Source organism: Enhydra lutris, unplaced genomic scaffold, assembly GCF_002288905.1.
Source record: "Enhydra lutris kenyoni isolate GAN:26980312 unplaced genomic scaffold, ASM228890v2 scaffoldscaffold10, whole genome shotgun sequence".
In the NCBI taxonomy this organism is placed as follows: Eukaryota; Metazoa; Chordata; class Mammalia; order Carnivora; family Mustelidae; genus Enhydra; species Enhydra lutris.
In genome coordinates this window covers 28,992,537-29,132,080 of record NW_019154094.1, presented here as the reverse complement: position 1 = coordinate 29,132,080, position 139,544 = coordinate 28,992,537, and the positions used below count along the sequence as shown (strand labels likewise).

The 139,544-nt window shown below is 40.6% G+C and overlaps 1 protein-coding gene across 1 annotated transcript; it reads left to right on the top strand.

Moving 5' to 3' along the window:
• Window positions 1-25,354: 25,354 nt before the first annotated feature.
• LOC111144086 (SHQ1, H/ACA ribonucleoprotein assembly factor) lies at window positions 25,355-127,201 on the top strand. The gene is made up of 12 exons (XM_022498196.1): window positions 25,355-25,552; window positions 31,169-31,233; window positions 34,275-34,397; window positions 35,145-35,305; window positions 43,772-43,884; window positions 50,959-51,086; window positions 60,494-60,648; window positions 62,463-62,516; window positions 64,901-65,024; window positions 84,389-84,509; window positions 125,782-126,630; window positions 126,919-127,201. The coding sequence occupies exons 1-11, from the start codon at window positions 25,410-25,412 to the stop codon at window positions 126,359-126,361; spliced, it is 1,767 nt and encodes a 588-aa protein (XP_022353904.1). The 5' UTR covers window positions 25,355-25,409; the 3' UTR covers window positions 126,362-126,630; window positions 126,919-127,201.
• Window positions 127,202-139,544: the final 12,343 nt, after the last annotated feature.

The window sequence follows — 139,544 nt, the reverse complement described above, 5'->3', positions numbered from 1 at the left end:
ACTGCTCTCCACAGAGGCATTTTTGTTGGCATTAAATTAAAAAATGCATTCAAAGAAACTAGCACAGTGCCTGGCTCACAATAGGTGTCCAATAAAAGCTCTGTGATAATCAGCACGATAAAATGCAGCATATCACAAATACATAAATGCAAATGTTTTTTTTTTTTTTCTTTCTGATGTGGATTTGACACAGAGTAACAACTTTATCACCCAGTGTAGGAATAGAGTCTTCTGAGACCCTATCAGCTACAATCACCAGATCAAGGTTCTGAATTTTCAAAGTATTCTTTCAGGGCATCTCTAGTCACAAATCTGAAGCATTAGGACACATGCTGTTATTATTCACTATGAACCGACAGCCAGCATTTTATTAACTTGCTTTTTGGCATGGCCACAGCACAAAGACCAGATATAACAATGTCTCTGAGTTTCTACCAGATTTCATGTTGACATATAAATCATCTAAAATTCAATTATATTCCAAATCATTCTTATATTAACATTACATTTTAATTATTTGGGAATCTATTGTATTTAAAATTCTAGAAATGAGAATGTTTAATATCCTGGAACCTCTTGCCAAGAAGGCACATAGAAACAGCAGGGTGCAAGGTCGAAGTGTGGGCTGAGATGTTGCAGTCGAGTGAGCACCAATAGTCAATTGGTTCTCAACAACAACAAGGTATCATCCCAGTAGGAGGCATCTGGAATTGTGAGAAGGATGTTTTGGGTTGTCACAGTGACTGGTGGGTTCTACTGACATGCACTAACACTCTTAAAATCCTCAGGATATTCTAGCATGACAAGAATTGTCCTGGGCCAAGTGCCAACACGGAGGTCCCATTGAGAAGCACTGAGCTATGGTAAGGCTCGGGGCTTAGGCTTTCAGGTTTAGAAATGGCCACCATTGTGTTGCTTTGTGGCCCAGTGAAATAGAAATTTCCAAACTCTCTCTGGCCACCTCTCCTCTTCCTCAAGGAGGATACATGCAACAAAGGTAAAATAAGGCAAAGTAACACTGAAGTAGTACCTGATGGTTTTAGCCTCAAACACCCAAATGGAACTTGGGACAGTTAGGCTTGACCAAACAGAGGACTTCATTTTCTTAAACTCCACTGACTTAGCTCCTTCCCCTGAGTCCAAACCCAAGTTTTGGATTTCACTGCTCTGATTGGTGGAAAAGTACAACTTCTGACATCATGGAAAAGGGGTTCCAGATACTATATCTATGCATCACCCAATTCCTCACTTGGGTGTTCAATACCCAAAATGCTTATTTATATGCTCCCTTCACCCCGGAAATAATTTTCTCGTCTTGGAGTTCTGGCTCTAGACACTCACTTGCTCAAGCCAGAAATTAGGTGGGAATCATCCTTGATGTCCCTATTTCCCTCACCTCCTGCATTAGTTAATCTGTTTTCTATTTTTTGTCTGTTGTGCACAACAAACAATTCCAAAATTCGGTGGCATAAGATAATGCACATACAATCTCATCATTTATGTGGGTCATGAATCCAGAACAGCTTAGCTGGGTCCTCTGCTTCCCAGGCTTTCATAGGGCTCCCATGAATTGTTGGTTCAGTGCAGTGATCTCACCTGAAGACTCAACTGGGGAAGGATGCACTTGCAAGCTCACTTACATGGCTGCTGGAAGAATGCAGTTTCTTTCAGGTCACCTTGCTGCCTGTTGGTCAGAGGATACCCCCAGTTCCTTGCCAGGTGGCCCTCTCTATCAGCACAAGACTATAAGAAGAGTCAGAGAGGACACAGCAATACGAAAATCAGTCTTATACAACCTAATTTCAGAAGTGATGTTCTGTCAGTTTATCTTGTTCTTCTTCTTAGAAGCAAGTCATTACATCTTATTCACATTCAAGAGGAGAGGATTATATAAGGGCTGGAATACCAGGAGGCCAGGATTACCGGCAGCCATTTTAGAAGGCTGTCTTTTTCATCTCCTATATCCAGAGAATTAGCAAATTCTGTCAAAGCTGCTTCCCAAAAATGATTGGCATCTGTCCAGTTCTCTCCTTCTGAATTGCCAGTCATGATTGCTTGACAAGGCCAAACCTTGCTAAATTCTTAATAGCCTCATTCCTATTGTATTCCCTATAACTTGTGCCAACCTCACCACCCACCACCCACCCCCATTATATGATGTGACTGTTCTACGGCTTACATGCAATAGTAATTACCTTCTAATTAATCTCCTTATTTCTTCCCAGGCCTTCTTCCAATTTTTAAGGCGGGATAACTTAAAACAAAACAAAACAAAACATAAATTGAATCTTATTTCTCCCCTGCTTAAAACTCTTCAGTGAGTCATCATGGTTTTTGTTAGTGTGGTTGTTGTGGTGGTGGTGGTGGTGGTGGTTGTTTAGGAGACTCCACACCCAGCATGGAGCACAATGTGGGGCCCGAGCTCAAGACCTGAGCTGAAGTCAAAAGTTGGAGGCTTAACTGACTGAGCCACCCAAGTGCCCCTCTTTCATGGTTCTTTAAGTAAGTCTGAACCCCTTACCATAGCATCTAACTCTAGGATGATGTGACCGCAGGTCTGACTGCATCCACTCTGGGGCTTGCTCCAGCCCTACTGGCTTTCCATCAGGGCCTCTACCATTGCTGGGTCTTACTTGCTTCTGTGTCTTTGCATTTGTGTTTCCTTTTGCTGATTCTAGGCTCTGGAGATACTTCAAGATTTTAGAGAACAAATTTACCAATCTAGAATTTTGTAACCCCATAAATTGTCTTTCAAAGGTGAAGGGGAGGGGGCACCTGGGTGGCTAAGTCATTAAGTGTCTGCCTTTGGCTCAGGTCATGATCCTAGGGTCCTGGGATTGAACCCCATGTAGGGCTCCCTGCTCAGTGGGAAGCCTCCTTCTCCCTCTCCCACTTCCTCTGTTGTGTTCCCTCTCTTGCTATCTCTCTCTTTCTCTGTCAAATAAACACAATCTTTTTTTAAAAAAGATTTTATTTATTTATTTGACAGAGAGAGACAGCAAGAGAGGGAACACAAGCAGGGGGAGTGGGAGAGGGAGAAGCAGGCTTCCTGCTGACCAGTTTTCCTGACACAGGGCTCTATCCCAGGACTCCACGATCATGACTGAGCCGAAGGCAGACACTTAACGACGGAGCAGCCCAGGTGCCCCAATAAATAAAATCATTAAAAAAAAAGAAAAGAAAAGAAATAGACCTTCTCAGAAAAACAAAAATTGGGAGAATTTGTTGCCAGTAGATCTGCCCTGCAAGAAATGTTAAAAGAATTTCTTCAGGGAGAAAGAAAATGATACAAGTAAGAAAAAAAATCAGATCTACATAAAGAAAGGAGGAGTATCAGAGAAGGTATAAGGTAAAATAAAAACTTCACTTCTCTTATTCTTAACTGACCTAAAAAAACAGTTGTGTGTTTAAAATAATAGCAATAGGGGCCCCTGGGGTGCTCAGTTATTAAATGTCTGCCTTCTGCTCAGGTCATGATCCTAGGGTCCTGGGATGGAGGCCTACACTGGGCTCCCTGCTCAGTGGGAAGCCTGCTTCTCCCTCTCCCACTCCCCCTGCTTGTGTTCCCTCTCTCACTGTGTCTCTCCCTGTCAAATAGATAAATAAATAAATAAATAAATAAAATCTTTAAAAATAAATAAATAAAGTAATAGTAATAATGTATCAGATGCTTAGAGCTATGTATAAATGAAATAAATGACAGCCATAATACAAGGAATGGGAGGAGGACATTAGGAATAGTTTATTATTATAAAGTACTTGCACTACCTATGAAGCAGTATAGGGTTATTTAACAGTGGACTTGGATTAGTGGTAAATGTGTAGGGCAAATCGTAGGGCAAGCACTAAAAATATTTTTAAAAAGGAGTATAATTCGTATGCTAAGAAAAGAGGGACAACTGAATTATGTAATATGCTTAACTAGAATCACAAAAAGCAAAAGAGTAGAAGAGAAAAAACTGGAACAAAGAAAAAGGCAACAAATCAAGATCAGTAATGGAATAAATTTTAATCCAACTATATCAATAACTGCTCTATCAATTGTTTAAATACACCAAATAAGAGATTTTCAGTGTGAATCTAAAAACAAGACCCATCTATATGTCATATGTAAGAAACCCACTTTAAGTATAAAGACATATACAGATTAAAAGTAAAAGAATGGGAAAGCAAAGGGGGTGGAGAAAGTTATACCATGCTAACGTTAATCAAAAGAAAGCTGTGGTAGCTACTTTAATTTCCAAAGGAGCAGACTTCAGAAGAAGAAAATTATCAGGGGTAAAGTAAGGAATTACATATTGATAAAGAGGTCAATTTTCCAAGAAGACATAACAATCCTTAAAGTGTATGCATCTAACAAAAGAATGTCAAAATACATGAGGCAAAAACTTACAGCACTGCCACAAGAAATAAGTGAATTAATTGTTATAGTTGGAGACTTTATTGGCAGTCTATCAGAAATGGAGAGCTTCATCAAGCAAAGATATCATTAAAAACATAGCACTTTTGATCTACCAAATATAAATGACATCCACAGACTACTTCATCCAACAAAAACAGAACAAATGTTCTTCTCAAACTCACATGGAACATTCACCCAGATAGATCACAGTCTGAGCTATAAAACACACCTCCACAAGATTAAAAGAATCTAAATTATTCAATGCATGTTCTCAGAGCACAACTAAAAATCAATAATAAAATATAGGTGAAAGACTCTAAAATACTTAGAAATTAAACAATACACTTTTACAAAGCACTTGGGTGAAAGAAGAAACCACAAGAAAATGTCAAAAACATTTGAACTAAATGAAAGTAGAAATTCAACTTATCAAAATTTGTGGGATTCAGGGAAAGCAATGCTTAGAGACAAATTTATGCCATTTAGTGCATATATTAGAAAAGAGATAGGCTTAAAACCTATCAATTAACTTATAAAATAGAAAACATTAGGCCCAGATAGGTTCATGGGTGAACGCTAACAAACATGAAGGAATAAATTACACCAGTTGTCTATAAATTCTTTCAGAAAACAGAAACAGGAGGAATGTTTCCTTACTCTATGAGGTTAGCATTACCCTAATACCAGACTCAGACAAAGACATACAAGAGAACAACAGTCTAATATCTCTCATGAACATAGACACATATATATAAAAATCCTCAAAAAATTAGCAAATCAAATCCAACAATGTATAGGAAAATTCATACATTGTGAAAAGTGAGATTTATTCTAGGTGTGCATGGCTGGTTCAACATTCAAAAATCAACCAATGTAATCCAGCACATCAACAGGATGTAAAAGAAAACTCACATGAGCTTGTTGAGAGATGTAGAAAAAGCACTTGACAAAATTCAACACCCATTCATGAGAAAAACTCTCAGAAAACTAGAAATAAAGGGAACTTCTTCGGCTTGATAAAGAATATCAACAGTCATTATAGGTAACATCATACTTAATGATGAGAAGTTTTCCTACTAAGATCAGTAACAAGGCAAAGATGTTCCCTCTTAACATTCCTTGCAACACCATACTGGAAGTCCTAGCTATTTTAATAAAACAAGGAAAGGAAATACAGGTATACAGATTTGGAAGGAAGAAATGAAACTGACTTGTTTACAGATAACAAAATTGTCTATATAGAAAATTCAAAAGAATGGACAAAAAAACTTCTGGAACTAAAAAGCGATTATAGCAAGGTTGCAAGATACAAGGTTAATCTACAAAAGTCAATCATTTTCCTATATGCCAGCATTGAACAACTGGAATTTGAAATCTATAAACAATACTGTTCATAATAGAACCTCCCAAACTGAAATACTTAAGAATATATAAGAATAAATCTGACAAAATATGTGCAAGATCTGTATAAGGAAAACTACAGAATTAGATGAAAAGAGAACTAAAAATATGGAGAGATTCCATGTTCACGTCTAGGAACACTCAATATTGTCAAGATGTCAGTTCTTCCCAATTTTACTTATAAATTAAATGCACTCCCAATCAGAATATCAGCGAGTTATTTTGCAGACATTGGCAAACTGATTCTGTAGTTTATATGGAGTGGCAAAAGATTCAGAATAGCCAGTATAACTTTGAAGGAAAAGAACAGAATTGGAAGAGTGATGCTACCTGGCTTCGAGACTTCCTCTAAAGCTATGGTAAACAAGACATTGTGGAGTTGGTAAAAGAATAGACAACAGATCAGTGGAACAGCACAAAGATTCCAGAAATAGACCCTGATAAGTATAGTCAGCTGATATTTGTCAAGGGAGCAAAGGCAATACAATGGAGCAAAGATAATCTCTTCAACAAACAGTGCTGAAACAATGGGACATCCACAGGCAAAAACAAAAAACAAAAAAACAAAAAACAAAAAAACAAAAAAACTCCCCCAAAACAATACCTAAACCTTACAACCTTCACAAAAGCTAACTCAAAACGGTTCATAGACCCAAATATAATGAAACTCCTAGAAGATAACATAGGAGAAAACCTAGATGACCTTGCATATGACAATGACTTTTTGGATATAACACCAAAGGCACAATCTGTGAAAGAAATAATTGATAAGCTGGACTTCATTGTTATAATGAAAAACTTATGCTCTGTGAAAGACAATCTCAAGAGAATTAGAAGACAAGCTATAGACTGGAAGAAAATACTTGGAATAGGGAAACTATATCATGGGCTCTTACCCCAAATATACAAAGAACATTTAACACTCAACAATAAAAAAAAAAACCAATCTTATTAAAAAATGGGCCAAAGACCTTAACAGACACCTCACCAAAGATGGCAAATAAACATATGAGAAGTTAATTGTGAGAAGATACTTCACAACAAATGTAATCAAGGGAATGCAAATTAAAACAATGAGATACTACTGCAAATATATATGTATAGATGTTTGCTGGAGCAAAGAGAAGTGTGCAAACTGACATATATAACATGGTAGCCAATAAAAAATTCAGCAAGGGAAGGAGGTTTGGGGTTATGTCTGTATCTGTTGGAATGATTTTAGCTACACAGAAGAGAATATCTGACTAACCATGGCTTAAACTATGGCTTTTCAAATTCCCTGCTGAGCAGAGAGCCTGATGTGGGGTTCAATCCCAGGACCCTGAGATCATGACCAGAGCTGAAGGCAGAGGTTTAACCCACTGAGCTACCCAGGCACCCCAGGAGATTCTGTTTTTCTAATAAGCTCTTAGATTTTTTTTTTGCTGGTGGTGGTAGTACAATACTCTGAGTAGCAAGGATTGAATAATAAAGATAAATTTATCTTATATCTTAAGAAGCCCAGAACAGATGAAGGACAAAAGTGGAAGGAAATCTTTTAACTTTATACCTACTGTGGACATTCTTACATTTGTCTTTGGTGAGCACACAAATTCGTGTGTGTTGAGTATATACCTAAGAGGGACATTACTACGTCACAAAGTAGATAAAAGTTCAGCTTTAGTGGGTGCCATCCAACAGTTTTACCACGTGATGGTGTCAACTTACACATCCACCAGCAGAGAATGGGAATCCTGGTTGCTACACATCATCTCCGACTTTTGGTGTTATCGGTCTTTTTCATTTGAACCATTCTAGTGGACTTGTAGTGGTGTTTCATTGTGGGTATAATTTTCCTTTCCCTTAGGACTAATGAAAGTCAGCATTTTTCCATGTATTCATTAGCCAATTAGACATCTTACTTTATGAGGCATCTGCTCAAGTCTTTCAACCATTTTTTATCGAGTTGTCTTTTATTGATTTGTAGGATTATCCGGAATATGCATAAAGAACCCTTACAAATAAAAATAGTTCCATTTTAAAATTTAAAACTTAGTTTTACTTGGAGTTTATTCTAATTAAGGTACAAGCACAACTTTATTTTTTTCAGATCAGTTGTCTCAAAACCAATACTACACAGGCCATCTTTCCCATATCAATTGGAGACAGCACCTTTGTCACATACTAAATTTCCTTGTGTATTTTGGAATATTTCTGGGCTTTCTATTCAGTTTGTCTGTCTTCCATGGAAGAATACACTTTTAACTACTAGCAGTATAATGTGTTTAAATATCTAATATAGGGTCCTATTGTTTTAGAGCTTTCCAGGCTATTCTTATTTATTTTTCCATATGAACTCAGAACTGTTTGTCTCATTTCAAAATTTAAAAAAAAATTACTGGCATTGAAATAAATTTGTGAGTTAACTGAAGAATAATTAACACCTTCCTCATGTTGCTTTTCCAATCTAACATAATTATATGTCTCTTATTTGTTCACATCTTATTTGGTATCCTTTAGTGATACATAAATTTTTGATATGCACAGCTGAGCTGGTGGGAAAGTGAAGACAATCTCTGAGGCTACAAAACTATAAGAAAGTAAGAGACTAGAGTGGTTATTCAGCATTACAGTCAAACTTTTCTTTGGCTAGGAAATAAAGCTTAGAGCCAAAGCAAGGTGTGAGGTCAGAACAGGAACACTGAAATAAAACCTGGTCCCCTCATTGGATCTAGAAGGTATTCTATTAATCAAAATAAGTCAGACTGAAAAAGAGAAATACCATATGGTTTCACTTACATACAGAACCTAAAATACAAAACAAATGAACAAACAGACAAATAAGAAACACACAAACAAAAAACAAACCTAAACTCATTAAAAACAGAGAATAAACTAGTGGTTGCCAGAGGGGAGAGGGTGAGGAGGATGGGTGAAATAGATGAAAGTGATTGGGAGATATAAAATTCCAGTTATAAAACAAATAAGTTATGGAGATGAAAGTACAGCATACGGAATATAGTTGATAATATTGTAATAACTTTGTATGGTGACAGATGGTAACTACACTTATTGTAGTGAGCATTATATAATGTAAAGAATTGTCAAATCACTGTTATACACTTGAAACTAATATAATATTATGTGTCAATTATACTACAATTAAAAAGTATAATAAAAAAATAGAATACCATAAAAATGAACCAGATCCCGAGTGGCACTCTGAACAGAAACCTAGAAAACAACCCATCTCACGAAAGATAGGAGAGATGTTGCCTGTGTAGACAGTGTTCTGCAGAGGACGGAAAGGATCTGATTGAGAATTCCTAATGGCCCATTTTCACATAGGCCTCTGTGGGGCAATCAATCAATCAATCAATAGAAACTAAAAAGAAAAGAAAAAAGAAAAAAAATCCAAGGAGAAATTTTAGGTTAAAATGATCCGATATTGGTAGATCTTTGGGGTTCTGAAAGCAAAAGCAAATTTTGATTGACAGAACATAATTAATTAAATCTTAGGTGTGGTGGTTGAAGAGTGAGTCCTTAAAATTTATGTCCACTTGTAACCTCAGAATGTGCCTTCCTTGGAAATAGGATCTTTGTGGATATGATTAAGGATCCCAAGATGAATCACCTTGAATGCAGAGTGGGCCCTCAATCCAATGACTGGTATCCTTATCCTTGGGAGAAGAAACAACACAGGGATACACACAGGTAAAAGAAGAAGCCATGTGAATATGGAGCTGAATATGGGACTGAAGTCACACTGCCACAGCTAAGAGATACCATGAGCCACAAGAAACTGGAAGAGGCTAGGAAGGATTTTCCCCTGAGCTTCAGCAAAAGCATGGCCCTGTGGACATTTTGATTTTAGACTCCTGACATCCTGAACGCTGAGAGAATAAATTTCTGTTGCATAAGCTGCCTAGTTTGTGGTAATTTGCTGTGGCAGCCCTAAGAAACTAATACACTAGGTATTCACAATAGAAATTCACACAGATAAAATTCCAAGGAACTGGGCGCCTGGGTGGCTCAGTGGGTTAAAGCCTCTGCCTTCAGCTCAGGTCATGATCCCAGGGTCCTTGAATTGAGCCCCTGGCATCAGCATTGGGCTCTCTGCTCAGCAGGGAGCCTGCTTCCCCTTCTCTCTCTGCCTGCCTCTCTGCCTACTTGTGATCTGTCTGTCAAATAAATAAATAAAATCTTAAAAAAAAATTCCAAGGAACTTGATATCATCATTCCAAACTATAAAACACACACAAAAATAAACCATGGTAGGAAAAAAAAAAAAAAGTTACAAGGAACTACCAAAAGGGATAGGGCAGATTTGAAAATCAAAAAAGCATAACTTCTAATAATACAAAATATGTAATTATTCAAATTAGAAACTCAACTTAAAAGTTAAATAGCATATAAAATCTAGCAGAAGAGTAAACTCAAAAAAAAATACAAAAGGAAGCTAGAGCTAAGGAAGTTACTGAAAATGTAGCACAAAGAGATAAAGAAACGTAATAAATTAAGAGGTTAAAAGAAAAAGGGATAGAACGAGAGGATTTAATATACTTTTTTTGGTTATAGGATTTCAATTTTATTTTACTGTATTTATTTTCCTTTCAAAATTTTATTTAACTTCAAGTTTGTTAACATATAGTGTAGTATTAGTTTCAGGGGTAGAATTTAGTGATTCATCACTTGCATATAGCTCCCAGTGCTCATTATAAGTGCCCTCCTTAATGCCCATCCCCCAATTACCCCATCCCCACCCTCTTCCCTCCAGCAACCCTGTTTGTTCCCTGTAGTTAAGAGTCTCTTATGGTTTGTCTCCCTCTCTTTTTTTTAATCTTATTTTATTTTTCCTTCCCTTCCCCTATGTTCATCTGTTTTGTTTCTTAAATTCTACTTATGGGAGGCACCTGGGTGGCACAGTCGGTTGAACATCTGACTCTTGGTAATGATCTCCGGGCCACGCGCTGGGATTAAACCCTCTGTCTGGCTCTGCACTCCGTGTGGAATCCGCTTGGGTTTTTCTCTCCCTCTGTCCCTCCTCTGACCTGCGCATGCTCTTTCTCTAAAATCAATCAATCAGTCTTAAAAAAAAACTTCTAGGGGCGCCTGGGCAGCTCAGTTGGTTAAGCATCTGCCTTCAGCTCAGGTCATGATCTCAGGATCCTGAGACTGACGCCCTCTTTGGGCTCTCTGCTAGCTGGGATTCTGCTTCTCCCTCTCTCTCCCTTTGTTTTCCTCTTCCTCTGCTCCTCTGCCACTGCTTGCTCATGCTCTTTCTCTCTGTCAAATAAATAAATAAAATCTTTTTAAAAAATAAAGATTTGACTTATTTGACAGAGAGCAAGACAGCACGTGAGGGAACACAAGCAGGGGGAGAGGGAGAGGGAGAGGGAGAAGCACACCTCCCACTGAGCAAGGAGCTAGATGTGGGTCTCCATCCCAGGACCCTGGGATCATGACCTGAGCCAAAGGCAGATACTTAATGACTGTGCCACCCAGGTGCCCCTAAATAAAATCTTTTAAAAAATAAAATAAAAATAAAAAATTCCACATATAAGTAAAATCATATGGTATTTGTCTTTCTCTGACTTATTTTGCTCAGCATAATACACTCTACTTATAGCCACATCATTGCAAATGGCAAGATTTCATTCTTTTTGACCTCTGAATAATATTCCATTGCACATATACACCACATTTTCTTTATCTATTCATCCATCGATGGACATCTGGACTCTTTCCATAGTTTGGTGACTGTGGACATTGCTGCTTTAAACATTGGGGTGCACATGCCCCTTCGAATCACTATTTTTGTATTTTGGATAAATACCCAGTAGTGCAACTGCTAGGTGGTAGGGTAGCTCTATTTTCAACTTTTTGAGGAACCTCCACACTGTTTTCCAGAGTGCCTGCATCAGTTTTCATTCCCACCAACACTGTAAGAGGGTTCCTCTTTCTCTGCGCCCTTGCCAACATCTGTTGTTTCCTGAGTTGTTAATTTTAGCCATTCTGACCCGTGTGAGCTGGTATCTTATCATGGTTTTGATTTGTATTTCCCTGATGATGAATGATGAGCATTTTTTCATGTGTTGGGCATTTATATGTTTTCTGTAAAGAAATGTCTGTTCATGTCTTTTGTCCATTTTTTAACTGGATTTTTTATTTTGGGGGGTGTTGAGTTTGATAAGTTATTTGCAGATTTTGGATACTAGTCCTCTATCTGATACATCATTTGCAATATCTTCTCCCATTCCTTTGGCTGTCTTTTAGTTTTGTTGATTGTTTCCTTTGGTATTTAATATACATCTTTGGAGGGGGAAGGGTGGAGAACGAGGGAGAGAGAATCTTAAGCAAGCTCCATGCTCAGTGCAGAGCCAGGAAGTGGGGCTCAATCTCACAACCCTAAGATCATGACCTGAGCAGAAACCAAGAGTCAGACGCTCAACTGACAGAGCCACCCAGGTGCCCCATGGTTTAATATACTTCCAATTAGACTTCCAAGAAGGAAAAAATGGGGCTAGAGGATGCAATATTAAAAATGAAAATGGCTGAGAATTTCAAAGAGCTGTAAAAAAGTACAAATCCTTACACTGAAAAAGAATGAGTTGCAAATAGGATAAATGAAAAGAAATCCAGGCCTAGAAATATGCCAACAAATATACAGAACATAAAGGAAAAAGAGGAAACCTTCAATTCACAAAGAAAAATCTGTGAACATGCAAGGAAATAAAAATGAGATTTCTCATCAGCCACAACATAGATGAAATGCAATGGAGTAATATCTTCAATGTGCTGAAGAAAGACTATACTTCTGTAGCCTGACAAATTGTCATCTAACTTAGAGGGTATAAAGGTAAGAAATACTAAAAGCATTCAGTTGGTTGGGGAATTTAGTAATGGACTGAGGCTGGAAGAATTTTGAGACACATGATAGAAAAATTCTAGATTTCTTCAAAGAGACTGTTGGTAGAAATATAAATGTTAAAGATGCTGTTGGTAACGGTTCACAAGGAAGTGAGGAGCATGGTAGAGAAGGTATATATTATCTTAGAGAAGACTTAAATCATCATAAACATAATGTTGATAGAAATAAAAATGCTAAAGGAGCTGCTGGTGAGGGAGATTAGATACATGTTATGGAAAACTAGAGGAAAAAAGATCCTTGGTATAAAGTGTTAGAAGCTTAGGTGAACTGTATCCTATAGTTATGTGCAAAGCAGAATTTGTACAGGATGAACTCAGATACTTAGCAGAGAGTGTCAAAGGTACAAACTGGCTTATTCTTACAGTATTTAGCAAAATCTGAGAGATAAGAAATAAATTTAAGGAAGAACTGTTTTAAAAAAAGGTGGAATGATTTGAAAAATTCTCAGTCTTGATGACTTGAAAAATGATTTGAAAAATTGATGATTTGAAAAATTCTCAGTCTATCCACAAGGTAAAAGATGTAAAAATTTAGAGGATTCACTGTAAGGAAACTATGGTCTGGAGAGAAAGTCATGGATGTGTCTGGACAACTTGTTGCCAGGATCTGGAAAGAAAGGATCATAAATTTGGAGTATTCAATCCCAGAGAGGGCTCTTTGAAGAGATTAGATATATGATTTATGGATCTCCTTAGTTATCTCAGCAGAGGCCAAGAATGGAATTGATATTGTCCAGTTAAGACCCATGGGAGAGCCTTTGGTTTAATAGAGTGAATCCTCAGGCCACACAAGAGATCAACAAAGTTTTTGACAATGGCAGTAGAAACACTGCCAGCTTGGGCAGAAAGGAACAGATGGGACTAAATGAAGGAAGGCTGTTGGACCCCAAAAATTCTACAGACAGTAACCAGGCTGATAAAAAAAAAAAAACTCAACTGCAAACACATCGTCTTATTTAAGAAAAAGAAAAGGATAACTCAGAGTGTACAACTATTGGCCCAGAAGGCAGAGCTGAGAGCCACACAGGGCTGTTCTTGGGCACTGCAAGCAGCTAATGGAGTTTGCCTAGTTGGATTTCAAAATTGCTTGGGACCAATGATGTCTTTCTTTTCTTCTTTTTTTAAAATTTTTAAAAAAACTTTTCCCCTTTTGAAACGTGAATGTCCATAATTGTTGTCCTATGCTCATCCTACCATTGTATTTTGGGAATAGATAACTTGCTTTCTAGTTGTATACATTCCTAAATAGAGAGACATTTTGCTGGAGGCTGAATCATACCCAGATTCTCACCCATACCTTATTTAGATTTTAAGATTTGGAACTTCTGAGCTGATAATATTTAGATGAGATTTTGGACTTGAGTTGTAATGAGTTCAGAATTTGATGGGTGTTGGGATGGAATGGATATATTTTACATGTGGAACGGTAGTAGATCCTTGAGGTCCACATGCTCTAGTCCTTGGAACATGTCACCGTTGCCTTACATAGTAAGAGGAACTTGCAGACATGATTAAGATTCAGATCTTGAAATGGGGAGATTATTCTGAATTATCTAGGTGGACCCTAAATGTAATAGAAGTCCTTACTAGAGAAAGGCAAAAAGATCTAAGGAGGAAGTTGGATTTCTAATGATGAAGCAAGAGATTAGAGTGATTCAGGAAAGGGGTCATAAGCTGGGGAGTTTAGCCAATCTCAAGACACTAGAGAAGTCAGGAAAACAGATTCACCCCAGAACCTCCAGAAGGAACCAGCTCTCTGACATTTTGGCCTTTGTCCGCTGAAACAAATTTTAGACTCCTGGCTTCCAAAACTGTGAGTAAATTTCTGTGTTTTAAGCCAATAACTCTGTGGTAATTTGTTATAGCAGCAAAACGAATTTAATCCAGAGGGTAAAATATAGTACATGAAGTCTAAAAGTGTACTACCCGGAGACTCTCAGTACATGAATAACAAACATATATTTTGAGAAGACGGAAACTGAATTTAAGAAGAAGGAATGGGATGTAAGAAGCAGTAGTGAGTTAAGAAATAGGTAAAACATATGGACAAGTCTTCAAAAAACAGTACTTTGGAGGAGTTTTATAATCTGGGTTTGACTAACATTTGTAAATAAAAACATGAAAGATCAAGGCAGACAGTTCAGAGGCAAGTTAAAATGTTAAGATCCTTGCTCTGTTTAGAAAGAAGATAGAAATATTTTTTATATTTTTCCTAATACAACCTAAAGTAGAACATTGACCCCTTTAATTTATCCCAAAGAGACTGAGGAAAAACTCTGAAGTGTCCAGGTTTACTGATTGGCAAACCACAGCTGGAGAGAGAAATTAAGTTCTGGTATAGAAAGTCAAAGTTACTTTTTTGGTGTGTGTGCACACCTGAATCTTGTGCTTTGAAAGTTCATACTTAATATAGATCATAATAGTGCTACTTAGGGACATTATGGTTTCAAGACCATCTACTTTTTAGAATACCTTGACTCACACTGCATGTTCATTTCATCACTGGGACAGGGAAGGAAGTTCAGAGCTCTGGTCTAAATGGAAGGTGGGCCAGGAGGTAGATGGAGAGAGAGGGAGGGAAAGAGGGGACCATGATTTTATTACAAATAGCTCACCCAAAGGGCGCCTTCAACCCAGGAATTCTCTGGATGAACCCAGATGATTTCTCTATTAAAATGTAGAAATTGTTTCAAAATTTCCAGGCCATAGACATTAACAAAATTGGACTTCCCAGGACACTATGAAACAAGATGATGTTCACAAAGACTAACCCTGCTGTGAGGTACCTGGGTGGCTCAGTGCTTAAAGCACTGGGAGCAGGGAGCCCGATGCAGGTCTCGATCCCACAACCCTGGGATCATGACCTGAGCTCAACTGAGCCACCCAGGTGCCCCCAAAAGAAAATAATTTTATAAAAAAATGTAGGATTTAGTATTATAAAGAAAAAAATCATGTACATGTTTAACAAAAAAGTGGAATATTAATAGCATGAGTGTATCTGAATGACGAATTTATTTTCATCTTCATGTTTTCCTGTGTCTTCTTATTTTAATAAGCAATCCCCTCAAAATCCCCAAAACTCCTATAAGTGGTATCTCTATAATAAGCAATCCTCGCTTCTTTTAAAACTTAATAGAAGCAACCTTATTCATCATAGCTAAAGAGTGGAAACAACTCAAATGTCCTCTAACTGGTAAATGGATAAACAAAATACATCCATACAATGGGATACTGTTTATCAGTAAAAGGGAATGAGGACTGATGCATGTTATAGCATGGAGGAACCTCAAAGACAGGCCACGCAAAAAAACAGGCCACGAAAGGCCACTTATTGCCTGGTCCCATTTATCTGAAATGTGCACAAAAGGCAAATCTTGTAAGACAAAGTAAATTATTTGTTGTTTGCAACTCCCAGTGTGAACAAGGATTAACTGTGAATGTGCAGAGAGATTTTACTGGGACCATGAAAATATTCCACCACTGGACAAGGGTGAGGGTTGCACAACTCTATGTTAAAAAGCACTTAAGGGCACACCTAAAATGGAGTGGATTTTATGAAATGTAAACTACATCCCTATGAAGTTGTTTAAAAAAAAAACAACAACAAAAAACCTCGAGAAGAGTTTGGTGAGAGCTCAGAGACGGAAAGGTGTAGAGTCTGTCCAGTTCGGTTTCTTATGTGAAGGAAGGAAATGAGGTAAGAATGTTAGACGTTTTACAACTACAAATTAAAGCAGCTGGCTTTAAATGCTACCATGGCTCTCAGGATCTATTAGGATGGATATCCTGTGGTATATCTGATGCCAGGAGAGAAAGCTTATCTAGATTCGGCCGCAAAGCAGGGCTCCCATTTCCCTAACCAACTATGGGTTCCTGGAGGAAAGAGCCCACACCCTAGCCTTGGTATTAACTCCTGTGCCAACCAGCTACGTGACCTCCCGAAATCTCTTCTTTCTCTAGGTTTAAGTCTCCTGATTTGTAAGAAAGAAAAGAAAAAAGGAATTGGGTTGTACTAGATGGTTTTCGTAGCCCTGTTCAGCTGGGAAGTTATTTTCCTTGGCACTCAGCATGCTCTCCAATCGGCCCTAGCCTCTTTTCCAAGCCCACTGCTTAGTGCTTCAATTCTTGCAGCCTTCACATCAGATACGGTGAATTTATCTGCACTTTTGCTGGAGCCTTTGCTCGGGACCCAGACTTTGTTATCAGAAATGAGATGTTTCTAATTGTTCCAACCCTAAGCATTTCTCTATCTCTGGATCTCCCTGACTTAATCTGTACACTCTTTGTTGTCTTTCACTGTTGCTCCACGTATCAGTCGCTGCATTGCAAACCTCCCCAAAACCTAGTGACTTAAAATAGCAACGCATTTTATTATGCTAACTGTTGTGTGAATTACAAATGAGGATAGGCACGCTGGGGATGGCTTATCTTTTCTCTCACAGGGCCATAGCGTCAGCTGGAGTTGTTCAAAGGATTGGAGATGGCTGGGATGGGGCCACAACGCTGGTGCCTTGTTTCTGGCACATGGCTAGATTCCCCTGGCTTCCATGTGGAAGTCTGCTGGGGCTCCAGTGTCCAAAATGGCATCTTCACTCCTGCGAATGGTGCCTAGGCGGGGTTGGCGGAGGGAGCTGGGGCTGGCCACACAGCCTTTGCATCTGGCTAGGCTGGGATTCCCTGCAGCTTAGTGGTCTGAGGTTAGTTGGAATCCTTACACTGAGGCTAGCTTCCCACAGAACATGTGCTGCAAGAGCACATGGTGGAAGGGGCAAGGCCTTTTATGACCTGGCCTTCAGAAGGCACACAGTGTCACTTCTGCTGCATTGTCTTGGCTACCCAGGGCCAACTCTCATTCACTGTTGGAAAGGACCAAACAAGGGCGTGATTCTTGGGAGTGGTGGCTCATTGTGGGAGGAGGCATCTTTGCAAACTGGCTACCATAATTGCTAAATCTTCATTGTTTTATTTTCTTTACCAAAGTCTAAATTGAAGTTAGAAATCACATCTTTTACCTTTTATTATCTCCACTCACTTCTTCCTTCTTCTCAGAGCATCAAGAACAGAAACACGTGTTTTATAGACAGCGGGCTAGAGGCAGGGCAAGCTCAGGGGACCCAATTCTGGCTGTGTCACTTACAAGCCATGGGACTCCGGCAATCACTCAACTCTCCAAGTCCAAGTTTCCTCATTTATAAAATATTGTTGGGGACAGAATAGCTTTCTTCCTCATAGAATTGATAAAGGGGTGAAATCACTTGGAAAAATGGTGAGTATACAATAAGCGATCAATAAATGCCAGCTATTATTGTTGACTAAATGTAGACCACAAACTTATGGTAATTGGGAGCAGGGCCATCCAGATAAGAACTCAAGCATTATTTTCCAGAATGAAAAAAATTACATTAACTATGATAATGGAGGCAAATGGCTCTACGATGTCTATTCAGATTCCTTACCATTGGCTGGAGACTTCTGATGCCATGAAGACCTAAGCTGAAGTTTTCTTGTTTCTTTTTGTTTCTTTATGTCTTATCTAAAGAGAGAATAGATCTAGTTGGCTATGAGTTACGATTTTAAAAATCACAATAAATGGTTGTTAAATATTGAAATGATCAAGAAAAACAGGTATAAATAAACATAACCCATAAAGGGAAAAAATGATGTGAAACAGAAAAAATGTCAGTGTAGGAAAAGAAGTGTAATAATTGAGGGGTGAAGGAACATGTAACAGAGAGTATACATAATCAGAGAGCAGAATGGAGGAAAGCCAAAGAAGATCGGAAGAAGGATCCAAGGCTATGTCTTGATTATGTACCAATAACAATAACATAATTACTACGGGCATTTTAAACACTAGGGCATCTTATTGAAAGATTTATCCTTATTTAGGAAATAAAGTGACTAATGTGAACTCTTCTGGGAAAACAATATAAAACAATCCAGTTATGCTACTTTAGCTTTATAGAGAAGTGTTTGTAATGAGTTTACAATACATATAATCAACAGAAATTGTTTCAAGTTGCAGGGGAAACTATTTTTCTCTTGGTTAAAGCTCATAGTTTTATCGACCATTTTCTTTTCTTTTTTTTTTTTTTTAAAGATTTTATTTATTTATTTGACAGAGATCACAAGTAGGCAGAGAGACAGGCAGAGAGAGAGGGGGAAGCAGGCTCCCCGCTGAGCAAGGAGCCTGATGCGGGGCTCGATCCCAGGACCCCGGGATCATGACCTGAGCCAAAGGCAGAGGCTTTAACCCCCTGAGCCACCCAGGCGCCCCTATCGACCATTTTCTTCACAAGACAGGTTTTCTTTTGAGTAGCTGCAATAATCAAAAGGCATTCAGGAAGACAGCCCCAGCAACCATTTTTAAAAATAATACAAGCAAAATCAAGGCATAAGACCCCTCAGTGAAGAAATGCCTGGAAACAACCATGAAGAAAAATCAAGAAAGAGGTCGTTGAGTTCACGTTGGGGATTTCGGTTTTGAGAGGAAAGTGGGCATTCCAATCTATTTGGAAGGATAGAACTGTAGCTTAGATGACATCTTAGATTGGGGCTCTAGGAAACAGAGTTTTCAGAAGGACAGTTGAGTGTAGATGGTTTTGGGGGAAAGGTCTTGGGAGCTATACCTGCAGGCAGGAGAAGGTGGGACTGGACAGAAGCCAACAATGCAATTATAACCAAGGACTCTGTCAATTCTACAGGAAGTTCCTGTAGTGGGGATGGCTTTCAAATTTGTCCCATATAAGGCAGGATGACAGGCCTTTGTATCAGGTATTACCCTTCTGGAAAGGGGTAATTTTGTACAAGACACTTCTCTGCAGTCAAGGGCAGTACCCTGTGAGGGACACAGCGGTAAGCCTAGATTCCCAGTATTCACAGGTGATCCAAATCTTCTGATTGTTTCCTACTTTTAATTGAAATATCACATACAATAAGGCACACAAATCTCAAATATATGGCTCCATGAATTTTTGCATATGTGTATGTTCATGTAATCCCCACCCAAGTCAAGATACAAACTATGTTTGTATATCATCACCCATGTTTTTCTTATACCTCCTCCCAGTCAATAACCACCTTCACAAGGTAATCACTATTTTCACATCTATGGCCATACAGTAGTTTTTCCCCTTTTGAACTTCATATAAATGTGAGCATATTCTAAGAACTCTTTTGGATCTGGCCTTTTTGACTTAATGTGCCTGTGTGATTCATGCATATTTTGTATAGCAGGAGTTCATTCTTTCTTTTTGCTGTGCAGCAGTACTGAGTGAATATACTACAATCTGTCTATTGTACCCTTGATGGGCACTTGAATTGTATCCAGTTTGGGCTATTATGAATAATGCATTTATGAACATTCCAGTACATGTCTCTTGATGGATGATTACCACTTGTTTCTGTTATGTATCAAAGAAATTGCAGGGTGTTAAGACATACCCAAGTTTAACTTTATCAGAGTATATTGCCGAACAATTTTTAAAGGTGGTTGTGCCAACGTACAATCTCACCACAGCCTCTGATGCCAAAAGAGGTACATGTAGGTCATTTTTGCAAAAAGGACTAAAAACACATTCACTCTGAATGAAAGAAAAGATTGATTAGATTAATCATAACTAGATTATGAGAACTTGAAAAAAATAACATAAAAACTTGTCACGTATTTTTGGTACATATTGTAGGTACTTTTCTCCAGCAGTTCTGCAGAAGTGTAAAGAATGTTAAAGAAGGAGTTTCTCAAGATGAGTTCATGGGGGGCACCTGGGTGGCTCAGTGGGTTAAAGCCTCTGCCTTCAGCTCAGGTTATGATCTCAGGGTCCTGGGATCGAGCCCCGCATCGGGATCTCTACTCAGCGTGGAGCCTGCTTCCTCCTCTCTCTCTCTCTGCATGCCTCTCTGCCTACTTGTGATCTCTGTCTGTCAAATAAATAAATAAAATCTTCCAAAAAAAAAAAAAAAGATGAGTTCATGGGTCAGGTGCCCTAGATTTATTTCCTGAAGCAGAGCCTGAGACAAGGAAGTGAATGCATGTGATTTATCCAGGGGGCGTTTATAGGAGAAACCTATAAGGGAGGAAGTGAAGAAGGACAAGGAAAAGGAAAGAACTGAGCAAAGATGTGGGCTTGGGGAAAACCACTCTTGACCTGATCCCATAAGGAACTCTAGAGCATAAACCATGCTGTAGTCATCTGCTCCTTTAAGGCAGTCTCTGTACCCCAGATCAGTTTTTACATTTGTGGGCCTGGATGGCAGGGTGGTGATGGTCGTGGTAATGACTTCCTGGAGCCTCCAATCAACCGAGGGCAGTTATTTTCAACTGTGGGCAATTTTGTCCCCTAAGAAACATTTGACAAAGTCTGGGGAGATATTTGTGGTTGTCACAACAGCAGGGCTGGCACTGGCATTGGAAAGTTGGAGGCCAGGATGCTGCTAAACATCTTACAGTGCTCAGGACAGCTCCCCACAGCAAAGAATTATCTCCCAGAAATACCTGAGGTGGAGAAACACTGGACTAGGGCAATTCTTTGAAGAAGGGGTCAAGGGCGAGCCATTAATAACACTTGCCTGCTAGTGACAGATGGGTGCCCCGTTTCCATAAAGGGCAACTGGGCAGGGCATCAAAACAACACCTTCTGTAGATGTCTCATATATATATATGATGTTAAACAATGAAGGAAGCTTGAACTGCTGCTTGGTGAGCATTGCTATGTGATCTGCATTTCATCTAATGGGATGGGACTAGCATCTTGAAATATATGTTGCTAAGCCCTTAGCTACACACTGCACAAAAATGTTGCAAGAAGTTTACTGGTGTCAGCTGCGGCCATTTTAGATTTTCTTCAGAGCTTTACCGAGTTTGTAAGAAATTGGGATTGGACTAAATCCTACCTGAAATAACCATTACTGTGCTAGGTTATTGCCAGTGCTTTGCTCTTTTAAACAATGTAACTTGAATGGGCTGAAGGATTGGGGCAAGGACCAGAAAGAGTCCTACTTAACTCTAAAGGGGTCATGCACTAACTCTAAAGGGGTCATGTCTGTATCCTGTTGGGACGATCCTTAAGCCTCTTTTACAATCCAGTATTCATCTGTAGATTATCCAAGTACTCATCCAAGCCCTCGTGGAAGCAGTTTATAACTGGGAATCGCAAAACTTAGGATGTCTAGTCTTATCGTATTTACTGTTATTATATAAAAGGACAATATATTTTCAAACTTTGAAATGTTTTTTCTAGTTTGTATTTCAACTTCTGCACTTTTTATTCTAGGATTGTGATCTATGTTTATGATTTTACTATTGGTTTCATCTCTTTTTTCCTTTCTCAAAACCAATCATCCCTTTGTTCATATTTTTAAGTGTTAGAAGGATACAGTTATGGTACAATATTCTTGACCAAAAAAGTAGCCAAATGGAAATATTGTAATGCTATGTAAGGTGAAAAAAAGTAAAAATATAGAGTATAATACCATTTTTGTTTAAAAATCTTTCTATACTTTTCCCAATAGGTAAGAGTGTGAAAGTAGGTATACCAAAATAATAACAGGGGTTAAGGTGTAGTTTGCAAGTTCTGTGTAAGATCCCACCACTTCCCCAAAATGGCTCAGATAATGAACTAAAACTATAAGTAGCCTTTTAAGGAAGCTATTTCCAATGTAAGTTAAAACTCTGTTCTTTGTGATAACACTGTCTTAATAGCCTATATGAATGCCACCTTCTGGAAACAAGGAGCATTTCACCACTAAAAGAATGCTGTAACAATAGAATTTTGTCATAAGGCTGAAATTGGAACTGTTTATAGAAAGTATATTTTTAAATTTAATACTTAATTTTGAACCTAGCAGATTACAATCAAGTTTGTTAGAGGATACGTTAATTTAATATAATCAGAGATGGCATATTATATACATGTCCTCAATAAAGGTGGCCAAGGAAAAAACCATTTTTAAAACACTGAAAGGGGATCCAAAAGTAAGCCTGAAGGAAAAAGAAAAATGAAAACAAATATGGCAGCCTTTGAATGGATCAAAAAATGATGAAAAAATTCATTCCTGTTCGATTCCCCCAACAACAGTTAATATGAAATATTGAAATAATGTATTTTCAAGCAATGTCTCTACATAGACGTGAAACTCAACTGACCCAACTCAACATGACCCCTGAGGCAATATACGTAGGTCTAAAAAATGATCAAAGTAAAAAAATAAAACAATGTAGATTACATATATAGCATGATAATGTGCCCATGCACAGACAGATGTAAAGTAACAGGATACCTAGAAATGTATAAAGAAATAGAAAATGTTCTGCTGAAACCAATAAGACCTTATATGTTAATTAATTGGATTTAAATAAAGATAAAATAGCTATTATTAATATGTTAAATAAAAATGTATGCAAGTGTATCTAGAGGGATTAACTTTGGGGAAGTAGAAGAGGGGACAAAAGTTAGACTGCAGAAGAGGGAAACTTTTCTGTAACATTCTGTTTTTTTAAAAAGAGAATGTATTTAACTTGTGTAATTTACCACTAATTAGAAATACAAAAATAAAATGAACTATCACCTAGAAGTAAAACAACAGAGCCCTGTTATACGGTTGCAACAGTCAATATTTTGTGATATAGCAGATGCAATATATGTTTCTTACAAATAACAGCAGTATTGAACCCTATAGTCTGTTTATCTGTATGCAATCCTGTGTGTGTGCATTTGGTCAAATACAGAATAAAATACCTAGGAAGTACACAGCTCTACTTTGTAAAGTGCTTTCACTTATAGTCTCCTCATGGATGGCACAGATTCAGTCTCAGTTATTTCTTTGGTATTAATAATTTAAAAATATTAATGCTTGTGATCTACAGAAATGAGGTCTCCTCATAGAAGTAAAGATTCTTTTTAGACAAGCTAATTTGAAATGATCCAGCCAAAGGCCTATCTCAAGGGAACTCTTGAGAGCTCCGCTAATTCCAAGTTTGCACCAATTCATTTTCAATATTGAGCACCTATTATTTGTTAGGCTCAGTACGGTCTAAAGCAGGATGGCTTGGACTCAGAACATGAAACAGTTGGGTAAGTGGTAATATTGGAGGGAATCAACCCTATAGTATTTTAGAGGCTGGGCCCAGAAATCAGATTCAGTTGGGTTTCAATTCCCACTGCACAACTCACTGCTGTGTGATCCTGTGCAATCCTGGGAATGATCCTAGAGGCCTACTTCAAAGAGCTGTCAGGAGGCAAATAGGAAATCATTATAAAGGATTTGGCACAGTGCTGGCACAAGGTAAGTATTCAATTAATTCTATTAATTCTTCTGCTACCCAGGAAATTGACGAATGTTTAAAGAGTACTCTTTCAGTTGTTTCACACATAACCTCTTATTTTGTGTTAATCAAAACTCCCAGAGTTAAGCAGATTGCTTTTGATTTTGAGACTTTTGTTTTACTTGCTCCTGCTAATGTTTTCCTAAGTCCTAATTAATATTCAAGATGCATAAAACTTGGAGGTTGTAAAGGTTTTTGAAGTGATCTGGTCCACTCATTACCCCAGAGATGACTCTCACCCCTTTCCACTGACATTTCAAACCAGGAAGTAAATAGTATTTCCCGAATAGTCTCGTTTCTGGTGGAATAACGGGAAATACAACGAGAGGAAGGAAGGCTAAGGGAATATGTAGGGAAAGAGGGAGATGAGTGGGACCGGCATTGGGAGAATCCGAGGAGCATGGACTAAAGGTGTATGGAGAAAAGTGAGAAAAGGCAAGAAGGGATACAAAGGGACGGCAATTTGTCAATGCAGGCACTAACAGGGCTCAAGGATCAGACGTTCTGGGTTCTGATCATTTTAAGGTGCATGATTATAAGATACAGTACTGAACCTCTCTGAGTCGTGTTCTCTGGAGTTCATAGTGCAGGTTAGATGAGGTTAGTGGTGGGGTGGACGCTCCATAAACAAGAATACTCAAATAAGGAATTCGGAAGGGGAGAGAAAGTAGCAGAAAAAGAGAGGGAGAGGGAAAAGGAGAAGAGGAGAAATCAGCAGAGAAACACGGAGAGGGAGGGAGAAAGGGGGGTTGGTGACCAGGCAGGTGAGAAGTAAGGGAAACCACAGTAACGACGCTGCTGTGGCTACTGCGGTGACTGCTTCCACACAAGGAGCGTTGACAACTCGCCAAGTGCGTTGCTAGAGCTTTACTTGCATAATTTCACGTTATCTTCACATCTCTAAGGGGCTAGTATCATTGTCATTTTAAAGAAGAGTACTCTGAAACGTAGAGAGGGTTTGTAACTTTCCCAAGAACTCACAGCTGACAGGTGGCCGAGAAGGGATTCAAACGCAGGTCTTTCTACCTGCAAAGCCAATGCTTGTTAAAAATCATCTCTATGGCCCTCGAAACAGGCTTGATGGGTCTGAAGAGGATTCTTGTCCGGATTTCTCCAAGTTATACCCTTGGTTCAATTCCCACGGTCAGATCCCCGCGCTCCACGCCCTTTCTCCTTTAACAGCGTCTAGTCTCCATGGAAAACGGCGTGGGGGCGGGACTTCCTGCCTCACGCAGGAGCACTTCCGTCTCGAGCCGGAAGCACCCTGGATAGCCGGCTGGGTCCCGGCGCGTGGGGACTTGCTGCAGAGTTTGAGTGGCGGGAGCGCGGTTGTTGGGAGCGTGAGCTGCTCGGACTCTGGAGTCCAGCGCAGTCATGCTGACCCCGGCGTTCGACCTCAGCCAGGACCCCGACTTCCTGACCATCGCCATACGCGTGCCCTACGCCCGGGTCTCGGAGTTCGACGTCTACTTCGAGGGGGTCGACTTTAAGTTCTACGCCAAGCCATACTTTCTCAGGCGAGTTCCCGCTGTCCGGCCTTGGAAAGAGCGAATTTAGGGGATTGATTAGTTGATTGATTCATTCATTTTTTACTTACCCATTAGCTGCTTAGCGAGGAAGGAGGAAAAGAGCGAGGGAGCACTTCTCGATTTACCGATTGCCCTTTTCCGAGATTTCCGCAGGTGCTTTTTGGTGCTGACGAAGTGACCCGGTCAGGTGTGCGTTCCAGATGCTGCAGAAGCTCGTTTCCGTCTTTAACTTTGTTAAATCCCCACCGCAAAAAGATTTCCAGCCGCTGTAAAACGTGGCGTTTGGAGCCTTGTAACCTTTGCTGTTTCTGTCCCGTCAGCCTAGTTCCCGTGCTTTTTTTCTGTTGTTTTCGTTCTGCGTTGGTCCTCCAGCCTCTCCCCTGCCCTGGGACGGTGCGCGCTGACTTCCCAGCTGACCCGTCCGTTTGACTTTTCTCATTCCCCGTTCTCTTTAGAGTTGTGTCGACGTCTTGGCTGACCGCTCCCCACTTCTTGATATTCTCTCCTTCCTTTGCCTCACAGACACCAAATGAGCCTCGTTCTCTTACCTTTTCTTCGTCTGCTACTTCTCTCATTTTGCCCTTTAATTGTGGCGGTTGTCCATTCTCAATGAGGGCCTTTCAGCACTTGTTTGCATTTTCTCCTTGCAAAACTGTAACAACAGTAGTAACAGCTAACTATTCATTCAACACACGAAGCAAATTCCGTATGTGTATTTATGTGTATCTCATTTCGTCTTGACAGCGCTTCTTGGAAATAGGCATTGATATTAGCTTCTTCTTCTTCTTTTTAAGATTTTATTTATTTATTTGACAGAGATCACAAGTAGACAGAGAGGCAGGCAGAGAGAGATGGAGAAGCAGGCTCCCTGCTGAGCAGAGAGCCGGATGCTGGACTCCATCCTAGGACCCTGGGATCATGACCAGAGCTGAAGGCAGAGGCCTTAACCCAATGAGCCACCCAGGTGCCACTTAGTTTCTTTTTACAGGTGATGCTGTTGGGTTATTCTTCCTAGAACCTTGTCAGTCCCTTGTCCTTCCCTTGCTTGTTAGGTAAACTCCATTCTCCTAATCTTTCTCCTCCAGGTGTAGCTGCAGCCTCCCTTTCCTGCCCCTGTGCTTTCCTAATAAAAACTGCCTCTTGAGTCAAGCTGGTTCCTTCACTGAGCCTGAACCAGTGTTGCTCCGATTTCCATTAGGCCCTGACTTAATGCACCTACTTGTGTAAACTGCACTTTCCTATTTTTTAGTTCATTTATTTTTTATTTTTTAATTTTGTTTCAAGATTTTATTTATTTACTTGACAGGCAGAGATCACAAGTAGGCAGAGAGGCAGAGAGAGAGAGGGAAGCAGGTTCCCCGAGAGCCCAACGCGGGGCTCGAACCCAGGACCCCGCTATTATTGCCTGAGCCAAAGGCAGATACTTTAACCCACTGAGCCACCCAGGTGCCCCTTTAGTTCATTTTTTTAACTTTGGTTTGTTTATGTCGGGCTGGATTTTTGGTATCAGGGATATGGTGCTGTCTTGAGTAGTTTACATTCTAGTGGTGAAAGAACAATAAAGGAGCAAATAAACATATAATTAAAAATTGTGGTAAGTGCTCTGAAGGGAGGAGTAAAGTGCAGTGATAGAAAATAAAACGGAGCCTGTTGAAATGTAATGTGGCCAGGGAAAGACTTTTCTGAAGAAGTGGTATTTAAGGCAAGACATGAAGAGTGGGAGTAAGGTGGTGTGGGTGGTAGTGAACATTTACTGAATTTTTATTTCAGGTCTATACTTTATGTGGATTATTTCATTTGATTTTAGGACAGTACTACAAAGTAGTTTCTGTTACTTACATATGTTACAGATGAAGGATCAGAGGCCCAGAGAAAAGATCTTAAATGAGATAGGAATGTAAAATAAAAAATGTAATAACAAATTTCAAAGTAGAAACCACTTTGCTTAAATTTGGGAGCTTTGATGAAGACCAAATAAAAGGTAATGTATGAAACAGTTTAAAGAGTGTTCTTGTGGCACCTGGGTGGCTAAGTGGGTTAAGCCTCTGCCTTTGGCTCAGGTCGTGATCTCAGGGTCCTGGGATCAAGCCCCACGTCAGGCTCTCTGCACAGCGGGGAGCCTGCTTCCTCCTCTCTCTCTCTCTGCCTGCCTCTCTGCCTACTTGTGATCTCTGCCTGTCGAATAAAGAAATAAAAATCTTTATATTAAAAAAAAAGAGTGTTCTTCACATGGGCTCATTCATTCCTTGGGTATCGGGGGCTTGGGAGTTGGGCACACCTGGGTCTCAGCACACTTAATAGTTCTGGGACTTACAGCAAGTTATTTGGTCTCAGTTTCCTAATTTGTAAAATGGGACTGATATTAGGGATCCTAAAGAGTTGATGTGAAGGTTGAGATAATACATGCATTGGTTTTATTACCATGCCTGGTGATTGCCCAGGCAATCAATTGTTCAACGAACAGTAGATATTTATTATTACAAGGGCCTACTGTTTCACTTATCTGTTGCTGCATAACCAATCAAACTAAATGCTGTAAAACAATAATTATTTGACTCCCTTGTCCTGGTTGTGTGTCAGGGATTTGGTAAGGGGTTGGCTGGGCTTTTCTGACTTGAGATCTGTAAATCACTTGTAGTCATATGGTGGCTGGACCTGGAACAGCAAGGGCCAAAGCAGCTGTGGACTGGTGGAGTGGCTGGGGGAGGGCGCCTCTTTGTGTACTCTCAGGACCTCCCTATATGGTGTCTTTGCATGGTCTAGTTTGTGATTCCTTTGGGGAGGTGGAACTGAAGGTTTCAAAGCCAAGTATTCCAGGGGGCAAGGCAGGTTCATATCACCTTTATGACCTAACCCCAGAAATCACACTGTCACTTCTGCTTTATTGTATTGGTTAAAATATTTCCACAACGTGAATTAATTTTTTAAAAACAGTAATTATTTTTTATTTTAATTCCATATGTTTAATATATAGTGTTGTATTAATTTCAGGTTTATAGTATATGTGATTGAGCAATTCTGTACATTACATAATACTCATAAATGTACTTTTAATCCCCATCACCTATGTCATCCATCCCCTTTCCCCTCTGGTAACCACCAGTTTGTTCTCTGTAGTTAAGAGTCTGTTCTTTTTTTTTTTTTTTTAATAATTTAAAAATTTTTTAATAAACATATAATGTATTTTTATCCTCAGGGGTACAGTCTGTGAATCTCCAGGTTTACACACTTCACAGCACTCACCATAGCACATACCCTCCCCAATGTCCATAACCTCACCCCTCTCCCCGACGACCCCCCTCAGCAACCTTCAGTTTGTTTTGTGAGATTAAGAGTCACTTATGGTTTGTCTCCCTCCCAAACCCATCTTGTTTCATTTATTCTTTTCCTACCCCCCAAACCCCCCATGTTACATCTCCACTTCCTCATATCAGGGAGATCATATGATATTTGTAAGGGTCTGTTCTTTAGGAGCTCACGGGTGGCTCAGTCTGTTGGTTGGCTGGCTCTTGATTTTGGCTCAGGTCATGCTTCAGGGTTCTGCAAACTAGCCCTGCATCTGGCTCCCTGCTCTATGGGGAGTCTGATTGTCTCCCTCTCCCTCTGGCCCTGCCCTACCTTGCTCTTGCTCTCATGCTCTATCTCTCAAATAAATCTTTAAAAAAAAAAAAAAAAAGTCTGTTCTTTGGTTTGTCTCCTCCATTTGTTTTGTTTATTAAATTCCACATATGAGTGAAATATGGTATTTGTCTTTCTCTGACTTCACGTAACATGATACTCTAGATCCATCCATGTTGTTGCACGTGGCAAGATTTCATTCTTTTCCATGGCTGAAGTAATATTCCATCGTGTGTGTGTGTGTGTGTGTGTGTGTGTGTGTGTGTATGTGTGTGTATACACACCACATCTTTATCCATTCATTTATTGATGGACGCTTGCAAGCTTACTCAGTTTTAAGGGGAGAGGACCTAAACCCCACAGTTGGGAGGAGTGATGTGATACAGGCTATCTTTGAAAATAGAGTTCGCTACAGTATACCAGAGGTGAATAAAACCTCGCTCATCTCCTTGAGAAGTTGGGTGACAGATCTGTGAACAGATAGGATTTCACTCTCACACAGTAAGAATTTAACTCTATATTTAGAGTTTAGGAAAAGAAAGTTGGTATTAATAGAGCACATCTTTGGAATGTTTACCTACTTCCACGCACTGGGCCCTTTGCATTATTCTTTCCTTCTCACAGTAACCCTGGGGTAGAGTCTGTTATTTTTCTCTTTTTACAATATGAGCTTTGAAGCTGATTAACTTGTACAAAGAAAGTTGTAGAGGTGGTAAGTGTCAGAGCTGGGACTCAATTCAAATTCTGATAGTAAAGTTAGTGTTTGTCATCATTATAACAAGCAAATTTATGCATTAAACTAACTCCTTCTGTTGGGCTTAGAAGGGATTTTGGTTTGGAAATGCACTGTGGCTCCAGGAAGCATTAACATCAAAGGTAACTAGGTTGTGAAGCCCTGGGCCTTTGGGACCTGCCAAGTTTTGATGGTGATGATGGTGATGATGGTGATGATGATGATGATGATGATGATGGTAGAATAGGGACCAGAGGGCAGCGGGGAAAGGAAAGGAACCTCACATTTGAATGTTTGGAATGGAGTGGAAGCTGGTCTGATAGGTGGTACCAGTGAGTTTATTTAGCTGGTGTCAGGCACCAATAGAAGTTTTTTCAAAAGAAAAGTGATGGTCTGGTTTCCATTTTAGAAAAGTTCTTCTGGGGGCGCCTGGGTGGCTCAGTGGTTTAATCCGCTGCCTTCAGCTCAGGTCATGATCTCAGGGTCCTGGGATCGAGTCCCACATCGGGCTCTCTGCTTAGCAGGGAGCCTGCTTCCCTCCCTCTCTCTGCCTGCCGCTCTGTCTACTTGTGATCTCTCTCTGTCAAATAAATAAATAAAATCTTAAAAAAAAAAAAAAAGAAAAGAAAAGTTCTTCTGGGACCTCAGTGGAGGACTGAATGAAGAGAGTAAAACTGGAAACAGGGAAATCAGTTCATCTCCTTTAGTGTGAAAGAAGGGGAAATCTCTGTATAGTAATAATGAGACTTGAGAAACATACTTTTTTTTTTTTAAAGCAGTATTTTGCCCAAAATAAACAATTGGCCTTGGTATTTCTTTATTGTTTTCCATTTTTAAAATTCTTTTTAGTGGAGGAAGGAGCCAGTTAGTCCATCTTTTTTGAGCCACTGCTGTGGCACCAGGTATATTAACAAGTTTCTATTCATTAGGAAGATGAAAGTACTGTAACAATAGTGGTAACTAGTATTTATTGTGGCTTTTTCTTAAGTATTACTTTTTTTTTTTCCCCATTCAGTATTGCTTTTATTGGTGACTAGGGAGTTTCAAACAGAATGATGAGTCATCTGTGATTTCTTGTTTCTCAGCTAGGAAAGAGATGGAAGTTATTTTGTTTGTAAAATATTAAAGAAATGCTGAGGAATTGCCTTTTAGAATGGTTGATAGATTTCAATGGCAAATGTATACTGTCATTGGTGGTCACTTATTATACTTTATGCTTTAAAGACTTAATGAAGTCTTAATTTAAATCGCAGATTAACCCTTCCTGGAAGAGTTGTGGAAAATGGAATCGAACAAGGATCCTATGATACAGATAAAGGTATTGCTTTTGGAATTTTGTTAGTTTTTTCTTTGGATTCTTCCTGTTAGAATAACTATGTTGTAATCCTTTGAGACTTGATGGTGACCTTTAGATATTTTGCAGATACAGTCTGTCCTGGTCATACTTTCTTGTTTCTTAACAAGCGCAGTGCCCATTTTTCATGGATTTCTTAACAGGTACAGTTTTCTCAGTCCTTTAAAGTACTTCACAGTTTTTTTTTTAAAGTTACTTAAATACTCTGTTTCTTTTTTCTGGAAGTTTATTTTCTACTTCCCCTATTTTATTTTATTTTTAAAAAGATTTTATTTCTTTATTTGTCAGAGAGAGAGGGAGAGAGAGAGCACAAGCAGGGGGAGGGGCTGAGGGAGAAACAGGCTCTTCACTGAACTAGGTGCCTAACTGTGTGGCTCAATCTTATGACCCTGGGATCGTGACCTGAGCTGAAGGCAGAGGCTTAACAGACTGAGCTATCCAGGTGCCCCATCCATTTAAAAGTCAGATTATGTGAGGTGATTGGTTACAAAAGATGTGGGTGATTTTTTAAATTAAATTTTTTTTTTAAGATTTTATTTATTTGACAGAGAGATCACAAGTAGGCAAAGAGTCAGGCAAAGAAGAGAGGGGGAAGTAGGCTCCCCGCTGAGCAGAGAGCCCGATGCAGGGCTCGATCCCAGGACCCTGAGATCATGACCTGAGCTGAAGGCAGAGGCTTTAACCCATTGAGCCGCCCAGGCGCCCCTAAAATTAAATTTTTAAAATTAAGAAGATGTGGGCATTTTTCTTGTGTGCTTTTCGAACTTAAAATCTGATAACGTGTAGGTAGGAGAGAAACTGCAAATGTGGCATTTAAAGGCTGACTGAATTTTCCTTTCATGATTGATAAGCTCTTCATTTCAGCTATCCTTGAAACCATTTATTTTGCTTTTGGAGAAGCCACTAGATTTTCCTTTATCCATGGATCTCATCAATAAGATACTTGTTTATTTATCAAGTGAATATTTATTGATCTCAGTAAACTAGGGTAAGGGAGGAAGGATGGCATGAAAGAGTTAAATGACAAAGTTGTAACCCATAACACAGTAATTAATGTGATAATGAAATATAATGAAACTACCCTTCTAGGTAGTAAAAGTAGTACCTGCTTTTAATTGCAGGTAAGTTGCATATTGAAACAAATTTATTAAATTTTAAAAGTACCCAGGGGTTTAGGAGAGTTGTATTTGGGTTGAGTTGTATTTGATATACACTTGAACCCTAAATAACATGGGTTGAACTGTGTAGGTCCACTTATATGCAGATTTTTTTCAATAAATATAATACTATACTGTAAATGTATTTTCTCTTACGATTTTCTTAATAGCATTTTCTTTTCTTTTTTCTTTTATTATTTTAAAATTATATTTAAATTTAGTTAATTAGCATATAGTTTATCATTAGTTTCAGATGTAGAATTTAGTGATTCATCAGTTGCGTATAACACCCAATGCTCATCACATCACGTGCCCTCCTTAATGCCCATCATCCAGTTACCCCATCCTGGCACCCACCTCCCCTCCAGCAACCCTCAGTTTTGTTTCCTGTGGTTAAGAGTCTCTTATGGTTTGTCTCCCTCTCTGTTTTTTGTCTCATTTTATTTTTTCTTCCCTTCCCCTATGCTTCCTCTGTTTTGTTTCTTAAATTCCACATTTGAATGAAATCATATGGTAATTGTCTTTCTATGATTGACTTATTTTGCTTAGCATAATACCCTCTCGTTCCATCCAGGTTGTTGCAAATGGTAAGATTTCATTTTTTTTTAATGGCTGAGTAATATTCCATTGCATGTATATATACCACATCTTCTTTATCCTTTCATCTGTTGATGGACATGTGGGCTCTTTTCCATAGTTTGGCTAGTGTGGACATTGTTGCTATAAACATTGGGGAGCAAGTGACCCCTTGAATCACTACGTTTGTATCCTTTGGGTAAATACCTAGTAGTGCAATTGCTGGGTCATAGGGTCGCTCTATTTTTAACTTTTTGAGGAACCTCCATACTGTTTTCCAGAGTGGCTAGATCAGCTTACATTTCCCCCAACAATGTAAGAGGGTTCCCCTTTCTTTGCATCCTAGCCAACATCTGTTGTTTCCTGACTTGTTAATTTTAGCCATTCTGCCTGGTGTGAGGTGGTATCTCATCTTTTATCTTTATTGTAGCAAGAGCACAATATATAATACATACAGCATACAAAGTATGTGTTAATCAACTGTGTTATTGATAAGGCTTCCTTTCAACAGTAGACTATTAGATGTTAACTTTTTGCGGAGTCAGGTTATACACAGATTTTTACCTGTACAGGGGGATAGGCCCTAAGCCCCATGTTGTTCAAGGATCAACTGTATTAGAGTACGGTTAAGTACAATGAAAAAGGTAAAATATTTTAAAATTTGGAGTAGTATATAATGTAATATAAGTTCATGGGGGGAACCTGGAGGAAGCGGATAAGCCCAGTCAGGGAAAGAAAAGAAGTATATAGATAGAATTTGAGTATGCCTTAGACTTTGGGGCTATGTCTCTGGCGATATCAGAAAACTTTATTAGGCTATAATTCCTTTAAAATTTTGTGTGTTTTTGGAACTGCTGCTATTCATTGGATCAGATATTCAGATTTTTTTCCCTTTAAGTCCAGAAGTAAATGTTTTAAGTGGCTATCGGCTAATTCTAAGCTACTACCTTTTCAGGCAATGGAATTTTAGAGGTTTTGACTTAGATTTTAATATGATCAGTAGGTTAAGGGGATACTGTGTAAGACTAAAGCATTCTGCAGCTTTAGCAGATTAATTTCTTATAGAGGTCACAGCTGAATCAGTGATTCTGAAAAACCCTATTTGAGCCTTTTACTATCCTGGTTTTTATTCACTGACTGTGTAATAAGGGCATAATTTTGGAGCCCTATAAAATAGAATTATAATTTACCAAGATATGTATTTCTCAGATTTATTTGTGAAGTCTTTGAATTTTTAAATAGAGCTAAGTGTAAAATAAATTTATCTTTAAGGAATTTTTTCCATTCGATTGCCCAAAGAAACTCCTGGCCAGCATTTTGAGGGGCTGAACATGCTAACTGCTCTTCTGGCACCAAGAAAATCCAGGACTGCGAAACCACTTGTGGAAGAAATAGGTATGTTTATTGCAGTTAAGAAGAAATAAAGATAAATAGAATATTTGGAATGCTGTCTGTTTCTAGGGGAAAAAGAGATATAGCAGATAGGAAATTGGAGGAAAATCCTTCAGGTGATAAGGTAAGGACATCACATGAAAATGCAAAATAGCTCATTTGGTGACATAATTTAAAGACAAAAAGAACCAGTATCTCAGTCATGTTTTTGGACCAGGCAAAACAGCATCTCAGTCTTTTGCAAAACCATGGCTTCTCGAGCTTAGATCAGAGGTTTATAATTCAGTGAGTTACATAAAATGAATACCACCTAGGTCAAGAAATGGAACATTTCCAATACCTTGGAATCCTACCCGGAGCCTCCTTCTAGTCACTTCTCCCTCCCTCCCTCTCAAGGTTACCACTACCCTCAGTTTGGCTTGCTTTTGAATTGTCTATAATTCAGATGGTATGTGTTCTTTTTTGTCTGGTTTCTTTCACTTCATATTTTTGTGAGATTTATCCATCTATAGCTAAAGTTTGTTTTCATCGCATTTGTCATTTATACATCCATCCTGCTATTGATGGGACTTTGGGTTTGTTCTTTTTTTTTTTTTTTGCTATTAAAAATAGTGGGCTCCACATAGTCTTACATATCTCTTTTGGTACACGTGGGCAGGTATTTTTTTTCTCCAGTACTTTTTATCCACCCCCCCCAAGTTGTACCTAGGGAATCCAGTACTAAAACAAATTAATATTCAACACGTTCAGGTGCATCTGAGGTTTCTGAGGGAGGAGTAGAAGATGAGGATGAAGAATTCGAATGGGAAATTGAACAGTCCCCCTATGAAGAGGTATCGGAAAGTGCTCTGAATCCTCAGTACTGCTATGGCTTTGGAAATTTACGCTCTGGAGTGTTTCAGCGGTTACAGGTATATTGTCTTTCTAAAACACGTTGGCGCATAGGGTTTTACCATTTGGATATTTTAATTTCAGTTGTGCTCCTAGTTGGAGGTTTCTTATGAAGACTGTAGGAGGTGACGTATTTAGAGCACAAATCACAGCTTCTTGTATGTAGTGGTGACACAGATGTTTGTTCCTTTCCATTGCTCTGGGTGTTCTTCCCCCTCATACTGTGCTTACAGATGTCAGATGTCCTGTTACTTTCTTTTTTCCCCACTTCATTCAGTATTCTAGACATGAAGTTTCCAAAATACAAAACGGAACTCCTCTCTCCTCATACTTCCTGGAAATCTTTGTTTTATACTTCTGAAAAAGGAAAATTATTACCTGATGTCTCTTCTGTTTTATAAATATAAACGAGACAGAATGTTCCCAGTGAGAGTGAATTTGTGTCTTTTGATCAAATTGTTTAGTTCTTGGTGTACAGTAGGCACTTTTGTCTATTTACTCTTGGTGGGGGTTGAATGTAATCTCTTGTTAAAACCCGATCATTTGTCAGTTAGGCTAAAAAGGAATGACATCACTCTCTCTTCCTCAAAACACATAGGAAATTCTACTTTATTTAAGACTATGCGGGGAGAATGAAATGGAGAGGAGATTTTGAACTATTTTGTCCCCATGTTTTTTACAGAAAATGCATCTTTACAATGTTATATAATGAAAGTGTGAACCATTAACTTGGTGAAGTTAATGAAAGAAGTGAAAGAAACCAAAATAAACTGCCTTTTTTTTTTTTTTTTTCAACTTTATCCCTGCCTAGGGAGAGGATGTTAAATCTGTCTAGAGTGTGGCTTATTGTAGTAAGACGTCTTTGAATATACTAAGAAATGGCTAACCCACTCCTCCTGTTGTTTAGATTTGGGATGATGGGCCAGTTATGTGACTACAAACAAGTTTTATCTCCTCTTTGTCAAATAGGGATAAATTTGCTCACCTACTTTGTACGGCCATTTAGAAAACTAAAGGAGATACTACTTTGTGAAAACTCTTAGAAAAAAAAAAAAAGAGTAAGACACTAGAAAGACTTCTGCCCTTGAAAAATATAAGATGTGCTTGAAACTCCTTAAAGAGAACAAAATTGGGATTTACTTGAGCAGATAATGCTGATTAGATACTCCCTTCAAAACCCTTTTCTGCTTTTTTTCTGAATTATGGTCTCTCCGTATTCTCTCTCCCTGATCACATTCCCTGGTCATCTCTGAGGTAGTAAGAATAGAGTCCGTTTCGTCTACGCAGAAACTACAGTGAATGGACCTCAGTTGGTTAGCTGAAAACCACTCTCTGGTCAGTCAGTTGTGGGCTTACCTGTCTGAAGCTCTAAATGAATAATTCAAGTCATGTAGGCTAAGTACAGATTGTACATTCTGATTGAATGTCATTTCTGAGGCTGGGGAACTTGGTTTCTTGCCACTGCCGTTGAGGAAAGATCTTTTCAAGGGATTTCTGCCAGTTTGATGAGAAGCTGCCAGAATGCTGTAATGTGAGCCTAAGCCAGGTCCTTTAAGTCACAGGTTCTTGTATCTGTTGAAGATATTCAATAAGTAATTGAGGTTTATTTAAAAAAAATTATTTTGAAATACACTTTATGTCTTTCTGAATGTCTTAACTAAGGCACTAAATCTCTAGGTACCTATCACCCAGCTTAAAAAGTAAAAACATCTCCATAGTTGGAGCCCCTCATTGCATCATGCTGTTTCCCCCTCAGAAGTGAACCACTGAATTTGATGTTTATTATTCCCAAGCATTTAGTTTGATTATCTAAAGTCTTTTGACTGTTCAAATTTTAATTGAATGAACATTCCTATTCTAAACAGTTGGAATGCATATTTTCCTTCACATAGGATAAAAAAAAAGATCTTTGGGAGATCATGTGAGAACACTCTGAGGGATGATATAACTAGTAATACTAGTACAGGCTCATAACTCACGTCTGTAGTATGGGGATCACAGAAAGTTCTGGAAATAAACATTTTTTTAAAATATTCAGTTTGTTAGCAAAACCTGATCTGAACTGATGTTTTTCAGTAGTTTTTTAAATCCCACTTGGTAGGCATATGGCACAGATTTTGCCATAGAAATAGTAATGCATTTGAATATGGGGTGCTGCTTCAGATTTAGAGGGGGTTAAATAAAATGTGGAATGTATGTGTACCATGTTACTTTTTGAAACTCTTCAAAGAGTCTGAATCCTGAAGTCCCTCTCCTGTCTGGATAGGAAATGTGGACCTCCAGTGTCTGTGTATCGACACCTAACAGCTACTGATTATGTCCCTGTGTGAGGCACTGTGCGGGGCTCCACGTGACTGTTCCATGCTGGTATTGTTGCTCTTATTCATCTACCTTTTACCAATGGATGAACCAGTAGATACCTGTAGGCTTTAAAGAATTAGCATATTTTCTTACATGAATAAAATTAGAAGACTATGGTGTCCTTCATGACATTAGGAATGACTCATTTTTATTTATTTATTTATTTGCCAGAGAGACAGTGAGAGAGGGAACACAAGCAGGGGGAGTGGGGGAGGGTGAAGCAGGCTGCCCTGCTGAGCAGAGGGCCCTATGCGGGGCTTGATCCCAGGACCTGGGAACATAACCTGAGCCCAAAGGCAGAGGTTTAATGACTGAGCCACCCAAGAGTCTCTGTATTTTTGAGAGAGGGAAAGAGCGCGTGCCGGGGGAGGGGCAGAGGTAGAGAGAGAATCTCAAGCAGGCTCCCCATTGAGCACAGAGCCCGATGTGGGGCAGGGTTTGATCCTACAACATGAGACCACAAGCGGAAATTAAGAGTTGGCTGCTTAACAGACTGAGCCATTCAGGCTCTCCCCCGTTCCCCCTGTGACATTAGGAAATATGAGAAGTTTCAAAAATTCTAGGTAAACCAGAGTGCACTGTCTCTTGGATATTAAGGTAGATGTGTTTTATGAGTTAGTGGCACAAAAATCTCACATACTTGGTATTTCTCACAGAATTCGTCTGCATTTGTGACTGCTGTATTTGTGACAGTCACACCATGTGGTTAAAAACTGAGTAATCATGTAAGGTTAGTGGTATCTCTTTCTGCTAGTGGAGCAGCTGGGAGAAACTGAAGTGATTGCTGCACTAAGAAATTTGAGAACATCTCTTCTACTTTCAAATGACGTATTTAAGAAACGTCACCATTTTCTCAAATACTGTTTTCTCACAAGTTTAAAGTTTCTCTCATTCTGCCTTTGGGTGAGACAGTATCCATGAAGTTTTGCTGATGGCTCATATTTTACTCATTTTTTTCACAGTCTGTTTTTTCACCCTTAAATGAAAAATAGCTCTGTTTTCTCTGATGATAAAAGCTGTATAAGTTCATTACAAAAATATAACAAAGAAAGAAACATTCATAATTCCAAGACCCAGGTATCTTCTCTTAATTGAAAAATTTAACCCTTTATGGGGAGGTTTAGTCTTTCATATTTTTTCCCTCCAACCATTTACATTTGCTTGGAAACTTCTGTATTTCATACTGATAATGAAAAGAAGATTTTTTTTTTTGCTGAAACAAATTCTTTTTAACGTATCTCCTACCCTCCCCCCTCCCCTTTTTCCTTTCCCTTCTGAAATTGCTGCCAGCCACCAGGGCGCCTTTGGAAAACCGCCCTGGCTGCTCAAAGTCAGGCCTTCACAACAAGCTTGAGGGCGGTAGTGGCTGCCAGGAGCAACAGTCCTAGAGTCTCCGGGCGCCGGCCCAGCAAGCTCCCGGGACTGCTGCTGCCAGCAGCCACAGGACGCTGGCTTGCTGGCCCTGTCCTTCCCTCAGCTGCACCAGGAGACCTACTGGCCAGATGTGCACACAGGTCTTCATTTTCTATCTGGAGATTCTCTGCCCTTGCTGTGCCAAAACTTAACATAAGCCTGATTGAAATCCTGCATGACTTTTTCTTGGCAATACCCCTCTTCAAATGGCTCTCCTAACAGGGGCCATAACAGTGCTTTAGAAAAGAGAGAGAATCACTTCCGTTCTGCTGTAGCTGAACATGTCCCAACCTCTTACCTTTCTGCCTTTGGTTGATTGATGCCATAGACGGGTTGCTCTGCTCCAGGCTAACTTTGCTTTGTAGTTTGTTCTGGTTCCTCTTGAGGGTCCAGTTGGAACAGGGCGACTGTGTGTGACTGTGGATAGAACGAGCCTGGTGGGGCTTGTGCTGCCATGGACATTAGTGTTTTTTGGGGTACAGGCTACATAGCTACATGTGAAAGTCCTAAGTCTGGAAGCCAGAGGGAAGAGGAAGGAGAGAGAAAGGATAGCTGCATTCTTACTATCTAATTCCCATTCCCCTGAGAGCAGGAACCTTGTCTTTGTGTTTATTTCTGGATCTCTAGCACCCCAAGCAGGACCTCATACAGTATTTGCTGAATGAATGATTTAATACTGAAGGCCAGGAACAGTGCTAGGGATACAGTGAGGAAAAAGATTGACTAGACTCCTTTCCTTGTGGAATCTTCTAGTGGGGGGATAGAGAGTAACCATGTAAGCAATAAATAAGAGAATTTCAGATTGGGACAAGTGAAGGAAAGGAAAGAGTGATGTGAGAGCCCGGGGGGCCAGGGGAGGGCAGGGGATAGGGTGACCACTTTGGCAAGGATGCCCAGAAAAGGCCCTTTGGAGAAGGTGGCATTTGCACGGAGTCTTGAATGATGAAAAGTGTACTGTAGATGCTAAGACTCAGAGTTCTAGAAATGGAAGATGTGCTATGTAGATTTGAGCTGGGGGATTTGAGCCAGAAGGAGAAGGTAGGTGAGGGTGAAGTGCAGGACGGGGGCTGGATTATGCAGAGCTGTGAGCTGTGGGGAAAGTCCATTTTTTTTCTCAGTGCATTTAGTATTTTGAAATGCCCATGGTTCTTTTAGTCCATTTATCCTTTGAAATGTAGAGATACCCACAGAAGCTCCCAGATTATACCCCGCTTGTGACCATATATCTTGTCTAGGTGAAATAATGGAGCGGCACATTTTAATCTCTTTTTTCTTTTTATTGCTGTGGGGAAGTAAGGAAATGGCAGGGGAAGGAGGATAGGTAGTCTCAGTAGGAAAGCAGCCAGGGAGTAACAGGGAACAGTAGTGGGACAGGCTGACAGAAAGAAAGGAAGATAACTGTATTGAATGTATCAAGCCCTGTACTTGATGCCTTACTCAAATTATTTCATTTAATCCTCATCGTAGCTTGTAGACAGAAGGATGCTCCTTTCCACCCCATTCCCTAAGATGTCTGTGTGCCAGTCCCCGGAGCATGGGAACATGTCACATTATGTGGCGGAAGGGACTTTGCACATGTGATTAACTTAAGGATCTTGTGATGGGCAGATGATTGAGCACGATCCAGGTGGGTCCTGTCTAATCCTGGGGTCTTTGAAGAAGGAAGTAAGAGAGTCCAAGTGGGAAAAGAGATGGCCATGTGGCGATGGAAGCCGAGGGAGGAAGGGCATTGTCATGGAGGCCACCAGCCAAGGAATAAGAAAGCCACCCTCCAGGATGGAAGAGACGAAGCAAGTGATTCTCCCCTAGAACCTTGAGCAGGAACCAGCCCTGCCCTTCCCTTGTTTGAGCCTGGGGACACTGATTCTGGACCTCGGAGCTCCGGAACTAGAAGAGGATATGTTTGTGTTGTGACCACTAAGTTTGTAGTAACTTGTTACAGCAAGAGGAGAGTAGTACCCAGCCCCTCGATGGAGGTATGACCAGACACGTTCACAGAAAGGAAGCTGAGGTCCAGGGAAGTTGCACAGTTAGACTAGAGCAGTCTTTATCTGACTGCACAGTCTCGGTTTCTCTGCTGCATCACGCTGCTTTCAGAAATGTGTGTGTGTGTGTGTGTGTGTGTGTGTTCCATACACGTGGGTACGTGCAGGGAGCTTCTTGGGGTAAGGAGGAAAGGAACTGGGTGACTCATGTGTACTGGGGGGGAGGACTTGGGGTTTGTGGGCAGGAAACGACTCTCATAGTAATCTAGCTGAGGTGAGTCCTATGTGTACAGTAGAACTGGGCTTCTTCCCCCAGGGCCTACGTCAGTACCCTTTCCAGCTCTGTGTCTCAGGGAGCTAATGGCAGGCGGGTGAGCAAGTAGGGAAGAGAGGAAGAGTCCAGATTATCCTGCTTGGAGAAGAGATGTTTCTGGTGGATTAAAATGGAGCTATGAAAGCATTTTCCCATGGAAACATTGCCACGGGGTTGTTATACTGTTTGTATCTAGAGTACTCTATTTAAAGTTTATTGTGAATTGAATAAACTTGCGGGTTACCATGAGCATGTAACTACTATTTTTATAATAGTATTTCTATAGGAAAATACGGTCTTATTTCCCAAAAGCGATTGTAAAGGAACTTTTGGAATGTAAAATTTTATTTGGGAACCACCAGTAATCAGGTTTTTGCCTAGAATGTTTGTAGTTAGAAGTATTAACATGTTCTGGTTGTGACTTCTATAAAGTTCTGTGGACCCTTTTGCAGTATTAGTATGTGCTTTGATTAAATGTTGATACTCAAGCTAAGTGGATTGTGGTAGGAACGAGTGAGTTGTGTTTTTTTTGTTTTTTTTTTTTTTTTTTTTAGGCACAAATTTTGATTGTGTGTATCCTAGTGTATCCTTGGCTCCTTCAGTTTAGGTCATTTCTTGGCAGGTAATTTACCTTACAGCTCTCAACTCTGAGCCTGGTTATCAGGCACTAACCTCTCTTCCATTTACAAATCTTGTTTTCAGTTTGACTTTACCACTCTGTCAAGTTATTTCTCTTGATTTCTTTTAGCTAATACAGTTGAAGGTTCTTCCAAATTCCATACTTCTCACTTAGGGTAACTGGAATGGGGAGGTTGAACAAAGAAATAGAGGTGTAGCTTTAGGAATATTTTGCATTGTGTGAGGTTTTTTGGCTTCATCATTCCAACCAAAAGAAAAAAAAAAACTCCATGGTATCCCAGACAGTTTTCCTGCTCTACCTGTTTTCTGTAGGATTTGGCCTAGGACACGTGCTACGTGTCAATGTGTATATAACCAGGTAAAGATTTTTACAGTAAAGCTGAATATTACTTAGGATTAGATTTTTAAATTTGAAAATAGAAAGTCATATACATTTAAATTGCCCTTAAAAATTCTTAAATCTGCTTATAAAGTAGAATGCACACAGTTTTATATATAAGTTTTATTTGGTAATCCTTATTGAGACCAGCTGACTTAGACCTTAGGAAGAAACAAAAGGGAAGTCTTTGTGTAGATGTTCAAACCATTGATATTCAAACTGTTTTGCCTATTGAAAGAAGATAATTTTCAGAGTGCCTGGGTGGCTCAGATGGATAAGTGACTGACTGCCTTTGGCTCAGGTTATGATCTCCAGGTCTTGGGCTTGAACCCTGTGTTGGGTGGGCTCCCTTCTTATCGGGGAGTTAGCTTCGCTCTCTGCCTCTCCCTGCTGCTCGTGCTCTGTCTCTGTCTCTCTCAAATGAATAAATAAATTTTTTAAAAAGATTTTATTTATTTATTCGTCAGTGAGAGAGAGCGCATGAGCACAAGCAGGGTGAGCGGCAGGCAAAGGCAGAGGGAGAAGCAGACTCCCCACTGAGCCGGGAGCTTAATGTGGAACTTGATCCCAGGACCCCGGGATCATGACCTAAGCTGAAGGCAGACAGACACTTAACCGACTGAGCCACCCAGGTGTCCCTGAATAAATAAAGTCTTAAAAGAAAGAAAAAAAAAGAAGACAATTTGCAGTGATACAAACAGACTTTTATTTAACACTTCAGGAAGCAAACGGTCTCCTTTCAGAGAATTATAAAATGGGGCCAAAGGTGGAAAGCTTTTATAGGATAAAGAATAAAGAACAAGGAAGAGAAAGATAGGAAGTATCTGATTGGCCACACGGTCCACCGAGTTTGGGGTGAGAATAAACAAGGAAGGAAGCATAGCGCCCAAGGTTGGCTTGGCCTCTGGAGATTGGCTGACTAGGTGTAGTGCATTTCTGGTCAAGCAGAGTTTTACAGGCATGTAAAAGTTATCTAAATTTTTTTTTTTTTTTTTGCTGATGTGGCAGGACCACCTCCATCTTACTGGCTAGAAATTTATTTAAACATGCTGTTAATAACTTTCAAATTTCTGTGAGTAAATGGGGAAGAGATGAATTAAATGTTCCTACTTGCTTACACAGGTTTGTTGGTTTTTTTTTTTTAATGGTAGACTTTTATAGCTCTAATATATATTGATCACTTTGTTGTAAGGATTAAATGAGATAATTTATGTGAAAGTGTCCAGCGGGGCCTGGCAAGCAATAGGTATTTAACAAACATTTGTTGGATTTGAATTGAAATGTCACAGGTAGTACGATTAGATGGTTCCTTTGTTTTGGCCTTTTGTGCAAAATTAGATTTTTCAATGATGGCATGGGAGATAGCAATTATTCTTTCTTTTCTGTTTGTTCTTAGGATGAATTGAGTGATGTTATTGATATTAAGGATCCAGATTTCACTCCTGCAGCTGAACGAAGGCAGAAACGCCTGGCTGCTGAGCTGGCCAAATTTGATCCTGATCATTATCTGTGAGTACCGAGTTTTTTGAGGATTAAGGGTTTGACTTGACATTGACTTGAAAATTTTTGAATGTCTTTTTAAGTATGTTAGGCATGTGGTTTTGGGATTCTAGAAATTAGTGATGGCTCAGAACCTTAACTGACATTTGAATTAACCTACAAACTTACGCTTCTGTGATCTTTGTAAGGTGTGCTTCTCAGGAGGTCATTCTGGCAATGGAGAACTCTTAATGTACTTCTTTATGTGTTTTCTCGCGAGGCTGCAAAGTAAAACACAGCATTGATGAGAGTATTTTTAGTTCTTTTCAGTAGACTTTTTGTTGCAATTAACGGTATATGTAAATGAAAAGATGTTTTAGTTTCTTTAAGAATTTGAATCTACATGTCCTGCATTTCTTGGCTGATCCAGGGTATTCCCAACACTTGATCTGCGAGCACCTGTAATTGAAGATCTGAGTCTAATTAACAAATAATTATTCATTGTGGTAGGGTATAAATAAAATCTAATTTTAAGTTTGCTGTATTTCCCATCTGCTTTAATTATGTCTTTCACCACAGTGTGTCTCTGTCAGGCTTGTATTTGCCTAATAAGCTTATCTAGTTAATGGATAGGTAAATAATCACTTGAGACATTGTGATGTCTCTCACTGGCCATGAATAGTAGCACTTCTTCCAAGTAAGGGATTGTCACAGAGGATAGCTTCTGTGGATGCTAGACTCTCTTAGGATGTGAGTCGTATGTTCATACAGGCCTCAATTATTATTCTTCCCAAAGTCTAGGCCAGCAATTTCTAAACTGTTATATGTGCAGCTATAAGCATCATATTCCCTTATTTTGTATAGTGCTTTCAGCTTATCAGGTGCTCTCAAGTGATTATTTAAATCCGTTTTCACAACAGTTGGGGAAAGAAGGTTAAGGGACTTGCCCAAGGTCATACCACTACTAAGTGGCTAGGTCTGGACTTGAAAAGAATCTTTCCATTTGTAATTTTTTATTTCCCTTTCATATACACTATTTCAGTTTAACTGCTGTTGCTCTTGTGATTAACATTCTATCTCCTGTGACACTGTGGGAGACTAATTGGAATGGCAGAAGTATATCTTGTGATGTGCAAATGCATTGAGTGATGTGTAGTGATAAATGGTCGAACTATTCAACGTCCTGGGGGGAACTGGGTAAGAGCAGGGTATGTTATATTTTGGAGGACATCTGAGAGATTCAGCTCCATTTACATTGCCATTTCTAATTACCTTTATCTCTCCAATTGTGGTTTTAAAGGTCCACTGAAGAGTAATTTGAAGAAACCTATTTAAAATCATGCTGAATATTTAAAATGGGAAATTTCATTGTCAGCAAATTTCTCGGGCCAGCATGAAAACAGAATGAGCTTTACAAGACTAAAATTTCAAGTGGGAGGGAGCTTAATTAGAAGAACTGCCTATCTCTTCTCTTCTCAAACTGGAAGAATAACTGTATGGCCTGAGAGAATTAAGAAATTGGAATTTATACTTAGCAGTGTGATATTATATGCAGTCCTTATTTTTCTCCATCTTCTGTGTTTCTTTATCCAGAAACATTTTCTTTCATAATATGCATGAACTGTTGTTCCGTTTCTCAAGGAGTGGTTTAAATTTAGTCATGGGAAGGTCGGAGAGTGGAAGCTGTGAGGTAAAGGTTCTTTGTGACTTTTCCAATAGCAGTAAGACTTTGGCTAATTGTCATTTTTGTGTTATTTCTTACTCATTATTTTTATTAGCTGACTGACTCACCCAAATGTGTTAATAATAAATGAAGTGCAAGTAAAATTCTTTAAAATTTTCAATTAAAACTTTTTTGGCTCAGTGCTTTTTAAATTGTTCTTATTGGTTAATACAGTGGAAGACAAGGTTTACTTCAGTTTTTATCTACCTTGTAGGCAATGCATCGCATGTATTATAGTACACATTTAGGTATGTAAATGTAATGTACAAGATTAATGCATAATATATATTATGTTAGTGTGTACTATATGACACTTTCAAGTTGTTTGACATATCCTTACTGGTCATGATGTCTTTTCATGGTGTCAGGTTTTTTGGAAGCTTGGGAAAACCAATTTTAAATCTGTCCCGAGGCAGAACACAGTGAGGTTAATTCATTATATAGAAAATTCATACATTTCAAAGGGATATATAAATGACTTAGGATAACTATTATTTTTTAAATCTTTTGTTGTAACTTCTAGATGCCATCATGTGATGTTTTTCCCCACTGTGTGACACACATCGTTTTTGATTATCTATTTTTCTTCATTTGTAACTCCTTTTGGATATTATTTTTATGCTACAGTTTGTCGAAGGCTTCTTGAATTATTTAATAGGCTTTCCTGTTTTGCTTATCATAGTCAAGTTTTCATATTTCTCTTGCTGAGAGTGTTTTGTTTTTTGTTTTTTCCTTCCCCAGGCAAATTGTTTTTTAATTGTTGGCCTCTCTTCTGCTTTAACCAATTCCTAAGATCTGCGTGTTTCCTTCTTTGGGAGAAAAATAGGTGAATTTAGTCAACACTTTAAATACTGTGAGATAAGAAAAGGTACAAAAATGATCGTAGCATTTGGGGTGCCATTTTAAATTGTAACTTTTCAGTGCTGTGCATTTATTAAAGAGTTTGGTATACTGATTAGGCTTTTGGATTGATTGAGGAATCTCAAGACTGTAAGTAGTAGTGATGAGGCTGGGAAGAGGGCCACCTGCTCCCAACATGGCTCTTTATTCAAAATGACAAGCTTAGGAACAAGCATGAGAGTAAAATTTCACCTGTTCATTCTGTCACATGTGCCCTTACTTGTTCAAGTACGTGTTTGGATGAACTGTGTGCTGGGTAGGTCACAGACCCTGAGGATTAGCATGAGTATAAAAAGGTCCCTGCGCTCATGGGTCTTCCGTTCTAGTAGGGAAGCAGATAATATTTCAAATGTGGTAAGTGCTTTGAAGAAAAGCCACATTATTAAGGGTTTGGAGAGCGACTCCTCTAGTGCAACCTGTCTAAACTCAAACCCAACATTTTTACCTGGAAAGTCTTCCTGAATTTTCTCTTTGGTGGAGTGTACCATTTTTCATGCCAGTCACCCAGTGTAGAAACCTGTGATTTTTCTTTGACTGCTCTCTCACCCCACACTCCTAATCTATCCTGAAGTGGTACTATTTATCTCTTTACTGTTTCCTTCACTCAGTGTCTCTCTGGTCCTCGTATGTATCTCCCTTAGTGCAGCAGTCGTGTTTGGCATCTCCACCTCTGGACTTCCACAGATCCATCAGCCATAAACCCGGCAGTATTATGTCTTGAATACTGAAAATGAACATCTGCTTAAAACCTTACTGGGTTCTCCATCGCTTAAGGTGTAAACTTCTACCTCCTTAGCACAGCATAGAAAGTTCTTTGTGATCTGGACCATGCCTGCCTCTGGAGTGTCCCTTTTGCCTCTCTGCCCGTGTTTTACACTACAGCAGTCATGAATTTTAGTATTGCTCCACTTGCACCCCACAACTTCTTGCACACTTGTTATTCATGATACTCCCCTGATAGCTTTTTCTCTTCTGCCCCACCTTGCTGAGATAACTTCTACTTATCTTTTAAGACTGAGTTCCATTGTCATCTGTTGGTGCCTCCCTCCCAGAGAGAGGAAGCCCTCCTCCAAGCTCATAGCGCATCTTGATTGTATGGCATTCTGTGTTTGTCTCCATTCTTATTACATTCTGGAGCCCTGAATGGCCAGGAGCATCTTACTGATCTTTATCTCCCTGATGCTGCTTGTGCACTGGGCACTCAGTAAATGCTCGTTGAATGAACAACACTTAAAAATTTGGAAATAAATTTATTTTGTAAAGTAAAACATTAGGTCAACCTCAGACCTCAGACCTTGTTCACGAAACTAACCATGGACAGTATAAGAAATAAACCATCACATTTTAAACTATTGAGACTCTATTTAAACACTTTGAAATTTTTGGAGGGAGGGCATGGAGGTGATAGAGATCTTTTACAAAGTCATGTTTTGTTTAGTTCTCTTACCCATCACTTGTCTCTTGGGGGAAATGCAGCATCTTTTCAGATGGGATCTACTCTTGACTTAAATGTCATCAGCACTCTGGTGTCTGGGTTACTTTTTTCTTTTTTCTTTTTTCTTTTTTAAAGATTTTATTTATTTATTTGACAGAGAGAAATCACAAGCAGGCAGAGAGGCAGGCAGAGAGAGAGGAGGAAGCAGGCTCCCTGCTGAGCAGAAAGCCCGATGCGGGGCTTGAACCCAGAACCTGGGATCATGACCTGAGCCGAAGGCAGCGGCTTAACCCACTGAGCCACCCAGGCGCCCCTGGGTTACTTTTTTCTTATTCTGCAAGTTCTTGCTGGGCAATTCTGTCTTCTACCTTGGTCTCTGTCACCGTCTAAATGCTTGTGACTCCCACGTGTCTCTCCTGAGCATCAGATTTGTATAGCTAGCTGCCTACTGCATCAGTCTCTGTATGTTATACAAGGACATTTCAAACTCATCTGTTCCAAGCAGAGGTCATAATGTCTCCATACAGCTCTGTTGGTGTCCTGTGTACCTGTCTCATCAGAAGGCACTGTCATCCACTGAATTGTCCAGGCTGGAATGCCAGGCATAAACCTTGACTCCTGGCTCCCTTTACTGCTGCACCCTACAGAATCTGGCTTCTGGCTCTAGGTCACATCCACCCACTTTGCTCCATGTCCATGGCTGCTACCCTCTTCTAGGCCTCCATGATTTCTGTGCATTGAGGCTTGTTCATTTTGACCACTTTCCCGACTGCAGTGAGAATGATATTCCAAGACACACCGATATCAGACCCATATATAAAAGCATTTAAGTGTTCAGTTGTTTTGAGGGATAAAAATCCAATAGAATTTTTTGACGTGGCTTACAATGTTGTTGTCACTACAACGTAATATTTTCAGCTGTTCTCGGCTTTTTTTTTCCCCTCCCTTAAATGTGCCTTCTTGTTTCCTAGCCTTTGCTAACTATTCTTTTCAGCTCAGGATACACCTTCCCACCCTTCTTAGTCTGGTTAACTGTTAATTATGATCAGCTTTTGGCTTAGATAGTCTCTTCTCCAGGGATCTTCCCTGTCATCCCAATTTCACTTTGCTGTAGATGCTTGTACTATTAGGTCATAGCAATTATATAGCACTTACATTGTGATTGTTGGACTCTCCCATGATGCTGTAAGTTCCATAAGGACCGTGACTGCCTGTATCTTGTCAGCCGTGTAATCTCACTGCCCCAAATGGAGTTGGAACAGGGTAAAGAGGGTGAAGAGTCAGTGCTTTTTTTTTTTACTTAGCATTTTAGCCATTTACTCATATTACTTATGTTTTTGAAATATCTCTCATGCATGTGACAAAATTGATACTGAGAATTACTGTTTCAAGATCATTGCTATTCAGTTTTGTCCAATATGGGCTTTTATTTCCTCAAGCATAAAAATGGAATGTTTATATTGGTTAATAATGTAGATTCTGGAGTTAGACTTAATTTGGTCCAGATCCTGGCCATATTTCTTTCTGGTTCTTTGACTTTGGCCATGATGTACAAATTTTCTGATCCTGAGTTTGCATTCGTATAAAATGGGAGTATTAACAGTTCCCCCTGCCCCTGGGGGCAATGTGAGGATTCAAGAAAATAATGGGTGAAACCATTCAGTATAGTGCTTGGCACATACGGAGAATTCTGTAAGTTATCTATGATACTTCTTTTTAGAAAGATTTCACTGTCTCAGTTGAAAGAAAAAATATTTCAGATCATAAAACTTTCAGCTAGAAAATCAATTTATGAAATCAACTATTTCCTTGAGTTTCTTTCTTTTTTTTTTTAAGATTTTATTTATTTACTTGACAGAGATCACAAGTAGGCAGAGAGGCAGGCAGAGAGAGAGGGGGAAGCAGGCTCCCTGCTGAGCAGAGAGCCTGATGCGGGGGGCTTGATCCCAGGACCGTGGAATCATGACCCAAGTTGAAGGCAGAGGCTTTAACCCACTGAGCCACCCAGGCGCCCCTTGAGTTTCTAATTAACTGAAATATAAATGAATTTTTCACCCAGAGTTATGCCTTTTGTCACTCTCTTCCTACAAATACAGTTTTCAACTTTGAATGCAGGGTTGTAATTTCTGAATGAATGTCCTCCAGGGGTATATTTTGAATATAGCAGTTATTTTTCAAGTTAAAACTGAGAAAGTAGGGGCATCTGGGTGGCTTAGTTGGTTGAACATCTGCCTTCGACTCAGGTTGTGATACTGGTGTCCTGGGATGGAGCCCTGTGCTGGGCTCCCTGCTCGGAGAGAGTCTGCTTCTCCCTCTGCCCCTCCCCCCAACTTGTGCTCTCTGTCTTGCTCAGTCTCTCTCTCAATTAAGTAAATAAAATGTTAAAAAAAAAAAAACCTGAGAAAGTAAAGTACAGGAAAATTAATTTTCTGTTTTTTACAAAGGTTGCTTTTTTCTTTTTCAGTAGTTTTAAGCAAAGGAACTATTAGGATTAGCAGAGTTATGAAAGAGAAATTGCCTCTGGGTAGAAAGTGTGAAGGCACATGCTAAAAAAATGTGTATGTGTGTTTATGTGTAGCCTTTTTGTGGGTATGCAGTATCCTGTGTTTCCTGTTGATATGTTTATTTTTTTTTGCTTGGTGGAGTTAAAAGTGTTTTCCTTTATTGTAACCTTACCAAAATACTTGGTACTTACAAAACTAGCCCAGGTTCCATGCTTCAGTCCATTGTGTGTTCGGATTTGCTTCTTCACCCCGTGCCACGGCTGTGCAGGAGATGGGCTTTCAGGGGAGGTCTGGTCTTCTGTGTACCTTGTTTCTGAAGAGAGCAGAAATGTCGGCTATCCCTTTAGTCAGATGCTTAGTTTTCGCTTTATGGTGATGAGTGTGACCACAAAGAAAGTAAATACAGTGCTTGTTTCCTTGATATGTGCTTTGAATTAATAATTTGTATTTCTAGTACAAATGTGATGAGTTTAGATAAAATCTTAAAAAATGAAAACCAGCCCAGTTCTGTGTAACATGCTCGTTCACTGTTTTCTTTCCAGAGCTGACTTTTTTGAAGACGAGGCTGTTGAACAGGTTTTGAAGTATAATCCTTGGTGGACTGATATATATTCAGAAATGATGGCCTCTTTGGGAAAGAGTCAGGAGCAAGAAAATCATGCTGCATTAGGTAAGAAACTCAAAATTAGACTCATTTGTTGACCATCTTCCCTGTTATTAATCACACAATGCTAATTGCCTCATAGAGGGAAGATACTGTTTGGGTTTGCTAATTTTGGAAATGTAGTCTTTACCCTGGATCGGAAAATGCCACTCAGTGATTAGACTTGTCTTGGAACAGTCTTTTGACATATGTTTTACTTTTGAATGATTGGTGTCCTTTTTAAAATTTTTTATTTTTTAAGTAAATTTAGGCACATGAACACACAGGACATTTGTAGTAGTTAAATAATCTGCTTGAAAGATCTGAACATTTAGGGGCACCTGGTGGCTCAGTTGGTTGAGCATCTGACTCTTCATGTAGGCTTGAGTCATGATCTCATGGGTTGTGGGGTAGAGCCCCCCTCACCTGGCTCCACATCCAGCAGGGAGTCTGCTTGGGGATTCTCTTCCTCTGCCCCTCCCCCCACTTGCATGCTTGCGTGTGCATGCACACACACACTCTCAAATAAATAAATAAATCTTAAAAAGAAAAAAAAGATCGGAACATTCCTCTCTAGTAGGGACATTTGAGTATTAGTAGTAGTGGAAAAGATCTAGTTTTCATTCCTTTTGTTGAATGCGTTTGATCTATCCTCCCCAATTTTTTCAGAATATTAATTATGTACGTTAGAATTTTAAGTTTCCAGTAAATCAAGAATAGAGGGCCCATGTGTTCTCTCATACTGATTTCACTTTCTGTATTAAAAATGAAATTTCAGTGTTTAAATGAAAGGGATACATATACATGATTTGGAATATAGAATCTCCTCACTCCAGATTCCTCTTCCTGAAAGTAATCACTGTTAGTAATTTTGGGGTGTTTTCAGTGCATATACACATCTGAATATTTGCTCTAAGAAATTCATACGCATAGACTTCTATGCACTCTGTTCTTCCCTTGCTTTCTCCAGTTCGTAGTCTATATTCTCTTCCGTATGGGTACTTAGGGCTCTACCTGAGCTTTAGTGCCTACCTAGCATACTGTTGTGTATACAGGTGCACATATGGCCCTTGACTACTGATGGACCTTTGGATTATTTGCAGTTTTCTGCATTGGCCTTCTTTGGCCACTCAGGCTGAAGTCGCTACAGGAATGTTGCAGAGCGGTATTTTGATTCTCGATGTAGTAATGCAGTTTGCTCTGTTTCCATTGTTTAGCATAGTGCCTGTTATATAACAAGTACTCAGTAAATATTTAGAGAATAAATAAATGCTGCTGTCAATATTTTTGTAGTTCACTTTTGTTAAGAGTTTAGGTGATTTCTACCAGGTTGAACAATTGCTACTTTAATCTTTTATAATTGACTCTACTGCAGAAGAGAAACTCATTTACAAATAATGACTCTTGTTACATTGTTTTCAACAAATCCTTGGTTTTATATTTGAGTTTAAGAATCTTTCAGAGACTTCCTACGTTATACTGACAAATTTTCAGGTAGAGTCTTGCTAACACAATGTAAATAGGTAAGTATCTATGCCATGTAGATCTCTTTGGAAAGCTTGCTAACTCTGAAATCCTCAAGGTTATCTAGTGGTCTCAATCAGTTTCCCCGATTTCAGTGCAGTATTTTAATGAGGTGGTGTGGGTGGATATTGGTGGTTGTGCAGTTAAGTTTTCTGCCCACAAGGGTGAGCTAGTTGCCCTAAAAATCAAGAAAAGGCATTCCCTTTGATTTAAATTCTAACTCGCTTTACTTTCATCAATTGTAGCTTGTCCTTGGTCCTGTTTTCTGTGAGAGCCAACCTTTGAGTTAGGTTAGTTCTCTGTGTATAATTTTCTCAGAAGATTAAGCCAGGTCATCACTTTAAAACCACTACCCCTCCCATTCCTTCATCTTCATCCAACCCAGGGCGTGTACCCCAACTAGTGTTTAAGCAGCAGTCAGAATCTTTCTATGAAGCTAGTAATGGGGATCCATTTTTAAAAAATCATCTTTAAAAATAGCAAGGACCTGTGATGTAAAGTAGAAGAACTTGAGTTCTGTGTCATTGTACAGAAGGTACCTTTTCCACATCTGCCAAGTAGAGGGTTAAGGATGGGATAGAAGCTAAAGATGGCTCTTGGGCATTAATGCCTTGCTGCGCCTCAGGCTAGTTTGTGATCTTGCATCTTTCCTGGGTTGCTGCCTATCTCATAGAGTTGGCTTGATGATTGAGTGAGATGATGTACTTAAAGTCCCTAGCATGTTGTGAATGTTAGAGATTATTATTGTAGAGTAGAAACAATGGCAGGAGAGCCAGGAATCGAATGGCTTCTCTGTGAAATTATAATTGTTGTACGTTTATAAAACTTTGAGGGGAACTTTTTTGTTAATGAGATTTTTCTTTCTTCCTTCCTTTTTTTTTTTTTCTTCCCTTGTTCAAGTATTTGAGACATTTAGAATTGGGAAAACAAGTTGAAGTGTGGTGAACCAGATTATAATATGGGTGAAAGGGAATCAGCCAAGAAATAAACCTTGAAGTCCTCAGCCTACTCAGCGAGTATGCTACTGCTGGATTTTCCCCTCCACTTCCTCTTTGTTCTGTGCCTCCCAGGTCTCCTTCCTTTCTGTGTCACGGCAGTGGGGTATTTTCTCTTTTATGCTCCCTCATCAGCTGTTGCCAGGCGGATAAAACAGTGCAGGTGAGGGCTTACCTTTGATTCCTCCCCGTCATAAAATAGTAAGCTAGATTGTTTTGAATTCCAGATAAGGCTTAGATGCTGAACTTTGCTGCCTGCCTTTGCCTCGGTTGTGATTCCTGTCACTTTCATTGTAGCTGTGAGTTCCAACATGGAGACTTTTATTAACGTCTTCAGTAATGATCCCAGTCTTCCTCCCACAAAGGCTTGTGAATGGAAGTGTTAAAGCGCTGTGCTCTCCCTGAGCTCTGGTTTCATGAGGACGGACTTACCACATTTCCCATGTTGTCTTTCAGCGGTTAATCCCAGCCCAAGAATCTTGGCACATGGTTGCTTGGTATGACACCACATAACATTTTTAGTCAATGAACTTCCTAGCAGGGACATCTGATTTGGCACCAGTGGGGCGTTCAGTGTTTGTAGAGCTAACTGTCAGTGTCAGCTTTGGAAGTTGTAGCACTGCAGGGCTACCCGCTTAAGCGAAAGGTTTGAATGCAGCACATTTTCTTCTGGTTCCCTTGATTTCTTTCCAGAAAGTATACAATATAGTCGGCAGATTAGCATTCCTCTGAGAGGAGCCAGATCAAGGATTATTTAATTGTTGACCTGCAGAAGACAGAGATATTTGGGAGGGGGATTAAGAGAGAAGGAACGGTTTAAAAGTAACAAAACTAGAAAATGTTCTGTAGGTGAAGTAAGAAGGTCACTTCCCGCTTTGATGGGAGCCCCTTTGCAGTCGTCAACGCCTTGATTGGGGTTTTTAATGTTGGGATGTGGTCCTGGGCCATTTGTATCATGCTAGGGCACCAGTTTCTTCCCCAAATGAATTGAGCTTTCAGCTGCTTTGTTTGACTGTAGAGTATTTATAGAAGTATAATTAACCGAAATGTTGTGAACTATATAGCAGAGCTGCATTGTAGTGTAGCGAAGTCATACAAATGCTTGACAAATGTTACTCATGGTGGCAATCATCCAAATATTGTTGGCGCTGCATCTGGACTTCTTCCCACTGCTGCTGCTTGGTTAGACCTAATTGTGGGCAAACTGCCCCAAGTTCCCCTTTGGCTGATAGGATTTACAACTCCAATAAAAAAGGCCTTGGGGAGCTCAGACTTTTGGTTCCTCTAGTGATTTCCCTTTTTGTTGATAACTGTTATTTATCATCTCTGGTTTCTTTGCTTGAGCTTCAGAATTTAAGTATATCTGTGTATTTATCAGTGAACTTTTTTGGCCAAAATGGGACTTGAAAACATCCAGAAAAAGGTGGTGTGTTTTAAGGAAGGCTGGGGGCACCTAGCTCCAAGACTTTGGAAGAAGACATTCCAGTAAGCTTTTCTTACCTATACCCCCCGACAGTGACCTGTAATATGGGGAAACCCTTACTTGTGGGTGATGGAACATCAGAACCTGCAATTCCCAGGTCAGCCTTTACAAATTATTCAGCCTACATACAGGTATGATTACTTAAGAATGAAGGAGTAAACATTTAGATGAGTTAATGTGTTATTAAGTGGTTCTGGGCATGCTTACCTTATGATTTAGAATTATCTGGAAGCCTAAGATAAAGGCTTTTCTCAAGTGAGATAATATCATCATGAACACCTGGCACTTTCTTATTAGCTAAAGTAATGAGCATCTCAGAAACTATACCTAGGGGAATACTGTCTCAAACATTATGAAATACTAGGGGACTTAAAATATTTTGTTAGGTATACTTCCAATTTGGCAGTGAGTATGTTCCTTCTTAGATTTTCTTTACAGAAGATTGCTTTAATTGAACTGAGAGCTTCTATTTAAATTAAAGGATCTTTATATGAGCCCTTTAATGAGACAGGTAATACCTAAGGCTTCACTGCATTCACACCTTCCAGCATTAAGTTTAAAAGTATCCACATTTCTGGGGCACCAGGGTGGCTCAGTCAGTTAAGGGTCCAGCTCTTGTTTTTGGCTTAGGTCTCGATCTCAAGGTCCTGAGATCGAGCCTGGCATCAGCCTCTGTGCTGGGTGTAAAGCTTGCTTAAGATTCTCTCTCTCCCCCTCCCTCTGCCCCTCTGCCCTTCCTCCCACCCCCAGAAAGCTATATATGCATTTCCTTATGGCCAGCAAATTAAGTAAATTCATTTTCGTAGTTATTTCTCATTTATGTAAGCAATGCTTCTGCAAATTTATTTCCTTTTTCTTCTCATACTTTTTAATCATAGGATTTCTAACATCATGGAAAAAATGATTACATAAATATATTTAAGACCTGTTTTTTTGCACTAAGTAAATTTTAATGAGTAAAGGAGCATTGCTTCTAGTAATTTCCAATAACTGTATTTAAGATTCTTTCCCCCAGAGGATGGACTGTAAAACAAGGAAGCCTTTAAACAGAAAGAAGCCGTGTTAAAGCGAAGCCTCCTGAGAGAGGACTGAAGTGGGTTGGGGAGCTCTGTGAGAAGGGGCCATCATGTGTCAGTAATCATATTCTCTCTCTTCTGGCTTTTACCCAGTTGTGAGGAGCAGAAGGGCAGTTTTTGTTGAGCAGAGAAAGAAAAGGATAGCGTAGCTAGCTATCAAGAGTTTGATCTGGGAATATTAAAAAAGCAATATAGGGGTGCCTGACTGGCTCCATTGGTAGAATGTGTGACTCTTGATCCTGGGGTCAAGAGTTTGAGCCTCATGTTGGGCATGGAGCCTACTTAAAATTAAAAAAAAAAAAAAAATGCAATTTAATAATTTTGGTCTCCTAAGAGCATCGCAGATAGCCGGGTATCTTTTATTAGTCCTCCTCTGCTAAGAGTCTTCTTGAGTTGGAGCTGGGCATAGGAGTGCTCAGCTAGTGACTGCCCTAGTGACTACCTTTTTTTTTACTTCTTTGCTACTGGGGGTACTCATGGGACTAAGTCCTGGATGATGGGAAATGAGTGGAAGTGCTGTGTGCACTGGATCAGGTCTTTAGAAGGGAGGCGCTTGCCATCTTATTCTGCTTTCCCATTGCTTAGAAAATGGTACAGACCTGGAGCAGCTTTCTTAGATGCATAGATGGAAGTCGAATGATGGAGATGCCGATGCTTCACCAGTCCTGGATCATTCATTCAGAATAGTAGCATGGGAGAGAAACTTCTATCTTATATAAGCCACTATATTTCCGGATCTTTCGGATTGCAGTTTAGCCTGTCCTTACCTAAATATAATGGGCAATTCTAAACCCTGGAGAAAGAACCTTTTAAAGTTATTTTGGAATTAGGTTGATAGGAAGCACTGGAACTGGAAACCGGATGCTCCTCTGTATCCGGCTTAAAAACTTTTGAAGTGAATTTGAAGGTGATTGATAGGGCATGGAAGAAAAATTAAGGATTACATTGTGAAGTAAGAGATCGGTAACATTTTTATTTAGAGGTAACTGAAAGTATGTATAGATGGTTGAATTTCTGTAGAAATCTCTCTAAGACAAGTAGTAGGCCATGTTTTACTTCCACTAACTATGTAGTTGTATGTAGTTAGCTATTAGTTTTTCTGTAAATCTTGCTTTAAGACAAGCTGTAGTTGGGCGCCTGGGTGGCTCAGTTGGTTGGGTGACTGCCTTTGGCTCAGGTCATGATCCTGGAGTTCCAGGATCGAGTCCTGCATCGGGCTCCCTGCTTGGCAGGGAGTCTGCTTTTCCCTCCGACCCTCCCCCTTCTCATGCTCTCTCTCTCTCTCTCTCTCTCATTCTTTCTCTCTCAAATGAATAAATGAAATTTAAAAAAAAAAAAAAAAGAAAGGCAAGCTGTATTTTACTTCGTATATACGGTACCCAATAGCACTCATGTTATAATGCTTGTTGGCTTGCCTGTATCGTAGACATCAAAGGAAACTTAGAAGGAACTTCAGTCTTACACTTGCTTACCTCACCAATGTAGACACAAAGTTTTCCTTTTTTTTAAAAAATCATTAACGTTTGTTAAGTGCTCTAATTTGTTTGGTAGCCAAACAGTGGTTAAAATGGTATGTGAAAAGAAATAGATTTTCTCTGTCCTCGCAGTAATTTACTGGAAATGGGAAAAAAAAAATGTTTACAAGTCACAAAAGCTGAAAATGCTTGGAAGTAATTTTTAGCAAGAAAAGCAGCACATCTATTTCACAAAGTTGGTGGTTTAGTACAGTGGGGAAAGATGGATTATTGACCAGACTGTGTTGGCACAATTAACTATTCATCTGGAATTAACTGAAATCTTAAAACATGAAAAAGTAGCTTCCAGATGGATTAAAGACTTACGTTTTAAAAAGGAAACTGTAAATCTTAAATGAGAGGGACATCTGTGTGGCTCAGTCAGTTAAGCACCTGCCTTCAGCTCAGGTCATGGTCTCAGGCTCCTGGGATGGAGCCCATATCAGACCGCTTGCTTAGCAGGGAGTCTGCTTCTCCCTCTCCCTCTGCCTGTCCCCCTCCTGCTCTTGTGCACATGCGTATTCTCGCTCTCTCAAATAAATAAAATCTTTAAAAAAGGGGAAAAAAAAGAAAAGCCAAGAGGCTTCATGTACAATTCAGGAGTTGGGGAAACCTTATCGAAGTCTGTAAATTCAGAATCTATTTTTCTTAAAAAGGATGCATTTATTTGGGTACATAATAAATCAGAAATTCATTGGCAAAAGATCCCATAGACAAAGTGAGTGGAGATGTAGTAGATTTGGAGGTATGACAAGGGTTCATATCTATAACTGTGAGTTCTTAAAAATTTGACAAGACAAGCCATCCCATAGGAAAAAAATGGGAAAAACACAATTAAATGGTTCATTCACAGGTTGCCAACAAACCTGTAAAGTAATGTCCAAGTTTAGCATTTGGAAAAATACTAACTGCAGTAAGAGTGATCTATCACTGTATTAGGTTTTTCTTCCTGTATAACAGATTACCACAAATTAGAAACTGTTCTAATTTGACTCAGTTTCCATGGCTTCAGACTTGGGCTTGCTTAGCTGGGTCTTTGCTCAGGATCTTATAAGGCTGTGGATAAATTTGGGCTATCTTCTCTTTTCTTTTTTAATATGTTTTGGTAGCTGAGTTCTTTTCTGGAGTTCAGAGTCCTTTTCCAGGCTCACCTGATAGCTGGCAGAATTCGAATCCTGTGGCTGTAGAACTGAGGTCCCCATGTCCTTGCTGACTGTCATCTGGGGGCCACTCTCCAGTCACCCCCCTCCCCTTCTCCTCCCGCCACAGTTTGCTGCCACACAACCATGTTAAAACATGGTGAGTTTTGGTCAAAACCAGCGGTGAGTCTCTGGCTCCAGTCTACTCTTAATGGGACATAGTCATGATAGTCACCATGCCATCACCATTGCCATATTCTTTTGGATAGAGTAAGTCACAGGTTCTGCCCACATTGAAATGATGTGACTCAGTGGGTCTCATCTTAGAATTCTTCCTACCATAGTCACTTCCTGTCTGTTAAACTGGAAACGAGGAGGAGAGGCTCTAACTTATTGCTGCCCACCTTATTGCTGGGTGTGAGGGGTGTGGAAAGAGAGCTTGTGTCCATGACCATTAAAAAGAAGGAGAGTTGTAGCCTTTTAATGAAGTATTTTTTTAAGACTTTTTTTTTAGATTTTTATTTATTTATTTGACAGACAGAGATCGCAAGTAGGCAGAGCAGCAGGCAGAGAGAGAGGAGGAAGCAGGCTCCCCGCTGACCAGAGAGCCTGATGTGGGGCTCGATCCCAGGACCCTGGGATCATAACCTGAGCCAAAGGCATAGGCTTTAACCCACTGAGCCACCAAGGTGCCCCAAAGTATTTTTTTTTTAAACAGGTGCATTTTTTAACCCAGTAAATCTACTTTTAGGAATCTATTTTATAGAATTCTTCAGTATCCAAGGGCATGTGGTTAGAGACACTTATGCAGCGTTATTAACATGGCAGAAAACTGGAAGCATAGTGGATGCCCATCAGTAGGGGGAGTGGTTGGATAGAACATACTACACCATGGAATATTCTACTGCTTTACAAAAATCAGCTAAGTACCAAATGACTTGGAGAGATTTGCCAGAGATACTGAGTGAGGTAGGTTAGGTGGAGAAAAGTGATCTAATTCTTTGGTGGAGGTGGAGGGGGGGAGGTATAAATTCCCTTGTATATGTTTGTGTGTCTGTATGCATTATATGATAATAGAGGAAAAATATGAAATGATATATACTAGATATTTAATGTAGAGAGGGCTGTCAGTGAAGATGGAGAAAGGGTGACAGCCCAAAGAAGAAAAGATCCACTATTGAAAAGAGCTGTCCTCTTCCATCAAGTGAAATATGTGTGCTATAACGCTTTGTTTTTGTGTATAAAGAATATCAATATACTTTGCCCTTAACATTGACTATTGTATGAGAATAGTCCTATTTCTTTGTATAGACCTTTCACAATGGATAATGAATATTTACAGAGTGCTTTACTTAGCTATTATGTTTTCTGTTCTTAAACTGTCTTATTATTTTAAAGTCAGTAGCTCCAGCATTTAGATGTCTTGAATACAGGACAGTGTAGCAAAAAGGAGGCATCCTGGAAATAAGGAAGAGATATGGGTTAGACATTTCTCCTTTATTTAGCTCTACTAGGGTTTGAGCAGATGCACAGCCCTTAGTAAAACTGTGAAGTCTAGTTTAAGAGTTCTTTTCTATATTCAGAGTTAAATAACTCCTATTTCAGTTTCTATAATCGAAGTTCTAATTTTGACAAATCCTCCTCACTGGGGGTTTTAAAAAACTGAATGGAACATTTAGTTTTTAAATGCATTTTTTCCCTAGTGTCTTTTTCTGAAGAAGAGAAATACCAGCTGCGAAAATTTGTCAATAAATCTTACCTCCTGGACAAGAGGGCTCATCACCAGGTGTACTACAGTTTGATTGACATCCTTCTGGCGTATTGCTATGAAACTCGTGTCACTGAGGGAGAGAAGAATGTAAGTGCCCGTATGTCTCTGCATTGTAGCATAAGTGACTGGACTAAATGAACTGTAAGGCATCCCTCCTCCTGTCGAGAGTAAGAGCTGTTGTGATTAGTTATTCAGGGGCTGCTCCTGGCAGAGCTGCATGTGCGTGTTGGTGGTGAATTCCAACATGAACGCATAATGCCTGCTTGGTCTTTTTTCTTCTCTCTGGGCATCAGTGTCTACCAAGTAGTGGATCGAGGCAATAAAGCTGAGGGTAGAGAAAGGTTATCCTGAGCTCTCATCTCTTTAGGAGATGACTTGGCCAGAGAAGAGAGCTGTTTCTGCATGACACTTGACATTGACAAGAGGTAAACTTTATCATTCCTGTTTATATCCTTTGTCCAAGCTGTCCATTAGCAGACGCAAGGTATAGCTTTTTACAAAAAAAAGGGAATCTGAGCGTTTACCTGCAGGTGTCCCTCAATTTATACAGTTGTTATGCTTCTGAAAATATTAAAGGTAAATCACAATTTTAAAAAACTTGAATCATATCTTTTTTTGCTATTGAAAGAAATCTTGTAATAGTAAAACCTTTTATAAAGTACATTATTTCTTAAATGATCATTTTTAAGTAATATAAAATTTATTGTATCTCTTCTTAACTCACATTTGATTTTGTAAATGAAGAGCTAAGCTTCTTTCTTACCTGTATCAGTGATCGTATATTTAAAAAAGACTGCACAGCCAAAAAAAAGTCTTTCCAGTTAATGTGCCCCTGCAGCTGTTTATAATTATACTTGCTCAAGGGTTATTTTCCAGCTGAGCATATGCTTTCCTTTTTTACAAATTGCACAGATAATTCATATCAGTATAAAAGGAGAAATATACATATGAAGAAAATAATTAAAATTTCCTGTAATCTCAGCCAATCAGAAATAGCTAGTGTTAAGAGGAGATACATCTTTTCCAGTCTTTCATTGTGTACTTGTGTGTATATGTATTTAAATTGGGTCATGATGCATATTATTTAATCTGCTTTTCTCAACATCATAGCGTTAGCATAGTATTAGAATTATAATTTGATATGTGCCAAATTTTCTCTTGTTATGATTCTGAAAATTTCAAAGGTGACTCTTGAGATTTGCATTTGACTCCAAAATGAATATTAATGAGTGTATCAGGGGTATAATATTGCTGGAAATGAGTTTTGTTTCCACTCATCTTTTAAGGATACTGTAATTGGGGAAAATATTTTCTTTGACAAAGAAAGTACTTCACATTATTGCTTAAGAAGATGAGTGAGAACATTTAGTTATGCTCAGGGAAATTTACCATTTTTGATTCTTCACATATTTGACATCATGAAGTCTTGCAACTTTAAGACCTCTAGAATGTGCTTATTCTCTCACAAGCATTTTCTGAAAGGCCAAATTCTTGAGCAGCTTTTTAAGTGTCACAGTCAGCAGCACTTCAACATTATCTTTGAGTCCTTTGGCAGATTAGAATGTTTGGGAGGCAAGTAACTTAGTTGAGAAGGACAGAAATGGAGGAAGCATCGCTTTGCTTTAATTTTTAGTTTCAAAGCCCCTGCTTATTTGCTTTTATGTTCTGGTGCTCTTATCAGTGGAGGAGCTTTATTTTGTGAAATCCCAAGGAAAGTAGGCAGAAACTTGCCTTTGATAGCTTCTGCAAAGCAATTATTTTTCCTCAGTCACGGATGCTTCTTAGTTCTCATGTATGTTAATGCTACTGAGATACTAGTTGAATAAATGGGTATATTTGCTTTATTTTGGAATGACTTTACCTCTGAAATGACAGTATTCTTTTCTCCAAAACAAATAAAGGTTGAATCTGCATGGAATATTAGAAAACTGAGTCCCACACTGTGCTGGTTCGAGGTATGATTTTTAGTCACAATTTTTTAGATTTTGTTTTAAAAGTTATTTTTCTGTTGCCATTCATTTTGGGTAATTCAAGGAATTCCTTGACTTTTTGAAAGTGGAAACTTTCTTATGCAAGTTTTTTTTCCCATCTTTTTAGTAACATTCTCATTGCATTTGTAACTCTAATGCTAATCATAGTATACGAATGAAGCTAGATAAGATGTTGCAGAATTTGGGAGAAGGAGAGCACAAGGAGGAAGAACCACACATGGTATGTTGGGGGAACAGTTAGGGTGGAGTTAGAGCATATTTTTAAGTTGGCATATATTGGGGCTCAGAGCTCAAAATTAGGCAGCAAACCTAAGTCATAATTCTAGCTGCCATTTCCTGACCATCAAGGACCGTGTTAAGCGTTTTATATATATTATCTCCCCTGTTCCTTCCGATAAGTCTGTGAGATAAATATTATTGCTGTTTCACAGATGAGGAAACTCAGATCATGTAGTTTAACTTATCGTAGGCCCTGCAGTTAGTATGGTCAGAGCTGATAACCCTTTTAGTATAGTAGTATTGTTTTTATATCTGTTTCCTAGAAAATAGTTGGGTAAGTCTTATCAAAGGATGCTATTTTAAAATTTACTAGCTCTGAATGAATTGTTCAACATCAAAACCATAATTAAAAGTAGAAACTTGAAGAATGTGTCATATTAGGGGCACCTGGCTAGCTCATTCAGTGGAGCATGTGACTCCTCATCTTGCAGTCATCTGTTCAAGCCCCACGTTGGGTAGAGATTACTAAGAAAGAAGGAGAAAGAAAGAAAGAAAAACTAGCATTAAAAAAAAAGTCAGTTTAAATAGCTGATAATTGCGTCAATTAAATCAACTAGGTTTTGTTTTTTTTTTTTTTTTCTGGTTTAAATCCTTGATACAATAGATTGTTAAGTTTTAAATCAAGGTTGTTTCATGGCAACACTTTGTTCAAATGATGGATAAGATGTGAAAAGGAATTGAGACATTCACCTTTGTCAGAGAATTTTGCTTCTCCAAAGAATGATCCATGAACCAGCGGCTTGACCAGCATCCTCGGCTGGGAACTGATTAGAAAGACAAAATCTCAGTCCAGACCCGCTGAAGCAGAAACTGTAGCAAGGTCTCCAGGGATTCGTACGCATCTTAAAGATGGAGGAGCACTGCTCTCTACACTTCACTTGGGTTCTTCTTATTGCCATCATCAGCATCGAATGGAGAAACCGATTTTTGTGATGATTGCATTGGTTACTTAGGTTGAAAACAAAGTAGTTGGTGACTAAGTAATTTTGTAGTTGAAGTTATGAAAGGCTGCATGAGTAAATTCACCCACTTATGATTTTACTTTGAAATTTTTCTTGTTTTTGAGATAACTTAGAATTGCCAGAGATGTTAAGAGCTATTTTTGGCAGAATTTTTAGAAAGTTTGTAATTCTTTTTAGATATAAACTGTTTTTTGTCAGATACTCGGTATTCTTAATCAGAACTCTCACTCATTAAGGATTAATACACATGGAAATTCTTCTGCTTCCTTAGTTTTACTTTTTATATTCTAAGTTTTATATGCAGGTTACATTTTTTTAATACAGTTTTAATCAAAATCCAATTAAAAAACAATTTTGCACAAAACTGCCTTTGTCTAGTGGTGTCAGTAAGTTTTGAGTTGCTGCTGGTTTCTGTTAGATACTTTTTAAGATAAAACACTTTTTTTCAAGGCGCTTCGGTGACTCAGTGGGTTAAGCCTCTGGTCTTCGGCTCAGGTCATGATCTTAGGGTCCTGGGATCAAGCCCTGCATTGGGCTGTCTGCTCAGTGGGGAGCCTGCTCCTCCCCCTCCCCACCTACTTGTGATTTCTGTCTGCCATGTATTTACCATGTATTACTCATGCCCAAAGCACCAAAAAAAAAAAAAAAAAAAAAAAAAAAGAAGAGGGAGACCGTGAACACACTTTGCTGATGAGTTCCACATCTTTAATCTACACTATCTTGAATGGTCCTAGAGGACAAAAACATGAAACATACATCATTTAACAATGTCTTTTATGTGCATCTGCATTTTGTTAGTGCCATGTGTTTTAGATTCATATTTGTAATTCTTAAAAGACTTTTTAGAACTTTCCTGCTGCATATGTGATTTTTGAGGAGCATTTGTGATACCTTGATAAAGCATGAGAAATTACAAAGACTTCAATTAAGTATTTTATTGTAAGGTATATAAAAAGAATCTCATTTCATGGTTTTGTATTTCTGTCTTGCATGGCTTCATGATGATCCAAACTTAAGAGTTTTTAATTGAGAGTAGTTTCGTATTTTGTTGTGTCCTTTTGTTTATGTAATATGGAAATGATTACTTATTTAAACTCTACTTCACAGACTTGGACTAATGTTCATGAAATCCTGGTATCTTTTGGAAGGCGAGTTTTGTGCTACCCACTTTATCGCCACTTCAAGTTGGTGATGAAGGCCTACAGAGACACTGTAATGATATTGCAACTAGGTAAGATAATCTGATGCTTGCAGATTCGAGAGTGGAAAAGTTACTAGTTTGTGACGATGTCGTGATTGTTGCTTTTCTATGCATAAATGGGCAATGAAAATCATCACATTCAATCACTTCTCCTCCCAGGTGTATAAAGTAATAGTTCTCTCTAGGTATACAATCACAGTGAAGTGTGGTACTCTTTCCTGAGAGATATTGGACGGGTCAGTGGATGAGATACACACAGTATTCCACACCATTTTGTGTGATAGTAGATTGCATCATTCAGTTTTGGGTGCCTGCAATTTTCTGGGCACTACATTAGGACTGTGGGTGTAATAATAATAAGGTATATTTCCTGTTTCTGTGCAGTTTACAGTTTTCCTAGGGGGACTGTTGACAAGCAATTTCATTGTAGAGTGAAAAGAGCTCTGCTGGGGGACATAGTGATCATTGGGCAGGGGCCCAGAACCTGGACTTGGGAGGTCAGGAAAGGCTTTCCAAAGAAAAGCACAGCTACAAAAGTCTGAGGACTTTTGACTATTGCCAAATCTAACTTGAAAAGACAAATGTTTGCTAGTTTTAAGAAAATGGAGAATTTTGAGTCTGAAACATATTCCAGAGTGACTATAACAGCATCACTGGTTTAAGTATATAATTTCCAAGGTAATGACTTTGAAGATAGCAGCATCCATTTGTATGGATTATTTCAGGCACATTTATTTAGAAGTTGCTTTCCATCCTTTATGGTCATTTCTTATATTCCTTGGGGAGGTTTGGTCATTCCTTTGTCCTTAGATAAAGGTGCTTCTGAGGCTTAGTTTTCATACTTTAGAGTAAGAAGAGGAAAGTAAGGAAGCTTTTCCCTTTACCACCCAGGTGACATCATTGGCTTAAAAGGAAGAATCCCATCTCTAATGTTTTGTCCCTCTTAGAGGTATACCTCTGTTTTTCTTTGACTTTTGTGTAACCTATCGCCTTCTTATCCTGGGGGGAAAAGTCATGTTTGAAATATATTCTTTTAAGGTAGATAATAATTCTAAAAATGAATTATAGTTAAATGAAAGTTACCTTTTTATTAATCCACTTGGATTAGGTTAGCTCTGTTTTATTTTGAAGGATAGTTGTTCTAAAGATTGCAGAGCTACTACCTTTGAAAAATTGATCTTTCTTAACTTATTGATGGGAAAGAAACTGCTTTGTGTTTTCTCATGTTATTTCCTCTTGCCTTCTAAGATATTTCTTGAATTGCAAAAATTACCTTGAAACATCAACCTACTGTAAATGACTAGTTGTTGAATTAGAGTTATGTGTCACCATAATTAATTTCTTATTTAAGTCATGTTAGATGATCTGTGCATTATTCATAGGTTTAAACAATGAGAATGAGTTTGCGATTATCCTGTTACATCATGGTTTTCGGATGGAAAACTGGCAAAACCCCCATGTCTGTGTGTGTGTTTACGTGTGTGTTCATGAGTGTGTACGCAAGCTTGTGCACACTCACATGGTTGCTACTTTTTATTCTGGGAAATAATCTAGTTCTCTGGACTTTTATTTGAAAAGTAATCAGTTCTGTGATTGAATAACCAGAAATAAATTTGATAGCATTGACTTACATGGTAATCAGTTATTCAAACAGTTTTTGTAGGTGAGAATTGAAATTGAGACATTTTCATCATTGTCAGTCTGACAAGAAACAATCTTATCTGCTGTGTCTTGAGAGCTCCAGGAAACCTTAGGTAACACACTGGAGGTCTGTCTGTTGAAAATGCATCTTAAACCTCTGTTAACGGTACACAGCATGTTCTGTGGCTAATTTGGGTTGTGGTTAGTGCTGAAACGGAGCTGGGTTGTCTAGAATTCACACCATCAGCTATGGGGAAGACAACTCTAGTTGAGGGTTGGAACCTGTGTTTGTACAGGCGGATGGCACAAGGATGTCATTATTGCCATTGAAGAATCTCGTTTGTTTGGATACTCCATAATCGAAGCAGGGGGAGCTCTTCTGTGGCATTTAATATTTTCCAAGAATGAAATCGTGCCTGCTTATAATTCCAAATGCAGTCATGGCGATCACACTTTTTATTAGGTCAGTTTAGTGCTTCCATTGTTTGAAAGTAAGGAATAACTCTCCCCCTTAAGATATATTGATCTTAACTGGAATGAGCTCTCAAAACTAATGTAGCAAGTCTTCAGAATCTGTAGACTATTTCATTATAATGGGTTGACTAAGGTCTAAGTTTTTATTTCATTTTGTGTTTTAAGTTTTGAGTTTTTAAAAGAACCATGCATTTGCTTTTCCTGACTTCACAGTAGCCTTTGCAAGAATTCTTTTGTGGGCCCTGGGCTATTCTCAATGTTGTGTTCCTTCTCCCGCCTCTTTCCCACTTCCTAAAGACTCTACGTTGATCTCTTGCTGTTGCTACATGTCTGATCCAAATTCCTTTAAGGGCACAAACCTGCTTTACCCCTTTAAGTACTGTTCTAGTGCTTAACACAGTACCTTGTGCACGGAGTTTCTGCCCCTGGAACAGTGATCTTGGGCCTCATGATCATCCTCCCTTTTCTCTGTCTCATGTTTTGAGCACCTCTCACTTCCTCCCCCTAGTTCCATTCTTTCAGGAAGAAGCAGGTAGAGTCCTTGATGGAAGCATTGCTTAGCTGCGGTACTCACTGAAAATAAATGAAAAAAGAGATAAAAATAGCAGCTTTTCTAATATGTCTTGAAATTTTATTCTGTTTAGAAGTGACATAGTTTAATATTTGATTATACATTTCATACAGTTTATTATTCCTACTAATATCTGCATTTCATTTATCTTTATGACGGCATTCCTCACTCTGCTGTTGCTCAGCTTTTGAACATATAATGCAACTATTATATTGAAGGTGCTGAACATCATGGGAAACAACTTTGTTTTTTCTCTCAGTTCTCTCTTTGAACTCATTCTGTCTGTTCTTTTATTGTTTCTGGATGGAATATATATCCTATAAATATCATACCACATACACACCTACCTGTCTTATATAATAGATATTCTGTAAATTTTTATATCACTTTAAATTACAAGAGTCTCTTTTAAGTACTTAAAATGTCCCCTTTGAACTTGATTAAAAAAGTAAATCTTCCTTTCCCCATCTCGGGCCTGACTCAGGTTGGGAAGCTAGCCCTGGGGAGAGGGGGACCCTTCTTGGCTTTTGCAGGAAATATGGCTTGCTTCCAGAGTGGGCCTTCCTGCTTCTTGATGGGGAGCTTTTATCGGGTGTGGGTCAGACACTAGTCTCTGTACCCTACAATTTCTAGGGGTGGTTGCTTATACTTTCTATGGGCACCACTTAAAACTCCCTTTCTCTTGGTTTAGGGTAACAGGAAAGTAGCTCTCCCTGTGCCACCACCCCTTCCCGCCTACCCAGGGTGGTTGAAACCCCATAGCACTACAGTTTTATCCAAAGAGCTCTTCTGGACCTCTTTTGCTTAAACTCCTAGAGGTCAGTGTTGGGCTGAGGGGGTCATAAATCATCAGATTTTTGTTGGTCTCTGTAAGTTTAACATAGAGAGGTTAGCGTCTTTTCTTAAAATATGCATATACTTGTTATTTGCTTTGTCCTTTGTGGAGCTCATTGGAAACAAGGCCCCAAGAGTCCTGTCTTACTTTGCTAGTACAGTCATAATTACCACAGCCCCACATTCACGATTTCCTGTGGGCCAGTGCTGGGCTCCATTCTTCAGATACCTTATCTCATTTTGTCCCGTGCATACTCTAATCCTGTGAAGTCAGGATTACTTTCCCGGTTTTGTAGGTAGAAGACAGGCTTGAGAAGTTCAGTCAGTTGCCCAGGGTCACAAAGCCATTAGTTGGTAGAGCCTGGATTTGATGCTAGATCTGTTTGACTCAAAGTTGGTAGCTTTTGAAGTGTTGAAATGGTTATAAATGAAATTATATGAAGCCTGGAGTTTATTTTGGAGTAATCCACAGAAGTTTGGGGGTAAATGGGCAAGGTGCAGGTGAAACAAGGTTGACCACACGTTGGTACCTCCTTGAAGTTGGGTGACATGTAGATGGCACTTCACCATTTTGTGGTCTCTTTTTGCACATGATTCTGCTTCATAAAAAGTTTTTTGTTTTTTTTAAGTGTGGGCTCTTAACCACTATAATTCAGTGTTTTAAGTTTAAGTTTATTCACCATTTTGTGGAAAACATTGAAATTCTTGTTCAGACAGTTGTATAAATTTTTTTTTTGCCTAATGAAAACATATGTTTAAAATAAGTTTTTTTGGTTCTGTGTTTTTTGTTTTGTTTTGTTTTTCAAATATCTTATTTTTAAGTAGTCTGTCTGCCCAACACGGGTTCAATCTCAGACCCTTGAGATCAAGAGTCCCATGTCCTACTGACTGAGCCAGCCAGGCGCTCTGGGTTCTGTTTTGTTTTTAAGGCTAACAGAAATATACCTTTCTATAAACTTTTGGGATCTGATGACTAGAAGCTGCATGACAGGCTGTAACCTAAGGAATAGCCTTCACATGATTAATTCTTGTTACCAGCTAAAAGCTGAGTTTGTATCATATCATTAATATCACTTACATATTAGACTTTATTGGGCTTAATAATCAGTTTTTCAGAAATGACTGCCTTCATATATCTGTCTACTTGCTATAGATAGATAGAGCACAATCAATGTGGAAGACAAGAAGAGCCGTAGCACAAGGCTTGGGGTGCTCTTTTTCTTTAAGAAAAATAATTGTCCAGGAAATAGGGGTATGGCAGGTGTGTTGTGTGAATTCTGAGTTCTCATGCAACCTTGGAGATGAATTGGTTTTTAGCATTTGAATTCTCTTTAGCCTAAAGTCAGTTTAGCAAGTTATTATTTTTTTTAAGATTTTATTTATTTATTTGATAGAGAGAGAGAGATCACAAGTAGGCAGAGAGAGAGGGAGAAGCAGGCTCCCCACTGAGCAGAGAGCCTGTGCCAAAGGCAGAGGCTTTAACCCACTGAGCCACCCAGGTGCCCCTAGCACGTTATTTGTATTGACTTGTAGAAATTACCCCCAATTTGAAAACTAAAACATGAAATCACTAAGATTTTCCAGTGTTGATATTTATCTGTATTTAGTTTTTTGTTTTTGTTTGTTTGTTTTTAAGAGAGAGAGTGTGTGATCTCCTGCACTAGAGAGGGTTGGGGGAAGTTGGAGAGGGGCTGAGGGGGCCGGAGGAAGAGAATCTCAAGCAGGCTCCACCCCCAGCACAGAGTCCAATAGGAGGTTCAATCTCACGATCCTGAGATCCTGACCTGAGCTGAAATCAAGAGTCGGATGTTCAACCAACTGAGCAGCCCAGGTGCTCCATCTATATTTAATTTTTATGAGTTACCTATTATGGACATTTTAAAGAACTGTTAGATCTTCTAATTTTTACTCCTTAAATACATTATGTAAAATTATTTTTCAAGTTATTCACCAACGTTGAGTGCTTACTGTGTCAAGGTGCCAAGCTGGGTCTGGAGGTATACTCGTGAACAGGGGAGGTGCGACTCAGCTTAAGTCTCATGCAGGGGCGTACAATTATATAACAGTTATATATATATATATATATATATATATATATACACACACACACACACACACACATATATATATACACATATATATGTATATATATATATAAATTTAAATTGCATTTGTTAGAAGTTCAGAGGAGAAATACATGGGATGAAACTATAAAGTTAAGGTAATGGACTAGCCTTCAAGTTGTCATTTCAAATATGTAACCTCATACAGAGGGGAGGCTCGGCTATTTTGACTTTTGATTCCCAGTTCCTACTCCAGTTTCCTGTCATTCTAAAGTACTTGTTAATTGGTTGATGAGTTCATGTATTTATCCATTCGGCGGTGTTTTGTCAGTACCCACTAAAACGTGATTTATTATGTGCAGAGTACCCCGTAAATACAGAGAGCTAGCTATGCAGAGAGCGATTAGACTTGTGTACTGTGCTCATAGGGGAGCTAAGATGACCGTCAAAAACAAAATACCTAGTAGACAGTAGTAAGTACCGTATGCGAAATGTGGACACAGTAGTTCAGAAAAGGAGAGGTGCTGTTTCACCAGGAATTCAAGAAACCTTCATTGAAGGCATGAGATTTGAATTGGGACTTGAAGGATGAGTGGTATTCAGGCACAGAAGGGTGGGGGGGGTGTATTCTAAATACTATGAGTGAACAGCCTGAAGAAGTTCATGGAACAGTGTGGCTTCATCAATGACAATTTCGAGTAGATAGACTCTGATCCTGAGACCTGCCCTACAGCCTCTATATCTAGTTCCCTTTCCTATGTGACTTAACTGGTTTCCCAGAATTTCTCTACTTCTTTGTTATTATCCTTTAATTCTCCGCTCCCTATCCAGGAGGAAATTCTTACTCTCTGTTCTCTTCCTCTCCTGAATTGTTCTTGAGCTTTTTATTTCCTAGTCAATTTGCCATTGCAATTAAAATGTTTCTAAGAAGGGAGCAATCCTAGTGCTTTCAGGAAATTTAAATAGCACAGAATTCAAATAAAATATTGAAGTGCCATTTGTGCCTGTTTCTGCTAACCACTTATATCCCAGCTTCTCCAGGAAAGGGGGCTTCCGAGCCCCAGAGTACGTACGCTGCAGCTGAAGTGAGTAAGAGGAGGACAGGGCTCTGCTGTGTGGTCATGACTGAGCCAGTCCTTGGCCTCTCTCTCCCTGGATTGTCCTGCCATGTGGCAAAGCAAATTCCTTGTACTCTCTTCTCTTCCTCAGAGCCAAAATCTGTTTTACAGTTTCTTAAATTGGCAGCCTCTTTCTATTTATCTGTATTATTTGTCATTGGACCTTCTATACACTCCTGTATAGAAGGATATTGTATATGAGCATAAACATTAAGGTGAGGAAAATAAAATTTCAGTCATCTCCATAGAATTCCTTTTTCCTCTGATAATCCTGCGAACCACTAGAATTTTAAAAAGTTGCTCTCATGAGTACTTTATAGTTTTCTGTGTATAGATTCTTAGTCTCTTTGGTTAGGTTTATTCCTAGGTATCTTATAGTTTTGGGTGCAATTGTAAATGGGATTGACTCCTTAATTTCTCTTTCTTCTGTCTTGTTGTTGGTGTAGAGAAATGCAACGGATTTCTGTGCATTGATTTTATATCCTGACACTTTACTGAATCCCTGTACAAGTTCTAGCAGTTTTGGAGTGGAGTCTTTTGGGTTTTCCACATATAGTATCATATCATCTTCAAAGAGTGATAGTTTGACTTCTTCTTCGCCGATTTGGATGCCTTTAATTTCCTTTTGTTGTCTGATTGCTGAGGCTAGGACTTCTAGTACTATGTTGAATAGCATTGGTGATAACGGACATCCCTGCCGTGTTCCTGACCTTAGCGGAAAAGCTTTCAGTTTTTGTGACTCTTAATCTCACAAAACAAACTGAGGGTTGATGGGGGGTGGGATTATGGACATTGGGGAGGGTATGTGCTATGGTGAGTGCTGTGAAGTGTGTAAACCTGGCGATTCACAGACCTGTACCCCTGGGGATAAAAATATATGTTTATAAAAATAAAATTAAAAAAAATAATAATAATTCAAAAAAAAAAAGTTGCTCTCACGGTAATTTCTGGGTTACATTTGTATAAAACATTCTTTGTTCTTTTAAGATACTCTGTAGGGGGCAGCATTTCCTGTATGGTTTACAAATAATAAATTGCCTTTTAATTGCCAGAGATGATTAAGAGCTTATGGTTATTCTGTTACAAAAAAATTACTTGAAATATTTGTGTTAGTGTTCTTTGGAAATTTGAGTTATGTAGTAATGCTTATTGGTGGGTATAGCTCAAATTCAGCTGATCTCAAATATTTACTCATAGATAGTCATTTGAAATGTGCATTACATTTCCAATACTATTTAAGATAAGTTTTGTTAATTTCTGCAGTTTTGGAACAGAGCAGTCTGGAAAACCAGATTAGCTATGTGGTTTGATATTATGGTTAAATTTTTTTTTTTCTATAGTTAGTGCCTCATTTAATAAATCTAAAGTCAGTTTTGAGATTGCTTTTACTGATCTGAATTTTTAAGGAAGTAACTTTCAGTTTACTTTTTCCTTAAGGGGATAAAGGCAGAAAATAGTATATATTTAAGATAAATTTGGGAGAAAAAAGAGGAAAAAAGAGGAAAAGTTTTATTTGACCATAATGAATCTAGGTCCCGTTGCAGAGTAGTAGTGAAAGGCCTGGATGAAGTTCATTGAATTGTACTTCATACATTATCTGGAAAACATGGAAGAATTATATTCTTGCAATTTAGAGTTCCTTTAAATAGGAATTAATTCTGAAAAATCACAAGCTGGAGACATTTATGCAACATACATAAATCAAATTCCTTTTCTGTGCGGGTATCATAAAAGAATCAGTGAAGAGTTATAGGAATATATATGAGTTGGCCTTAGCTTTTAAGGAGTTTATTATATAACAGTAATGAGACAAAGGAAAGATACAAAATATGAGTATAAAATACAAAGGAGGAAGTCCCTTAGGAAAATAACTGGACTGACAGGCCAAATCCAAATTCATCTTGTATGATCTCTGAGCCACAAATGCTTTTTATGTCTTTAAATGTCGAACAAAAAAATCAAAATAGTGTTTGATGACACAATGTAAATTATATGAAATTCAGATTTTAATGCCCACAAATAAAGCTTTATTGGAATACATTCATGCTAGTTCACTTACATATTGTTTATGGCTACTTTTGGGATATGATGACTGAGTTAAGCAGTTGAATCATATTATGTAGCCTGCTGAGACGAAATACTTACTCTCTGGGTCTTTACAGAAAAAAATGTGTCTACCCTTGCTCTAGATGTATGTATCTAGAAGGTTGGAAGAGAGATTTTCAAGAGTGAGCAGAGGTCTTTTGCTGCCTTCTGTCCTAAATACTGGCCAGTGTTGAAGGGGATCATTTCAGCTTTTTCCTCTCCTCCCCATAGGGTGAAATGTAGCTGATCTAGCCGGTAGCCATAAGAGTGGGTCTCTCAGCATTAGGGGAAGTGAACTGAGATGCCTACTTTTCCAAATGGGTGAGGGAGCAACAATATAGCAGGTTTAAGACAGTGGGGAGTAATGAGGCCTGTATGAGCTGGAGACATACATGCCCCCATTTGTAGCCTGTTGATGCCATGTGGATCTGTAGCATTGCCATTTTGGGGAACTTACAAAGAATGAGAAAGCAATGATCTTTAAGAAAAAATTTTTCAAAAATAGAAGCATTAACAATGAAGTAGAGGTTATAATTAAAACCCTGAGAGCCATGGCATGGCTGAGTGCACAGGTCCACCTGTGTGGACCCTAAGTTTTTCCATTTCGACTCTCAAGCATTCCCAGTGCCAGCCTGTTTCTCTCGCACCCTCTTGCCCCTGCCAGTTTCCAGCTGCATTGAGGGCTTGCACCAGACCTCTGCTCTTTCAGTCCCAGCTTGAGGCTGAGTCTCAACCTTGTGTGTTCCAGGAGTAGCAGAAGAAGGCAGGACATATCTTGCATTACCTAAGTAACTATGCCCAGGAACTTAAAAAACAAAAACAAGGTGGAACCCTTACTTTTCTTTCCACTTACCTGTGTTGCTCTTGTCAGCCAGAACCTGGTCAGGGTAGATGGGATGAGGCACAGGATTCCAGTACCATACCTGCCTGTGACACCAGCAGGGTGCTTTTGAGTAGAAGGGAGGGCTTGATACGGAAGAAGCAAACAGCGCTGGCCTAATGAGGGAGGCTTCATGGTAGTTACTACTTAAAGAATGTGTAGGGTTTAGAAAAGAATTGAAGGAAGGTATTCCATGAGAAAGTAGAAGGTAAGGAAAAGCAGGTAGAGGAAAATAAGAGTTAGGTCCAAGAAATGGCCAGTACTCTAGTTTGTCTGGAAGGCTTGGGTTGTGCAGGGGGACTGTGGGGAAGAGGTGTGAATGGTGTGTTGGGGCAGGATTGTGGAGAGTCTGCAGTGCCTTGCTGAAGAGACTGGGCCTTATGCACTGAGGCACCACTGCAGAGTGTGGTGTTGGTCTGTGACGGGCTCACAAAGTCAGATTCATCCAGCAGTAACACAGAGGATAGAGTCACTGAAGCGGGGTGAGATTAGTGGCACAGACAAGAGAGGAGACTATGATTCTTACCTGAAGCCAAGTAGTTTAGGGGCAGGTAATATGGTCTGAACAGGATTGCTTGCAGTAGTGTGGAAAAGGAAGAAATATGGGGGCACGTGTTTCTCAGGTAGCAAGGGAGAAGCACCTGTGGCCCTTGATCCCATCTCACTTCTTGTCCTTCTTCCCTTGTCATCTGTAAAGCGTTTACATGGTCATTGGCTCATTTCCTTCCCATAGCAGTTCATAAGAATTCTCTCCTCTTTTGACACATGGAAACATATTCAGATTAAGTATCAAACACCAGGACAAGCAGACCCACGACCCCCATGACTGACCATGGGCTGTGTAACTGTTCTACACAGAACACTTGTAATTGTTATCATTTTTACATTGCAGAGAAATTAACCAGAACTGCACAAAGATTATGTATATGTGACTTTTTAATGATCTTTCTTTATCCTTTTAGAAATTGGGACCAGGGGCGCCTAGGCGGCTCAGTGGGTTAAGCCTCTGCCTTCAGCTTGGGTCATGGCCTCAGGGCCCTGGGATCGAGCCCCGCATTGGGCTCCCTGCTCAGCAGGGATCCTGCTTCCCCCTTGTCTCTCTGCCTACTTGTGATCTCTCTCTTTGTCAAATAGATAAATAAAAAATCTTAAAAAAAAAAAAAAAAAAAAAGAATTTGGGACCAGAATTCTAAGATCTTAATTTCACAATCAAAATTCTTGGGGCACCTGGGTGGCTCAGTTGGTTAAGCGTCTGCCTTCAGCTCAGGTCATGATCTCAGGGTCCTGAGATTGAGCCCCACATTGGGGTCTCTGTTCAGCGGGGAGTCTGCTTTTCTCTCCTACTCTACCTCTGTGTGCTCTCTCTCTCTCTCCCAAATAAAAAAAAGTCTTTAAAAAAATTCTCATGTAACCTTTTAATGCACAATAAACTTCCATGTAGATATGGATATGCAATCATTTTTACTAAATTATATTTACTATGCATTGATTAAAATGTAAAGAAGCATAACTCCGTTTTATTGATGTGCACACCATTTAGCAGTGAACATGCATTCACTGTAACACAGGGAGGGTTTTAAAAGGGCTGGTTGTTCTCCCTTGGCATCCTCATCAGTATATCAAAGTGCTGGAAGGGACTCATAAGGTTGATTGGACTGGGTTGATTTTTTTCCTTTTATGAGCCATTTGAGGAATCCAGTTGTCTTTCTTCCTATATATTTCTTCTTTCTGACTTCATGTACAATTTTAGTTTGTCCAGTTTGAAACTAAACTAAATCCAAAGAATGATTCAGAACTGTGAATATTAAGTAATACCTATTGGAAAAACGGTCTCATAGTTTCAATTAAAACAACATCAAGATGAATTTATTTGAAGTTGAGCTACCAGGTATTGAGATACAGGCTGTATTCATAGTGGAACAATTGAAGTAAAATTTTACCTGTAGAATTACAGAATTTTAAACACGATTTTATTTATTTATTTATTTATTTATTTATTGTTTTAAAAGTAGGCTCCACACCCAGCATAGAACCCAGTGTGAGGCTTGAATTTACAACCCCGAGATCAAGAGCTGAGCTGACATCAAGAGTTGGATGCTTAACCAACTGAGCCACCTGGAAACCTGTTCTTTTTTTTTTTTCCACAATTTAGGTTTAGATTACAACTGTTTCCAGAGCTGTTTTCCATGACTCTTTAGTTTCTTAACCTTTCTACCTTTGTGCTTACTATATAGGTGGGTTTTTTTTTTTTTTAATGTTCTGTCTTGAAATTAGATGCCCAGCTCTTCAAAAGAAATTGAAATTAGTTATGCTACCATTATGCAGTTTTGATGACATCCTGCTACATATTTCTAGACTGAAGGAACCACTACTTTGACAGGTGACTTTAAGGCAAATGGAGTTAATGTCAAGGCTGTCCTTCTAAACCAGCAAACCTTGTAGGAATTGTTAGAGCAGGAAAGGCAAAAGGCAGCCTTGGGTTAAATCCATTATTTGAACTTTTGATGGTGTAGTGATGTAAGAAAGTTGGCATAATTGCATTCTTTCATGTCAGGAAATAGACATAATAAGGAGGCACAAACAAATTGGATATTCTGCATTTGTCTTGGCACATGGTAAATCTATAGATCACATAGGTGTTATAACTAGACACTGAGTAATTTGACCAAGTGTTTCTGAATTTAGGCTTTATGTACTCCAGACTATATTAACAACCAGCCTTACTGAATAGGGTCCTAAAGTTTGCTAGACATTGTTCTAGATGAGGGAAGAAGGGTGAAAAGCTGCCATGTTCTTTCCTGTCCAGGGGTTTGCCACATCAGTGATAAATATTGACACAGTATTTATTATATAGTGACTAGGAGGCAGAAGGACTTATTTTCAAGTCCTGACTGTTGCTTCATAACTGTAATCTAGGCCAGCTCCATATCCTTGAACCTCACTTTTCTCATTTATGAAACCAGGAAGTACTAATTGATGGGGTTAAATGATTTAATGTGTGGAAGGTACTTGGTGCAGAGCAAGTGAGTAACTGCTAACTCCCATATTAGACGGGTGTGCCAGGCATTATGAAATAACCCAGATCAGCTGGAGGGGAAGTTGGAAGCCCGTTTCTAGAAGCAGTACTGCCTGATTTGAGATTTGATGGTGAATTAGGTTTGGATTTGGGATTATGCATTCCACGCAAAGGATCATCTACAAAGTTTGTTCGGACTTGCAGTTATGCATTCCACACAAAGGGAACATCTACAAAGTTTATGTTTGCTTTGTGTTAATTTTGTTTGTGGCTATAATAATAAAATATGTAATTCTAATAACTAAAAATGTTCAAAAATGGATACTGGATCATAAATTTATGCTCAAAATAGCAACTCTTACTGCTTCATATGTGTTTAATATTATAACTGAAATGTAAGAGCCTAAATAACCATATGAGGAATTTGAGAATAAAACAGTGAAATATTTGTTCTCAAATACTTTGAGAAGTATTCATAAAGCTGAATTTAATGTATGTTTGTGTTAATTATTAGGGACTTGACTTTAAGCTACTTCCTAACAGGGCCTGGTATTGAAGCAAATTACCACACTTTGATTCTCTTAATTTTGATTAATTTGACACAGTTACCCTATCCATTTTTATGGTCAGTAATCTATGAAAATTAATGTTAGAAGTAATTCATAAGTTATCCCTTCTGATAATGTGGTCTCATCAAAATCCCAGAAATCTAACCGATATCTATCATCTTAAAATGATAGCAGTGTTGGCTTTTATTTTGAGTTGATTTTATAAATAAAGATCAAGCAGTGCTTTCTTTCAAGTATTCTAAATAACCACTTCTTTCTCCTTTACTCCTTTTGGCTCTTTGTCTTACATAGCTCACAACTTTAAAGGGTAAAACTAGATACCCAGAAAACCACAGCCACATGGCAGCTATAAAGAATCAGAACTTGAAAAGAAATTTAGCTCTTATTATATAGTTAGCAATTTATATTATTTTTCTTTTTGCTGGCCAAAAAATAAAATAAAATCCACCATTCTGATCATTTCTTAGTGAGGGGAGCTATTTTTTAAGTGCTTCCAACCATCAGCTGGTCTGTCAGTAAGTCAAACCTGACCTGCTAATAGGAAGATTTCAAATTGCCAGTGGATTCTGATTTACAGTAGCTCAGTCTTGTCTCTGTTTTGAGATCTATTAACCTGAAATGCCACATCTGTCCAGAACAGGAAAACACTGCTCTTAGTTTTCCTTCTGTCTCTCTCTTTTTTTTAAAGTAGGCTCCATGCCCAGCATGGCACCCAGTGTGGGGACTTGAACTCACAACCCTGAGATCAAGATGGGAGCTGAGATCAAAAGTCAGATGCTTAACTGACTGTCTCCCGGGTTCCCCAGTGTGCTTTCTCTTTAGAGGAAAGCTGGAGAAGGTGTAGCCAGAGAATGTGTTAGACACTGCTTACTGCCCACCTGCTTGTTGCCAGCTGGCGTATTTTTCTTTATGTTGTCATTATGTTTCTCTGTGTTGTTATTGTGTGATCATTTTCCCTGAGGTAATACATTCATGGCGCTTGTCACTTATAATACCAGGATACTAATTGTAAACTGCCTTCATGAGTGAACAAGAGATCTGGGTCCCAGAAGCCTTTCTTCCATGGCTACAGTTGGCTTAAGTAAAGACTGCGTCGATCTGGAGAATCCCTAACTCTGGAGATTTAGCATCTTGGAGAGGCCCGTTGGGGCATTGCTGTAATGAAAACAGTTACCGTGGTTACTGTGCAAGGCACCTTCTTTTTTCCTGCTTTGGACCAGGCAGTGAACTGGCCGAAAACGGTCACTTTGCTCCAGTGCCTTTGAGCAGGAAAAATGTCCTCTGATTTAGGCCTTTTTTTATACCTATGTGCTATGTGCTGAGTGCACAACTGGATAAAGCCCCACGGGAGCCAGGTGCTTTGAGTCCCAAAGGCTTCTGGCCACTGGCCACGTGACAGCTTGGAGCAAGGCCAGTTTTTTTTCTTTGCTGATAGCTGTTAGATAAGTGGTTGACAACCTGAGAGAAAGAGCAGTCAGTACAAAAGAGACTAAAAAAACCTGCGTGCCTCACAAGTCTCCTAGCTCTGTGGTTATAATCGTCTATGGTGATTTAGTGGGAACAAAAGAGACCCAAGTACGACCTTGGGGTAACAATACACATTGTTGGGAAAAGGATGATTTAAATGTACTTATTTTCCTAGATTGTCAACTGCCAGTAGCCTAGTTATCTCTTACCTTTTTTTGTCACATAGCATACTGTGAAAATAGTTTGAATGAGACATACCGTGAAAACACAGCTTTCCAAGAGCGCACAACTTTCCCTTTCAAAACTGCCTTGCATGTGATTTTCTAAAATTACCTGATCTAAATACTGCTTCTCAGTTGTTCAAAACTACAATTTAAAGAGAATTTAAATATGAATTAAAATTTTTTAGCATACTTTGCCGATATTTCAAGGGTTGGCTGTGTAGCTGTGTGTGTCTAACTTTTTGTTAAACAAATAAATGTTTGTTGTGGGGAAATCTTGAAAAGGGGAAAGTACAAAGAAGAGTAAGCAACTGTAATTTCACAGGTAAAACAGTGGTGGGCACATGTCAGGCACTTAGGTGCCTTTTCAGTGAATGCAGAGATACACGTTAATATCGTTTGGGTGTAAATGTATTTAAATGGGTTTTTTCCTATGTGTATTTGTCTTCTTTTTTTGAGAAAATAGAAGTCCATACAAATACAATGTAACTTCTCTTTAAAATAAAACTATTATTTTTTACATTTCTTATATTATGATTTTTCTTTGGTGATAGTGAAGATGTGAATTTGCCTGTGGCCTTTAGCAAGGGATCAATCTTACATGAGGCATGTCTGCCAAGGGAAGCTATGTAATTTCATTAAGGAAATGGTTGCCTTGCATTTTCATTAAACACATGAGTGACCTTACTTCCATACCCTTCTTAATAAAAATCCCTGGAGTTGGGCCTCTTATCCCTGCTGTCCACAACTGCATTCAGGCCTTCATACCTCATCTTTTATACACCTGTCACCCCAGCCCTTGACACTCTCTTTCTCCCAACTCAACCTGCTTCCTCTTCCCCATTTCCCTGCTTGAACCACCTGCTCCAACCAAATGATCTTTCCCTGTTGTTCCCTGAACCCACCCCATTTTAAGTCTCCTTTTTGCTCCTTTTCCCACTGTCCTTCAAGCCAGTATATCTCCCCTTTTTCTTCTCTCCTTTATTTGCTGTGAGGTCTTGCTCCAAATCCTGCATTTTTGGTGCATGGCATCTCGAGGTGCAGGATTCTGGGCTGTCACACTATACACGGGCTTGTGAAATTTTCAAGTAAATACTTTTGTGTGTGTGTGTGTGTGTTTTCTTTTGTTTGTTTGGTGGTGGTTGCTGTTGTTGTTTTGTAGAGACCTAGGACAACTTTAAGTTGGTGGTTATAAAAGTAAACTCCTCCTTGAACCCTGTCCCCCAAAAAGAGAGAGAGAGAGAGAAAGTAAGAAATTGGCATAAGCTTGCCTTGATATTTTCTTCTCTTGGCAATTAAAACTGTTCAAGAAATTCTACACTTTAGTTAGTTCTCTTTTTTTTTTTTTTTTCCTCTTGGGATAACATGGCTAACTTGGTTTCATCACTTCTGTGAGGTTTTTTTTTTTTTTTTTAAAGATTTTATTTATTTATTTGACAGAGATCACAAGCAGGCAGAGAGGCAGGCAGAGAGAGAGGAGGAAGCAGGCTCCCCGCTGAGCAGAGAGCCCGATGCGGGGCTCGATCCCAGGACCCTGAGATCATGACCTGAGCTGAAGGCAGCGGCTTAACCCACTGAGCCACCCAGGCGCCCCTCACTTCTGTGAGTTTTGATTGTATTTCCTGCCTCCTGTCATCAAACTCTGCCTTCAACATTACATACTTCGTAATGAAAATAGGTGTGCCATGGGGGGGCCACACTAGTCATTTGATACAGTTAACCTGGGCCACACTGATAGTCACAGTTCTGGTCTTGACTTAACCAAATGTAGTCTTAGGCCTTCTAAGTATTTGTTTCTCTAACCAATTGAGCAATGGGGTTTTTATTGGCATTCTTCCCATCTGCATGTGAGGAAGCCGCATAGTTAAAATTTTTGAAAAAGGCATGGCCCCTGCTTTGAACTTAATTTTTAACTCTGGAATAATAAAATGTGTTGGCGACAGAATGGGCCAAGAACATATGGGTAGGGCACCTGGGTGGCTCAGTGGGTTAAAGCCTCTGCCTTCGGCTCAGGTCATGGTCCCAGTGTCCTGGGATCGAGCCCCACATCGGGCTCTCTGCTCTGCAGGGAGCCTGCTTCCACCTCTCTCTCTATCTTTCTGCCTCTCTGCCTACTTGTGATCTCTGTCTGTCAAATAAATAAATAAAATCTTTAAAAAAAAAAAAAAAAAAAGAACATATGGGTAGCCACAAGCTGGTCAGTTCAGAATTTGGGTCCTGTGAATATCTTACTACCTTGAACCTTAAGTTCTGCTGCTGTGAAGTGAGCAGGGAAGTCTCTGAGGAGGATCACCTATTTTGTTTCCATGTTTCTTTGCAGCAGTCAGTAGAGAGCTCCGAAGACAAGGAGGTGAGCCCAGGCTTCCTGAAGGGTGAAGTCTTAGGCTAGGCCGTGAAGGCAGGGTAAGATGCCATTAAGTGGAGTGGAGAAGAAAAGGCAGCTCTGGATATGGGAGCCAGTTGAGGAGAGGACCTTAAAAGCATGTGCAGCGGCAGGGACTTGAGGAAAGCAGTCTGTACAGAAGGGTGTCAGGGGACTAGAAGGAGAGAGTCTGCAATGTAAGGGAGTAGGAAGATCTTACAATCAAGGCATGAAATGATGAGAGTACAGGGGAGGATAGTTGTACCGGGAGTGGAGGGGAAAGGACAGCAGTGAGGGATGTTTCCAGGAGGAATCCTCAGGGCTAAGGTATAAGGTCCTGGGATGAAAGGAATTGCGAGAGTTTAAGGCAGACGATCACTATGTCATTCATTCATTCATTCATTTTTTTTTTAAGATTTTATTTATTTATTTGACAGAGAAAGAAATCACAAGTAGGCAGAGAGGCAGGCAGAGAGAGAGGGGGAAGCAGGCTCCCTGCTGAGCAGAGAGCCTGATGTGGGACTCAATCTCAGGATCCTGAGATCATGACCTGAGCCGAAGGCAGAGGCTTAACCCACTGAGCCACCCAGGTGCCCCCATTCATTCTTAAAATAATGAAATTGTAAATCTGATGCTGCAAGGTTCTGTTCTAAAACATGGGGCGCCAGGGTGGCTCTGTTGGTTAAGCGTCTGCCTTGAGCTCAAGTCATGATTCCCAGGGTCCGGGGATCGAGTCCCAAGTCAGGCTCTCTGCTCATCAGGGAGTCTGCTTCTCCCTCTGCCCTCTCCCTCTGTGCTTGCTCTCTTAAATAAATAAATAAAATTTAAAAAAATCAATAAAACAGAAGTTCCTGCCTTTTTTTTTTTTTAAGATTTTTATTTATTTATTTTGAGAGAGAGAGAGAGACAGAGTGAGAGAGAGCATGAGAGGGGATGTCAAAGGGAGAAGCAGACTCCCCATGGAGCTGGGAGCCCGATGTGGGACTCGATCCCAGGACTCTGGGACCATGACCTGAGCCGAAGGCAGTTGCTTAACCAACTGAGCCACCCAGGTGCCCCTCCTGCTCTTTTGAAATGTATTTTCTAGTGTTAATTGTGTTAAAATTTTAGTGGCAACAGTTTTGGCACCTTGCGTTGTCATTATCTAGCTCGTGATTCTTTTATTCTGTTTAAAAGTCAAGTGGGAAATGTCGATGAAAGCACATCCAGTATCTTCAGGAAAGTGATATACAGTAATTTTATGTTTGGGGACTGGAAAGATAAGAATGAAACTGTTAAACTGAGAATGCTGTGTTTTACTGATCAAAGGAAGTGGCACTACTCTAGATTTAGTAGTAATTTGCCTTAAGAGTCAGTACATTTCAGGGAATGTCCTGAAGTTCGGGACACCTAGGGAATTGTTGAGTTGTCCAAGGTTTCTTTTGGAGGCTGTTGTTGGGATTAAAATTGGGTTCATTTAACAACCAGGAGGAAGTAATTAGATTGAAGGAGACTTTAGTACTTGATGGCTTTTTTCCAAGTGATTTTGTCAGTTTATTTTTGAGTGAGTGCGGTGATATTTTAGTTTTCAGTTCTTTTTTTCTTCAGTTCTTTAAGGTGCAAACACTTAAGTTAGTACCAGATATTTGTTTAACAAAAAATGTTGACATAAAAAATAAAGAAGTTTAAAAACCAGAATATAATTTTTTCATGGTGTTTTGAAAGCTTAAGTTAGAAGAATATTTTATAATTAAAACTGTGGTGCATTTAAATACTCATTTCATGAGGAAAAGTTTCCTCTTTTTTGCTTAGTGTACTTAGTTGTGTTTTATACTGTTTTTATAGTAACCACAATTAATTAGCTATAGAAGTAGAGCATAAGATTTATTCATAATTTGTAATGAAAGAAATAAAGAGCTTTGGGCTTTATAGGACTGATAAGATTTCATGCAATAAAATAATGTTAAAAATATTTTAAAATCATGGTTAAGGTTCTGACATGCTACAAATATATTACCTTGCAATATCTGAATTTTTCAGTTTAAAATAATCAGATGTGTTTTTTTTTTCAAGAATGATTTCTTTCTTTTTTTTTTTTTTTTAATTGTCTTTAGGTAAAAGTGCAGTTTTAAAGTGTCTACTGGATGTTCACAAAATTTTTCAGGAAAATGACCCCGCTTATATTCTGAATGATCTCTACATCTCAGACTACTGTGTGTGGATTCAGAAAGCCAAGTAAGTTTTGAGTTACTTATGAATTTTACATGCTCCCATTTCTGGAATGCCTCCTGACCCAGGAGGAAGCAAGTGAAGTAGCCTGGGAGGTAAGTTGTAATGAAAAAGAAACCCCATCTAGCTACCAAACATTTTAAAGAAGATCGACATGGGGAGCTTTGCGAATTTGCTTCGGGAGGAGGTGCAGATGGTGAAAAATTAATTTTATTGGGAAACAGTGTTCTAGCCTAGAAAACAGGCATGCGGGACAGAGGGTTGTGAGTATTCCTTGCTGTGTTTTTGACTATCCAATATGAAATCTCAGGGTTCCATCCTTGAGTATCCAAACTTGTGTCTGCAGATTACTTACAGTGGGGGTGTGAGTGAGTGTGTGTGTATATATGTGTGTGCATGTGGGCATCTCTGCAAACCTCATGGGACACAGACCTAATCATCTGTCATCCCATTGGCTAACTGCTAGCTTACAGAATCCATTCTTCAGAGTATTAAGAAAGACAACCTTCAAAGCTTCATAACATGATTCTTGGTAACTAACACATGCATCTAAGGGACCGAATACTCACCAACGTGATATAGGTAAGGTTTGCCCAAAGTATTTACTATTGCCTCCTCTGTCAGGGAACCCTATGGAGTTTAAAAAGGCAGTGAGCTTTCATTTTGTGAAGAGGTTAAACAGCTCTGCCCACATTATCCATTTTGGTAGCAGAGGACGATTAATTGAGAGCACACAAATAGAGCTCCGGATGGCGGTGTCTCTTAGGTGCTCCGGAAAATAATGGCCCGGTGTCATTCTGGACTTAGAGGAGGAACCATCGTGGTCGTAGTCGTATTGCTGTGATTGGTCAGTGAGTGCTTTAGTTTACCTCTAGTGCCTGTTCTGAGTCAGCCACTGTGTAGAATTTATTTTTGGTTTCTGTTGATGGGGAAGCAATTATATGCATAGTGAAATAAGACACAACTTAGGGCTCTGTGTGTTGTAAGGAGGAACCAGTGGTCTGCTCGCATAATCCAACCGCCATGCAGCAGGTGGCAGTGGTGTTTGTGGTGGCAATCTCTTTGTCGCCAGATGGAAAACTGCATCTTTAACCCCTGAGGTCATCATGGCACGTCATCACTTCATTTCATCCTCCTGCTAATTGAGCTTATCAAGTACCCTGCTGCCATTTCCTGTTGTTTTCATAATAAAATTAAATTGAAATAGACTATTTGTATGGGTTTAGGTTTTTCTTGTTCCCTTCAGGGTGAGGATTTTATAAACATGTAATGAGCGTCGAGGTTTGTGTGAGGATCCCATTTCTGTGAGCACCTCTTTTCTCTGTGGCATTCCTTATTAACTAGAGAGAAGATCGTGTTTCATTAAAGTGGAAGGGTATGTGTTCTCGTGTCTTTGTGGGGATTAGCACACCTCCTTGCACATAAAATCCTTTTTCCCTTGGTTTTAAGTGGCAGGAAATGAAATGCAATTCCTAGGTCCCTAATAATTGTTATAATAACAGTCATTTTTTTCAAAGAGAATTGGGAATTGTATTGTATTGGGAAGTGAGACAGGAGAGGGAAGCCAGCAAGAACTCTTCAGATTACTTTGGAAAAATTTTTTCGACTTTACCAATTTGTTCACAACTTTCTTTTCCCTAAATAGGCTATCTTATTTTCATTTTGTGTGTTATATTTTAACTGTGGTGGAGCCTGGCTATTTTTTCTGTCCCTGAAATAACATATTTGTTCATTTCCCTGGATTTTATTAGATTTTCTAATTTAATCCTTAATTTTTCAAACACAACACAATTGAGCTTTCCAATATCATGTTTACCAAACTGTCTTGGTTATAAATTAATTATACTGCAGTGAATGTTCATGATTTTCATAATGAATTTCTTCCTCACCTTTCACCTGGTGTCTTTCTTTCCCAGTTAGTTTATCAGTGAAATCTAGCTTCTTGTTTTTATGTTTTCAAGTAGTTCTGTATTTTCCTTAATCTCTACTTGATGTTTTTGATTAGAATAATAAAGACCGAAATTGTATTTAAAATAGCAGACAAGTACTAAATTATAATGAGGACGAAACAGTGTTTTGTTTTTACAGTCAGACATTCACTTCAGCAAAAAATTGCTGGAATGTGGATAGCAAAGTCATCTTACTTTGAGTTAATGAAATTCGGGCAACAGTTAAATCCTAAGTTGTACTCTTCTGTGTAGTTATTTTTCCTTGTGATACCAGTGTCTCATAGAGCATATTCGCAGATTTTCAAAATGGAAGGTCCTATATTCTTATTCTGAGTGACAGATGGCAAATTATTTTTCTGGAGAGAAACGCTCCCTGCTGTCCTTCACCGTAAGCTTCCCTGGAAATTTCGAGTGCGGTGGTCAGGGCCGCAGATGCTCCCTGGGTGGCTGCCGGAGAAGGGGATTTTCTTGAGGTCATGTAGCCTCTAAGAGATAAGTGTGTGACAGTCTCCAGGTTTCTGGGCCTGGATTTTATGTTTTCCCAGACAGGCCACCTAGACAACCAGTTTTCTTTACCCATACCATGTGGGAACACACACACACACACACACACACACACACACACACACACAAAAGAAAGAAAGAAAGAAAAGAAAAAAGCCCTCCCTTTAGGGAGCTTTTTCTGTAGGAAGAAGAATTAATGACTCACTCATCTTCCTCCTGGATGTTCCCATAGCACTTGGTTTAAGAACATATGGGCACATCTCATGCCTGCCTCTTTTGTAATAATTGAAGTGCTTAATCTCTTTCCCCCTCTGAAGTTTTGGGTCCCTGTGAATAAGCACCTGTGTGGCCCCATCACAGTCCCTTAGGAACACAGTCAGTTTTTATTAAATTGAAAGTTACCTAGTAGAGCCAACTGAAAGAGCATTTTTCATCATTAAAAACAAACATAGCACTTTAAAAACTATGCATTGGCTCTTACTTTTTTTTTTTTTCCTCTTATTTTAATTGACATTTTCAGCTACATTCAGTAGATTTTGCCCTTCCCTGATTTCTCTCCCGGTGAGCTGCACTTACCAGTAACAGGGATAGTTCTGACCCTCTGAAAGTTCACAACCTTTTATGTAAGTGGGGAGAGAAGAGCATGAGCTGTAAAATAGGTTCCATGTTTTCCTCCCGTCGGCCGTAAGACTTTAGAAGTCACTTCATCTCTTTATTCAATGCAGCCCACGTTAGTATTTTAATATTTCCTCTACTTGTTTTCCAGTGCATTTTTTAAACCAGTGAAAATAATACTGCACTTAATCATTCTGTAACTTGTCTTATCCTTGTAATAGTACCCTGGAAATCATTTTCCTTTATAACATAGTATCTATAGCATAGCATTTTTTAAAAAAAATAACTAATATTTTTCTCATTATAAAAGAAGTATCTGCCCACTGAAGAAAATTTAATACCTTGTGGTTTTAATGCATTGTGTATTTTGAAACAGGAGAGATCAAATAGGGTATGACTTTGTTTTTTGCTACATGGAAAAATTTTGGTTGTTTCTTTTTAAAAAAATGAAAATTAAAATCTAAAATCCTGGCTGTCTTTAGTCTAAGTTTGAGCTAGTCATGAAGGTGTTAAATCACACCTTTTCTCCTTAGTACAGTTTTTTAAAGGTAGTAGGTTATAGGGAAAAGAACAAAAATGTCTTTGATGTGCTTAGCTGTTTTACGTTGAACTGATAGTTTACCCTGATTAATACATTTGATGCATTTATTATTTTCACTGCTTTTTAGCATATTTTGCTCCACTCAATCTTATTTTGTGGTCCTTTGGATACAAAAGTGCAAAGTCAGTGGAGGGATACCATTCTATCACTGAATAATTCTAATTTGATAAATCCTGCACCTTAGTTTCCTCAGTTGTGAGTAACCATAAAGCCATTTCAGCCCTGGAATCTTAAAGTTTTAGAAAACTTGGGACCTCATCTTTGCTTTATACGGTTTCCATTGCTTTCTCTGTGTATGTGCTTTTGGAGAGGAGAGGGTCATGTGCCTGGGAACAGCATAAATCTCTTCCATTGGGCCCTCTCTTTTTCCTGACTTCACTGTCAAAAGTCATGCATGTGGCAGTAACTCGGGTGCCAAGATAGAACATCAGCATCGAGTGTAGAAGCACAATTATTTACGTCTTCAACCACTGACTGTGAAGCCTTAGGATATGTGCTAGGTACTGAGATGGGTGATAGGGACACTCCGGTGGGGTGGGCGGGAGACACCCTGCATTCCAGCTGCTCTTGTAAGGGGGAGTATAGGTGGAAGGGGAACACAGTGCTGTAGCCTGTGAGCGGCTGCAGTAGGGAAGCGTGGATGCTGTGGAGGCACTTAGGAAACCACACTTTTAGCCTTGGGATAGAGGAAACAGCTTCTGGAATGAACAGTTGAAGCTGAGCATTAAAAGAGGAGTAAGAGTTGGTCAGATGCAGATGGGGAAGCAGGAGCAAAGTGTCTTTCACAGTAGGGACAGAAGCATAAGGTTCTTTTAAAGAGCTCAAGAGCTGAGGATGGATGGATCATAGGTATAGGCATGGAAGAAAGAAATGAGGCCAAGGAGTTTATGTAGAGCTTTGGCCACTTAAAGATGCTTGGCCTTCTGTCTGGGAGAGTATGGAGCAACTGAAGAGGTTAAGCCGTGCAGTTTCTGGGTGAGTGATGTGATGAGATTCAGATTCTGTGAAGAGCCATCAGGTCCCCTTACAGGGAATGAATTGAGCGGAGCAGAGCTCAGACTTAACCCAGAAAGCCTCACCAGCTTTCAGGTGATGCGGGCAGAAGGCTTAGACTGAGCCAGCGGGGTGAACAGAGGAGACTGGTCAGATTTGAGGGGCACATGGGCCAGAACTTAGTAATGACAGGATGTCAGGGAGAGTGAGAAGGGGAAACGTCAAAGAGGAGATCCACATTTTGACTTTGCCAGTTAACATACTTGGTGAAAGTACACAAGAGTGGAGAGAGGGCGTAGGTTGGAAGAGAAGACAGAGGGAGGGAAGATGAGTTTTAGAAATGTCAATTTGGGGTCTCTAAGGAATGTCCATAAAGAAGTAGTCAGGAACATTTGGATCACAGCTGGAAAAGATGTATGGAAGAGAGTTTGGACGAAGAAGGGAAATAAATTAATAGCAAAATATAAACAGTGGTATCTGGTTGCATAGTACTGTTACACATATGAACATCGTAATAATCGGGAATGGATGCATTCCAGGCTGGGACAAAACCATCATGCAGAGGAGTAGAAGAATAAAACACGTAAGCATCATGATGAACAGATTTCCTGATTGTAGCTGTGGTGGTTTGGCGGGGTGAGAAGGGGTGTGAGGCTTTTTTCATTTAGGTAAGTTTTATCTATCCTTGTAGTATCCCTTTATTATGAATAAGAGAGTTCACAGTTAGCTTGGGGTCATGATGTTTTGGTAAGAGGACTGCATTTGAAATTCTTATTTCTCCATTTGGTTACACAAGGCAAATGCACTCAGACTTTTATAGTAAAAAATAGGAGTTTAATTAGGAGGTTACAGGTCATCTTCTGGAAGCCAGGAGTGGGGAGGGCAGCTGGGCCTCATGAGCTCAAGTCCTGAAGAAGTGCAGCAGTCAGCTTTTATGTCTGGTGACATGTGGTCACTTGTGTTGCTCCTTCCTACAAGTCCCTGCCACCCTTCTGTCTTGATGCACGTGGAGAATTTCTGGCTATCTTGTAGCTGAGTTCACGTGCACCTGGTTTCAGGAGAGAGAAACTATGAAGCCCCTTGCTTGTAATTCCCAGAGGAAGAATGTGATTGACCTGGCCATAGGTCTGTGTCTTTTCCTGGTCCAGTTGCCTTGATCCCAGTGGGGATGCTCTCTAAGGTGGCACACACATGGTGCCAGGGCCCACTCTGTCATGAGTGAGTGGCCTTCTCAGAGAAGGGGGCATGGAGGGCATGCAGGTACCTTAAGAAGTCACTGCTGTAATTCTGTGATGCTATTTTGAGCCATAGCTGAGGAAGAACCTGAGGAAGACACTGCTACCATCCCTCATGGCACCGATACTCAGAGTGAAGACACAGTACTGAAGGTGATTTCAGGTGTACCAGATAATAAAACCACCTAGAGGGCTAGGTTTTACTTTTGTATGAGAAATTACTTCTGCAATAAATGGCAAAACGTTCAAGCGTTACATTAGCTGCTAATGATTAGCATATAGAAATTTCAAGAAACAATTGTGCATAATTTCAAGCAAGTTAAACCTCTCTTGAATTGAAATCATTCTTGGTAAGGTGCTTATTCTGGCATGTCAAGTTGCTCTTTGGTTTTACTGTTTATTTTTAATTAAATCCACAAATTCATCCTGGATGGGAGTGGGTTTTATCTCCATAAGAAAAGATTAGTGCATGCCAATATTCATTCACTTATATCCCTTCCGTGGGGTTTCATATAGAAAGGATTTACTTAATGGTTCTTTACCTTTATCACCAGTAGTTCAGCAGTGCCCACTGGGGACTGCTGCTCTTCATTAGGCTTCTCTTACAAGAAATGTGCCAGTAAATCATAGGATTATGAATGTTCCCACAGATTTCAGGCTAAAATAACTCTTTGTAAAGATGTGAATGCTCCCTGTAACTATATATTGAGAAAACTGGTGAAAGAATTCTGTATCTGAATGTTAAAATTTCGTGGGGGGTTTTTATTATGTGTGTGTGGGGTTTTTTTTGTTTTGTTTTGTTTTGGCTTATTATGTTTTCTTTATTTGTGATTTTTCTCCTACTATTTTTTTGAAGGTAAGCTTTTCATTTTAGAATAGTTTTATTATTTCTAAAAAAAAAAAAAAAAGAAAATGATGAACGTGGAACAGAATTCCCAAATAACCCACACGCAGTTCTCCTGTGATTAACATCTTACATTGGTAGGTGTATTTGTCACCATTAACGAGCCATTATTGATATATTATTATAAACAGAAGTCCATAGTTTATTTAGGTTTTCCTAGTTTTTACCTAACAGCTTTTACTATTCCAGGATAGCATGTTTTGTTTTGTTTTTACTAAGAACTAGAACTTATATCAGTAATGTTCAGTGTCTTGCCCATTTTTTAATTATCCAAGAGTTTGAAAGGTATTGAAGGGTAGTGAACTATTACTGAGATGACGAGCTCCCTCCGGAGCTTGATACATACAGATATTCGAATCATCAAGAATCCAGACCTTGACAACAAAAGGTTTGGCATATTTGAGAATTTTTAGAAATTTGGAAACGTAACTCATGTATCATTTTTACTTGCACTTGTGCTGTGGCCATAATGATTATGATATTTTAATAAAAACAGAGGTGTGTAAATATAGAGTTGGCAAGGCTTTATATTTTTCCATTAATTTTCTTAAGGTAGAGATTAGAGGAGAAAGCATACCTGTGAGTTCTGGTAAAAAAAGATGGAAAGTTTCAGAGGTGAAATAGGCAGGCCCTGAACTGGAAAACACACTGCATATATGGTACAAGGAGGTCTGCCTGTATCAAGCCCATTTTGGAGCCATGACTGGGTATTGGTGTTAGGTTTGTCTCTGTCCTTACTCATTTTTGGTCCCGGGTACTTGGCTCCAGTCTTCTCAGATCCTTGGTTTTGGCTTGCTGGAGCCAGGGCTTTATAGATTAGCCACTCTGTGAGCAGACTGGTATTTTCCTTTGCCTCCTTGTTCGGAGGCCTGTTCACCCACCAGGGCTCTTTGGAGGATGCTCACAGGATCAGGTGAGTTCGGGTGGGCTTGATGTAGTCTGGTTTTGTAAACCAGTACTCTTGCTTCATGTAGAATTGTCAGTGCTCGGATTGTCTTCATGTCTCATTCAGAGAAGAGGCTTACATTGATTAATGGGGCGTGCGTGTGGTTATCACACTTGGAAAGTGCTCTGTTTAAGGAGAGCTTTGTCAAGAGCGTCCTTTGAATGGAGTCACAAGAAAGCTTTTAAAAAAAAACTGTCAACTTCAAGTACAATTTCCTTTTTCTTCTGCCTATTATGACTGAAACCCAATCCTTGTTATAACATAATTATCCCCACTGAAGCCAGCAGGGAGTCGCTGCCTTAATGTAAGGGGTGTGAAGTCCCCTAAATAAACAGAGGATTAATTACACTCACAGCGTGTTGTGAAGGTGATGAGATTGATGGTGATCATTTGACTTGTCCCATTTCCTGCTCTGACTACTTTTCTGAATAAATAGAAGCTGGGAAAATAATAAATAGAGCTACAGAGTGTATTGTCAGGACTGGGGTGGGGAACAGGCCTGCTTGAGGTATGGTTCCAGATTTTAAGTGATACGTGATATTTATTTTAGATAGTTTTATCAGTGATTATTCGCTTACTATTCTCAATTTAAACAGCTTTCTAGGAAATGGTTTTTATCTTAAAAAAATAGATAGTAACAGAATGTTGAAAGAATTTGACAGACTGTATTTTAAATGGGTGGATATCAACAAATTTCTGATTCATTTTTAAATGTTTTTACTTAGTGTGGCCTTTTGAAAGGTTTAAACTGAAGAAAATGGTAGCTGTTAAATGTATTGTCTTTTCCTGATAGAAGCTCTGTGCTTTTCTTAAAGTTAATGATTAATTGGTACTGTCATAAAGCACATCATGTTTTCTGTTTTCATTTTTTTTTTAAGATTTTATTTACTTATTTGAGAGAAAGAGTGAGAGGGAGAGAGCGTTAGTGGGTGAGGGGCAGAGGGAGAAGCAGGCTCCCCACTGAGCAGGGAGCCCAATGCGGCTTGATCCTGGGACTCCAAGATCATAACCTGAGCCGAATGCAGAGGCTTAATCCACTGAGCCACTCAGGCACCCCTTATGTTTTTATTTTATATTTCTCTTACTTCCTTTTCCTGGAGAGTTTTATAATGTAAAATTGTGATTTCGATTTATACATTCATTCTCCAAATCTCTTATTGCATTGGCCTCCAAAGTGAATTGCACTTACCCCATGGAGCACAGAGAACCATCTTCTTATAGTGGAGGGAGACTGTAATAGGCATATCTGTTTATTTTAAAAGAAAGAAATTAAAGTCATTAATATTTAACATACGATTGTGCGCAAAAATCATGTCTGATGGCTACCAAACATTTTTTAGTGATAGGATACTTGATCAGAAGTTTGGAGGAACAACCATCCTTATTTCCAAAGAGAAGCACGTACGTTTCTTCTGAATGATGGCAGAGGAGGGGCTGTCTTGCCTAGGCACGTGGGAGTTGGGCTTTAGGGACTCTAGTTGGTCTGTGCCAGCTGCTTGAACTGAGTTGAAGGCATAGAAACATGTGCCCGCGGTGAAGTGCTCACTCCCTGCTTCAGTTGTCTCTCCTGTTTGCCCAGTGAAGAAAAGGAAGCCTAACTTCTCATCGCAGGGCCTTTGTCAGGATGGCAGCACATACTTCCCTGAGCACAAATACCTTATGCAGTCTTTGCTTTGCTTTGGATTCTTGTGTTAATTTAAAACAGTGAAGAACAGAAACCCAACTGTCATTTTGAGGTTAAAAAAGAATGAAATTTGAAATGATCATGTGTCTAGGAGTGGGGTATGGTAGAGGTTTATTCTTAAGATATATGATTCCATAAGGAATGATTTTGTGCTTTGGTTGTTAATTACTGACTCAAGGACAGAGGACCCAGAGAAGTCTGGACTGTGAATGTTCTAAAGGGCAAAGGTCACATTCAACTTGGTACCCTAGCACCTTAGTCAAATGCATTCTGCTTATTAATGACACTCAGTAAATGGTCATTGGACTGAAAATTTTCTTTCTAATTCAGTTAAAAGCTTCAGTGAAAAGAAGCAGCTTTACCTTCTCTTTACACAATACTAAACCTGTCTCTTCTAGGACCTGCAGTGTGTGTTCTGTTGTTCATATCCTAGCATAAAACAAGGATATATGCTCTTTACTTACAAAGATGTTATGTATGGGGATAAATGATAAGGGAAATCTGTAACTTTATGCTTGTTTACTTTAGGTTGGAATTCAGAATGAATTGGAGGTTATAAGAGAGAGCGTGTGGGTGTTTGGATGGGCAGGTGGGTGGATGTTTAAATCTGTATACCACCTGTTTGTTGGTGTGCAGTATTGGCTCAGAGTGTGTTGTTGGGAAAGTCATACGTCATCCCTGAGGAGTCAGGCGCAAGGAATCTCTGCCATCCCAGGATCTGTACCCACCTGTTGTCCCTGAGTCTGGTGACAGTGTGTAAGCTGGTTGAGAAGGAAGAAGGTATTTCACCTGTCAGTTCCAAGATGCTCCCCAGACTGTCATCCCCACATTACACACATGACCAGGAGACATGTTGAGTGATCTGTGACATGACTTAAGGAAACAGGTACAGCCATTTGATTTATTCCTGTTTCTCATGGGGAGATACACCTATGAAAAAAGTTTTGTAGATCACACCACATCTATCTGAAGTATTTATAAGTCTTTGTTAATTATCCATACCTTATTTATAATTATCAGTTACTTAATTATTAAATATAATTATTTATAATTGTACATGTTTTCCTTCTGTGTGGCTCATTTGTTTTAAATGTGGTTAGAGTCCAATTGAACCCCACATTTATTGAGCACCTGCTTGGCCGGCATTGTACTCTGTACTGGAGGTAAGATCAAGGTCAAGATTTCTTCATCAAGGAGCCCACTGTCCAGGAGGGTTAATGATGTTCTACTGTCATGAAAAATCATAACCGGAAAGCTAGATGGGAAAAAGCAGTATATATAAAGCTGTGTGAGCTGAAGTGGTGCAGTCACACTAAAACATACATTCACAGAGCAAAAATCCCAGAAGGAAGCTCATTCATGCTGGTAAAAAATTATCTCTTATTTGTGGATTCATGGGCACCTTTTCTATTTTATACTTATTAGTAAACATATATTTTTTTCTTCCAGATGTACATTTTAAGAAATTACAGAGGTGATAAAAGTGCTTGTTAAATATTTTTTTTCATCAAGTGTAACAGAATATTAGAGAACTAAATTAAGTAGGGGCACCTGGGTGGCTCAGTCAGCTGAGCATCTGACCCGTGATTTCAGCTCAGATCATGATCTCACTGGTTGTGGAATTGAGCTCTACGTTGAGCACGCTATGTTGTACAGGTTCCCTGTTCAGTAGGGAGTAGATGTAGGATTCTCTCTCTTCCTCTCTATCTCCCGCCTCTGGCACATGTGCATGTGTGCGCTCTCTCTCTGTCTCTTGAATAAATCTGGAAAAAAAAAAAAAGGAAAGAACTAAATAAAGTAAAAAGTGGTCTGCATGCAAGGCTCAACTTAATAAAGGAATGAAAAAAGAAAGCCCTTGTGCCCTGAGTGACATGAAATAAACAGAATAATTAGATAATCCATCAGTGCTGGTTGCGATCTCGCAGATAGGAACTTTGCATTTAACTCAAGTGGTAATTTGACATTATTTCAAATGTGGAGTTTCTCTCAGTGTTTTTGTGCTCCATTTTATTATTTATATGAAATTACATAGCAGGAAAACGACCACCATTAGAGGTCTACTGTGCATCTGTTCTTAGTCTTATAAGAACATGTCAAGGAATAGAATACACTTCTATTATAACATATTTGCCCTTTGTTTAGTTATACTTTTGTTGGTCTTGCAGTGGATATGTTACATCATAGATCTAAAATTCTGTGGTGGTCTTTAAAAGACAAGAGTGCAGTGTGAAAGTGATGTCTGCTTTGACCACCTTATTTTCTCCAGACTTGTTCTTGCCTATAACCCCAGGCCACATACATACCCAGAATTCTTCTTTGGGGATGTCATTTTTTGATACCCTACTAAAACCCAGAGATGTTCTTTGGAGCAAAGAATAAAATACCTTTGCACGTGTAGTATTAAGTATCCTCGTGTCATTTCAAGTAAGCTCACCAGCCAATTTAGATTTTATTTCTATCCTTGGAGTATCCTAATGATTCAGGAAAACAAGGGTTTAGTTCTTACTGGAAGAAATTGCCTTCATTTTCTACTTGATATTTTAAATTACAGTTGTCAGCATATTTCCTATATTCTTGTTTTAATGGACACAGCAGTCAAAAGGATTTCACTTATGAGCTGTGTAAGCTAAAGCTATCTGAATAGAACTATTGGCAAAGGCTCTCCACTCTATTAAATAGTGGATTAATTATAAAAACCAAGCTTTAAAAAACTGAAGAAGCTGCAAAGCTTGTGTTCTGAACACAGCAGCACTACACGTACTTATGTTTCAGAAGCTTTATTATAATCCATGATTTCAGGTGGAATTTCAAACCTAAAATGTTCAGAAGATATATACTGAGTTTATCTTACTGTATTATCAGAAAGATCCAGTCTTGCTCCAGGTTTGTAAGAGAACGTTTTGTTTTTGTTTTTAAATGAGAGCTACACAGATCTTAGCATCTGTGTAGGGCAGTGTAACATTGTTCCACGGATCATGTTTTTTCAAGGATCCTCTACCAGTCTAAGATGGGCTCTCCCCTTGAGGCTTGGGAGTGAGAGATGAGGCCACGAATCTACTTTGTTTCACATCTTTCAGGATCCTGTTATCCTGCTATCCTGCAGTGCTGGCCAGGGGGGTTGTGACTGCTTTAGGCCTGAATATCTTTTCTTCCAACCATTCATTCATTCAACACATTGTTATGAGGTCCTACTATTTGCAGCATTCCCTGCCAAGTTTCTGAGCCTAGGATGGTAAACAAAAACCAGACATGCCCCCCTCTTCGAGGAACTTACGGTCTAAGGGAAGAGAATTGTTAATCAAATAATCACCAGTCCAAAAAGTGAAATCCAAACCTTGGAAAGTGCTGCAAAAGAAAAGATGGGTGGCTGAAACAAAGCAAGTGTGCGTGTGTGGGAGGTGGGGTAGGAGAGGTCACGGCCCAGACTGTATGGTCCCTTTTAGGTAGTGTTCGGATGTGTAATTTTTCTCCCTGGAGCAGTGGTCAGCCAGAGAGAGAAGTGGGTCATATGGTGGGGGAAGGTGCCTGGGATAGTGGTGTGAATTGCTTGCGGCCTGAGTGTAGTTTGCCTGGGGAAGTAGCATGAAGCTCTAGCACAGTTCTGGGGAGAGAGAGAGAGGACAATGGGGAGCGTGATGCCTGGTTTATGGCCGCACAGCTGCATGGATGAAGAGCCCTAATCAGTGTAAAGTAATTCTCAGGCTGTTGGCTTTTCTTAGATTCCTCTGTGTACAGAACTTAGCCTCTTTGTGGGTGAGCTGTACTTTAGTTCCTAATTCAGGGTAAGGGTTAGTTTTTTTCTTTGTCTACGTTATTGTTTATTTAAAGGAACTATTGCCTCAGGTGTCTGTTGAAGGTTACCTTTTGTGTGCCTTTTTGTGTGTTGGTAGAGTTTAGTTATTTTCTTAAAATATTTTCTGATGATATATAAAGTAATACAGGAATATATAAAATATATATGTACACTCTAAAGAAGAATAAGAAACTGAACATGCATGTACCCACCACTAACCTGAAGAAATAGATTACTAGGGACACCTGACTGCTTCAGTCAAAGGAGTATGTGACTCTTGATCTCGAGGTTATGAGTTCAAGTCCCATGTTGGGTGTAGAGATTACTAAAAAAATGAACTTTTTATTTATTTATTTGACACAGAGAGAGCACAAACAGGGGAAGAAGCAGAGGGAGAGGAAGAAGAAGGCTCTCCGATGAGTAGGAACCCGATGTGGGGCTCCATCCCAGGACCTTGGGATCATGACCCGAGCTAAAGGAAGACACTTAGTGGACTGAGCTACCCAGGTGCCCCTAAAATAAATAAGCTTAAAAAAAAAAAAAAAAAGAGTAGAGAAAAGAGATAGTTACCTGGAGGCTTCCTGTGGGACCAATCCCAATCATGCCCGCCCCCCCCCCCCACCTTGTGACCACACCCTGAATTTTGTGTTAATCATTACCTTGCTTTTCCTTAAGGTTTTACCCTCTCTGGGTATACCCCAGGTTAGTTTTAGTTTTGCTTGTTTCTCAGCTATGTAAATGGAATCCTACAGTGTGTGTGTTTTTCTATTACTTGTCTATTTGACATAACACTTTTTTTCTTTTTCTTAGATTTATCCATGATGATGTACAGTGGTGTAGCTTTTTTTTTTTTTTTTTTTTCCCTACTGTGTCCTTTCTCCTTGTCTGGATACATTGCAGTTTGTTTATCCATTCTCTAGGTGGTTTGTTCTGATTGGTTTCTTTCCCGTTTGGGTTGTTAGGAAAACACTGCTCTAAGCATCTTTGTGCATTCTTCGTGGTGCACTTTTGTATACTTTTTTAGTAAGCTCTGACCTGGGAATCGAATGCTAGGAGTTAGGGGATGGTTGACTGGGTGATGTCAAACTGTTTTCCGAAGTGGTGGTACCAATTTATTTCAATTTATTCACGCCCCCAGCAGTGTATAAGAACTTCCCTAGTTCAACCTTAATGCCAGTACTTGTTCAGATTTTAAGATTGGATAATCTGCAAGGGTGTTGAAAGAGTTCCTTTTGTCATTTCCATTTTGTTTTTTTGATAACTGATGAAGTTATCTGTTATCTTTTCATGTGTTTATGAGCCATTCATGTTCCCTCTTCTGTGAGACGTCTGTCTCTGGTATTGCCTCTTGCTCATTAGTACTCTCTTTCTCTTTTTGATTTTTAGGATTCTTCTGGTATTCTGGATACTAGTCGTTTATTGGTTAAATATGTTGCAAACATTTTCTCCCAGTTTGTAGTTTATCTTTTAGGTTCCTTGTAGTGTCTTCATAAACAGAAGTTTTTAATTTTAATGTTGTAGAATTTATCAGTATGTTCCTTTAGAGGCAGGCTTTTTGTTTCTCATTTAAGAAACTTTTTATGATATGGATGTCATAAAGATACTCTCATACAGTATCTTCTGAAATTTTTATTCTTTTGCATCTAGCATCTAAGCCTTTAGTCCACCTGGAACTGATTTGGTGTGTTTTATGAGACAGGGGATCCAGTTTCATTTTTTCTCATATGGATCACCTCACCCCAGCTTCGTTTATTAAATAATCCGTCCTTGCCTCATGCATCCTGCAGTGCTCATTCTGCCGTCCATCAAGTTTACGTATATACGTGGACCTGTTTCTGGGCCATCTATTCAGTTCCACTGCTTGACTTGCCTGTCATGTGCAGATACCATACATTCTTAATTACTCTGGCTTATATCTTAGAATTGGCTCGTCAAGTTCCATGAAAAGCATTTTGATTAGAATTGCTTTGAGTCTGTTAATATGTTTGGGGAGACCAAAACACTGAGTCTGTTTCCATAACATGATATGACTCTGTATTTAAGTTGTCTTTGGTGTCTTTCAGTAAAATTTTATCATATTTTCCTTAAAATCTTTGTACATCTTTGGGATTATTGCTTTAGGTTTTTTGTTGCTGTTGTAAATGATAATTTTTAAATGACTTCCAAACTGTTTAAGGCATATAGAAATGTTAATTTCACATTTTTATATTGATTTCATAATTGACTATTATGTATAGGTTCCCTTCAGTTTTCTATATAGGCAATAGCAGTACACATAGTGACAGTTCGGTTTCCTCTTTTCCAATCTTTTTTTTTTTTTTTTTCTTTAAACAAAGATTTTCTTTATCTATTCATGAGAAACAGAAGGAGAGGGAGAAAACAGGATCCCGTGGGACAGGGAGCCAGATGTGGGACTTGATCCCAGGACCCGGGGATCATGAGCTGAGCCAAAGCCAGACACCTAACAGACTGAGCCACCCAGGCACCCTTTCTTTTCCAATCTTTATATTCTTTCTTTTTCTTTATTCTTCATCTTACAGTAGTGGCCACACTCTCCAGCACAATGCTGCATAGGTAATGGTGGTAATGTACTTCACTATCTTGTTCTTTGTCTTTAAGAAAATGCTTTTGATGTTTGTTGTAGGCTTTTGTAAATGGCTTTTATCAAGTTAACGAAAGTTCCCATTATTCTTTCTTTCCAAAGAGTTTTTGATCCTAAATGGTCATTGAATTTCACTGCACATTTTCCCTCCTCTTTTGAGATGCATCTTAAGGTTTTTCTTCTTTAATTTGTTAATGTAGTGGATGGTATTTATAAAATTTCTAACTTAGGCCTTGGATTCCTGGGATAAACCCATCTTGATTGTGATGTATTATTTAAATATGATTCTGGGTTTGATTTGCTGACTGTGTTTGTGTACTGTGCACACCAAGAAACATAGGGATGGAAAGAGAAGGAAGGCTGCGAGAGGAAGGAACAGGATGGAAGGAAGAGAAAGAAATTAGGATCATAATTTTCCATTCTTGTACTCAGCTTTTTTGTTCTCTGAGATTATTTCTGTAAAAATTCACCAAAAAAGCCATCTTGACTTTTTTCTTTCTGAGAAGATTTCTAACTATTCAATCAAATTTTCCAGTTTTTTTAAGAACTGTTCTAGTTCTTTGTTCCTTTTGAGTTGGTTTTGATAGGTTGTATTTTTCTAGAAATTTTTCCACTTCATCTAAATTTTGAAAACTCTCTGACTTAAAGTTATTCTTATTTTCTTTCACCTATTTTCTCTATAGTAGCTGTACTTTATTTTATTTTAATGATTGTATTATTGTCTTATTGTAATATTTGTGTTTTCACTCTTTTCTGTTAATCTTGCAAGAGAGTGTATTTGATTAGTTTTTCAAAGAACCAGCAATTGTTCTTTTGATCTTCTAGTTTTGTCTTCTTTTGCATTACTTTTTGCCGTCATCTATATCATTTTATTCCTCCTATTTTGGGGGCATTTATTAGGCTTTTATCCCCCTCTGACTTCTTATCTGGATGCTTAATTCCTTAACTTTGAGTCTTCATTTAAGCCTATACATTTTCCTACAGGTGTCTGCTTTGTGTGCACTCACAAGTTTTGAAATAAACTGAATTTTTATTATTATTCCATTGCAGATATTTTCTGATTTTACTCATGAATTGTGGAGAAGTGTTTCTCCTTTCCACGTGTATGGGTTTTTAATAGTGATACCTTTGTCACTGATTTCTTTATATTTGTGTCAGAATTTTACTATTCTTTTGAAATTTGTTGAGATGAATTTTATGTCTTCTATGCAGTCATTTTCATAAATTTTAAAGCTTGAAAATAATGTGTGTCCTTTAGTTGTTAGCGGCTGTGTTCTGTGGCCATTGGATGAAACTTGTCAGTTGATTTATTCAGATTTTCTATATCCTTGTTGATTTGTTTTGTCTGTTTTATGTATCAATTTTTGCACTGGAAGAATTCTTTCAAAGTCTCCTACTAAGTTGGTGATCATGTCATTTTCCTTTAGGCAGATAGTCAATATTTACTTTATATTTTGAGGCATGTAATTCATTGTTATTAGTTTATGATTGTTATAATCTCCCTGGCGAGTTGAAATGTTTGTTATATAGTGGCTTTCTTTATCATTAATAATGTTATTTTGCCTTAGTTTATTTTGTCTAATATTAATATAGAGATCCCAGCTTTCTTTTGGTTAGTATTTGCCTGGCCTATCTCCTTTCCGTCCTTAGAGGAGTTAATTTTTCTAGACATGCTTCAGTAAACATTTGGTGACTAGTTCAAATTCTGAGATAATTATGAAATCTTGTATTTTTTGTATGTGAAAAATATACTCTCAGCATCTGATGAAAAGCTGTGATGGGTCAGTAATTTGGGAACCATTTGTGACTTCAGATGTTTTGGGGGTTTTGGTCTTACTGTTAGGCACATTGACATGTCTGGGTTTCCTGATTCAAGTGTGTCTATCTTTGACTCCCCACTCCACACTCAGTCAGTCACGAAGTCCTTTTAATTCTTCTGTATGGTGTCTTTCATTTAAATTCCTCTTTTTGGTCCTACTTCCTTTCTTTTAATCCAGGCCTATATTTTCTTACTGTTGCCAGTGTTCTGTCCCTTCTCCTTGCCACCAGAATCTCATTCCCCCTCTTGTTTTTTTCTGTAATAATGCCAGTCTGGTCATTCTAAAATGCCATTTTGATCGTGGCTGTCCTCAGAAGTTCTCAGTGGTTTCCCCTTGCCAACAAGGGGAGTGCCTGAGCTGGGTTCAGAGCCCCAGCTTTATATTCTCTTCCTCGTCTTTTATGCTTCATCCCTTACTCCTGCTGACTGGGCTCCCTGTCTCTCTCCAGCCAAATAGATAAACTCACCATTTCCCAAGTATGCCATAAACTTTTTAGCTTTTCCTTGCCTTTGTGTACTCTGTTTTCATTATTGGAAGTCAGACATCTTGCCTGAACCTTTTTCTCCTGCCCCTGGCAAAGTCATCTCTCCACTGGAAGGCTTTTCTTGGTGATGATCATCTTTAATTCCGTCACTTACAGAATTGAAATTCCTGGCACAGTCTTCTCATTTGCAAGGCTTTATTTGAGGATCAGTTTCCCCCTGCACTGTTGCTGCTGTGTGATTGTTTGACCTCGCCACAAAGAGCTCCAGTGCCTAGAAACCCACTGATGAGTGAGGGAGCCTGTTCTATTCTGAAGCACCTTAGATGGGTTAAAAGTCCTCCTTTAAGTTGGACTAACATCTACTTCCACCATGTTAGTTTTAATTCTGAACCCATATAGAGTAAGTCCCATTCTCTTTGCAAACGTGCTCTATCCCTTCTAAGGCTTCCAGATCAATCTTTTTTTGTCTTGAAGTTACTCTTCTAGGTCCAAACTTCAAGTCTTTGGCCTTCCTGGTCTCTTTTTAGACAAACTACTTTTTTAGTACTGCCCTTGCTCCCCCCTTTTTGGTCATTGTCCTTTTTAAGTATCCTTCAGGCTAAACAAAATACTCCATGTCTGGCCAGAAAGTAGAGGGGAGCCTTTGAGCTGTTGTTTTCAGGGGTTTTGTGGACATTACTGTGTTCGTGTAGTGTGGGAGCTCATCTACTCATCGCTGGAAACCTCAACATACTATTCTTAGTTTGCCATTAGCCAAAACCCTTAGCATTTTAGCTGCAGACATTGTTGTTTCACTATAATTCTGTTTCTGGGCTAGTGGTTGAAGAACTTTGCGTTTGTCCTTGTTTATTTACACCTTTTTGGATTTGGTTTATTCCATCCTCCTGTTGAGTCTTTTTGGAACTGGAATCTGCCATCTGCTGTAATACTGTTTATAAACTTGACTCTTGAAATCCCTTCAGTAATCCTTTTCCGAGCACTTTCGATGTGCCACGCACAAGGCAAGGCCCTGGGGAATTGAAAAGGGGTTAGATAAGGCTTCTGCCCTTAAGGAATTAGAACACACATTCTCTGCTTTCACCTCTGACAGTGAATGAAATGCTCCACGAGGAAGTCTGTCACCACAACTTTGTGCTCTTCTGCCAGGTACTTTCCTTCGGCTTGAAATTGATCTTCCCTCTTGAGGTCAGATGTGAATCCCATCAGCTTTATAACCTTATCCCCCTTATATTATATGTTCTGCCTATGTAGAGGCCACGGGAGATTTTGATGTGCCATCCTGAAACCCAGGCGCCTTCTCTATATACATCTCCCAGGCTCAGGCCAGTCGGGGGGATGGCATCGGTTCTCATGCACCCATGTCATTTCCTGAGCCTACCATTTTACCTCTTAACTGCCTGCCATTCGTGGATTTGGGGTTCACTGTCTTTGGATTCATCGCTTTTCCTTTTTCACCTTTTGGAAGTTAAGCAGGATATACTTGCATTTTTTCTGTCTTATCTGTGGATGTTAAAGGCTAGAAACACCATTCTGATTCCGTCAGTAGGTTTTTTTTCTGTGATCAGCAAACTGTCTTTTTATTCTTGTAATCAGTGTCCCAGGATTTGCCTTCCATAATAACAGCTCTCAATTTATAATTCTTCCTGAACATTTTTCTCTTCTCTTTAGTTTCAAGTTTACTGAACGGACCGACAGTCCTTGGTCAGACAGAGAAGCAGACTCCTTGGAACTTCTCAGATACAGTCTGGCCCAAGCCAGGCCCTGATCTTCTTAAGCCACAGTCCACAAAGCCAAACCTGCTTTTAATTTGAGATGGTTGAGGTCACAAAGTTGACCCTGGCCATTAGAAATATAGAGAGACTGTAGAGTACCATGGTTGAGAGTATGGGAGCCAGCTGGCTGACTTCACCTCTCTGCCTGTATGGCCTTGGACAACTCCTTTAAACTCTGTCTGCTTCAGCTCTTCGCAGAGTGGGGCGAGTCAGATGAGGAGACTCGTGCAGTGTGATCAGAGCATGTTCACACAGAGTATATAGTCAATGAATGGTTTGTAAACAAAGTGCCGGTGATGCAATGCTTGCTTACCAATCTCATGGGCTGGACTGGGCAATCAGTCTGTAGTAATAGTAGCCGACCGCATGTCAGGCATTGTGCCGAGCACTTTACAGTCATTATCTCTCTTCATTTCACGGGTGTCATGTGAATCTGGGCTCTGTCCCCATTTTATGATTGCCCCGGGTTACAGAGATGGAAGCTCAGAGAGATGAGATAAGCCAAGCCTGTTTGTCTTCAGAGCCTGGGCTCCTAGCCACCTTGCTGTGGTCAGTCAGTTCCCTGTCATCTTCCAGAGCAGGTGACACCACCCTAGCCCCCATAACACTGCACATGCTGTTGATGAAGTTCCGTTCCCAGCAGTGCGCTCATAAGAAAGATCAGGATTCGGGGATGGGGGACTTGGTGTGCTCTGTGAGGCTCAGGGCATAGAATATTACACTGGGAACTAAGGACGGACGTGTGGAGTCTGGCGGGGCACAGAGAGAAAGGAGGGGGTGAACTAGGCAGAGACCCAACTGGAGGCAGATCCCCATGGTCACAGTGATGTGCTGGGTGTGGGAGCGGAGAGAAACTGGTCACACTGGTGTGGCAGGTATGGGTGGGGTGTACAGAATATGTTAGAGAGTAAGTCTGCAGAATGGGAACATTCACCCCAGCGGCCCTTGGGTCACATGTGGCTCTCAGTGAGTTTTTAAAACTTTGAATGGGTTGTCAGCACTTAAAAATTGGAAGATGTGATGTAAAAGTCTGGATTTACAGCTGCTCTGGAAATACCGGACGTTCTGGCAGTTACTGGGCCCACATCCCCACATGGTAACAATTGGCTGGAGCTGAGGCCAGCTGCCTCCATTATGTGGGACAAGTACTCTCTGCTGTGGCACAGACCAGCCCCACCCCCCCAACTCCCATCTGCACGATGTGAGAGCTGCGGAACTGGTGACCTCCGCGGAATGGACAAGGGGTCTGATACTGCGTCAGAAGTTCATTGTGCCTGCCTCCTGCCAGATTGCAAGCTCCGTGCGAGCAGGAGCCACGCTAATGCTTGTGCCCCGCTTCACTGCCAGGGCTCACCAGATGCTCCACTGATGCCAGGCACTCAGGAACCAGGGTGTCTGGGTGGCAGCAGGGACCATGTTAGCGTGGGGTGCATTCTGGAAGCTGCCACAGGCCCCTAGAATGCTGAGGAGGAAACACACGGTACAGTTCATTTTGAGCCCCGTTTTTAAGGCAAAATGCGGGTGACCATGGAACAGCAAATAGGTAGCTTAGAAAGGAGAGAGCGGTGTGTGCGCGTCCGGGGAACACTGCCAGTCATGCAGCGCTGTGTGCGGCTCCTCTCCTGCTCATGGACGGCTACTTTGCTGTGTACCGACACAGAGCAATAGGAACGCATAAGGAAGGCTTGTGGCATGTGCTCGATTGCCTCGATCAGCAGGACCACAGCACGACGGAGATTGCAGCCTGAGCTCGGGGCTCTGTACAGTTTTGCAAAAACTGGTAAAACCGAATTGCTTTTAACCAGGGTATGATCTTTCTCCTGGCCGCTCGTGGGACCCCTCACTGCAGTTTAGCCTGTGTTCCTGTTTTGTTTATTTATTTACTTGCCTTTCTTCTGCACTTGGCATCCCGTGGGGCTCTGCGTGAATGCACCTTGCCATCGGGAGCACTGGGAAAGAAGAAAGTCAGACTGCCTCTCCCCTCGGGCTCCAGCTCCGGAAAATCAAAGCCAAGCCGAGGCCGCTCTTTGCTGCCTGCAGCAGGGTCAGCAGTTTGTGTAATGTTTTCCCCATCAGCTTAGCTCTGCTGATTTCTGGTGTTTTTGAGCAGGGGGATGAAGAGCAGCCTTTTTCAGCAGGTGGGACCTGCAGCTGGGATCAAAGCTCCCCGTCCCGGCTCCTGCTAACAGCAGCCCCTGCTTTCCTGTAAACCGCTCATGGTGGGGCAGGATCTGTCTCTGTGGAGTGGGGTCGCTCCAAGAAAAACTGGCGCAGATGCCCTGAGAAGGAATGGAAGGAGAGAAGCACTTCTGTCTCGCCCCGTGCAGGGAGCATTTGATAACATCATTTGAATCAAACCATAATTAGGCTTTTGCAGCCAGTTCGTGTAGGAACATGAAACACTGTTCAGCCAACAGGTTTGGTTCTAACAACCGTCTTAACTAGAGGTTTAAGTTGTACTGTGTATCCCTATATTTAGTCAAATAATATCTTTGAGCCACTTTTTCATTCTTATTTTTAGTAATCAGTAATTTTTCTAGGTAATAATTTGGGTCTGATTGGGACTTTTTGGCAGTTCTTCAGTTCTAATTATAGAAGACTTTTTGCTTGTATGTCTCGATGATAAAGTGAACGCAGGATTTTAAAGAGCCGGCCAACAAACTGGTTGAGTCCTAATTTTTGAGAATCATGGCTACCACCTAAAAATGTGGAACAAATTACAGTTCTCGTCCTGACAAAACTACCCCAGGAGATTTAATTTGCATAACTGTTTTGACAGGAATCGGATCCCACGCCATAGGAAAGATTCTCCAGCGGTTTTACTGGCAAATGTCCTCTTCTAGCATCTTGTTTTATGTCATAAATAAGCTCTAATTACCCAGATGGTATCACTGCTTCAGTGTGAGCCAGGACCTGGTGGGTCTGCACCGCAGAGGCTCTGGCCTTCCCTGGGGCTAACCCTCTGTCATGAGGCACATGTTCGCTTTTGAGCGCCGGTGAAAATAAGGACAGCTGTACAGTCCTGTTTATTAGCTCATGAGGCCAAGGAGAGGATCAGATGGACTCCTGCATCTCAAAGCCATTTGAAAACCCTCCAGTCTGGTGCCAGTATGGAAGATTAGCACTCAAGACTGTGGTCAGCCCTGTGACCTGAGCTATGTCTGGGCCTCATCTTTGTCAAAGAAAATTAGGGCTTCCGATTAGATCTGTGTGGTCCCATTTTGTGCTCATAGTTACACGAGGCTATTTTAATTTAATTAGTTAAAATTAAATAAAATTGAAGATCTAGTTTCTCAGTCACATTGGCAGCATTTCAAGTGCTCTGTAGCCATGTGTGGCTAGTGGCTCCCATGTTGGACGGTGCAGAGAGAGAGCTCTTCCGTGATTGTGTAAAGCTGGCCTGGACAGCGCTGCGATCCTTTATCTCTCAGATATCTTCCGATCTGGGATTGTGGAGATCGCAACAAGGTGGCTTGCTTGGTCCTTACAGGAGAATGAATTGCGCCTTTAACGTCATCCCTGCCACTCGGACATAGCAGGGGCTGAAATATTGTAATCTATACTCTTCGTTGCCTTGGTGGCTGAACAGGAGGCCTTCCTGTGGCATCTTTTACATTTTCTTAGATGAGAGAAATTAGCTGTAAAATGATAGGTTTCTGAGCCATCATATAGTTACATCTAGTTTAAATTTGTAATATGAAGTGTTACAGACTTTGGGCAAGCCGGAATTTTTCTTCTTTTTTGCTACATCTCTGGGTCTTCTTTTTAGAAACAAGGTGAAGGTGACCTGTTGTTATTTCCCCTGAGCACGGGACGGGGTAGGTTGGGTCTCAGGTGGATATACGTAGGAGAAGGGGTAGCTGAGGCATGCATACATGATACGGAGATTAGAAACAGCCACGTGGCAGTTGCTATCCGGGGGCTTTCAGGACAAGGGGCAGGGCTAGGTGGGACTGTTGTAGTGAGCTTAATAGCTCAATAGACTAGAGATTCAAGCCCAGAAGAAATGAAATAGGTAAAAAACAAGAAAAAGCTAGGTCCCACAGTTCAGGCTGTTCAAATATATTGGATCCCTTTTGTCACCTTTCAGTGAAGGCTTCCTGAAGCACTCAGAAAAATTGAACATCGCCTGTCTCTAGCACTCCTGCGCCACCTTTTTAGCTGTTTTTTCCCGTGGCATTTATACTCTCTGGCACATTGTGTATTTTACTTACTTTGTGTTTATTGTCTGTCTTTTCCTAAGAAAGAGTATAAGTTCCATGAGCACGAGGATTCTTGTCTGTTTTGCTCAGTGCTTGGGCACGTTAGTACTTTCCATGAATACTGAGTGAATGAATGAATGAGAAAAGCAGATTGAGAAAGAAAACGTTTCTGAGAATGAGCCTTCTGATCAAGAGAGGCCATGGTGATGACTCTTGAGCCAAAAGGTCCATCAGAGCAGGGCTCCTTGCACTGTTTTACCTGGAACCATCACTGGTGAATGAATGCGGGTTAGAGGTTATATTTGTGCTTTGGGTGACAGAGGCCTGGCTCATAATCAGACTGCCCTTTCCAGAATGTGTGAAACGAAAGCAAATGCTTAGCTCTCCAGAGCTGACTCAGGAATAAGACAATCTTACACTACTCCCATCCCTTTTAGGGGTTTGATCAGATTGAGTGAGCAGTTTTTTACACAAAAAAGTGTAAGGTGGTGATAATCATCATCACTTTGACAAAGTCACAACCCTCTGGAATAGTTGTATCCATCAGACTTCCGTGTATCCAGATCCCCTGTGGAGCCTGGTAAAATGCTGACTGATGACGAGGTCCATGGTGGGGCCTGAGACCTGATGCTGTGACAGGTGCTGAATACTGCTGCTCTGCTGGTCCAGGGGTTACCCTTGGAGCAGCAAGGCTTTATTAAGGAGAGAAATTAAGTCTTAGTCATGGCATCAGTTGCCTTCATTAAAAATAGTTCTAAATTCCCCTCGAATAGGCTAGGGACTGTCATTTCAGGATGCTCCAATAGATGCTTTCCACTTTCGTTCAAGTAGTTGTTGAGGTAGCATAAGCAAGCATCAAGAAAATCAGCCTTCCCCAGTTTTGGCTTTTCTGTAGTTGAGCACTTGCCAGCACTCTTGTCAGGACGGCTTTCAGTTCCACGGCTTCTGAGGCAGTTGTTGAATACCCTAAGTCTTAGCAGACTTACACTGGTTCCTTACATGGGAGAGGTGGTTGCACCCAGTAGGTGGGTGTGTGTATGTTAAGCCATGGATCAAGCTGGTCCCAGAGGAGCCTGGATGGGAATTAGAAGTCTGTTTTTATGGTGCAGAGAAGCTCGCAGTACCTGACTCTCTCTCACTGTGAGACGCACTATGCCTTTGAAAGAATTACTGTCCTGGGAGATTTAGTTTTTTAAGATTTATTTGTTTATTTTAGGAAGAGAGGTACAGGGAGGGGTGGCGGTGGAAGGAGAAAAATCCTCAAGCAGACTCCTGGCTGACTGTGGAACCCAACTCGGGGCTTAGTCCCAGGACCCTGAGTACAAAATCTGAGGTGAAATCAAGAGTCGGATGCTTAACTGACTGAGCCACCCAAGTGCTCCTGTCCTGGAAGATTTAATGAGGGAAAAAAGGACCATCCAAAACCATGGACATTTCAGAATTTGAGTCTGAGAGTCAAGTTCCCTTGTAAATCAACGATCTTATTTTATGTGCATCTCTCTTTTCCTGCCACATTCCAAGATAGAATACATTTGACCTTTGAACAACATGGGGGTTAGGGCTGTGGAGCCTGCCCCCTGAGCCCTTCCCTCCATCTTCATGTAGTCAAAAATCTTGACTCTACCAAAACTTAACTACTAATAGCCTACTGTTGACCAGAAGCCTTACTCTTAACGTAAGCAGTCAACTAAACATATTTTGATGTATATGTATTATACACTGTATTCTTAGAATAAAGTGAGCTAGAGAAAAGAAAATGTTACTAAGAAAATGATAGGGGAAAATACCCTTACAGCTCTCTATTGTGTCGGTGGGCCTGCGCAGTTCAAAGCCGTGTTGTTCAAGGGTCATTTGCGTTTATTCTTTGTGGAATGTTGTCCTTCTGTCCTGCAGTCCAGGGATGTAGCTATGGACCTATCAGTGCTGTTGGTTTGTACCATGATTCTGTGGTTCCCATGTCACCAAAACCATCCCACTTTTCTCTCTCAGGTTGCTCTCATGGGCTTTAAGAATGTTTGCATGGGGGCGCCTGGGTGGCTCAGTGGGTTAAAGCCTCTGCCTTCGGCTCGGGTCATGATCCCGGGGTCCTGGGATCAAGCCCCACATGGGGCTCTCTGCTCAGCAGGGAGCCTGCTTCCCTTCCTCTCTCTGCCTGCCTCTCTGCCTACTTGTGATCTCTGTCGGTCAAATGAATAAATAAAATCTTAAAAAAAAAAATGTTTGCATGTAGATTACCCTTTGTGTAGGAAACCTTCTCTGCTCTTGCCCCCCTTCTCTTCACCATTCCACCCTGAAATGGCTGTCCTTCCTCTGTGATCTCAGGCTAGAACTGAATTATAGTCAAGTCTCATCATTCACGTAGTTATGTTCTGTAAAGTTGCCACAAACCCTGACTTCCCAAACTCAACCTTTGCTCCTAGGGGAAATACAGGGTTAGGTCCTTGTGGGCCTCTGGTCACAGCATTTTCATCAAACAACAAACAAAGGTACCTTTGTTCTATCTGTGTTTTTTTTTACTGGCACCTTTTATATTGCTGATTCGTTAACAGTGACCCTCATGGCCAACAGCATGGTAACTCCAGCTGGAACAAAGCTTATCTAACACAGATTCTTTCGTAAGACACATTAGAGCCTTTCAGCACTGAAGAATACTAAAGGGGTGCCTGGGTGGCTCAGTTGGTTGAGCTTCTGACTCTTGGTTTCTGCTCAGGTCTCAATCTCAGGGTCATGAACTCGAGTCCTCCATCGCACTCCACGATCAGCATGGAGTCTGCTTGGGATTCGATCTCTCCCTCTCCTTCTCCCTCCCTCCATGCTCTCTCTCTCTCTCTCTCTCTCAATTAAATAAATAAATATATTTTTTTAAAAAAGAGTACTAGAAAGTAATTTGGCAGTATGTTCAGGGACCATTTTTTTTTTTATTTTATTTATTTATTTGACAGAGATCACAAGTAGGCAGAGAAGCAGACAGATAGAGAGAGGTGGAAGCAGGCTCCCTGCAGAGCACAGAGCCCGATGTGGGGCTCGATCCCAGGACACTAGGACCATGACCTGAGCCGAAGGCAGAGGCTTTAACCCACTGAGCCACCCAGGTGCCCCTTCAGGGACCATTTTAAAGAGTGAAATTATCATCAAAAAACCCAAAATGCAAACAGTGTGTCACTTGCTAGACTGTGAAAAGGACACTTTTTTGACAGTCTGAGAGCTGAAACAAGAAGTCTGGGAACGTGCTCTTTGGCAACTAAAATGTTCACCCCTCTGCGCATATTTGTGAATGAGCATAAAAATGCTCATTGCCTTTGAGGTTACAAATAAATTTTAGCGAGTAGACAAATTCACAAATAAGGAATCAGTGAATAATGAGAATCTACTATACCTTATAAACAGACTAAACTTTGGTATAGGGAACAGCATGTAGGGATAGAAAAGAAGAAATACATGTCTTTCTTTCCTCAAAGAATTTAATATTTGGAATTTCAAGAAAAGCATTGAAGTCGTCAATCTGGGCTTAGAATTAGGACTTTGGTGGACTTCTTGCCCCCATTTTAAAATACAGAATGGTTTTTGCATAGAATTCTCTTGTGGGAAGAGACTGTGCTCAAAACTCTCAAAGCCTTGGGGTGCCTGGGTGGCTCAGTGGGTTAAAGCCTCTGCCTTCGGCTCGGGTCATGATCCCAGAGTTCTGGGATCGAGCCCTGCATCTGGCTCTCTGCTCAGCAGGGAGCCTGCTTCCCCCACCCCTTTCTGCCTGCCTCTCTGCCTACTTGTGATTTCTGTCAAATAAATAAATAAAATCTTTAAAAAAACAAAACAAAAACAAAACCTCTCAAAGCCTCTGAGCTGGACATTCCCAGGGCATCCTGCGCCAATCATTCTCCTTACTTCACCATGATGTGATGGTTTGTTTCTTGCCTTCCACAGACTGAGATGATCTGATCTTCAGATCAGACGCTGCATTTTGTATTCCCCATTCTATGCACCAAACCTGGCATATAGCAGGTACTCAATAAATATCTTTCAAAGACTGACCTTGAACCCGGGCAGTTGAGCTGAAGAACTGCAGCCCCATCTCCTTGCTTCTAGTTCTGGTCCTCAACCCCTTGTGCACAATTCTGAAACCCAGAAAGTTCTGAAAGTACACGTATTTTGGGGGCAATTGACAGCAAAACCTGACTGACCTGAACTTACCTGCTGTGAGACTATTATCTTTATTTAGTCCTCTTGGAGAGACTAACCATATGTTTTGCGACAGAAAAATATTAGTGTATTTGATTACAGGTTGGCAGGGAGTGTTAGGTCATATATGGCATAGTAGTAGAGATCCAGAATTACTTTTCGGAATTGGAAAACAAACAGAAATTTTAAAACTCATATAGGTCCAGAGGTTTTAGATAAAGCATTGTTGACCTGTGGTGGAATTTAGGGATTTTTCTGTAGAAGTTTTATTTGAGGAAATTGATCATTTATTTAGAAGCAAATTAGCCAGAGGCAGAAATGGTTAGTCTCTGGCTGATGAAGGGAGAATGAAGTGCCACAATCTGATGGCATAACTCCTGAGGGGACAGCACTTGGTAACGCCAAGCCCCAGGGTTAGTGCTCAGTAGTTCTTTTGTCAAGAGGAAGCTTACAGAACTAAAGCCGAGGAGTTGATTCCTCTTACGACCTTATCATCAATACAAGAAATATTTACTTGGAGTGTTAATCTACAGGTGCATGTAATCTACACATGGGCGGAGTTGATTAGAAAAAGAAATCCCTTGACTTTAAGAAATGATTAGAAAAATCCGACCATGATGTCCAGTTCTATTATTTCATGGAGAAATGTGTTGGTAAACTTACTCTCCTGGCCAAAAAAAAAAAAAAAAAAAAAAAAGTCAGCATTGAGGCAGATCCGCAAGCAACTGAGGTCAGCCAAAACACCTGTTCAGTTTCCTGATCATAGTAAGAATAAACGAAGGATCTGAAGACTTAGTCTTGTTGTTTCCCGTCACCCCAGGTGGGAAGTTTTCTCTTGTTACTGCGTAAATGCAGGTACAGAATGAAGTCTTCTAAGCCTTTTATGCTCATTTTTTTTTAAAGAAACTATCTATTTTAAGAAAATAAGCTTTATTCTACACTACTCAAATAAAATTGCTTACTTGGAATAAAATATTCATCCAGCTGGTATAAAGACTTTTGGGGGTTCATCTTCAGGTTCATTTCTGATAGGTGTGAAGCAGTTTTAGGGGCTTGGAAGCAGAACTAGAAGGAAAATTAGTAGAAATTATTACTTTTTCTTTCAGAAAGTACCAGGATTGGTCTGTAGATCAAATGTCCGGGGATATGGGATGGGGGAAATGCCTTTAAAAATATGACTTGAAATGCCCCACGGACTGGCTTTCACCGCTACCTGGGGAATAACCCCCATAGCAATGAGCTACGTACCTCTGCAGAGAACAACTTTCCGTGTGTAGTTCGTGCATTGAAAGAGATGACTAATGGATCTTTCTCTAGGCATATTTTGAGATTCTCTTTGTATTTGGTAGAACGTGCCGTGCCTTTTAAAAAGACGTTTGCAATGAGGAGTGTTGCATTAGAGGCCTGCCAGTTTGCCCAGAGGAAACAGCATCTGGCCCCGTGATCTGACCCCCCCATCAGGACACACTCCTTCTCGTGGAGGCTCCGTCCGCTTTTCCAGAGCAAATGTCAGAAGCCTGTGACTTTTTTTACCAGGACGCATATTTGTTGTTGTTGCTGTTGTTTTAAGCTAATTTTTGTTCAGGTACACACAGATTATAAGTAGATAAAGAATGAGCTCAGCTGTGGTAAAATACCCGTGTAACTAGCACCCAAATCAAGAATCGTGCTTGAGGGGCCCTCGATGCCCCTTAGTGCACTGTCATTCTCTGACCCCTGCCCTGTAACCACCATCCTGACTTCTGTCACCATCTGTTGATTTTGCCTGTTACAGAAACTGGGTAGGGTGAAATGATACAGTGTATACTCTTTTGTGTGTGGCTTCATTCTTTCATGAAGCGTTTTTGTTTTTGAGATTTATTTAGTTTAGAGAGAGGGAGTGAGGAAAGAGTGGAGGGGAGGGTCAGACGGACAGGGAGAAAGTCTTAAGCAGACTCTGCACTGACTGTGGAGCCTGACTCAGGGCTCAATCACAGGACAGTGAGACCTGAGCTAAAACCAACAGTCAGGCTTAACCAACTGCGCCATCCAGGTGCCCCTCTTTCAGCGTAATTTTTGTGAGTGTTCTGACTCAGCATTAATCTTAAAGGTCTCTTTGGGGCAACTTTAAAAAAAATCCAGCAGATTGTTCTGAGGACATCAAGTCTAAGAAGGTGCGCAGCTAGTTGTGTAGTCCTGTAGTTGTGTCAGGAGTGTGAAGCAGGGGCATTGGGGAGGTTGGGCATTGAGTAAACTCTAGGTGGCGTATTTCTGAGCACTTTCCTCTGCCTTTGACATGCCAGAGGGACTCCTTCCCTGCAAGGCACAGCTTTCCGGTCCAACAAGGAGCAAACCTAGTGGGTCTGCATTTAGGAAGGAGCTCAGTGCTTCAGCTCTGTCTTCCCTGCAGAGGGGTGACAGGTTCATTCACTGCTCTTACTCCTATCAGTGAGCTGTCCTGATGTGCACAGCATGGAGTGGTTTTGTGGAAGAGTGGAGGAGGGTACTGCAGGCCTGCCCCAGAGGTGGCCACTTAGCGCTGTGCCTGATCCTTGGGAGGAGTGGTCTGTCCCAGAGCTGTGTCCCGTCCTGTTGTTCCTGTTTTCTCCCCAGGAAATCAAAGGTTCCAGACTTCCTTCAGAGAGCCTATTAACCATGGTTCCCAGCAAGTGGGAAGAGGCAGCGCTGATGTGATATGTCAGACAATTAATAATTCCGGAAGAGCCAAACCAGGGAGCAGGCAGTGTACCACTGTCATTCATTTTATAGAACAGGCTTGTCACTAAGAAACCACAGAACGGTTCAGGATTAACTGCTTCATGCCATGGCGATGTGTATTTAAGAAGACATTCCATCGTGTATCATACCAGTGTGTGGATAAATATTTTGAATTTTCAAAGTTTCTGACTCCTGTCAAAATTTGGAGAGCTGCATGCTTCAGCCTGTGGATGTGGTCAACGTACCAGCACTTAAGTTATTTTCCTGTCTCAGTATTGTCAAAGCGGCAGAGCGCACTAACTTTATATTTTGTAACCAAGGAAAATTTTAGCATTTAGAACAAGCACACAAAGAAATAAACACATTAAATCACTTAACCCGGCCTTTCCTTCTCAGAGCATGCCAGGAAATTTGGAAGCAGTCATTTCATTCTGCTTTCAAGATGGGGAAGTGGAGACAAAAAGGACATGTTTGAAAAACTCTGTCAAAACCTCCACTTCTGTAGACCTTAAAACTTGTCCTGTTTCACCAAGTTCAATAGTAGGTCTGAGTATAAGTAGTTGGAGGGCAAAGGGCAGAGCATACTAGTTGGTGTTCCATGGCATCGTGAATGGGTGTCAGGGGAATGAAGGTACTGGCCTCTCAGCCCTCAGGCTGGCGGGGATGCAGACCCTGTGTCACGCCAGGCAAATGGCATTGTCTGTGTGTCTCATGATGTGAAATTGCTTCTGAAGTGCTGCTTTACACAGACAGCTTTTCTAAGACTGAGGTGGGATTTTAGCTGAGTACTAAATAAGACCCCCTCATGGGAAGACCTAAGGGAGGAGTGTTCCAGAAGAAGGGTACAACAAGTGCAAGGGCCTTGAGGCACGAATGCATTAACATGTCCTCGGGATGGAAAGAGGGCAGCGAGTGGAACACAGTGACTGGGACACTAATGGCGGGGTGACCTCACTGAGAGGTGGGCAGGACCCAGGGGCCAGAACTCTGGGGCTTTGTCCTTACTGGGGAGTTTGGATTTTATTCTGTTTTGGGAAGCCACTGCAGGTTTTTACACAGGGAAGCATCATGATCATAACAGAGAAATGTAAAACCATGGTGTTTGGATTCAGAGGGGAATTAGAAACAGACTCATCCCATTCTCTGCATCTTACTGGTGAAGGGAACTTTTCTGTGCCTTGCTGCCGTTGGTATTTTTGGCGGTGTCATTTTTTCATCTGTAAAACCAAGAGGTTGTATGTGATGCTTTCTGATTTCTGTTCAGCTCTAAAGATCTTGATCCCAACATACCCCTCTCTATGAGTGTCCTAGGACCACTGTAACAAATTACCACAAACCAGATGGCTTAAAACAACAGAAAGCTGTTCTGTCAAAGTTCTGGAGGCCAGAAGTCCTCCACAGGGTTGGTTCCTACTGGAGGTTTCAGGGGACTGTCTGTTCATTGCCTCTTTCCTAGCTTCTGGTGATAGTGAGCAATCTTTGACATGCCATGGCCTGTAGATACATCACTCCAGTCTCTGCCACCATTATCACGTGGCCTTCTCTGTCTGTCTCTTCATTCAGTACTATGGTAAGGACACCAGTCCCCCTGGAGTCATTGGATTGCGGACCTGCCCAAACCCAGGATAACCTCATCTTGATTTGATTATATCTGCAAAGATCCTATTTCCAACTAAGGTCATATTGACAGGTTCTGGGGGTTAGGACTTGAACATATCTTTGTGGGGGACACATTTCCACCCATAATACCTTTGTTCCACCACCTTCATAGTAACTCCTTTTCCATCTTGTTGACTGACCTCTACTTAGTTTAATGGAATCTGAACAGCCATTTCCTCTGAACAGCTAAGAGGTCAAAATACTGCACCTCTGTTACTAAACAACACTGTCTGCCCTTTTCACATAGATGAAATGTAGAAATACTGTCAGAATTGTTCAAATCTGACATACCCAAAATGTCGTGCTTCACGGAATCCTCAGCCTTGGACCCATAATCCTCACTTCCCCATACTCTTTTCTGTCCAACAGAAGTGGGGTTTTTTTGTTGTTGTTCTTTGTTTTGTTTTCATTTTTGTGTATTTTTTACTTAACCAGCTATTTGGTTTCATTCAAATTGCATATTTATTCTTTGCCTTGTACCAGAAATTATTTAAAGCGCGCGTACGCGTGTGTGTGTTTGTGTGTGTATAAAACAACATGGTGTTAATTAAAGGTGTGGTCAAAGAAGGAAAAAAGCAACAAAATGAAAAGGGAGGCAAGACAGAGCTTTGGATACATTACATCATGCCAGGCAGGTCACAGATTTTACTTTCCTAATAGCCAGTATGGAGAGGGAGGCCTTCGAGTTTCACACTGCCCAGAGTTTTGTCGGGCCAGTTTTGAAATCAACTCTGAACATCAGTTTGGAGGATTGCAGTGAAGCATTTCAGCAAAAACAGTTCTGCTGGGAGGCAGGGGGAGTAGAGGGAAAGGTGGCAAGTTGATGGGACTCACATTTCCATCTCTGCTAATCTGATTCGGTCTGCCATAAATGCAAAACTATTTCAGGGAGAGATTGAGTCAATTTCTTTCAAACAGTTCTTCCCTCCCCCCTCCAAAGATTTTATTTATTTATTTGAAAGAGATCACAAGTAGGCAGAGAGGCAGGCGGGAGGGGGGCGTGGGGGTGGGGAAGCAGGCTCCCCGCTGAGCAGAGAGCCCGATGCGACGAGGGGCTCCATCCCAGGACCCTGAGATCATGAGCTGAAGGCAGAGGCTTAACCCACTGAGCCACCCAGGCACCCCTCAGACAGTTCTTTATGAACATTGTACCTTTCTTAATCTGTTTATCACCTTCACCCTTGCACTTCTTAGATGGGTATCAGTGAAGAAGTAAATAGTCACCTCTCTGGATTTGGGTGAGCCTTCATTCACCTTCCTGAGGCACGCTCTAACGTATGTGGGATTACCATAGCAAATTTTTTTTTTTTAAAGATTTTATTTATTTATTTGACAGAGAGAGATCACAAGTAGACAGAGAGGCAGGCAGAGAGAGGGAGGGAAGCAGGCTCCCTGCTGAGCAGAGAGCCCGACGTGGGACTCGATCCCAGGACCCTGAGATCATGACCTGAGCTGAAGGCAGCGGCCTAAACCACTGAGCCACCCAGGCGCCCCCCATAGCAATTTTTTTATATGGAGTCATTTACTTTGCTCTAAAGTGTGTGCACGTTTGTGTATCTAGTGCAGCTACATATGTGTGTCATGCCGGGGGGCCCCTTATTTCTGAATATTCATTCACATTTCTGTACTTAACAGTTACAAAGAGAAGTGATGATAGTCAAAACGCAGAAATATTCACTAATGATCAAACCACTCAATTTAGTCCCCATTCTAGCATATTATTTCCTTCCTAGCATCCTATCCACCCATCCAGCCAGTGTTTTTGTTGTTCGGCTTCTTGTTGATCGCTGATACTGTACAGTGCAAATAAATTGCAGATTGGGCAGAAGAGCAGGGACTTCACAAGGGCAGTGAGAGTGATATAGGAGTTGTACTTGACGGGAGCACACAACCACTGACACTGAGGCTTGGAAGCGTGGGATTAGTTAATAGTTGAAGAAAGAAACTCTACAGTAATAGGGACATTAGTGGGAAGTCTTTAAATGCCATAGGAATAATTTGAGTATCACATGATTGGAAGACCCTTGAGAAAACTGTTGATGCCTTGGTGATTATTTGTTCTCTGATTTGCTCTAAAAGGCTGACCTAAAGTGATGAATGTCATATAGCACTACACTGGAATTTTGTTAGAACAAAATTGTTAAAAACACAATATTTGGTTCACTCTTTGTTCATTGGGGGAAATGGCACATATTCTACATAACCTACATATTAAATCATTAAGTATTTTATGAATTTGTTGGTATAGATTGTAATTTTTTTTTTTTTTTTGAAGGTGAAATCTTAACCTTTTTTTGGTTACTATTTACTATTAAATTTTGGCCTTTTATGTTGATCTACCTTAAGTGACCTTTTTTGGTCTTAATTTATCTTCCATTAGTGAGCATCTCTCTTTTCTTTGTGTCAGCCATAAGGGGTGTAGTATGTTGGAGAGTATCCCCTCAAAATTCCCAGATCCCGAATATATGACCTCATGTGGAAATAGGGTTATTGCAGATTTTAAGTGATAGTAAAATGAGGTCATGCTGGAGTATGGTGGCCCCTTAATCCAGTATGACTGGTATCCTTTTAGGGAGAGAACAGACACAGAGATACTTCCAGAGGGAAGATAGCATGTAAAGAAACAGACACAGCCGAAAGAGTGCCTTGTGATGACAGAGGCAGAATGTGGAGTGATGGGTCTACAAGCCAAGGAACACCCAGGGTTGCCAGCAACATGAGAAGCCAGAGGTGTGGGACAGGTTCTCCCTCAGAGCCTTAGAAGGGACTTCTAGCTTCTAGAACTGTAAGAAAAGAAATTTCTGTTGTTTTAAGCCCCAGTTTGTGGTAGTTTATTAAGCCCTAGGAAACTAATACAGGGCGTTTTCAGAAAATTATTCCGCTATTTCGTGGACTACATGTTAATCTTCATAGTCCGGCCCAGGAAGGTATTACGTCAGGTAGGAAATAGGTAGAAAGTGATTTCACTGCCCCAAATTCAATATGGCTTAAATAACTTGCAGTATTTTTGGTATTCAATACGTAGCTTCTTGTTTAAAGAAATGGATTTTTTCTGTTAATAACCGAGCTGGGGCCAGTTTTCACTAGTATAGTGTAACAGCACACACTTCTCTCTTCACTTGTACATCAGTCGTACTTGTGTTTCATGGTAGCTTTCAAGAGAAGACTGTCACTAGCAACTTCTACTTAAAACTAATGCATTATCTTTTACATCGGGCTCCATAAGTGTGTTTTGTACAGAGGATTTCTGAAGTTCGGAACTGGTTCTCTTCAATAGACTGGGATTATGATTATATGCCATTATCATCAATACTTTTTTTTTTTTTTTTTTTTGACAGAGATCACAAGCAGGCAGAGAGGCAGGCAGAGAGAGAGGGGGAAGCAGGCTCCTCGCTGAGCAAAGAGCCCGATGCAGGGCTCGATCCCAGGACCCTAAAGCAGAGGCTTTAACCCACTGAGCCACCCAGGTGCCCCTTATCAATACCTTTTAAAAAGAAAGTTGTGGTACTGTTTGTCCTCAGACAGAACCTGGTGTGTGTGTGTGTATGTGTATGTGTGTGTTTGTGTGTGTGTGTGTCCTTTGAAATTCAAAGGCCAAGTCAGTGTATTCCATCATCCGGTATGAAATGTTTGTTGAATTGCCTCACTGGCGCCCTGTCTTACATTATCAGTTGCTGGCTCTAGTGTCAGTATGTCATGCCTGGCAGGTTAGTGGGTTTTGGCAGAGGAAATGAAACCTAGTCAGTTACTCCGAGATTTATAGTAGATCTGCTATTGCAGGAAGTGGTGAAAAGTTGATTGATAGTTGGAGACAAAATTCTACAACAAGAAACAGGATGTATGCTTTCTATTTATACCCAGGTTTTCCTACATTTTAGGGCTCCTTTTGCACTTTGTTTTGGTTCTTTCATAAGGCCATGCAGTCCCCTACCCTTTAACACAATCACCAAGATATGAAATAATTGAGGGGATTCTCTGTTAGCTTAGCCATGGTAAAGGCATGTACTTCCCGCTGTGACTGTTACTCTGTCGTGGTACTTGTATTCACTGGAACTTGTCAGAGAGCCATTTTTGATTAAAAAAAAAAAAATCCTCCAAGTAAGGTACTATTTCACATATACAAACAGAATGAAAGTTTTTTTTACAAGTTACATGGTAGCGTTGCATTTCCAAAAGCTTTCTAAGGAAAACCCGTTTTGAGTATTTAAAATATGACATCACTGTGATCCAATCATCATGTCTCTTAAAAGATGAATCTCTTCACTCCTGGTTGAATACATTCTTAACCAGTAGGTGCTCTTCACTTAGATATAAAATATATACTGTAAATACAATAGTAACTCAGGGTATTCATGACTTTGTATCTGAATATACCTGGTCTTTGTAAGCATTCTGGTTAACTAATAGTGTCACTCGATTGACAGAGCTTTTTGACATAAACTAGCTGGTCTGTTTTGCGTGTGACAGTGGAAAAACCACTAACTACGTTATTGCGGTGCTTTCTGAAATGGAAAGGGACGTTGTGGAGTTAGGTTCTAGAATTTACAAGGAGTGGCAGACTTACAACCAACTCTAATTGTACCAGTGGTTGAAAGAACAAAAAGTCTCCTCTTTCATGGCTTGATTTTTTTTTTCTCCAAATGAATAGTGTTTTTTTTTTTTTAATTGCAAACAATGATTGCTACAATAATTCTATTCAAAATAATTGAATAGAAACAAACCCAACTTTCATTCCTTGAGCTGTTTGGTCACATTCTACATCAGTGATGTTTTGAAATTTTTAATTCCTTATTATTCTAGCATTCTTTAGGTGGTGAATTCAGAATGCTCTTCCATAAACTTAAGGTTTCTGTCACAACTTTAATATTAATTTAGGAAACTAGCCAGCTTGAGGTAGTAATAAAAGTGGGATTAATAAATAGAGATGAGTCTGGGTGAAGAATCATAAATGAACACAGAATTCATTTTTTACATACTTTATTTTTTTAAAAAAAGATTTATTTATTTCAGAAAGAGAGAAAGAGAGCATGAGTTGGAGGAACAGAGGAAGAGAAAGTATCTCGAGCAGACTCTGTGCTGACCATGGAGCCTAACCTGGGGCTCAATCGCATGACCCTGAGATTATGACCTGAGCTGAAACCAAGAGTTGTATGCTTAATGGACTATACCGTCGAGGTGCTCCCTTTTTTTTTTTTTTTTTTTACAATTTTATATAAACTGGTCACTTTAAATGTGATACAGCACTTAAAATGAGAAACAAACTGCAGGATAAAAATTCACATTACCCAGTAATAGGCACGGGTCCTGTTAGGATCACATGGCTCATTTGAGCCTCTTTCCTGCCTGTCAGAGTGGATCCTTTTTAGTCTCACATTCGTGGGTTAGGCTGGGTCTGAAAAGAGCCAGGATTACAGGTGAGAGGCTTTGAAATTCCAAATTTGTTCTGTTACACACGACAGATACAGTAGAATAGACAATAGCAAAGATCCAGATAGTTTCATCTTGAGAGTTGACACCTCTACTCTCTTCACTGTTTCCGCAAAAATTATCCAGATGTTTTCTTCCAGTTCTAAGCCTCTGTCATTCAGGCTCAGATGTGTACTTCATTGAAGCTTGCTAAGCTAAACCATCAATGTTTGCAGACTTCTGTGCCTGTACCTGTCAGAACTTGCTCATTTGGAAGATGTTGAATAGAGCTCCAGCTGGGGAGAAGTGAAGAATGTGGTCTTGGGTCTGGAAACTTCAGAGCCTGGCTATTCGTGGGAGGCCCTGTGGCAGAGGAGGGAGCGCCCTGGGGCTCTAAGGCACGGGTTTCCGATCTTGACTGTGCCTCATTAGCTGGGTGAACTTCAGCAGGTCTCTTACTCCTCCAACCTTCTCTTATGTCATCTGTAATGTGGACAGAGATGAAACTGACCCGAGAGGTTGTCATTTGGAGCAAGTGTTTTTGGATCATCATCTTTGTATATTGTTGGGAGTATTTGTCGTGGCTTGTAGGAATGTGAGATGTATGGTCACTGAAGTAAGAGCTTTTATTTTAAAATTTTATTTCTAATATGATTTAGTGAGAGGCATGGTCTTCTTTCCCAGATTCCTTGCTTTTTCTCTCTTAAAGCTGCAGGTTGCCACCCTGAGAAGACCTGCTTCAGTGAAAAAGATGGCAGTGAACTAGCTCCTGGGCTGACAGGGCCATAGGGCAGAGAGGTCTCAGACTAGTCCACTACCTTGGACCAAATTCTTTTCCAGTGGTCATCAGGGTTTCAAAACAGGTGGTGGGTGAACACCATTGACACCCGCCTTGGATGTGGATGTAAATTACATTGTAACCATCTTACTCCATAACTGTGCTCCTCGAAACTCTGGTGAGAGCATCCAGAGTTTATAACCCTCTGGTGAATCATAAGCTGACGTCAGCTGATCTTATCCTAGTTTTTCTCTTTACCCTAGCCACCTTCCTTTTCCTAAGCTTTGGGGATTCCAGCCCTGACACTTGGGGGTTTCCTTGCACACGAGGAAGTTGCCCTCCATGATCGCTGTTGCCTGTGGCCATGCCCCCCACTCGCGGCGCCTTGCACCTGTCCGTGGATGCTGCCTGCGCTCGCAGAGGGCCAGCAGTGGGGACGGAGCTTCCTTGCACCAAGTTTCATTATCACGGCACATATTCTGAGACCAAAGGGTCTCAGTACGTCAAGGCACTTAGGTGAAAAATACCACCTTTTTTCACTCCTTTCCATCACCTCACCAGTCACTTCAGCTCCAGTGAAATGAAGCTCCATTTTCTCAATGTTCCGGGATGGACAGCTCTTTCAGGAGTGAACTTGCCTTGTAAACTCACCCTCCTCCATTGTGTCTCAAAGCTGCTAAATGTTCCTGTATGCTCATTTCTCCTTCGAACGTAGAGACGCGTAGAAGCCATGTCAGTGTGCTGACCACTTTCACTCACTGCCACCCATCTCCATCGTCACTTCCGATTTTCCTCTCTGGGAGAGTGAAGACAGGGTTTTTGGACACTTGGAGTATGCTTTTCGTTGCTTCTTTCATAACAAAAGGAAAAAAATTAATTCATCCAAGTTAAAAAGTTTATATTTAGTATAAGGTAACATTACAAATTTAGAAAAATACCCTCTGATATAACACGAAACAGTGTTCTGATAAAAATAAAAAGTACTTCATGCTGCTCTCTCTAGTACTGCATTTTATTTTTAATATATTTAAAACTTTTGAATAGGAATTAATGTTCACAGAAGTTTAAAAATAATATGCAGTGAAAAGCCTCCCTTTCGCCATCACCATCCTCGACCTTTCTAGTCCCTGCCCCTTCCCCCCACGTAAGCTAGTGTTTTCTATAGCTTTCCAGGTTTATTGATAAGTATACAAGCAAATAGATGTGTTTATATTTCTTTCTCGCTTTTTAACATAAAAGATAGCATATACATACGGCATGCCTTTTGCTGTTGCTGTGAAACAGGATATCTGGGTTGGCCCATGAACAGCTTTGTTCCTTACACAGCCATAGACTCTTCCTTTGCTCAGAGAGGAGAGTCCGTAACTTGATTAACCAGTCCCATATCGGGGGCGTTTTGTTGTTTCCCATTTCCGGGTATGAAAAGCAATGCTGGAGTAAATAACCTTGGCCTCTGTCCTGTAGCATATGTGTTTAATTTCCAGATGTGGTATTGCCGGGTCAAGGGTATGTACATTTTCAGTTTTGTAAGTTATTGCCAACGTCTCCTTCACAGGGGTCAGACCTGTTTAATTTCTCATCAGCAGTACAGGGAGGTGCCGTTTTCACAGTCTGGCTAGTCATGCTAGGCTAGTGTTTGGATGTTGCCACTGTGATAAATGAAAACTGTATCTCAGTGTGACTTTAGTTTGTACTTCTCTTCTTTGACTGGAGTTGAACATCTTTTCATATGTTTTACAAGCATTTATATTTCCTTTTGTGGGAATTATCTGCTTATGTCTTTTGTCCATTTTTCTGATGAACTGTTATAGCCCATTTTTAGGAGCCCTTTTGGGGAGATTAGGCCTTGCTCTGTGACATGAGTTGCCAGTATTTTTCTCAATTTTATATTAGCCTTTTGACCTGATAATGTTTTGTTTTGTTGTTGTTGTTGTTGGTTTTGGTCTTACAGAACTTTGGTGTTTTGTTTTATTTTGTTTTTTAATTGAATTTGTCAGTCTTTGCTTTTCTTTTGTGGCTTCCAGATTTTTTTTTTTTTTTTTTTAGAAATTTTATTTATTTATTTGACAGAGAAAGAGAGCACAAGCAGAGGGAGTGGCAGAAGGAGAGGGAGAAAAAGGCTCCCCGCTGAACAGGGAGCCCTATGTGGGTGTCGATCCCAGGACCCTGGGATCATAACCTGAGCCAAAGGTAGATACTTAAACGACTGAGGTGCCCCGTGGCTTCTGGATTTTAAGTTGTAGTTAGAAAGGGCTTCCTCATTCTAGGGGCATAGAGGGAATCTCCTGCATTTCCTTGTAATACTTAATTTGCTTCATTTTTTTTTTTTTTAACATTTATAGCTTTGATCTATTTGGGGATTTATCTCAGTGTCACGTGAAGTATGGATGTAACTTTATTTTGTTGTTCCTGGGCCAATTAATCAGTAGTCCTAACATTTCTTCACATGGCTTTGAAGGTCCAAAAAGTTAGCAGCTCTTGCAGAAGCCTTAAAGGAAGAATCCCTGACGAAGGCCCAGCTGGGCCTAGACCTGGAAGAGCTGGAAGCCGCAGCACTTCTTGTGCAGGAGGAGGAAATGGCATTAAAAGCAGCCCATCCCATGTCCAGGCAGCAGACCCCTTCCTCCAGTCCTGAGGCCAGCGCTTCTGAGGAATCAGACAGCACCACGTCATCTGAGACTGAAGGTTCAGACTCAGAACAAGGGGAACTCACAGGCAGTGAATCTGAGACAGCAGATCCCTTGCGAGGTCCCTCTCCGGAGGGAAGCAGCGCCCTGCTTCTTGTTGCCGGTGGGGTGTGCAGAAACTCAGCCACCGACACATCAGACGGCAGTCCTGGAAAGCCACCTGCCTCTTCCCAGGCTCTTAGAGGGTGCCGGCCGCTGATAGAGGAGCTTGGAGAGCACCTGAACTCGACCGTTCAAGTTTCTGAACCCGAGGACTCGGCTGCTGGAAGCCACAGCACCGTGCAGGGCAGAGTTGACTGGCAAACACCGAGTGATGGACACCAAGCGGTTTTCCCCACCATTGAGAATTAGATGAGATTTGGTTTCCTTTACTGAATGATAATGCTTCATTTTCACTTTGTCCTTTTTCTTAGTGTGTACAACAGTGTTTTTCGGTGAGCTGATGTTGATAGCTGTTGGTTTCCTTGGTACAACTTTAAAAATAAAGTTTTAAAGTATTTTTGCCAAAGTGTAATTAATATTGAAGATGAAATAACAGTTGGGCCAGAATCTCTAGAATGCAGAGCCCATTAACATGGTTTTCTTCAAGATTTTATTTTTAACTAACCTCTATACCCAATGTGGGGCTTGAAGTCACAGCCCTGAGATCAAAAGTCACAAGTTCTAACATCCAGCCAGGCGCCCCCATTAATATTTTTGGTAGCCTCCCCAAGGGATACTTGACATACAATAAACTGCACGTATTTAAAATGTACAGTGTGTAAGTGTTGACATATATATGCACAAAATGAAATCACCACTGCAGCCAAGATTCTGTTCTTACCCATCATTCCCAAGTGTCCTCATCCCCCGTTGTTACCCCTCTCCTCTACCCCCACCTACCACCCACCCCTCCTTTCCCCAGCAAGCACTAATTTGCTCTGACACCGAACATTAGTTTGCGTCTCCTAGGATTTAATGTAAATTGAATTTATAGTAATATGTACTCTCCTAAAAATTAGGCTTATTTCACTCACTGTAATTATTTTCAGATTTGTTGGTGTAGCATGTATTCAAGAGGGCATTTTTAAAAAGGTTTTTCTTTTTTCCCCGTATCTGAGAAGTATTTCATTGGATAGATTTTTCCATTCACCTACTGACGGACATTTGGTTTGTTTCCAGCTTTGGGCTGTTACAAATAAAGCTGTTATGAACATTTGTGTGTAAGTCTTTATGCGGACATATGCTTGCATTTCTCTTAGGTAAATATCCAGTGGTGGAATGGCTGAGCCGTATGGTAGGTATATATTTAACGGTTTAAGAAACTGCCAGACTGTGTCCCAACATGGCAGCACCAGTTCTTGTTTCCACCGGTAAAGTAGACTTCCAGGTCCTGCACATTCTTGTCATCACTGAATGTGATCCGTTTTTACCATTTTAATAAGAGTGAGGGGCATCTCACTGTGGTTTTAATTTGCATTTTTTAAGACTTCTGTTGGTGAGCCTCTTTTCAGATGCTTATTTGTCACCCACAAATCTTTGTCCGTTCAAATCTCTTTCCATTTTTTTTTTTTAAAGACCGGGTTGCTTGTTTTCTTATTTTTGAGTTTTGAGAGTTCTTTATCAATTCTGGATACATATCCTCATTATGAGTCATCTCTGCACACCTTGAACCTTCGACTGGGTGCCACACATTGTAAATTTCACCTTGCTGAACATGTAGTCTCATCTTCTTCAGCTTTGTTTGGGGATGCAGTTACTTGGAAATAGTTTGATCTTCGTGCGTCTTGCTTGCGTAATTTGTTAGGCAGGTATGGAAGTGTTCAGTCTGGATGAACTATTGCCTGGTACTGAGGAAAGATTTTCCCATGCCCCCGAAATTACAAATTTTCCAGTTCAGGTGATGGAAAAACGGCACCTGTGTGAACGCTGACCGCTGTTCCCTCCAGTGCTTTCAGACGGTGCCTTCCCAGGGATGACACGCTCTCTGCAGTAAGTACTCTCATGAGTATCAGACGGGCTCTCTCTAGATATCTGGCCTTCTCTGCAGCTCTCTTTTCTCTGGTCCTCTGTCCTGCAGCTGCTGGCTGCCTCAGTCTCCCCCTTGTCCTCCACTCTGTCTCCTCAACTCGGGAGTCCACTGGAGTTCCTCCTCGTGCAGCCTGGACAGTGTCTGCATGATGACGCAGCTCACTGTTTGTTTCTCATCCCCCAGGATCACTGTCTCTCATTGCCTAACATCCAATGTCTTAAAAACCATTGTTACACGTTACATGTAACATGTTACATGTACTATTCCTCTTTTTTTGTTATTTTGGGTCAAAGAGTAAATCTGGTGTTTATTACTCCATTAATGTTTTAAATGTGAGTTTTCCCGCTTGATTGTAAGCTCCCAGGGAGCGGGTTCTGTGTCGTGTCTGGTTACCACTGATTCATCAGTGCCCGTACCCTCAGCGCTCCATAAATATTTGCTGAATGAATGAACAAATGAAATAAACCAATTTGCTCTAGGGAGGAAATGAAATGAAATCTGATCTGTATTAATCTCAGTAGCATTTTTATTTCAAGAAAGGGTATGCTCCCTTTTATATTAGGTTTATATAGGTTGGAAGTATTTGTATTTCCAATACAAATTTCAGTTTTTATTAACAGGATAGTTGGGGTGACTGTGCCATTTGACATGCATGTTAATTCCTGAACGCTCCTAACAGCTTTGTCGGAATGTGTTGAAGACTTTTCTCCGGCCCCCTGGAGAGCTTCAAAATCCCTGTGACCATTGAAAATGCATTTCTTCTTGGTGACACTTCACCTCCAGCCAGTTTGAGAATGCATGATCTGTTACTTCCCTCCTTCACTTCTCCTAACGTCAAGTTGAGCAGATCGACACTTGTCTAAAAGTTTAAAGCCACAGAAATTCTTCCTTCTACCAACTCTGTCCTTACTTAGTTACCTACACAAGATCTACTTCTGTGAATCTTGCCATGGGTGGAAAAACCTGTTAGTCCCTTCCTCAAAGAATGAGCAAGCACGATCCTTCCTGGACATCCTCAGAGCAGAGGAGCTCCATAAACAACTCCCAGGAGTATCAAAGATGATACGAATGGGCGCCTTACTTTTCGACTCCGTGTCTGCTGTGTTTCTTTTGCCTACGCTCTCTTTGTTCACACAGGGTTAAAGCTTTGTGATATCACATTACCCTGTCTTTGTTTAAGATGAGTTAACACTACACCATGTCTGTAACAAGTCCAAAGGTGCTGCCTTTTATTTGATTTTTTTTTTTTTTTTTTTAACTTGCCAACCTGCCATGCCACTCTAGGGAGCTCCTGTAACCAAATGACTTGCCCAAGAACCCTGGGTGATGGGAAAAACAAATATGTTGGGGGAAAAGCAGGAGAGGACCTCGGCCACTGGTTGGAGCTCAGTGGAAAGAATTAAGTCTTTGGGGTTGATGAGGGGAGGCGGTGAGTTGCAGAGCTAGAGCTCAGGTGTGACCAGCCCACAAGGGGGTACACCCAGCTCCAAACCTCCTCCTTCCTTTTGAAACTGGGAATAGAACTGTTTTCTTGCTTATCTTAAAGGGGTGATGAGACTGTTGTTCAAAACACTTGATGAAGTGGAAAGTACTAAACGAGCATGAGGGTTTAGTACTCTTCTCTGACTTTCCAGAGCTGAACAGGGCTCTGTTGAGCTCCCCGCCAACAGGTTACTGGGGGAGTGCTGGGCACTGTGAAAATGAGTCAGCCTTGTTAATCGCTCCAGAGGCATGCCAGTGGTAAAAGTCTACACAGTTCAGCAGATTAGAGAGAAATATTAATTATGTCAATGAATCACAGCACTGCCTCATCTTCTGGGTTCGCATTATCATTGACCTATTTTTCTATGTTCTGTCTCTCCTCTCCCATTATCCTTGAAGAATAATCCAGGGCCTTGCCATGGGCGTGATGGGTTTTAGGTGCCAGTAACTCTGCTGATATCATCTTTCACTGGCACAGGATTAATTTACAAATGAGATTGGGCTCCTCCCAACCACTTTCTAAGTTAGTCGAACAGCTGGGGGGGCGGTTTTCACACCTGCTAGTGGAAAATCCACTTTGGTCGTATGGATCAAATTCTATGGTGAAGAACTGGAAGAAGGAGAGAGAGGGTCAAGTTTTCTCCACCGTAAGACTTCATAAAAATTGTTTTTATCAGAGGGGCCCCGGATATCCATTTTGTTACAAAGAGATTGTTATAACTAGAAATTGCCCCTTATAGTCAGTAGTGACAAAAACACCTCTAAAAGAAAACAGATATAAGTTAAAGATAATGTAGGCGTTAAACCTTACTGAAAAATATACAGAATCTTCATAATGTATTACAAAATATTTGAAGATGCAGAAGTCCCCTCGTATCAACTGGTGGGTTGTGTAATGACGCTGCATGTCGGGTGGACTGAGTGAAACTTCATAAACAAATCTAACTGTTTGGTCAGGCATCTCCATTAAAGCAAATCAAAAACTGCAAATGTTTCCTTAACATCATTCCGTCTGAATCCCCGACGGCATTCTTGTTTGTGATCTGCTCCCTTTCCCGGCCATTCTCCGAGCGCATTATATATAGTTTCAATCCATACCAAATGAAGGAAGCATTGATTAGACTTGATTTAAGGCAGCAAGTGATAAATGCAGCTGGAAATTGATTCATGCCTCTCAAGTGACTGGGGCACAGCCATCTACAGTTGACACAACTCTTGTCTCAAGGCTGGAGAAAACAAACAGGGAAACACATGTCAGACAGATAAATGACTTCGCTGTTTTGAGCTCTCCGTGGAGGCCATTTGTTTTCCTAGATAAGGAAGACTGCTCTCCGAAGTCATGAAAAGATAAGCTAGAGAAAAAGGATGAATGTGGAATTGGATGCCGGAGCCCCTGGAAAAAACCCCAAACGGAAAAGATTTACCTCCGAGAAGAATCTTGCTAGGAGGCTCTGCTCTGTCCTCTCCTCTCATCCCGGGGCGCTGCTGGCTGTGTTTGCCATGCCAGTTCCACTCCAGCCAGGCCCGCGTCCTCAAGGCCCTGTCTCTGGGATCGTAAGTGATGGCAGTGGGATGCTGTGGTCCAAGTGCTTTCCAGCGAGACAGTTTCCAACTGCTCTCTTTCGAGTGAGCAGTCTGGGGGAAAAAAGCAGCGGGAATGGCTGAGTGACTCACGAGCCCCACTTACAGAATTGTGGCCTGAAGGGCCAGCAGTCTGACGACAAGTGACAAGTTTAGAACCCTATCCCCTCCAGAATGCAATAGCCCTCTAGCAATGCAGTACCTCTCATGGAGCCTCCCGCATGGTACAGGGTTAAATATTTACTGTATTTTTGCTCTGTTTTCTCACCTCGACATGGTTGCTCACACACCCGCATGGTACAGGGTTAAATATTTACTGTATTTTTGCTCTGTTTTCTCACCTCGACATGGTTGCTCACACATTGCTTTCTCTCCTCCCTCTTAGTTTGCATAGGTGGACATCTCACCCATCCTTCACAGCCCCATTCAAATGTTACCTCCTCTAGAAGGTCACCCTTCATTCTTCCTGGCTGGAAATTATTTCCCTCTTCTGAACTCCCACGAAATCCAGGCCAGGCCCTGCTGGAAGAGCCTCGAATCCAGGAAAAGCTAAAAGGATCAGAGTGGGGAAGTGTGATGCCTCTGAGGCCATGCCACAGAACATCAGTTTCCAGAATTCTTGTGTTCAGACTTCTATAAAGTTAAAGTTACAAAAAACAAAACAAAACCCACTGTGGAATGCAGAGGGCTGCTGACATAAAGCTGCCAACACGTGATTTTGCATATACAGTTGACCCTCGAATGACGCAGAGATTAGGGGTTGAAAATCCACATACAACTTTTCACTCCCCCAAACTGTAGCCTAGTGTTGACCAGAGGCCTCACAATAGCATAGTTAACACATATTCTGTATGTTCCATGTGTTTTTATGATAAACTAAGCTAGAAAAAATATTAAAATCATGAAGAAGAGACGGGTGCCAGGTGGCTCAATCGGTCAAGCATCCTACTCTTGATTTCAGCTCTGGTCATGATCTCAGGGTTGGGCTCGGTGCTCAGCACAGAGTCTGCTTGAGATTCTCTCTCTGCCCCTCCCCTCATGCACGCTCGTGCTCTCTCCTTCCCTAAATAAAATCTTTTAAAAAAATTATAAAGAAGAGAAAGCATATTTACAGTACTGTATTAGTTGGAAAAAAAAAATCTATGTGTATTAGTGGAAATACCCACTTCAAACCCATGTTGCTCAAGGGTCACCTGTATCTAGGTATCCTCACCCAGCCACTGAAACCCTTATTTCATTAAAGCATGTTAACATCAAAAAAGTAAAAGGACATTTCAGAATTGAAGTCGGTCCTCTAAATTGAACATGCTTAGCTTCAAGGATAACTCTTTTCCTTGAGAACCAGAGTTGGATTCATTGGAATTTTCCTGTCGTGCAGTGTATTTGCCAAGCATGATGTCTGGCTTGTCCGGGTGCCCCCTCACAGCTCTTCCTCAGCTGGGGAGCAGCAGCAGCCTCGTGTGATTTAAAGACAGTTCACCTTTGAATTAGAGATGAGACTAGACTTCACTAACAGCTGTCACATGGTGAACTACTGCCTTGCGCCAAAGTCTATGTAAGGCCTCTCTTGTTTGTAGCATGTCAAGCAGGAACCGTCTCCACTTCGAGGAGGCTCTGCTCCTAGCTGACTGCACCATGGTTGAACTTGGCTCAAGGGCAGGCTGGGGCTTCTGCTGACCTGGAAAGCTTTACTAAGCCAGGGGTTCTATGCTTCTGGTAGCATACTTGGACCACCTGAGAAGTTGTTTTTTTTTTTTTTTTAAAGATTTTATTTACTTATTTGACAGAGAGAGAGAGAGAGAGAGGTCACAAGCAGGTAGAGAGGCAGGGGGAAGCAGGCTCCCTGCTAAGCAGAGAGCCTGATGTGGGGCTTGATCCCGGGACCCTGAGATCATGAACTGAGCAAAAGGCAGATGTTTAACCCACTGAGCCACCCAGGCGCCCCCATCTGTGAATTTTAAATAGATACCAGGCCTCCTCCAGAGACAGTGGAATCAGGATCTCTTTGGTGTCTAGACAGGCAGGAGCTGGGATAATCAGATCTGTGTTCTCAGAAATTTGCACTGGCAAGTGCAGCATGTAGTAGGTCCTGGGCAGTGGTTGCTGAGGGTGAGAAATGCATTGAGAAAAGTCCCAAAGCAGATCTGGAGTCAGTCCTGAAAACTCAGGAAGGAGAAGAAATATGAATTAGAAGAATCTATGTAGTGGAGAAAATACCAAGGAGAGGACGAAGACACCAGCTGGTCAAGGAAAGGTGAGTGGCTGGGTGCCCAAGGATGCAGACACAAGTGGAGTTAAGTCACATTCCTCTCTGAGATGAAGATTCAAACATATCTGCCCCAAGGTCCCAGAGAAGCCTGGGATCCTCGTATTACCATTTCATGAATCTCAATTTCTTTCGATTTGACACTGTGATTGTTCTTACTGGCAGAGTTCAGAGGGCATCTGTTTCCCCCATTGCTGATCAAATTGGAGGCCGTTCTTATAAATAACAGGAAAACTGACCAAACTCCTTCAAACAATAATGAGGGTTTATTAGTTCATGAACTGAGAAATCCAGCCACAGAATGGATTTCAGGAGAGCCTTACCCCAGCTACCCAGTGATGGGACCAAAGCCCTGTTTCTTGTAGTTTCTTGGCTCTACCATCCTCAAAGGTTGATTTCATCCCAATTTTGACACTTCCATATCCTGAGGTGGCTTCCAGCAGCCCCTGCTTGTTAACAATCAGAAAAGTGATTATCGGTGTCCTAGCATCTCCAGCAAGTGTCCTCAGGTTCAGTCTGATTGAATCCGTTCAGAGTCATTCACAGTTGGCCTGTAAAATGGAATGTACTGGTTGGTTTTGTCTTAGTTGTGGCCCCGCATGATGCTGGGGGGTAGCCATGGCAGTGCACCACTCAGCTCTCTCTCCAGGGTGGGTTGACAGCTTCACGAAGGGCATGCTGTGTTCACTTGGAGGCCACACCCTTTCCTAACCACAGGCTGCTCCTAACCATTGACGGGCACGCCCAGGTGCTAGACCTGGGCCATTCCCGCTCAATGTGGGATCCTTCCATAGGCTCTTTGCTCTAGGAGCCCTGTTGTCCATCCAGACTTTCTGAGGTTGCGTGGCTGGCTGTGTGGGGTCTCCCTGTCCAGTCTTCCTTCCTTCCCTACCCCCACAAGTGCTAGTTCTCCTCTCTGTCTTGGGCCCTCCTCTCCTCCTTTCTTCTCTTTCTCTGAGTTTGCACTTAAAATCCTTTCTTGGCTTTTGCTTCCCAGAGGACCCACCTGAGACACCTTAGTTTACCCTGAAGGAGACTGATTTTCACAAAGAAGCTCAGCTCCAACATACTTTGCCCCACAAGTGCAGGTGGGATGGAGATTATTCCCCTGAACAGAAGAGGAGACCAGATTCCAGGCCGAGTGACTTCACCAGTCACCCATGTAGCAAGGGGCAGCCTTGCGTGCAAACCCCATCTTCCCCCTTTACAGCCCCAGCTCCTTCCCAACACTAGGTGCTGCTCCTTGTAGAGCCTGGTGAGATGGCCTGAGTTGCTCAAGTTCATCTGGCTTCTCTGGAGGTGGGGGAGGGTGATTTCCAGCGTGTGTCCCCTCCAGTGGGCTTTTCTTGAAGCATTCACACCTGGGGGGCAGGGACGATGGGCTGAAACTGTCACTGTCTTTCCTACCGCGGTGACTGCGGGATCCACTGCCACCTTGTCGTGCTTGGACACCTCACAGGTGACACGTCCACAAGAGCGGCATCCTTTGCACAGTAATCAGTCCGGCGCGGTGTTTAGCAAAGAGAAGAAAAGGCACACGCCGCTGGAGCGGGCCAGGAGAGCCCGAGCGCGGCGACAGCAGGCGGCCCCCCTCACCCGAGGCGATCGCGGTGCCCCTGCTCCCTCGGGGCCGGGCGTGGGTGGGAGCGCCGGGCGTTGCGCCGGGCGTTCCGGCGCGCAGCAGATCAATGAGGATGCGTGTTCTCGGTTATGCGAGCCCACCCCCTCTAATCCGCCGCATTGTCCACTGACGTGTCTAATTATGTGTCTTACAACCACAGAACTCCCCCCAGAGCGGCGGGGCCCTTCTGGCGGAATGAGGAGCATGATTGCTCCATCTGTTCCTCGGGCGCCGACGAGAGGCGGCGGGCGGGCGCGGGTGGACTGCGCGTGCGCGCGGGCGGGGCGGGGCCGGATGGCCGCCGAATGCAGGTGCCTGGAGAAAGGGGATCCCAGTGGCAGGTGGGGTTGCCAAGCTCGCCGCGGCGGAGTCACTGTTTAATTACTGTCGACTGAGGGGGCTGTTTTATTTAAGAATTATAGGAGACAGGTTCAGATGGAGTTCTGAGCCAAGCTCGAGAAGATAGCAGGCTGGAAGCTGCTGGGGAGGGGAGACACCTGCGTCTTTAATTGAGACTGGCAGGCTCAGAATTTCCTGATATGTAAAAACAATCACCTGGAATACGGGGAGGCGCTAAGAGGAAGTCAGCACGATCCCGTCCTCCACCCTCCTCCCAAGCGGACTAAATTGTTCTTTGGCGAATCAGATCCCCAAATCACAAGCAGATCATTCCCCTCCCAGTAACACTGTGTGTGCGAGATCTGGCTCCAAGGGTCCATGAAAGAAAGTATCACCTGCAGAGGACAGTAGAGAAAAGACGACCAAAAATAAGCTCTCCTTGGAACCTGCCACCGTCTGCTTCCAAGTGCCTAGTCCTTTACAGTTTGCAAAGTGCTTCCTTCTGTCTTGCCTTCCTTTCAACAGGGACAGGCAGGGGTGGTCCCAGTTTAAAGTGAGGAACCCGAGAGCCACTTAACGCTTTTACCGGGTGGGCACTCGGGGCACTTGGGGCCGCAGGAATTATGAAAAATCTTCCAAGAAAGGATGAAAAGTCGAGGGAGTTTGGGGTGGGGTGTATCCCAGGTGGAAGGATGTGATAGCAACCAGACTGCTTGGGATGATTGAGACAGGGTCAGCCCAGCTACAGGATTGGGAAGTAGCTTACAGAAGGCCATGTTACAGTTGTGGACCCAAACTCAAGTGTGGATCACATAAAGAAAGAGAGGAAGAAAACCCAGTACCACAATAACTGAAAACCGACTGAATATTTACTGCAGTCCTTTGTGAATTTCATAGTAAAGTAGAACAAATATTGTAAAGCCTTCTCCTGTTCTCTCTTGCATAGCCTCACTCTGTTGCTCTCTGTCACTGTTTTATCGTGGTCACTGCCTAGAAAGAGTCACCTTTCACCCTGCGGACTTCCTCGGTCTCTTTCAGACTCTACCCTTTGCCCTCACAGCTTCCTTCCCACCATTCCTCCCTCCTTCTTCCTTTCAGTGGCTGTGATTTGGATTCAACAGTACCTGTCTTCCCTTCCAATATGAATTCCACTGGCCTTGTGGCTCCTCCCACTGAGATGGGTTGGGGGGAAGTTGACAAACTAGCACTCAAGGACCAAGTCCATCCTGTCATCTGATTTTGTGCAGCCTGCAAATGGACTGTGTTTTTAAAAATATATATATTTTAAGCAATTGAAAAAAAAAAAAAACTTGTACAAATTTGTTCTCTGTCTTGAGTAAGTACCTTCATAATAGCTGTAAGTTGGCCTCTTGGCCTACAAAGCCTAAAATACTTTACAATTTGCCATTTATCAGAACAAGTTTGCCAACCTCCCAGGTTAGGAGAAATAGGATATGGATACTTCTCCAGTAGTGTCTTGGATTCCAGGCCTACAGCTTCTAGGCTTTTCCAGTGCCTCCTGGGGGAGGTTTTGCAGGAAGGTGGGATGAGAGGGATGAGACCCCTGCATGGCAGTCTGGTGGGAGGGAGAGCTTAGGGGAAGGGGACAAAACCTGCCTTTGAAGGAAACCGATCCACAACTGTCACAAGGGCCAGCCCAGGCCATACTTGTTTTTTTCGGGCTGGGGTTGCCTTCCATTTACCTGGTCATTCCTAGGTCTAAGAATGGTAGGGTTCCACTTCAAGATTCTCTTTCCAAAAGCTGTGGCTCTTTTATGGTCCCGTAGTAAAGAGGAGGCCAGCCTAGTATACAATCATCTGAGAGATTTCATGTTCCAGAGATGGATGACCTAGCAGATCAAACCTGTCTCAGTGGATTATTTTCCACTAAGAGGTAAATAGCCTACCAAAGATGCCTTCCCAGAACATGTAACATATTTAATCATAGAACAGTCTTCTCCCACTTTTGGGTCTCTTTCTATATACATGAATATACTCTTATTGCCTTTTATCTTGGGAGACCTTCTCCTGGTTTTTTGGTTTTTTTTTTTTCCTTTGAACGTTTTAAAAATCTTGTCATCCTAAGCATCTTTCCTGTAATCACCTGGTCTACCTTTTTGTCTGTCTGGCCTCCTCTCAGGGAAACCATTCCTGAGCTCTGTAATAATGGTGCTTATTTCCTGCCTATCTGAAGGGCTGAAATCACCCTGTAATCTCACCGTAGAGAGATTACATGGCCCATGCCCCAGGTCTGGCCAATCAGAATATCTTATTCCTCTGACCACAGTGATTGGTTCAGGGGTGGGCAGATGTTCCAAGGCCAGCCAATGAAATTCGTCTTCAGAACTTGGGCCAGAGCTTTTAGAAATGATGCTTTTTCTTCTCAAACGCTAAACTGGAAGAAAGTTATTTTTTTGAGCTGTTGATGGTTATCTTTGTAATCACATGGATAAAACCTTTCTGGAAAAGGAATAGCATATACAAGAAAGCAGAGATGGAGAGAAGGAAGGAGATGGGAAAGAGAGAGAAGGAGATGGAGATACAGATCTGACATCATTTCACATTCAGTGTCTAGCCATTCCTGAAGCTCGTTCAACTCTGGATCATTCAATTACTGAAGCTAGTAAATTGCTCTTTTTTTTTTTTTTTAATTAATCTGACATGGGTAGGGTTCCCTTACTTGTATCCACATGCTTCCTGAGCAATGTAGGGGTTTTACCACGTCCTTCGAGATGTTGAATGCCTCCCCTTAGCACCCCCAGCCCTTTGTCATATAATTTTCGTGCCCTAATGCTCTGACTCTGGATTTCAGGCAAGCTGCTTTGGCCCCTGGGGATGTTTGCACCTGTGATGCAGGCCCAGTGGGGCTTTTCCTCTCTTTTGCAGCTCTTGAAACCCTTCTGCTATCATAGGAATAAGCCCCATGTAGCCCGTGGGCTGATACGTAAAGCCCAGGTGAGCTGTCCCAGCTGAGGCCCCAGCCACCAGCCAGCCTGAGCTACTCTGGAAGCCGACAGTAGCCATAGAATGAGCCTGGCCCAAGAACCACCCAGCTGAGCCCAGCCCAGACGTCCAGCCTGAGGAATTGTGAGCTCAAGAAATGGTTGAGGTTTTAAAGCACTTCAGTTTTAACGTGGGTCCTTAGGCAACAAAAGATAATACACGGCAAAACATGCAAAAGACATTTGTAAGGTGCTGAAGGCGTGGCCTCTTCCGTGGCTAGGGAGAACTAGGGGCTGTGATATGGAGCTTGAACTCTGGCTCTTGGCCACCCGTACTTTAGCAAGGAACCCATGGCACTGTACTGGGTCAGAGCCCATCTGTCTGTGTAGGCTGGGAAGTCTGTGCCTGGTACTGTCAACCAAAGCCATTCTGGGCGGGACTCACTGCAGGCATCATGGCCAGCGCAGAACCAGGGATCAGATGCACACCTCACAGTTCGCAGTTGCCTCTGGTCATGTCCTAGCGCTCTGATAGGAAGAGTCAGAAGGTAGTGTCTTGTTAGACATTTGTGGGGTTCATAATCCAGCTGCCATGTTTTCCTTCTGCAAGCCTGACTCCATATGCTGGTAGTAAGTCTCTGGCTTTGTGTGCTTTTATTCTTTTATTAAGGGTGATTTGCTAGATAGAATTTTTTTTTTCTCCTTCTATGACATAGCTCACATCGAATATTGAAATACTGCTATGGCTACTAGGGATGGCTCCACTTACTGAACACTAACCAGTGTCTGGACAAAGGGCTCTATAGGCCTGACCACGTCTCATCTTTCCTGCACCCAGGGGGAGAGGTGCTGTCCATCCCATTTTATAGATGGAAAAACTGCATCCCTTGCTCAACCATACAAAGTTTTTAAATGTTGGTGTCACAAGTCAAGGCAGACAGTAAGGGCTAGAGGAGTGCGGAGACTTCCTGGGGGACACACTTCACCTGCTTTGAAGACAGATCAGGATTTATCCCCTACTACCTCTCTGACCTTAGGCATCTTACTAAACTTCCTTGGGCCTCAGCTTCTTCTTCTGTAGATTAGGAGTCATAAACTCACCTTTCCAGGTGTTTGGGGGCAAGAATTAAATGAGAAATATAAAGGTCCTGGCCCAGCATTAGGCCCACAGTTGGACCTTGATCCCTTTTCCTCCAGCAGAGGAGACTAGATCCTACCGTCTGACAGCGATTCTGTCCAAAAGAAAGTAAATTCTGTGAGAATGCGGGGTTTCTTGTTATTTTGTTTACACT

Coding starts and splice junctions, on each gene's coding strand:
- LOC111144086 (XM_022498196.1), top strand. CDS start 25,410: ATGCTGACCCCGGCGTTCGACCTCAGCCAGGACCCCGACTTCCTGACC. Junction 60,649..62,462: donor TCACTGAGGGAGAGAAGAAT/GTAAGTGCCCGT, acceptor AAACAAATAAAG/GTTGAATCTGCATGGAATAT. Junction 84,510..125,781: donor GTGTGGATTCAGAAAGCCAA/GTAAGTTTTGAG, acceptor ATGGCTTTGAAG/GTCCAAAAAGTTAGCAGCTC.